At 39.1% G+C, this 128,808-nt stretch overlaps 1 protein-coding gene across 1 annotated transcript; it reads left to right on the top strand.

Annotated features, from left to right (window-relative positions):
- Nucleotides 1–54,191: 54,191 nt before the first annotated feature.
- Nucleotides 54,192–121,265, top strand: LOC106905805 (interleukin-1 receptor accessory protein-like 1). Its single transcript, XM_088008120.1, has 6 exons — nucleotides 54,192–54,228; nucleotides 55,624–55,903; nucleotides 68,598–68,784; nucleotides 71,493–71,646; nucleotides 97,568–97,642; nucleotides 121,111–121,265. The coding sequence occupies exons 1-6, from the start codon at nucleotides 54,192–54,194 to the stop codon at nucleotides 121,263–121,265; spliced, it is 888 nt and encodes a 295-aa protein (XP_087864246.1).
- Nucleotides 121,266–128,808: the final 7,543 nt, after the last annotated feature.

A 128,808-nucleotide genomic window follows, 5' to 3' on the forward strand; every position in this document is an offset into this window, starting at 1 on the left:
AAAAAAAAAGCCTTTGGGGGATGGAGAGAGGGGGTCTTCCTGAGAGTTAGACACCCTTCTTTATTTCCTTGTGTTATTGCGACACCACACAGTCAGCAGCATCTATTCTCCTTTTCTTCTTCTTCCACTTTTTCGCCATGCTTTTGCAGTGGGAAGCTTCAAGGACATCCTGACAGTCAATTAAATTTACAGTCTTCATCCCCGTTTCTCCGCCAACTCTGGGAGGATGTCAACATTAATACGTCAGCTGAAGGATAGCCCTACCCCCTCCAACTATGAACCCACCACATTAAAGAGGCCACCCACAATTTGGCCAGTAATAAGGCTGCTCCTAATTGGACAAGACAGTGACTTCTAACAGGGGACGTCAGCGCGCAGCACAAATTCAATTATAGGAAGCCACTTGACTTTATAATTGATTTTAAGGGATGCTAAAAATGGCAGGAAACTGTCAGCAACAACTGTTAGGAGCCAAAAAAACACTGCAGAGGTGACCCCGGCTACTGTATAAATTCTATTAGTTTTCAGTGTCTTTTAATTGCAGGATAATGACTTTTATTAGTGTAAGAGCTCCAGACGATCAAATATACACATCCCGACGTTGTCAGTGAGAAAGGCTTTTTGCCGTCAAGACGATTAAAGTGTAAAACTAATTTTAAAAGCCTTATTAAACCAAGTTGGGATGATTTGATGGGAGAATGAAAATCCGACTCTGAAATGAAACTCTGATTTTGTCACAGACGAGACATGTATGCATGCATGCATACCCTCAGTTCATCTCCCTTCGGTTAATACCACACACCTGTCACAGAAGCTGAATGATTGCGCCGCACGCTCACAGTTGGGGGGAGATTGATCACACACATGGTGTTAGATATGAAATGGCTTCCCGCTTGGAGTTGTTTCCCTTCTGCTGCCCATAGAGGAGAGGTCGCTCAACAAGTGCACCAGATACAGGGCTCTTGACTGCTGGGGTTACTATGGATATGTGCTGCAGGTTGGAGACACGTGTCCTAAGCCTCAGCATGAGATGGATGATGGTCAACGACCTGATTGATGTGGACAATAGAATCTCTGTTGTTTGTTTTCTGTCCTTTAATAATGTTGCAACAGCACAAATGTAGGAAAATGGCAGAAAAGGGTCTAGACTAGAGTTTGTTTGGACCACACAGTGCTTGCTAACAGCTAAAATCAAGGAAAATTATTGGCGCTCCTGGATCATTTGCTTTGCAAATGTCAGCAAATAGTGTGATAGTTAGCACTAACTACCAATTTACAGGGGTCCACTGTAATTGTTTTTGTAATTGTAATTTTTTCCATTGTAATTGTTTCCTGTTTGGCTTTCGACAATCTACATACAGACTGTTTGTCCCATCACCAGATTCTGCACCTTGAGATGGAAATTAATGTTCTGCTTGACTGGTCTTTCAGTTTAGGTGGCCAGCTAAGACACACTGAAGGTTGTGGCTGCAACGTGGCTAAATGTGAAAAAGATTTAAGGTTTATGCACACCTGTGCAGGGAGGGCATTGTTTGTTACACGGCAGTTAATTACTGTAATTAACGCATGGCTTTAGAGCTCATAAGGCGTTTGCCATGATTGAAATAAGGATTAGAGAAATCCAGATTATAGAAACTAGGTTAAAATGTGGGTGGAGCTAATTGGATGACATACCTGCCAGTCAACTAAACATACCCTGTATCCTGTTGAATGTAGGTTCCATAGTATGTGATCGAGCTTTATTGACGAGCTTTTCTGTTTACTGCCTGAGGAGTTTGAATTTAAACAATTGGAAAATAATGTCTGCAGAACTATTGAGAAATGCTTACATTTCCTCCCTGCCTTGACATGGCTGGAGGCATCCAGCATTTGATACAAGATTTCAGCTTTAATATTTCTCTGTGGAAGATAATGTGTTCATTTCAGGCAAATTATGCAGCTCAATCAGCAGGGGCGTTTGGTAGCAATTTGAAAGATTATATGTGTGGATGATAATGAGCTTTAGTCCAAAAGAGGATTTAAACATGGAGAAGGCTGGCCAGTGTCTAATTTAAGAAAATCTGCCTCTCAGGTTTGAGAAAGTAAGCTTGGGCAGAAAGAAGGGCAATAACAAAGAAGCAGAGCTAAGATTTGTTTCGTATTTTGGTCAGTTTGGACAAAAGTCAGAAGGATCTTAAAAAGCATTCAATTTCCCTTTAGCTGCTCTGGTCTAACAATGCTTCAGGGGAAAATGGAGCTTTTATTTTGTTTGTTGTTCTTTCTTTTTTTTTTCTTTTTTTAAATTACTCTGCAAAATGTCTTGGAGGCTGGGATTGGACCTTACCCAAAAATATCCCACACTTAACCAGGAGCTGCTTGGCATCTCTAATCTCCTCCCGCACACCTCTGCATTCTGCATGAGCCTGCAGTCGATGCTTCTCCTTGTAACCCCAGCACAGTTTTCCTGTTTTGATGCCGTCTCCCGTCTTCCTCACAACCGATGTGACACTTTTCTCCTTTCAGTTGCTTTCAAAATTCAGCACGGTCCTTCATCTCGGTAGTGCTGCCATCTTCTCTGATCTCCCCGCTGTTTCTTTCCATCACCTCACTTGTCTCTATGATTCACCCATCATCTCTCTTCACCCTCCTGTGAATAGAGGGGGAGGGTTATCACCTCCTTTGATTGACTTCCTCTAATCCTGTAATCATTATGAGATCTGGCTCCCACCAAAGGGATGTTTTACCAAAAGTCTGATCTGTAAGACTTCTTTTCTGCAGTAGCATCTGTGATTTTTGTCTCTCCTGTATAGATCTTGCTTTAAAACAGTGGAATTTGGATGTTAAAGCACAGAGAAAATTCCATGTTTGTTAAATTACACACCTGCAGGATCTGTTGGAGTGAGATGAGATTGGGCTGAATGATGGCTCTCCTCCCAGAATAATAGGGGACCTGTATGTGTATAGCACTCTTGCCTTGGAGACCCTAAAATCCCGAAAGATGTTTCACTTTTTATCAGCTTGACTTTTGCAGTTGAGTAACCGTTTTCCAAAGGATTAAGATTATTTATTCTGGGTTTGAATATTAATTTCACTAAGATACAATAAGATAAATGTTTATTTTTTTAACACCAAGAGTAACTTTCTGAGCCATCTGTCTATACCAGAAGTCGTTGTATATCCAAGGACTTCTCTCTTTACTCTGCGTTCATTTCTTTTGATTGATAGCTATAGAAAAAGGGCTTTTAGTTTGTTTTTTTCAGGATGTTCTCTCTTCCTCCCACTGTCTGCTCCACACAGCTACATGTTTGAAAGGTTTCTTACCCAGAGCTGGAAAGATTGTGTCAAGGTAATAAAATGGAAAAGAATACCAAATACATCCATTTGAAGATGCTTCATTCACAATTTATTTCATGATATATAAGCATTTTTACCTCACGATAACAAATTCTAGTTTATTGACGGTATTGTCATTTAAGCATAAAATCAAAATAGGGTAAACAAGACATCACGTTTACATTTACTTGGCATGGGGTATCTATGGTTCAAGAAGCTTTCCAGAAGTCGTCTGAGATGGAATAAATGTTTTTTGAAAACATGCAAATCTTTTGGTGCCTCAGAATTAAACCTTATCTGGGAGAGATTATAGATCCCGCAACTTCCCACCTAAAATATGTGAATTATTATTGAGTCTTTGAAAAGCAATGCTGTTTGGAAATGTATTTTAGCCTATATTCTATTTGGAAATACTTTTTTTGTCACCATGTTAATTTTTTTTGCCTGCTCCTGCATTGCACATTCATGGATATTTGAAATCAAAACAACAACTTGCTGGATCGACATGGGAATCACATTTGATCCCATTCAGTGAATTTCTTGTTAGCAGTGGATTGTGTAATTAAACAGTCAAAGGCTTCATGCTCTGGATGGGCAGTTTGCTGTCTGCTTGTCCTCAGTGCCACCGTTGTAGAAGAAACTTTTCCTGGATTGTGATTTTTTTTTTTTTTAATTAGACCTACCCTACACAATGAAGCTCTGCTCGCTTGAGAGGTGAAGTTTTGTGCACGCAGGAAGTCTCTCAACAGCGTCACATTTGATGAGCCTGTCAAGGTCCTTGGATGCAGCCCGGCTCTCAGCGTGTGGCTTTTTTTCAATGCGTCTTCATTGCGAAGTTTGAACACAATCTCTCTGTGTTGATTCCTTGTTCAGTCTCCCCCCACTGCCAAGTGACAGCTACGAATAAAGAAACACTACTCTCTTGTTCTCTTTGTACGTTTCCTTTAGTTTCTGTTTCCTTTTATACATCCTTTCCTTTTTTAACCGCACCAAGATAGGTCAGAGCCCAATCAACCTATTTCTGCAAGAAGCAGAAACAAACTGAATCTTTACCGCTCTCATGGGAATCCTGCCAACTTTGGAGCTTTTCTGCTCTCCCTCTTTTTCGTAGCATAGCAGAAAGGATGTATGCTAGCTCGCCAAGGAGCAATGCCTTTGTTGGTTGGAGGAGAGTGACGCACTGCAGGCGTTTTGGAAACAAACCAGCTTGACTCTATTCTTCAGGCTTTGGCTGCTTTTCTCACCACTGTTTTTTACTCCCAAGATACAAGCAGGTTCTATTCAAACCCTACCGCTTAGGATTTTGATTATAATTAGCAGGGAATTACCCGCTTTTCTTCCCACAGAAAAGTTTGTCATTACATCCAAAGCAGTGCACCTATTGTTTGTGCTACTTAAATTAAGACCCCCTGAGCTATTTCTCTTTTTAAAATCTCTACCTTTTGCTAGCTTTACAATATGGTCCCACATATTTATCTGTGATGTATTACTTGTGTTTGATGTGAAACATGCTATTAAATATATGACCTCCTGTTGATGATCCTTTAGGGCCAAAAAAATGATAAAATATTGCATTTGATTTCCCTGAGGCGCCATGATTAATAAATTTTCCACATTAATTAAATCTGTCATCTCAAAGGCCTCTCTCTGAGATGAGCCTCTCCCTCATCACTTTATTGGCCAATCACAGCTCAGCCTTGTTCTGAACGGTCTCCCCCACAGCTGCTGTGCATTTCTGACAGAAACATAAGAGGTGCTTCAGCAGGAGTGTGTGTTTTGTGCAGAGAGTATGACGGAAGGAGGAGGGGGGGGGAGCAGCGGGCATCATCATTTGTAATTTACAAGAAGGGTTTTTCCATTTATTTCTTTTTATTTGACATATAGCGGCAGCTCTGCAAATGTGAAAACTTCTCAGCTGTGGCTCAAACAACTATGAAATGCTTTTACAGCCCCAGTGGCCTTCTAAAACGATTAGATTCTATTAGCGTGTGAAGCGTAAATAAAAGAAAACATGGTAGATTTTAGTCCTTGGGAAGCAAACAATTTGTTCCTAATCCATGAACAGAAAACAGGAGTCAAAAACAGCATAGAGGTGCAGAACAAATGCTTTTGACTGTAGACGAGCCTGGCAGGCTTGGACAATACAATGACAAAACCAGCTTGTTAGAAATAACTAAACAAGATTGGATCATTGATAAGTCAAAATATTTCAGTCAAGACTCAAATAAATTGTTGACTTGGAGCAATACCAATTCGATAGCTATTGAAGGACTAGATTTAAATGTCTAATGTGTTTTCTACCAGTAACCAGAAAGCAGCTAATTTCACATTTCACATTACTAATTCCTTTCAAATCCTTCCAAAATAAAAGTAAAAATCCTCCTCTTGAAAAGATTTGTCAATTCAAGAGGTTACTTCTGTATTCAGTCTAAGATGCATGTGTTTCTTTTACATAATTTGAAATGTAAACCACAAAATAAATTCAGCATAGAAAAAGCAATGTTGAGGCAGCCAATTAAGTTGGCTTCTTGAAGTGTTGCCCTCTGAGCCTGTGTAATGAGGGCCGTAGCTTTACCCTGAAATCTGCCAGCTGCCGCTGGTGCTTTTATTCACCTAGATCCTAATGAGTGGTGGAGATGCTTCTGTCCTCCATCAAAAAATCAAAAGATGGTGTAGACACAGATCAAATATTCTAATAAATACTTAACACCCCTTCCATAAGAGGTTTTTTCTGAAAGACAGCTAACTGGAAATGACTACATGAGTATAGACTCAGTAAAAGATGATTACATGAATCCTGGTTTTCTTTGGATTAATCAAGAGGTGTACAACAGAGAGGGAAGTCCTTGACGAAGCATAACAGTTTGTGCTTTGTGAATTTCGATTTTTGACGAGTCATCTGCTCTAGTTCCATTTCTGGTACGTTTAAAATCAAACTACTCCAATCCAATTCCAACACTTTTCATTTGCTTCACATTGAAATTCAAATGTGGCCTGATAATGATGTTTAATCTGTATGCCACTCTCAGTGGCTTTAAGAGAGTGTGATATAAGAAAGAAAAGGGCCTTATTTTGCTGTTCGCAAAGCTCTCGGAGGCTTTCTGTTGCTTTTTTGTAAACCGAGTGCTTGGTCTCAAAGAAACACAAGGACAGCTCTGGATTATGGTTCTGTATGCGTCTTTCATTGCTTTTAATATGCAAATAAAAGATTAGCTTTGAAAAGAAACTATTTGGCACAGGAACCGTTTCTACCCGGAGGTAAGTCTGATCTGTTCACCTTTTTATTTATTTTTTTCTTCTTTCTCCCCCTTTCCGTCTCAAGATTAGACTTAACCACTGCACTAGGACACGCCATGCTAAAAGCTGTGAAGGACACAGGGCTACCACAGTCGCAGTACAAAGAGCCACAGCCTCTACGTGCAGGGAAAACCGAACATTTCCATGATGTGACTCGCTGTAACTTATTTCAGTCAAAGGCATGTGTCAGTATTTCATGTAAGCCACAAAATTGAAATGACGACTCCTTCTGCACGGCTCAGTTACATCTAACAAATTGAGAAAACAACATCTTTGCATTTCATATCGGAAGCAAAATGGACCTGGGTAAATGACTCTGGTATTACACTGTCACAGAACCATTGCAAATGTGCAGGGGAAGCAATTCCAGCATTTCTTTTACAATTTAGTGCATAGAGGCAGAAGGATTAGGAAATGTTTCATATTATGGAACTCTGATCCAAGCATTACAGATGTACAATGCACATGCAATCTCAACATCTATATTTGAGTGATAAATTTGTCCTGATTTTTGCGTCTGCTGGTATACATCAGAAAAGTTAACCTTTGACAAACTGATTATAAAACATCCAGCTCTTGGCCGGTTTAATTTATTCTAAGGAGAGAAATGAGAGAAAGGACTGCTGCAGTGTGTGTTTAAAAAAAACAAATAAGCAATACACATTTAATTTAACTAATACAGTGCTTTAGCATACATGTGTCTTGAACCCCATTTGCACTGGGCACATCAAACATGTGGAAGAAATTGCTTTGGGTAATTGGGACCAAAATCGAACCTTTTGGGCTGCAACCCACCGGTGAAACAGATTTGTAGCTGTGTTTGCAGCACATTTTGCTTCCACTTCACATGTCTGCACTACTATGTGTTTTTATCACATGCAATTCTGATAAAATACAGCAATATTTAGCAGATTCAACAAGATTCAAAATGAGTTCTTTAGCAAGGCACTGTAGGTGTATAAAGTATCATATTTATCTGAAGTGCAACCCGATGGATGGAAAGTTTACATTTTATGATTTTTTTTTTATTCATTGAACTGTCAAGATACTGTTAAGAAAATAAATGTAGAATATGCTAGTTTTAAAACTTAACATGTCTCGATTGAAATAGCCTAATTATAGTTTTCAGATTAATAACTTATTCTGCCCTATTGACCTTTATTTTACCTGTAGTTACAGCAGATTGTTTGCCAAGATCTTTTTGAACTGCCCTTTGTCAGTGTGGGACACAATCAGGAGACGTTCCAGTTTTCACAGTGATCTGTGAAAAGCCGTAAAACAGCAGGAGTTCAGGCCAGTAGAGGAGAAGCTCTGCTTCCACTTTGTTTAGACAAAGGGGACAAATGGCCTTTGATATTGGAAGCAAATTGCAGGGAGTTTCTAACTTTAAAGAGGGTCAGAGACAGCCCCTGGTTGATGAGCAAAGATACGCCTTATTTGAATAAATTAAAAGACAAGAATACGTCTTTACTATAAAACTTTCTACACAGGAGTAACAAATTAGATTTGCTCTTGCAATTCTCCAAAGACGTCTTTGCACATCTTTGCTTTTCTTTCTTTCTATCCTTCTTTTTTTCCATTTGTCTCAGGTAAATGAATGTATGTTTCTGTTCTTCTGCAGTTTCTGATGTAATTTCATACATTGTCTTCTATTGGATTAAACTCTGAAATTCTGTGACGTCTACTGTTATTGCTGTTTTCTATGTGGTTTCACTTCGGCCCGCCGGGAGAACCTGGGAACCGTGGGAGGAAGATAGAGCCAGAGATTTTCCAAAATTTATTATAACCTAAAATCTTCTTCAACAATTCACATCCCAATGCTGTTTGTGGTATCGGACATGGAGATTTACAGTTGTGAACTGCAGATTTGCATGCATGTGCAGAGTGTGTAGAATTGATCTGAGTACATTATTCAGGGGGTCAGCTACCCTCTGGGCATTCATGGAATCACAGGCGGGCTCATGAGGGTTAAGGATTATTGAGTGTGGGATAAGGAAAACGGAAAAATATGCAGAATGGAGGATCACCAAATAATTGGATTAAACAAATAAGAGTGCATTGAATGTATAATCAGAAAATGAGGCCTTTCTAGACTTTCTCTGCCTCGGATAAAGTAAGTGTTTTAAAGTTTTAAAGTGTTTTTCAACATGTTTATTGCTCCTAATGTTCTTATTAACTTGGTCAATACTTGTAGACTTGCCAAACAGTTTCTTATTTACACATCCACTCCTGATGGCTTAAGTTTCAAAAGGCCGCCTCGCCTTTGAGTCGCTCTCCAAACGTTTTCAGCCTCGGTGTTACCAAGCTGGGAAAATGCCTCTGTCTTATATGCTCCCTGACCTCTTTCAAGCCAACAGAATGCAGTCAGTTTGTGCCTGGGCAGCCCTAATTGGGTTGACAGCACAAAATCTAGCTCTTGCACATATGTATGACATCCAGCTCTCTGACAGAGCATCCAGGCTCGGCGGTTCTTTGGCTGTCGAAGGTAATAGCACTTGAATGAATGTTTAAACAGGTCTGCCATGGTCGTCTTGATGCCGTTGGCTTCACCAAACAGTGTTCAAGTGTTTGGATATGCATTGTGCTACAAGCCCTTACAAACACAACCCAGCAGCTAATAAGTTGTGGCTGGTGATTAATGGATTACAATGGTCAAAGTAGGAATGTGTTATGGTTTTAATGAAGCAGAATGAAGTGGGTGCTGCTGGGTTGCTGTGCAGGACCAGGCAGCTTAAACAAGGTTCTGTAGGTGGAGTGGTGGAAGGAAAGGTAAGAGAGGCAAAGTGGGAGTACGTGAGGCAGGCTTCATGAATTCATGTTTCCTTCCCCCTTGTGTCAGGGGGACCTCATCTGAACCCATTACAGTGGTAACAAGGTGACAGCAACTGGTCTTGCCTCAGGTTTCGGCCTTTGGAGCTGTCTGGCTGCCCGTCTATGTTAATTAAGGAGGCGAATGAAAGCGAGTGGGACGGACACACTGTTAGACAAAAACGTTTAACTGGAACGTCTGAATAATGACAAGAGTTCCCCAAGTTTGCTGCTGGCAGCAGGAGTTTAATAGATAATGTTTCATGCTGGGTGCCTGATTCATAAATATAAAACTTACACACAGCGCCACAGGCACACAGATCACCACGCGTTATTTGGACCTCGTTAGACTTGTTTCCTCATTGTTTGAAGTTCGAGGCTGACGACTTCTTGATTTTCAAGGCAACCTGAACTTAGCCTCTGGAGCTTCACAAGCACTTTACAGGCCGAGTGAATAAACCTTCTCCTCTGTGGCGTCCTCTTTCTGTGAGGGAAACAGTATTGGCGAAGTTCACTGGGAGAGCATTTTTAGTGCAAAGTAAGTGGGCGATCAGGAGATGTCATCAATTCCAATGCATGCCAGTTGCCACGGAAACAGAAGTAGAGAGGAGGCTTTTCTCAAGGATGCTGTTAAACATTTAGAATGTGCAGGCTCAGAAAAAAACGGAACAGCTATGAGCCTCCATATTGATTTTTTTCTTTTTTCTGTCATGTAACTATGATTTTAAAAATAAGTCCTATCTTAATTAACAATTGATGCTGGTAAAGTTTCTGAAACTGATCGATTTCCCAGCTCCCAAACCACCCACTTACCCAAAATATTCCCTTCAACTGCATAGTCAAATCTACTGACAGAGCAACTCTGTTGTCACTATCGAAACCACAAATGCTTATGTAACACACGCACATTCAGAAATGCATCACTTATGACAAACAAGGTAGGAGTCGCTGATATATTTGTGGATTAACACAAACTACAAGATGTTGCTGGATCTCATTCTTCCTCCCAACTTGGCCTTTATCTCCACAACTGTACATTTCTGTGGCGAGGCTCCGCTGAAGAGTACAACAGTTGTGTGGCACTTCTTGATTGAGGATCCCCTCTCCGAGGGGAATCTTCAGTAGACAGGCCTTAAATGGGAAAGGGCTCTCACAGTAACGAGGTGGGCTCAGCAGATAGGAACGCTATGTAATTCCTGTTAATTACTATCCTAGAGGAGATAAGGCCTGGTTGGAGGGGGTAAGAAGAGTGATAAGGAGGATCAGGGATATGCCTGAAGGATTTACTGAGCCTTTGGCAAAAACAGTTGGATTGTCAAGTAAAGGTGTCAGGTTGGAAGTTGCCTTGAGGTTTTTTGTTTTTTTTTGTCTGAGCTGATGGGCTAAGGAGTGGCTAAACTACAAGTTGAGTTTCAGCATACAGATATAAAAAAACAATCAGACTAACTTTGCTTTCATCGTGCTGTGGTTCAGGTTGAAATACGTGCAGTTATAAATAACGGATTATATCTCAGTTGATATGTTCAAACGTTCAATCAATGATTTATCCTTTTCTGCATTTCAGTGCAAAACTTGGAATTTCTCAGCTCCATCCTGGAAATCTGTTAGAATTTACAATTTCTCATATGGAAAGTGAAAATCTTGGCATAAGTAATTGTATGTTTCCTCAATAGGAGTTCTTGTTTGAACCTCGTCCTGGTTGATTGTATAAAACTTTTTACCATGCAAGGCACCTAGAACACATATTGATCTGTTTAATGCCACTTATGAAATACAGGTGCAAATCAGAATGAGCTGTTGGGGCTATTTCTTTACTGCATCTAAAAAAATTATCCACTGATGCCACAGCATTTGTTCTTGGCATGACCAGAGGGATTTTCTTTTAAGAGTAGTTCAAAGCAATTCGCCCCCCCAAAAAAAAGAAAAAAGAAAAAAAAAAAACATAAACCCTAGGAGACCCAATTCATTTCTTTGCTATATTCCAGGCCTCCATTAGCATGCACTGGGGATGGATCTTACAAGTTGTCAGTCACCTCTGCTCTACCGTGAAATCAGACCAAATCCCAGTAGCTGTTTATCTTGTTTCTATACCACAGCTGCGTCATCTTTTCAAACCTCTGACCTGATAACAAATACGGAGGTCGGGTTGTGCATGGAAAAGAACAAGTAATGGGTCACAGTGGTATTAAATAAAAAGAAAGAATACAGTGTAGTTTTTGTCAAGGACTAAACACTTCATGGTAAACGGCTGTGACTCCCCGAGGCTTCAGGAACAGAGATATACAAGCTAATATTGGACAAACAAGGCTAGTTGTCTAAATGCATTACTGTAATAAAACCTGGGAGGCGGAAGTAGTTCTGTCTATCTACGTGCTGACCTTGTTAGTATTAAATTCTTGGATTGCTCTCTAGGGGTCTGTATGCTGGCAGAGGCACCGGTGGTTCGAGCGTAAACTGCACATTTCTTACTTTTTTTTTGCTTTAATCCCCGTCTTTGGATCTAGCTTATTAACAGCTTGGGTGAGGAATTGTATCTTCTTCACTCAACGGCTCATCATTAGTAGCTGAAGCATGTTTTGCAACTTGTTACACACAGAACACAAAGATCTTAATTACCTTTCAGGCACCAGTAGGGGCTGGTTATACCCACTACATCTCATTAGGCAGTTACTACTGGAAAGAATCAGTCATTTATGAAGTGTCTGTAAAGAATATATGACACCCATTTATCAGGTTGATAAACGATGCTGCTGACTATATATGCAAGTGTGTACCAGTGAATCAGCTTATGTATATATTCTGCCTCTTGAAGATGAGTGTTTTATAATTTTAGGTTCTTATGAGAAGAAAGTTGTTATCATTGCTTGCAGTATCTGCTTTTCCTGCAAAAATATGATGCAAAATTGCTTTAGGACAGAGTATATAGTAAGGCTCTGCTAAAATACATGTTGATGTGTAATTTTCACTTTGATTGTCTGTAATGGAGTTTAATTTTATTGTATATTGAAATCAAATTAGACAAATTAGAACAATGTGCTTAATGAGCCCTCCAATGTTTAAGATATTAGAAACGTAAGATCATTTAACACTAAGTAATTGAATGATTTGTGTGATAATAACGAGCATTTGTCATTGTGTGTGTGAAGCTGAAGGACACAGATTTTGAAATTGATCAAACACAAACACATCGTAGATTCTAAAGCAACACTGTTGAGTTTTGCAATAGAGGTGCAATTCTTGAATGGAATCAGTCTGACACCTCATTCTCCCAACTTTTTGTCATGTAGGATAAACTATGGTGCATATTAAAGTATAAAAACAGTGTTTAGTTGTCTCTGGCTTAGGTTCTTCCATGGTAGCTGCAGGAGAAACATTTGATCTTATATGCAGTCAAACAAGATAAGAGAAACAAGGGTAAAACTTAGGAGCTTGTAGTAGGAGCAGAAAGAAGTGTGTTAACATGTGGATTTGAATAAGATAAGCTAATTTCATGACTCAAGAACAAATGTAACCAGTGTTCAGAAAAGCAATGAAATTGTGTGTTTTCTGCTGGAGTGTCTTGGTCTCTCACTTTCTGTTTGGGGAAATTTGGCTTATTGTTCCTTAGGACATTCTTTTGAGTTTTTCACATCAGTAGGCATTTGCTTAGTGCTTCAAATCCTAGAGGTCCCAGAAACAATATTACAATCTAGACTTTGACTGAACCATTGCAAATCATTTGAGTCTTTTGTTATGAATATGTAATTTAATCTAAAGTTATTTTTTAGACAAATAGCCAAGCATCTGTGGCTTCAAAACAAGCCCAAATCACTCACACTCCACCACTCTTCTCAATCTTTTTATCTTTTTTTTTTTTTTCAATTTCTTTTAGATATCAAATGAAAGCACCGTGGTGAACTTTTTCTTTTCCATGACTCGATTGACTGCTAGAATTGACTTAGTAAAAAAGGAAGGGCGTCATCCTGGAGAAAAAAAGCACATTGAGAGAGGACAGTTCTGGGATTAGGTTTCTGATAAAGCCATTCAGGCTCCACATGACCCAGTTTCTGCTGGACTACTGGTAAATGATCCAAACAAAAACTGACATGTAGTGTTTAAGAGTCTGAAGTGTGCAGGATAAACACTACAACACAAAAATTGAATTTTTGTGGTGTAGCATCATGCATATTTGTGCATTCATCCTTTGTGGCAGGAGCATTCATGCAAGAAACCCAACTGGGGCAACACTGAAGAAAAATATTACAGATGCTGATACTTGGCAACATCATTTTTTATCAATAATGACTAGAATATCTACCTGTATGCTGTTATGTTTTACTCTCAAGGTTGTCAAACCTCAGCTATACCACTTGAATATATGTTTTAAAGCAAATGATTTAAGAAAAAAAAGATTTAAATGTAGAACGCTGCATTTTATATGTGCACTTGTTGACACAAATTGAACATTTTCCAAATTTTATGGAGCAACTAGAATGTATATATTTGACTTTTTCCTCAGTTTCAGTGTTCATTTCCCAGTCAGTACATGTGGAATGGCGAAAAACTAGCTTCTATTGTGAGGACATTTTACAGTGCTGAGTGCTGCTGACCAATTGGGATTCAGAAGCACTGTTTGCTTGTTGCACCAGCCCAGCATAAAAATGTCTGTTGATGTGTTGGCATTTAAACAAGGGCAATGTGGCCGAGCCTCTCTGACCTATCTGAAAACATTGAGAGGTTGCAGAAGATTGGATGCAAGACTAAAATAGAGAACAGAAATGATTCGTGACAGAAACCAATGATTTAAAAGTCAAAAGTACTCCATTTTGCAGGATTTTAGTCTTTTCTGCTCTCTCAAAATATTCACACTGATTCATCTGGAGCTGAAAACATCAGCGTTTGTCTGAATTTAGCAAAGAGAATAAACCAGAGTGCGAACATGCTTTCCAGAATAGTTTCCTTTTCCTTCCTGCACTGTTCAAACTCTCTTCTAACGGGCAGCTCTGATGACCTGCACCCGGAGGTCTTTTCCTATGCAAATGAACGCATTTTGTTTGTGCTCTGCAAATACAGGGCAATAAAATAATGCAGGGAAAGACAGGAGAGAAGCAGTGTTCACTCTACGGCTCCCTTGCCCCAGAGTGCTCGGTGAATTATTTATGAAAGTGCTGACAGAAGAGGAGCAGGTTAAACAAGGCGCGTTTCTCTGGGGGGCAACACCAACCAACACTCAGGTGGAGCTTGGTTTGTCTTGCGGCCCCTGGATTTTAATGATGGTCCACCGGTCTCGTTATGCGAATATACAGTGTAGCTTTTTTCCCTGCGTCAGCTGAAAAGAGAGGTTGAGTGCAAATCTGTAAACTCTGCTGTTGTCTAATTTACAAATATTACTCCAAAATGATAGTTTCACCCTATTTTTTCCTGTGTTACATTTTGCTTTCCTCTACCTTCGATCTTATTTTCATGCACTGTTATTCAGAATGTCTACATCTCAATTGCTTTTATCCCTTCTGTGCGCCTACGCCTCACTTCTATCGTATACGTCTGTCTTTTCCCTAAGCACACTTCTAATACTTTCACAGATGACTGACAGAGCATAAAACGTAATGTAAATCATTCTTCTGAAGCAAGGTTGGCTAATTGGAAGCCTTGTTAATTCTGTTTTCATAATGAAAAAGCAGAAAAAGTCAGATGATTTTAACCTAAGTTTGCATGCAAACGAAACATCTGATAATGGATAAACTCGAGTTTCAAATAATTGCTTTTCTCCTCGTCCTCTTTTAGAAAATGATCATTTCAAGCAGTGAAACGATGTTTGTCGTTTATGCGTTTCTGTTGTACATTTAGCTGCAATTTACACAAAATGTGTGAAAAAAAGCTACATAAATTAATATATAACAAATCTATGTAATTAAGCACCTCACTCTTCATGAGATTGGCATATCATAGAAGTTTCCTGTGACAGGTTTGCAGTGGTTGGAGAGATTAGCCTGCGAACCCTGAGGAGCCACCTACAGGGTTGTATCAGCAAGTTGTGGATATGGCTGCTGCTGATAAAACATAAAACACATCAATAAAACTTTCATCCCTCTCAAATAGCTGTTTTCTCTGTTCCCAATATGAGCTGTTCACAAAAGGAGAACAGAATGAGCATCAATGTGAGATGAAGGGTAGAAATCCACTGAATTAATAATGGTTTATGTCGCAGTTTGGTGCTTTGGATGTATTTTAATACAAACAATATATGTGCATTAGTTCATATTATTGGTAAAATGATGGTTTCATCCATTTTCCTTACTTCATCCCTACCGATTATGAGATGAAGTTGATTTGATATGCAACTTTAAAAATGTAATGAAACAATGTTTTGTTTTTCATAATATATCTAATGTATTAGTTTGTTCCCTGATTGGCCTTCAGAACTCAATTCATTTTTTTCTAAGCTGTCCAGAGAAGATGTTGGAAACTCTGGTCAGATTTTTTTATTTTTTATTTTATTTTTCACAGCTCTAGCAAATTGTTATTATTTCTTTTCTTAAATTGACCTACTAGATACAATACATCAATTCTATCTCTGAGCATGTCCTGCTGCTCTCCTCTCCTGACCCCCATGATGAAATGCTCCTCGGGGCAACAGCATAATCTGGCAGCACCTTCGCTTATAGGCCTTCTCGCTGTCAGTCTCACCTCTCCGGAGGATGGGCACGTCAGGTGTTTGCAATGAAAATCTCAGCTACCTCCATCTCCCCCTGGGCTCACTTGTCAGTAGGAGCAGCACCTCCGATGTATGACCTCAAGGGAGCAGCCAAAGAAAAAAGGCAGAAGATGTGTTAGAAGCACGCAATGATGTTTTATTTGCTGCGTTATTTAATTTTTGTCAGATAAAACATTGTGACACATCCCCTATATGCGTCACAGTCGCATGCAAATGCATTGAACTATAGGAGGAGACTGATGAGTGAAACATTTGGCACCGATATCGACTATAGTAGTTATTTAGCTCATCGTGTACAGTAAGTTGGCTGGCTAATTGAGTTAGCTTGAATCTTTAGTGAGTCAGGCTAACTATCTTGGATGTTGCTTTGATCCCAAGTGTTTTATCTGCCGTTTGAAGTGTCTGCCAGCCATTGTGGCTCATGACTGTTTGAAATTAGTTAGCTTCTTATGTCTCCTTACACATGTCCCGCTGAGTTTGCATGCAGTGTGTTTTTGAGCTGCAAGTAATTCAGCTTTTCTGTCTTTGCAGATTACTTTGAAAAGTGTTTCAAAGTATAAAAGGGGGAAAAAATGCTTTTTTTTAAAAAAAATTCCTAATTACCAGCATCACAATTTGAAAGCTGATGAAAGGCAGCATAGATGGGTATATTTTGAGTGCGTTGGAATTATCGTCTTTTTTGGTTTCTGTTCTTGTTATATTTATTTCCAGAGATTTGATAAAACATTCACAGCCCTTCAATTTGATTCACATTTCTTAATGTATGAACCAACTCAAATTGAATTTTACATTTGTGCTGCTCAAGGACGTTGCAGGATCTTGGAGTAGGTCTGTTTGGCTGTTTTTGTCCATTGTTTTGTTGTGTTCTAATATTTGTGGATTGATTTTCTATTTTGTCTGTTTTTATTTTTGTTTTCTCAGCAACAAGAAATTGACATGACTCTAGGATGCTGTTGGAACCATGTAAAACTAGTTCAAAATTGCCAATACACACTTGTCATATCTTTTTGCATAAAATGTGAAAACTATGATGGATTATTTTACTTCAGAAATATGCACCACCTTCCTAAGAGGGGATGAATACAAAAAAAATAATAGTTTTATGTTTTAAAAGAAAATGATCATTTTCCCTTTACTTAATAATTGTGTGGCACTTATTGTTGTATTATTAGAAAAACAAAACAGAAAACCATTTGTGGTATGATATAATCTAAAACATTTAAGGACTACAACTACACTTGTAACTTTAAACTCAGTTTGTTTGAAAGTCAGATATACTCGGGCTCTTATATTCCACTGAATGAGCTGTTTGCACTTTATCCACAGTAAACAGATTATTAAATCCACACTGAACACACCGTGCTGCATTTTCTTATCTATCTGGTTTGGCCTGAGCACTCGTCCAGCCCAGCGTACTTGGTAACAAAGTGGTGGCCCTCACTTTCCCACTACACTCCACAGCCGGAAATTAAAGTCCCGATGTCGGTACGAACCTCTTCATTCACTATTACAGCACACATTCTGAGCTGATAAAGAATTGTTCTGCTGCATCACATTTCCAGCACTGTCGCCAAATCTCGCTCTCTGCGGTGCATTTTCACACTCTGTATCCATTATTTCTGCACTATTCCTCTGCAATCAGATATGGCACGTCCCAGCTGAAAATCCCCCCCAACTTTAACCTTGTGAAAAAGCTTCCAGATTGAACTATCTCAGCAGTTCCCAGCTCCTCTAGGCTGACAGAATGTCTTCATAGCAGTTCAGGGCTCCGTTGTGCCCATCTGTGCATCATCTGAGTTTGACAGTCAAGCACACAGGCGCCCACTCACATACACATACATGAACGCTCTCCGCTGAGAAGCAGGGGGCCAATTATGGGATACGGTGACAGGGAATGGCTGTAGGGAAGTCACAGTCCCCTCAGGCAGACCACAGTGCACACGGCACTCTTCCAGCATGTCCACCGACAGTAAAAGGAACCCTATGATACCTTGGAATGAAAAAAACAAAGGCACAATGGAAACTTTAGAGCTGCTGGAGAGGATATGTTGCTGTTGTTCCAGGAAAATCAAATATGTTGAACTGCGGCGCTCTGTGTTTACTCACCCACTCACCGACTTTATTGGGATACGAATCAGCTCAGGTTTATCATAATAAGCTCATCTCGTGGGTTAAAATCAAGGTTAATGCATACGCACTATTTGCAACTTTGGTTTCTGCCAGCAGTGGATATTTAGATCAAATCTATTTATTCACAAGCTTTCTTTTCAAAGTTAAGACAAAAATAGAAGAAAGTAAAAGCCAAAGTGACAACTTTGAAATGAAAGTTATTTCTAAGGATTCCATTAGTCGTCACATTAAAGATAAAAATATATTTTTGAATTTATGGCAACAGACCTATCCTTTCTGAGCATAATACAAACTTAATACTAATTGTCTTTATAAAAAGTGTGTTACATTCATCACGACTTGGTGTTTTGGATTTTAAAAATGTAGTTCATAAATTTCATGCTTTTCAAAACAAACCCTTGTTTTATTTATGCTTGAAATCAGAAAGACAACCTCTCAAACTTTACCACATCTTCAGACATTACACTCATAATCTTTCATCAGTTTTATTGTTTTTTTTTATATATTGATAAAATAAATCATACTTGTGAACTTCCCAGAAAATGATTTTTCCCCAAATAAAAATTTAAAAAGAAGTTCACATTTGTACACATGAATCAAAACTTCTCCAAGTATGTTGAATAAATTTTGATGGTTGCACTGGTGTTAATGTTTCCTGCTGGGTGCCAAAATGTGTTAGAAAAATAGGTTTCACTCAAATTGTAGACTGCATAAAAATGCTTAGAAATTGATAATATTGTATTATTTTAAAAATAGTAACCATTGCTCATTACTTTGCATATATTTTAATATAAATATAACCTCATGAGGAGAGAAACATAATTTCTGCGTGCCCTAAATTATGTAAGGATATCAGTGTGCATGGATGTGACTCACTGCCTGCTCCACTCAAATAATCCCTACAGAGAGAAAGATAATATTTGACATTTTTGTATAAAGGGAAGCCAGTGAATCAGGCAACAAGGAGGGTAATATTTCCTGACAAACTTGACAGCTGACAGCAAAATAAACATGAGAATCAAGAGGGAAAAAAAAATACTCCAGCTTTCCCCCAAAATCTTTAAAAGACGACTACTCTGCTCTGTCCACATTTCTTACACTGAAAACTTGGAGATGCCTCACAAAGATCTATGTATGAGGACATGGGGTGACACAGCCGTTATAAACCCTCCTGTCGTCATGGCTAATAAGATCTTAGATAGGGGATAGGGAACGAGTCTCTCACTCCCAGCCAGCCAATCATATCTTTTCTTCAGCCCTCAAATCCCATCCTATAAATCTGTCCCGGGTCTCCTGACTTGTATGTTTCCTCTCCTCAAGTTTTCCATCAACATCCTTCTTTTCTGTTTTTCCTGCAGCTTAAACATCAAAGATCACTGGAGTTATGTGTTTGCCGTCTGTCGCACACCCCGAGGAACTCTGCCTTGTGTTTGTACAGATCTGTGCTGATTTATGAAAGAGCTTTAAGTCTCCGCTACTGCTCTCTGCTGGCACTTCTTTATTGGTTCTCAAAGGCCACCATGGATTACAGATTCAAATCAATGGGAATGTGTTCTTGTTCTCTCAACTCAATTAAAAAAAAGGTTTTGGTTTTGAACCTTGTTTGTTTTGTTCTTCAAATGAACCAGTGAGAAGATATGTTTTCTTTTCAAGCAGTTATTTTATTATTCTTTAAAAGACTGACAATTGATGCAACATAAAGCACTAGAAGTTATGAGAAAGACATTATGCAAGCAATAGATGGTGAACCACAAAAACTTTAGTTTTGCTGGAATTACTTCCACCAGTTTTTCAGCTTTTGTTTCCATGAGAACATTGATAAGTTTCCATTTACCAATTTTAAGCATATGATTAAATGCAGTTATGGAATTGCTCTATATAATGTTATTGTTGAACTGAAGTAGTTTATCAGGTAATTGGTAATTTGTTACTGGGTTACAAATACTAAGTCTATGACCAAAAAAGATTGTGATGAATAGAAAAAAAAATTGTGTTCACTTTTCTTGATATTGGCATAAATACCACAAATTGTTACTGAAATGTTAAGTGAATATTGCTCATTCCTATTTGCATGTTATTTTAGAAAGAAAAAAATGGACTTCTCAGTTTTGACTAAAACACTAAAAATGCATAATCAATCAATCAATCAAATTTTATTTGTATAGCACATTTCAGCAGCAAGGCATTTCAAAGTGCTTTACATAATTTTAAACAGTGAGAAAGAAAAAGAAAGTAATAAAAAGATAAAAAGAAAAGATGAAATCACAGCCTAACAGGACAAGGCCTCCAGCCTTGCAGCACCAGGCTCCGTCCGCCTGTTTCGCGAAAATTTTGCGCTAGGACTTTCGCTGTCCTACGCGGATTTTGTGCATTAATTGGTTACCTGTTAGTCTAGAATTTACAGGGTTAAACAGTGAGAAAGAAAAAGAAAGTAATAAAAAGATAAAAAGAAAAGATAAAATCACAGCCTAACAGGACAAGGCCTCCAGCCTTGCAGCACCAGGCTCCGTCCGCCTGTTTCGCGAAAATTTTGCGCTAGGACTTTCGCTGTCCTACGCGGATTTTGTGCTTTAATTGGTTACCTGTTAGTCTAGAATTTACAGGGTTTTATATACGCGCAATGACTCCCAGTCACTCGCAAATACATAGAAGGCATCAATTGCCATAAGCAACTCTAAACAGGTGGGTTTTAAGTTGAGATTTAAAGGCACCCAGTGTTTCAGCTGTTTTACAGTTTTCTGGAAGTTTGTTCCAAATCCGTGGTGCATAGAAACTGAATGCTGCTTCTCCTCGTTTGGTTCTGGTTCTGGGGATGCAGAGCAGACCAGAACCAGAAGATCTGAGGGGTCTAGATGGTTGGTACAGCAATAACAGATCTTTAATGTATTGTGGTGCTAAACCATTCAGTGATTTATAAACTAACAACAGTATTTTAAAGTCTATTCTTTGAGCTACAGGGAGCCAGTGTAGGGACTTTAGAACTGGTGTTATGTGCTCTATCTTCCTGGTTCTAGTGAGAACGCGAGCAGCAGCGTTCTGGATCAGCTGCAGCTGTTTGATTGATTTATTAGTCAGACCTGTGAAGATGCTGTTGCAGTAATCAATACGGCTAAAGATAAACGCATGGATGAGTTTCTCTAGATCCTGCTGAGACATTAGTCCTCTAATCCTGGAGATGTTCTTCAGGTGATAGAAGGCCGACTTTGTGACTGTCTTTATGTGGCTCTGAAGGTTCAGGTCAGAGTCCATCACTACTCCCAGGTTTCGGGCCTGATCCCTGGTTTTCAGTTGTAATAACTGAAGCTGAGCATTGACTCTAGTTCGCTCTTCTTTCGGTCCAAAGATAATAAAAACATCTTTCTTATGCATGAAGTTCTATGTTATCAGCATGAATGTGTGTACAGTTATCAGTCAAAAGTTACTTAGTAAGAATTTAGATAGTTGCATCCTAGTGTTTCAAAAATAGACTTCTTAAGCCTTTAGAGTAAAAATAAATCTTTCATCAAATGTTTTCCGTGTATTTTAGTGCTTGGAAGTGTTCCATCTCTAATGCATTAACCTCGTCGGATTAAAGGGGTCAGTTGTCCATTTGTGCTCACTGCGATTGCTTCCGTGAGGCTAAATTTTCATTTCATGAACTGCTGCTTTTCTTAAAGGCCGAGTACAGCTGCAGGTGTCAGATAAAGTGAATAGATATTAGATAAGGCCAAGTGGCCACAAACGGTTTCAAATCCCACTTTAGGTGGGTTGTCTCCTCCTTTATCTAGCGCTTTTGAAAGCGTGTATTTGCAGATATTTTTAACTGTGGCTCTTTGGCTTTCTAAGCTCAAACGCCAAGAGATTAGCGTGCGCAGAAAACATTGTATAGTTTTCCTTTAAGCGGCTTTTTCATGGCTCCGCAGACATATTGTAGTGGGCGTCTGTGCAAACACCAGGACGTGGCGGGTCTCAGCTGTCCAAATGACAGTCACACATTTACTTTGCCTTGACAGTCACACACTTAACACGTTCTGAGTTTAAATGATGCATCCATGCACACATACGGTGCATGTGCAGTCACTCTGACGGGCTGATTTAACCACGTTGGACAGATAGGCTCACACAAAGCTGCTGAACTGAGGGCTCCAGAGTCCACTTCAGAGTAAACAATCTCTAAACTGCAACTATCGTTTAATGGTCTGCTGTCAAGGTTTGCATGTGGTTCTTGTAGTCCTGCCTCACAGTAAACTGCTATTTCCATTGCAGGTACATTTATTTTGTCATTGTGGATTTATATGGATGAGCCATAGTTGGATTTATCACTCTTGCTAAAATGAGTGTAATAAGGAGTGTAGTGAGTGTAAAATAATGAAAAAAAATGTAGCCCTACTTTCTGCACATAGACCAAAAAGTGAACATTCTTTTTATAAGGAGAAAAAGTATCAAAACTGTTTAGTCTATTATCTAAGCTTGTGTCCTGCTTATTTAGTTTTCACCAAAGCAGCAAAGCCAGCCTGTTAAATATTTATTTAGAACCCATCAAGTCTCACTTTTTCCTTTCAGGATTATTGTTGAAGCTCCAGTTGGCGTGAGAGCCTTAAGTAACCTTCTTTTCTTTCCCTCCTAGATGTGTGTGCAGCTAAGAAAGTGTTGCATAAAGAGTCTTTAATTTTTAAGAAGTCTGCCACATCATACACAACAAACCAGAGTTTGTGTTTTCTGGCCTAAAGTTGACATGTTTATTTAATCATACCCATACACGCCCATCTGTTGTCTTGCTCTGGAGAATTTCTGGTCTGGCTCCTTTGCTTGAATTGTTGATTGTTTTTTAAGCTTAGCTTCTCCCAAGATATCTGTTATTTATATATTTATTTTACACACTGTTTTCTCTTTGTAGTATTGTTTTCATCCCTTCCTCTGTGATCTGTTGCTAAAAGTTGTGGAGCTGAAAATCTTCCACTGTTTTAATTTCTAAGTCTTTTTTTATCCTGTGGAACGGACCAGTCACGTCTCGTCAACCATCCAATGTAACTAATGTCCAAGTTTCGATACACATGCTCTAATTCACTGACAAATTAGTATATATGCAAACTCAATACAATAGATCGCCTTCCTCAGATGATGAAAGTTTTTGCAGCTGACATTTATTAATCAGCTGAATTTGATTATACTGTTTTATAATTGTGACTAATATGGAAGGCATTTATTAAATTGGGAAGATCTGAACTGATTTAGTTTTTATATAATTTAGAAGCTTTTGTCTTACAATGAACCTTCAAATAAATTCTCTTGTGAATCAGTTCTATTTTAATAAAATAAAATGAGTCGGGATGATAACACCTAGAATTATTGATGCTGAGCCTCCCATGGAAAAACCAGGTTAAAATCGGGGTGAATCTGCCAAGGACGTGTTAAACTTAGCTGAACCCAGAGGTTTTGGCTAAAGTATGAAATGATAAACTCGACATAGTGCTGTCTCTTTAATTTGATCATGTAATATATAAGGCATTTCCCATGTTATATTAATTATACAGATATCATTTTGCGGTGGAATGATTTCAACTAGTATATGATTTATATATGCTCAGCAAATCTCCATAAATGCGCCTGTACATGCCTCATGCTCTCCGTTTTTTACAGTGGTATGCTGTTGCAGCAGCAGTGTAGGAATTAAGGCATAAATAGTGGGTTGTTGCAGTGTTTGTGAGACAGAGATAGTGTGGCTTTGGCTTTGGGGAAAACAACCTGCTGTGTAGATTGGTTCCAGTCTGCTAAAAAAGCAATCTGAACTTTTAGGACAGTTATAGCCTAATGCAAAAGGAAGTGCATTTGTGCTTAAAAGAGTGCCATTTTAAAACCCCCCCTGAGCTTTAGGCACATTCTGCATGTGAGACCTAAAAGAAACTGGGATTTTTTTTTCTTTTTTTCATTTCAGTCGATATTGATTTTGTTGAGCTGAAAATTATTCTTTTGAGTTCTGCATTAGCAGCGGCCAGTGCTGAAATGTTGTAGCGGTCTTTCCTCCTCCTGCTGAAACTCTGCCAAGCTGTCACTTTGAATGAAGGTGAGCCGTTAATCAACCTGTCGGCCTAAATAAACTTTAGATAATTACAGCCCAGAGTCCCTAATTTTCCTACCCCCTCGCACTTTATTTGCTGTTCTAATGCATTCAATGTCTTGATCTTTGCCATCTATGAAGGAAGAACAGGTGTGTTTTAAATTACATGCTGTTGGTTAATCCTGGCAGATATCTATGTGGCTTTTCGTGTCATGTTGAACAGAACAAAATGTTGGCTAAAAAGTGGTTCAATCTGATACTGCAGTCTTATTATTAAAGCTAGAAGGAAAAGTATTTAACCGCAAAACAATAAAAATGTAAGTGCCCTAATGAATTAGAAAAATATCACGACTAATTCAAACTGTTTTCTTGAAATATTCTTTTTAAAATTTATTGTAGAATCTTTAAACTTTGCACTAGGTAGTCAATTTCAACGCCGGTTTGTGTTTTTGTCCGTCTTTCTCTAACCTTTCTTTCTCTTGGCTGTTTTGTCTAAAAGTTGAGTCACCAACCAGCTCCATTAGCACCATTTAGTCAATTTGATGTTTAAAATCTATTCATAATCACCTGTGAAAGGTAGATAATGAATTAAGTCACCAGGAATGTATTTTAGAGTGGGTTTAGGCCCCTTTACATGGATCATGAAGCAGATGCTTCTGTGTATCAAACCATCTGGTGCATCTGGTTGGGAGAAGGAACCCCCTCCGATAAACCTCATCAAACATCTTGATCTTAATTAGGTGACTGTGTTCTGAAAGCAAGACGTATTAGATCAAGGTAAAGGCAGCAGAGCTTCATTCATTCAAGAATTAAAATAGGATTAACTGTGTTTTACATGAAGAAATCAGGAATGCCGTCTGGCAGCTCTGTTTTTCTATAAATTCACCCAGTTTATAAATTGCTTTCACCCAGGCTGCTGCCAGTCCAAAGCACAAAGTGAGACATATAGCCGGAGTTCCACATTAACTGTGTTTATGACACTCGGAGGGCACAAGTTGCAGAAGGTCAAGACAGTAAGTGGCCTGATGAAAGTGTCACTCTTGGGAAATTTCTTCCACGCGTTGGAGGAGGGTCAAATGTGTCGGCTGGCAAATTCGCCCTGATAGCCTTAACTTGGAGATAATGTGCAGGGAGGAAGGGGGAAGGAGAGTTGATTGCAAATGCAGCGAATCATAAATCTTTTCTTTGATCACAGATAAAGATGTGGGTGGATTTGTTGTCTTTGCCAGCTTGCCTTTGGAAGCGTGTCATGTCGTTTGCCGCACGTCTCCCTCCTCTTGACAACCGCTGCACGGGCGGTCTCATTTCTCTGCATTGTTATCTCCTCCTTTATGAATAAAATGGATAAGGCTGACTTTATAAAGAGTGATGTCACAACAGTCTTTCTTTTGATCTTCCTCTTGTAGAGCTGACCTTTTTACAAACTCTAGATCCTTTTTTTTTTGTCTAGAGTCTGGTCGCTCCTTCAGGATGCTGGGTGTGCTTGGCCTTTTTGTTCGCAGGCTTTCCAGTCTAACAAAGGTTGAAGTCAAAGGCTGCTCTTGTGATTAATTTCTCACAAGTGTGGCTGGACAGGAAGCAAGCGGTCACCAGGCCCTTAACAGATCCTGCTGTGAAAGTTTCACAGCACGACAAGCTATAATGAGTAGAGAAAGTGACTTGGTTCCTTCCCCTGCTTGAGCAATTTAAGCCATTTCTGGACCGGTTGCTTCAAAAGGTAGTGGTGCTTAAAGTAATTATTTTCCAGCTATGCTTACTTCCAAGAAAACACTTTTTTTTTTGGTATTATTGCATTGCATAAATAGGACTTCAGAGGTGAGAATGTGAAAACTTCAAGCACAGAAATGTTTTGCCCCAAAGAAAACTGATGGATAGATTCAAGACCCCAAGTGTGGCGTTGGATCTATCCAATGGAGTCTTCCTTAAAACAATGACTAAAGAATGGTATCAAGACATCATCTCTGTGTCATAATCTTTGTAAAACCAGAAAACACAATGAGCGACATGAAGCCATTTCATGTCAACATCTAATGCTTTAGGTCTATTTTTTTTTCCATCAAGAAGAAAAAGACAAGTCTTTGCTAAATGCTCACTCAAAGAGGCATGGTGAAGACAGTAACCATTCTGATCATATTAGGTTTCATTATAGTTTGTCTAATGGGGTATTGAGGGCCAGAAGCTGCAATTAAACCCTAAATAAAATATTATTTTCCAGCCTCACTGAGTGCAGTGGGAGGAATCCAAATTCTTTTAGTAATGCCTCATTTAGGACCCACGGTTTTCCCATTTTGGTACTTGGGGCCCATTTAGGACTACGACACCCATCCTGTAGCTGCTGTCTTCAGCAATAAAAGCTGCAGTGTGTCAGATTTCTGGCTGCATTTAAAAACGGACTCTGGCGTGCATGTTGTGTGTGCTTGGAGCTGCAGAGAGGCGGGGATGTCATCAGCATGCGTAGGGCTGCAGGATTATTAGGCAGAGACACCAGCTTGATTAGATGCATCCATGCAGAGGTGGTGATCAATGCTCAGTTTGATGCTACCTGACCTAAAGAGTTCATCATTCTGGCTGACCTTTTTTTTTTTTTTCCGGCTGCACCACCTTCACTTCTCCCTTGTTCGTTTTCATCAAGTTTTAATTTTGTTTCATCTGTCCGTGGTAAATGGCTCGACAGATTAGCGAGCCCAGGAGAGAACGCTGTTCAAATGATGAGCTACACAGCACTTGTCCTTGTGCCGCTTGTCAAAGAAAATTTCATTTCATCAAATGTCTCCAATGTCAACGGCTGTAATGAATCATTACAACTTTCTTTCTTTTCTCTCTTTTTTTTTTTTTTTTTTGGAAAACTGTGTTAATTTGAATATTTCTCATTAGCTTTTGGAATTTGTATCTGATATTTATCAACCACCCTCTTTCTTCTCTGATAAGCCTGACATTTTGAAGTGCTCAACTCTCCACTAATGTACTCTCTCCCATGTTGCCGTCATTAAACCTGGGCAATAACCGCAATAGAGACACACACGGATGCAAGATGGACAATCAACGCTCCGGTTGAACATTAAATGTCAAGAGCACTCCTTAAAGCTCAGCTCAGCATGTTGCATGATCAAACCTGTGCCAGTGTATTAATTTTCCATTTTCGGAGCAGCTTCTTGTTTTAATGATCATATTTCCTGTTGGGGAGGTAAAGGAGAAGAATATGTTTGGTATCTTGATGCACATTTGTTAAAATGATGTTATAAATGATACCTTTTGCGGATAATATTAAAAGTTTCCGAGTATTTAGGGATGATCCTAAAAAATAAATCAAATCAAAATTACATATATATATATATATATATATATATATATATATATATATATATATATATATATATATATATATATATATATATAATCATATATCCCGTAGAATAGTGTCAACATGTCAGAATAGCCATGTTCTGATTTGTCCTTTTCCTAGAATTTTCATTTTATTTTATTTATTTATTTTTTGAGGTGTTACTTTTTTGGTAAATTATTACCTCTGGTTGTGGTTGCTGTGTGGCTGCAGGCTTTTTTCTTACTTTTTACATTTGAACAGTTGCTATGATGCATAATCATGGCAGCAAGGTTTTACTTTTACAACCGGGAGCAGCTGATTAGCATCTGAAAAGCTCAAATAATACCTGTATTACAACCCGAAACCCCAGAGGAGATGAAAAGGGCAAAGAGAGGAAAGAAATCGAGGCGTTTCACACCGTATTTTCTATCGATCATAATGGACAAAAATCATATCACCAGTTTACCTGCTCTGTCTGTCTGCCTGGCTTTCTAAACATACGGGCAGAAATGGATTTAAAGAGGAGTGGCAAGAGCAAATTAGGTGGCTTAACAATGCTTACCAACAACTGATGGTGTCATCCAGGATGTTACTGTGGAATATTGTCTGTGCTGCCCAGATATCGAACTGTCATGACAAACTATCGTACAGCAACAGTCTTTAGCCAGAGGATTTTTCAGATGTTGTTCTTCCTTCCTATTTTGATGATGGGGGTTATTAAAACAGTGAATTTCCCTTTGGGATATGTAAACTATTTTTGAATCTAATTGAATATTCACTCAATTAGAATGTGTGTTGTCATGGAGACATGGAGGTGGCAGCATCCTGGTTTGGCATTGTTCTTTGTTAGATGGGAGTTGACATTTTGTAAAGTTACAGTTCTAAATACAAGGATCGACCCAAGACCTTCAGATATCTGCTGGAAAGCTGAAGAGGCGTCAACAAAACAATGACTTCCTTACGGAAAAATTTACATTTTCGTTTTACCTTAGTCAGACTCCAGAACTAAATCAGACAGAGAAAAGTATTTGTTTAAGGTTGTGCAACATGTTTTTGCTCATTTTTCTCTCATCTGTCACTTCTGTGCGCTTTTGTTTGTGCAAGGCTGCAAAACTGGATCATAGAGATAAAAATCATCCTCAGTGAACTGTTGCATGCTTGCCAGTCCTCAAGACCCCAACCTCTCTGGCTAAATAAGCCCACTCCCTATCACTCCACTGTAACAAGCAGCCATCTTCCCACTGTGCTGTTTGCTTCCCCTTCCAAAGCTCTGAGTGGTCCGTTATCCTGCCTTTCACCACCTTCATTCTTCTGTGTGTAGAGGAATCCCCTGCTGCCAGAAAACTGAATAAAACAATGTAGTCAGTGAAACATAGCAGAGCTAATGGATTCACCGGTACCTCTTCCCTACCTTTGCTTATCGTGCGCAAAAGTATTCATCGAGTCTTGATGGCGTCGGCCATGCATGACACTGATTCATTTAAATGGCCCAGAAAGAGAGAGGAATCTTTCACACACCTGCAGAGTTGGCAGAAAACAATTCATGAGAAATTTATTGAATCAGCATTTTCCCCCTCAGTAGTGCAAATGTTGTCTTATCTTTCCTGTCGGGGTTCAGATACTCGTTTTATTTCTCTATATTTTGATACTGAGTTTTAAATTCACTGCAGTAGCCTTCAGTTTCACACATGGATGCCTCTTTAACCTTCGAACACAGCAGGTTGCCTCCTTGGAAGGTGAATCTCTGTTCCCGGACCGAGCCGTTTTGTTCACTAAACGAAACAGAATTTTTATAGCCAAAACTAACTTTGTTCTGCAAATGTCGGGTTCTTTTTACCCAGGCAGTTGCTAAATTTTGCAAAGTTCAACCTTTGCTTAAATTATCATTAATTAACATGAGTGCTGAATTCCTACTCAAACTCCAGTGAACAGGAATACAAAAAAATAAAATAAATATAATCTGCTAGAAACATGATTAGTTATAGCAGGGTCTCAAATTGTAAACCCTAATTTCAAAACATTTCCAATGTGGAGCCAAATTTAAGAAATAACTACTAATTCTTTAATTTATCATAAAAATCTGACTGTGTCTACATTTGGAAAAATGTAAATGAATCATCCTCTATTTCAAACAATAATGGCTGCTTATAACCAAACTATAAAACTTCATTTAAAAAAAATCCATATTTTATGAAGAAATAATAATAAAAAAACATTTTAGATGACCATTTCCACAAGAGAAACAATCTGAGCTAAATGTAATCCACCCATATCTATCTTAAAAACATCCGAAGCCATTTTTTTGGTAATGTTCATCAACTTTCTGTTTGAGGTTATAATCTTGATGCTAATTCCTGTTTTGAAACCAAGATTGAGAGGTTTCTATATGTCTAAATATCCTAAATATTCTAAATATCTATTCTTGAATGTTATTAAATACCAAACTTTTAATAAATTATGTAACTAAATTTACATTATGTACAGTTCTGCGGGTTTTTGGTGCAGTATTTTAGATATTTTCTTTCCTTTAGCCTTACCATCTACTTTTGTGTTTTTCAACCAACCAATAGTTCTGGGAATTAACAAAACACTAAAACAGTGATAACTAAATTTACACCTACAATGCATGTTGATGATCATGGATGAAATAATTATTTTTATTTATTTATTTGAAATTGTATTTCATAAATAGTCACGATTTGTTAAGCTGTGGCACTTTTTGCACTTCATACAATATTTCCCATTGTGTGTAATTCCCTTTATTCATGTTGTTATTTCCTTTGCTTTTTAAAAGTAATCTTCTGTACTACTTCAGTATAAACACCTATTGTTACTCCGTCACTGCTCGGGATTAAATGTTAGACTGAATATACTGATTGCGTAACCTATAGCTAATAACCTGGGAATAATAAGAGAAGTGACAGAAGCAATATCCTGTTGAAAGTGCTGTATTAATCCTTAGGGTTTTAAATAAACATCATATTGAGTCTGTGTGAAGCTCTGTGTGTGTAACCTAACAACTTGTAGAACTTTTATTAATGATCCTACAGAATGATAATGACTTACGGATGATATAAAGAAATTAAGAAGTAACATATTAATTTCCCTGTGAGTGACGGCTTTAGTTGTGATTAAAACTAAGTTGTGCAGCTCTGGTTAGCCTGTAGGTCAAATTTGAAGTGTAATTTAAATCTGCTGACTGGGACTCAACCAAACACCGTCACTGAACATCCTCAGTTATCCAGGTCATGCCACTCATAGGATTTGGTTTCATGTTGTTTTCTGTTCTTCAAACCCATAAATTTCTAATAATCTGAGCTGAGGACACTGTACTTTCTCCCTGGGTGAGTGAGCTACATGGGTGCTTTCACTCAATCATATATAGCAGCTTCCGTTTTATTGACTTTGTTCGTCTTTTCTAATGAAGAATCAGGCGACGTTTCTAAAAGCAAAACATTTTTTTCGCGCATAAAACCATCTGCTGTATTCGGAGAGATTGGGTTGCTTCTATGCAGTGTGAATAAATTACTTTTGCCTCCCAAGAGTAAAATATAAATGGTCAAATTATTCAATTTACCTGGCTGTATTGTATTAGGAGACCCAAAATACAGTGAGAGTGCCGAGGTAATTTGATAACTTGCCACTCGTATCAAAAGCTGATATGCTGAATATTTGGTTTTGTGTAGTTAAGCAGCAAAATGTGCTTTACTGGTCTATTTTCAGCCCAGGTAGGATTGTGAGTAAATTGCTTTGATAAAGGCAGTGTGTGGGCTCTTCGGTCCCTGGCTTTGCTTTGATGACACCTAAGATTAAATGGTTGCTGAAATTCAAAGCTCTGCAGCTATATTTTCCACATGCCTGCTGTATATTATTTTGTCAAAGAGCTGTTTATTTTTATCATCTATCAAACTCCCATGATAATTTGGCAGGATCTTATTGTCAGCCTCATTGCAGTGTTAAGAGTAGAGCATTAGACCAGAGCATTTTCGCTAGTTGTAGTGCGAACAGGAAGACTGCAGATTTTCTACTTTCTGTTCTCACCTCCGTATATGTCAATGTTCATTCCCATAAAACTCCATCTATAGCATGTGATGTCGTTGCGAGGTCATATCCTGTTTTCTCACATTCCCGACAACCTATTTTTAACAACTCTTTAAATAAACTGATAGTTTGAATACTAGTTTATATGTCTACATCCTCCATGATGTGCTTAAGAAGCCAAGAGTTAGTTTGGTTTCTGATGATCGCTCCCTTGTGCAAACTCCTTGCCTCTTGGGTGCATTAAAACTCACAAGAGTGGAACAAATGGCACAGTTTTCACAATCATTTCAAATTAATGAGTCTCTCCAACAAAGAAATGCAAATTTGCAAACACCAGATTGCTTCCTAAAACAGCACCGAGGGAAGGAAAAAGAGGAGGAAGAAGAAAAAAAATCTTTCAGCCATTTTAGCAGCGGGCTTAACATTCCTTAGTCTGGTATTCCCCAGTCTCACAGAACGCTTCCTCCACATAATGAAAGCCTTATTGGCTTAGGGGGGTCAGAGCAGTAGGTTAGAATGCAGAAAATCTGCTCAGTTTGGAAGGCATGCTCTGCTGCAGTTACACAACTTCCTGTTTGTTTCGCTTTGGTATCATTGCGAAGCTATGTGGCTCATCTCTTTTCCCAAAACAGCATCCAGAAGGTCAAATGTGTCATAGACAAAAACAGCACCGCATGACGCTTTGGTATTAATGCTGTTCTAATTGCTGCTGGTAATCCAGCCAGAAGAATTAGAGCTTTGCAGCAATGCAAGACTAATGAATTGGTAGGTGGTTTTATAGGTTGTATTTGTGTTACTTTATCAAGTAATTAGAGATGTGTGCATGCCGTCCGAGAAAAATATGCATCATTCAACTGAATCACTTTTCTGCAAATATTTTAGAGTGCCTTCTTAAAGTATTTGTATCCACTTTTTTCAGAATTTGTCACATTTAAACCTCAAATTTTAGTTTTTTATCTACATTTTATATGATAGAGTGACACAAAACTGTGCATGTAAGTGACATGGGAGGAAAATGAAGCATTTACATTCAACCCATTTAAACAGTTGCGTTCAGATGTCATCTTATGAGTTGCAATTTACAAATTATTCATTACTTGGAGTTCATCTGTCACATAAAATCTAAATCAAATGGACTTAATTTGAGAAGTATAAAGTTCCCAAACATCGTAGAAATACTAGACAAGCTACTCTTCTCTTGCTTTTTGTTACTGTAAAAAAAAAATACTTCAACAGAAACTGTACGAACAAAAGACAAGCAGTGACCAAAGACACAGGTGACTTTGATGCTAAAAGTTTTTTAGAGGCCAGCCAGGTAGAGCTCTGCGCTCTCGTTTCCCATTTATTACAGGGAATACTGCTGTGTCAGTGTGCCGCAGCATCTGTGAAAGATGACTCTGTTGTGTGATTGGAGCCTGAGCTGCTGTCGACTTCATGTCGGGCGTCCAGATCTCCATGGGACTTGGCCTGTGCCCCAGAGATGCATGATGGGTGAGACAGAGATGTTGGATGTAAACTGTCACACTGCTCCGCTGGTTGTCTACCACATAATGCTCCACCAGTCAGGGAAGAGGGGGAAAAAAAAAGGCGAATTAGGCCCCCCTCCCTTACAAGGTAGGCAGCACATTTCCTCATGTACTGATTAACCTTGAGTCGCTTTGCTCACCCTTAAGTAACGATGAACCCATCTCAGAAGGAAAGCCCCCGACGTGATGCCCAGCGTGCTTTTGTGTAGTTAAAAAGCACGCTTCGGTGACATCATCAGTCTGTGCCTTTTTATTTTTTTTTAGCTTCCTGAAGCAGCCAGATAGGAGTAGCTGCAAATGATACGAGCTTTAAAACAACAGGAAATCGTGTCACTGGCATTTGTCCATTAGCCAAAGAAGCCACCGAGCACAGGATGGATCACTGATGTGGGATTTGTGGCGCCGCGTGACGCTGTGTAATCCGACGCCTGCACTGATCTCCTCACCTGTTCATTAGCAGATGATACTACATCCTCAGCTGCTTCTCTTCACGCTTACTGTTTAATTCCTGTAATGCATTATTTTACACTTCACTGACCCTGTGCAATATACTGCCTTGCTAAAGTATTCATACCCCTTGAAGGTTTTGACTAAAAAATCCGGTGCACGTTTTTGTTCACCCCTTCGAGTCGATACGTTGTAGAATCAGATTATGCTGTAACCACAGTTCCAAGAAAGTTAAACATTTGACCTTCTAGTGAATTGGCTTTTGCAGATGGACACTATGTTCCCTTTAAAATTTATATTTTAAGGTGAAAATGGTAAGTATGAGCTTCTTTTTTTTTATCAACCATGTTTTTTCCCCCCTATTTATTTAATAATAGAGTGACGTTTTACTCTAAAACAGATTTGGACACATGCACTCATTACATTTTTCTAAAAACAGCAAGATTGTTGAAGAAGGTTGTTGTTTGTTGTTGCTAGGAAGAGACTAAACATATTTTAACAACCAGCAAAATAATATTAAAACAACATTGGATTTTATTAAAAGAGCTGAGAGAAACTTCTGAATTTACAATCATTTATTTTCAACTTTGTAGAATAACCAAATGTGGAAAAAGTTTACTTTCACTGACACTTGTGCGAAGCACGACTCGTGCTCATGTCATTCCATGTGCAAATCCTCTGCAGCTATTAGATGGCAGCTAATGTGAGTGACCAGTGAGTGTTGCTGCGCATCTTAATATTTGCAGTGTTTGGCTGGTGCTGTGTTATAGCGGATTATAAGAGATTTACATGGTACTGTAATAAGCAAGTTCTTCACCTTGGGACTTATTTAAATCTTAATTAATTTCTGATGATTCCTAATTAACACCGCTCCACTGTGTTGCAAATGCAAGGGGAGGAAAAAAAGACAGACTTTAATAGACACCAAGCAACAAAATAAGTATAAAAGTACTATTGGCTAAACTCAAGGGATTTCATTTATCTGTTTCTGCTTTATTTCACTTAGTTCCACATATATTAATTTGGATAAACTGCTTTGGCAAGAGTAAACAATATTCTACATTTCTTACTTGGGCCTTCACTGCGTTTCAGATAGTTAAGTAATGACTAACGCCTCTGCATGACATTACGGAAGAGTGTTTTAAACAGCGAGAAAAGAAGAGGGAGAAGAAGATGCTCTGGTCGAATTAATAATTCATGCTCTGCAGATGATCTGTGAATAGCAGTGGTAAACAGGCTTTTATGGGTTTTAAATCAGCTGCATTATGTGCCTGCACCAGGAAAACACAAGAAAGTAAAAGAGAAAATGACCAGTGAGTTGAATGTTGGTGCAAATCCGGCCCAACTTGTGGAGAGAATAGGACGGTTTGTCTGATATTTGTTTGAAATGCCTTTCATATCTGTAGATAAGGGGGGAAAAAATTGTAAGTGGTGCATCATTAGGCAGCCGAATCCTTTCCTGCTTCCACAATAGCTCTGCTTTGATGATTGATGACGCGGAAATACAGTCATGGCATGACAGGCACCAATTTAATGCTAATTGTATTGTTTTTGTCTCATGGGGAAACTTCCATCTGAGGACTGATATGTGGAAGAAATGAGTTTGCACAGAAAAAAATGCAGTAAACTTCATGTAGATGTAACAGAAAATAAATCAGGAATCTCTGCGATCAAAATGTCCACAGAAAGCTGCTTTGTTACTTTATTATCCTAATATTTCTTTCTTCACTTAATGATGCAAGTTATTCTTAATTTGTAGTTACAGTCTCCAACAACCACATTTCTTCTTCTTCTTCTCCTCCTTTTTCTCCTTCTTCTTCTTCTTTTTCTTCTTCTTCTCCTTCTCCTCTCCATAATAAGAACATGCAAAGTGTGAATTTTTTATTATGTTACATAAGAAGCCTCGGCACCCCCAGAGACCCATGTCCTGGTTCTGGTGCGTTCAAAACAAGCACACGAGATTAGGAGGGAGGGGGAAAAAAGTTAGAGTAGATGGAGAGGACTAGAGAAGAGTAAGGATGAGCGAGGGAGAGGATTGCAAAAGGAAGAAGTCTGAGTGAGAGAAGGGAAAAGAGGAAGCGGAGAGAGGGGATTAAATGAAAGTAAGGGAAAATACATGTGGTAAAGGAGCCTGTGGGGGGAGATCTTCCCATTAACAGGCACACTGCTCAGTGCTCTGATCTTGGAGTTGTGTTGTGATGCCAGACAAGAATACTCTAGGGCGACAACCATTGCCACCAGAGAAATGGCTCCTCTGCGACTGATATGCAAATACAGTTTGCTGCTCCAGCAAGGAGATAGGGAAGGTACGCAGAGGGGAGTGAAAAGAGGAGTGGGACTGAACGAACGGGAGTGAGGTTGGGTATGACACAGGAGCGGATAAACTAGCATCCTAGAGCGCCTTTGTGTGAAAAGCTATCTGCCAGGAAGCAGACCATATTGAATGTTAAGTTCTTTGGTTGCGCAAGCAGATAAAAAAACATCTTGTTCATGTAAAATCTCTGTATTAAGTTGATTAGTTGTGGTTCTATGATTTTAGGAGTGTTCATATTAAGATTTGCATTAAAAGAAACAATAAATCAGTTACTTTTTTAGGAATTTTGTTGAACTGTTTGCTAAATATAATAACTTTTGATCAGCCATTCCTTTTTATGCTTCAATTTGATGCCAGAATAACCTCCCTCAGGGATCATCTGAGTGCATCTCATGCCCGTTCTCATGTGCTTTACAGTGAAACCACAAACACAGCATTTTACCTTGAGGTTGTCTCATACATGGTCTACAATTTCCCTCAATGCTGTTGGTGCAACACATTTCCAATGACCACATCTGTTTTAAAGTAACCAAATATATTCTAATGATGTTCCCTCTTCTTCTATGCTACTGAGGAGGTTTACGTATAAAATCATCTACTGTTACGTATAATATAGGTGTCTTTTGGTGGTGTATAATTAGTTCCCCTCATAAATTTCCATAAAGAGAGCTCTATTAATATTAATAACCTTTTGCTATGCTTGAATTAATCAGCAAATGCTTCTTGAACTTAAAGATAGCCTACATTAACATGTGATTTCCAATTACCTGTTTTTGTAAACCTCAAACTCCCAAAGTCGATTTTGACGTGGTTCCTATTTACAATTAAGTAAAAGAGAAATCTGAAGATGTGCTTATTAAAAAAGACAGATTTGGTGCACGTAACATGTTTTTATTGTAATAATGTTTTAATTTGTCATTAGTCTCCATCGTCATCAATAGTCAAAATTTGTATAACTTTTGGATTGCAGTCAAACTCTGGTTATTTGTGCTACAAATCTATCTCTGTGTACATAAATGGAAATCCATTAATCACAGTTCAAAATCGTCCATTTTGATGTAAAGAGTTAATTATGCAAATAGAACCAAACTGCAAACAGCAAATCACGACAGTCCTGCTCCAGTTCTGATCAGCATTGTTCCTCTTATATGCAGTCATGCATCATCTACTTCATTAAAGTAGAAGTCTAAACCTTAATGGGACATAATCTGTCTCATCCCTCAGACTCTACCAGTCAGTGTACATTTGGCTTTTTCAATGCATTATTTGTTCCTTAAAAGTATTTTTAAGCTAATGCTATACATGTGTCCTTCATGTGGTTCAATTGTCTCAGACCTGGAGAAAAAGCAGCTAATTATTATTAAAAGAAAGCATTTTCTTATCCGGTGAACTTCTCTCTGTGTCACACATCCTTTCAACACTTCCTCGCTTGCAAGCTCTTTATTCTTCAGAAAACAAGAGTTTTGTAGGTGTGAATTGAGGCTCTTTTGTTTCAGAGAAAAGGGGTTGTAAAATTACTCATCCACTTTAAAAACCAGATGAAAAGGTCAGTTGTGATTTGTTTCGTAGAGTAGGTATTTAGGTGTTCTGGCTTTAAAACATTTTTTGTGCCCTTTAACATTTTTGTACACCCCGGAACATAAATTGCACTGTATTAGACATTTTCTACAGTACAATCTACCTAGTGTTGGAGGGGGAAAAGCTCTGATTTACTCTTAGTTGTGTTCAATTCTTTAATCAGTTTAATCAATTAGCATGGATCTACACGCTCCTATGCAAAGCACATCAAATATTCTCACCGGTTAGCATTACAAACTGCAAATGGCAGTTTCTGTGTGTGTGTGTTTTTAAATTATTTAGATCATTTCTTTAACTGTGGGACTCGAAAAGCTGCCAACATTTTCACCTCAGCATGGTCATAACAGATAGGAATTGGAAAATTGCTGCTTTCCTATGGCCTGTTACATGCAATTTCCAATTGCATGTAACAGGCCAAACCAACTGAAAATGGGCCAACAGCAATTTATCTAACCTACCTTAAAGCATAAATCGGAAGCAATTTATTTACATTTGTTTTGCACAGTGGTGAGGAAAATAAATACAGTCTTAAAAACATAAATCAAAAGACCAGAAGGCAATCTGTAATTATGGTGAAATGCTCTGAATTGATCTTGAGGGCAACCAGGAGGTCTAAAAGTGTAATATCTTCTGGGGTGTGGAAAATAAAGAAATATTTGGTTTGTCACTGCCCATTTCGTATGCTGCTCTGCTACTGAGAGAAGAGAAGCAAAGCACAGAGGAGACACTGTCTCTCAGGAATAAAGTTGCGTTTGTGGTGGGGTGGGAGCGTGGAGGGGTGTGGAGTGAAAACCAAAGTCAAGCTATTTGGGAATGTATTGTATCAGTTTAACAGAGGAATGACATCCCTAAGGAAAAGAAGAGCATACTTACGGCAAAACATGGCACAGTTTTCATCGCACTTGAATGCATCCGTTTCTGGATGCGTACAAGAAAGTAAAGAAAACATTACATCTGACGATTTACTGAAACGGTTTACAGTATTGGTGGCCTCCAGTGTCAGAAATGGTTAGCAATAGTACAAAATTTAGGCTCAGTTGTTTAGAGTAATAATGAACAAGCTGCCATGTAAAACTGTTGAGGACCATAAGCTAAAAACATTAGTTATTAATAACAAACTGATGCTGAAACAAGTTGTAGACTCAATTCTAGGTTGGGAAAGGCACTTAACTCCAATATGATCTGTGTATCAGGGTATAAATATGAGCTATTTAAATTGTTGGTTCTGTAGTTACCATGCGCTAGTTAATGTACATTATTGGTATTCAGTTACCAAGCTAACCACTATTAGCATTCCAAGCTAATACGTGTATACTGTATCTTTGCTTTATACTTTTAAACACTGTTTCCAATTTGGTAACAATTTAAGCAGTTATACAGAGTCAATGTATGCTGACATTTTTTGTCTCTTTGTTTTAAAGATATAACATACAAATTAAGGCATAATGCCAATGTCTAAAATCTGAGTGTTTACTGTTGTATTTTCTACCATTTGCATATGCAAATATCCCCTTTTCTTTTAATGCTAAGGTCTAGATTATTTGCAGACATTAGGAAATAATGGTGCTAAAATTGTTTTATTGTGAGCCTTCTACATTCAAATGTGCAAGAAATAATGGGGAGATTTGATACATCGTTGATAGCCTGGTATTAGCGACTTGTTTACTTTATTATTTGCCAGCTAGCATTATAATGGTCATTATGTTCGTGCCGCCCGCATGATCCCTACATGATTGCCCTGTTCCAGCTAATGAAGCTTGCTCGGCTTGCCGTGATACCTGTCACCCTGCTGCAGCCCGGCCTCGACTTGATTACCTCTGGTCCAAGTAATTTATTTATTTTCATTAACCGAAACATTAGATGTCTTTTCTTACCGGATGCAGGAATTCCGTTAATGAACATGCCAGTAAAAATGAGGATGAAAGCAGTAGTTAATTATCTCCTGGAACATTCTGCGGGACAGATTAATTCTAATAAAAAAAGAGGAGTCATTACCGCAGGCTTGACTTGTCGATCTGTTGATTTGAGAAGCTGTTTACAGGGTTTATAGGATAAGAAATTAAATTGAAATGTACCCCAGGACCTCATTATATTTATCACACCCTTGTGAAAAAGTTTTTTTTGTTGTTGTTGAGAAAACTAGTACATTGGAAGTCTGAATTAAATGTCAATTTTTAGAGAAAAATAGTACATTGCAAGTTTGAACTAAGTAAAACTATCAACTTCTTTCTTTTTTATTCTTGCTCAAATAACCTGAACAGTTATTAAGGTTTTAAAGTCCTAGACATTCACTAGTAACTGCATCAGGCGTTACACCTGTGGAAAACAGGAAATGAGATGTACTGTTGTGTAAAAAACCTGAGCCAGCAGAGTTTTAGTTAACAGATCTCCTGCGATGGCGGTAGGTTTGCCATCGTTTTCTGTTGTTTTCTGCATGCTGTTAACAAGATGGATGAGCCAAAAACGGGTTTTCTGGCTCCTTTGGCTAATAGGGCCATTTATCTCAGGATCTAATATTCCTGATTGTTTGTAAAATAGTGGATCGGCGATGAAGTGGGAGGGGAGATTGCGTTTGGAAAGCCTCCTGACAGTCTCTAATCTGCATGTTTACTGCCTTCATTAGAAGATCATCAAGTGTAGCATCGATTGTGGAGCAGTCATCACGTTTGGAGTCATATATCCAGATTCAGCAGGAAACTTTGTAATCCAGAAGGAGCCATGAGTTCAAAAAGTCTGAGCAAACTTGTTTCTTTTCTTTGTGTAAATGCAAATTTTGCTCTTTTGTAACTCTTCTAGTTATGACCTTCTTGTGGAGAATCATGTTTGTAAGGTAATGGTCATTTTAAATATACTATCCATGTTTAAAATAGTATGCATCAAGAACATAAAAAGACAACATAATGACTGTTAAAATATAATATTTTGATATTGAGATTGATATTTGTTACGTGACTGGATAGTTGCAGTTTTGTGGAAGTATGCAGGGTAAAAAATGGCTACTATCTACAGATATAGGATTAATCATCTACAATATTAAATCCTACAATATTATGGTAGAATTGCCTTTGAAATTCCTACAATTTTGCTAAAAGGCTTACAAAGATACCCTTTTTCATGTTGTCAATACAATAAAGATGGAGCTATTTTACTAAGACAATGTCCAAATCTGTGACTTTGTCAAACAAATTTGCTTGACAAATTAGTTTGACAGTTTAGCAAGCAATGGCTTCTTTTGGATTCCTTTGCAAAGTGCATCATTGCACCGTCAGGCGTCTCTTTCTCCAGATGTTTTCCCTCCTTTCCCCATTTAAAAACCCATGTTGGGCTGCATCGCGTTCTCGTCTGAAGAATGAAGTATGATCTGGGTTGCTAGTCACGAAATTGAAAACTGCCTTTTTATGAGGTGAACTGATTGAGACAGTTTAATGTCTCTGGACTCCAGTCTCCAGGTCTTTAATCTCCCCAGGCACATCAATCATTTGTTCTAGATTTCTCTCAAAGGAAACTGCACCTAATTTCACTGCTTATCCCATCTCCACCTCCACATTTTCCTTCAAAGTTTTCTTCTTTGGTATAGCTTAGAGTAATTTGTTACTTCAATGTTTGAGGTCCAGAAATATGTGTAAAGGCAGCCAAGCATGAAGCTGAAAGTTGCCAAAGAGTGACGTTGTTGCATGTAAAACATCAAACTCATGAAGCAATGGCAATAAAAAAAAGAAAAAGAAAAAAGTCGCCACCTGGGGCAGAGGGTGATGGCTACATCTCCAGTTTATGCGTTTCTGTAATCTTTTGACAGTGACAAAAGATTACATGTGACTAAAGTTGCAATTTCTGCTACTGTTTTGTACTATAATATTTCTTCTAATATTCTCCATATTAGTTTATAGACCTCTCTATATGGTGAGGTCTACAAACTTATTAATGCACTCATTATTTTGAACATAGCTGTATGTGTCTCACCCTAACATGAAACACATATAGCTAGCATGCTCACAGTGAGTGCTAATTCAATGTGTTGGCCTAAAACCGTCCATTAACAACACGACACGCCTAATGGAGGTGATGAAAAGGACTTGAGGGTGGCCTTAAGCTCCTACGGTTGGTCCTGAAGTAATCCGTCGACACCCGTCCTCGCTTCTTCTCCCTCTACTTTCCTCCCCTCCTTTTTGCCATTCCCTCCCACTCTGCTGGAAGCAGAAATACAGGAGGTGAAGAGAGGTAAGAAACCCTGTCTTGTTACATCATCACAGCCTCCCATATTTTGTACGCTCCGGTGAAAAATTCATGTATTCCTCCCGCTTCCCACTTTAGCTGATCACTTAGAGGGAGGGATGTTGTTTCATTAGCGACTGAGCCTGGACTTGGATGGACTCGGGGCGGGAGAGGGGTGGTGAGGATCAAGGCCTTATAGAGCGGATGGATAGGATGATGGGGAAAGGAGAGGCGGATGCTCTCTGTAATCGTTGGCCAGTATGTTTAGTCATGGTCCTGGTAATCTCTGTTGACCTTGGCTGCTGCCTGGCTGACTGGATTTCTGCAGTGCTGCATTAATATGCGCACAGTTAAGAGATGTGCACTCAGCCTGTCTTTGAATCTGTTTGCCGTCTGTCTGTCTCCCCCCCCCCAAACCCTTCCTCCAACACGCCTAGCCCATCACACTCACACATGCCATCTCAGCCCCCTCTTTCCCCTTTTTCATACATTACTGGCAACCAGCTCCCTCTCATCCATTTAGCTTGCCTCTTCCCATACTCTCTATAAAAGAATCACAGACTTCAAAATTTATGATGGCATCTCAATTAGACTGGTGTCAGAATTTGGCAGGCTGAGGGGGCTTAGGGTTATTTTTATAGCATTCCTGCCTTATTAGATGATGTGCAGCTGAGCAAGATGGCAAAGACAAGAGAAATGGAAGGGCCGAAGCAATGACGGAAAACATGAGCTCCGCACGAACCTTGATATTTAATTTTTCTTTTCTCCTCCTAAAACAACGGCAGTATAGTCCCATAAAATATTTCAGAAAAGATTCCTCATTTTGTGTCTACCTCTGTTAAAAGATGAGTCAGAGGTTAGTGTCGGCTATTAAATTAAGCATCCACAGAGATACACGTATTATTTGGTCAGAAATTAATTTCATAAATAGATATTTAAGAAAAACAGCTGATATTGTTGCAATATTTTACTAATGACCACTTAGCAGCAGTCGTCTAAGTTTGGTTTTACTGAACTTAGTAAAACCGAACTAAGTTCAGTAAAACTGTGAGCCAGTTTTAACGTGATCAGTACATGAGCCACTGCCTTTTATCCAGTGTAGCTGCTGCACCACTGTATTTTAGTTGGAGTTGTTTTTTTCCTGACCTTGTGCCCTTTCTAATGTCATCGGTTGAGTTCAAAGGTGAAGGGTCTAATTGAACTTCTCATGCTTTTTTTCCACACCCACAAAGCTCCAAGAGTCATTGCCAAAAACGGCTTCATTTTTAACAAATTTATCATCCCATAACTGTCTATGCTCTTGCAGAACTGGCATGTTAATGGTGGTGAATAATAACTGTGGTCTGTAAATAGTTTCTGTAAAAATAAACATCTAGTAACCATTTTTTTTCTTATGTTTCTTTTGTTTTCTTAGTACTGGGCTGTTGAAGTCAAATCATTGTTTGGTTTTATGGTCACAAATTGTTCAAAAGTGGGAACAATGGTACAAAGCATCCCAAGTCAGACCTTGAAAACAATGACCTTTGTTTTCAATCAATGCTTTTCAGTGATTAACAAGAGCACTGAAAGAAAAATCAGTTTTTCTGAATAAAAAAACAAAAAACAAAAAAAAAATTAAACTTTATCAGTTAGCACTTCTAAACTATTGAGTTATACTTAATTTAATGGTCATCTTTGCTTATTTTTGGGTTTTTGGTAGTGTTTTTTTTATCTTCAAAAAACTACAGTTTGATCAGCTTTGATGATCTTGCAAACACCAGATTTTATCTCTGCAAAAAAAAAAAAAAGTCCATCACTATCCAAAAGTCTGGATGAACTGTTAGTTCTTGAAATATGGTAGTTTCATCACATTCAGATCTGATCTCTCTTGTTTTGACATTTGTTTTTGAAGCAATTTTTAAATACCAACTTTCGCACTTTTTTTTGCTTTGTGTTTTCTTAAAATGCCTCACTTACCTTGCAGCAGCTGGAATGACATCTTTGTTTTCAAATATGAGTCAGTTTAAAGAGCTGAAAGAACAATGGATTAATACAGTGTGCTCATCTACCTCTGTGGATAATTTGTTTGTATTGAATTAGCCATTGTTACCCTGACTGAACCTGCACTTCCTACCAACACAGCCACTGTTTATTTTGTTAGCTGTCTTTTGTGAATCCTTCCTTGGTTTTAGCTATTTATAAATAAAGAAAAAAAGTGAATTCTGCTAAGCCAGTTTTGGGTATATGAATCAGCGCTGATGAGTCGGCGAGTTAAATTACAGGGATTATTTCCTTCAGTAAGATAAGAATCACCCTTTTGTTTAACCTTTTTAGCACTGTTCCACCACAGCTCTCTGGCTTCTCTTCAGACGGTCATCCATCTAAAGCAGTGAACCCCGGTTTAATTAATTATGTATATGCAAATGTATGCTCCTAGCACCAGGATCTCAATTTCCATTTTCTTGGCCTTTTTCCCTTCTCTGCTTCTTCTTTCCTCTCTCTCCCCCCTCTATTCTGCAAACGCACAAGGATTTATTGTTAATTCAAGTACATAAAGTTTCTAATTTGCTGACATTGTGAATTATGTTTGTAACTGTTGCACATCGCTCAACTCAAAATGGCTAAAATACCTCATGCAATTTCACTCTTGTTTGTCTGGACTATGCATACATTTGGCAAGAGAAGAAAGAGTGGAGAGCACATTAATGGGAGTTTACTGCACAGTTTCTAATTGGAGCAGAAAAGGATGGCTTATTTTAAACCAGGAAAACAAACTGGTTGTTATTAGCTGGATGGCTAAAGGATCAGAAAATTACAGTTTGTGTATTCAGAGAACTGTTGTTGTTATGTAACAGGGAAAGTAGTTTAAAAATGGCTATATTTGCCTTGTTTGTCTCTTTTTTTCCTACTACTTTGATAGTTGAAAGTGATTCTGTGCTTAATGTAAACACTTTCTGTTTGTTTCTTGTATTTAGAGTTTGCATCATTCTCATTGTGAAAAAGCTGAATTCAAAGAATGAATCATCTAATTCAGCTGCCTGCACTAAAACCAGCTTTAAATTATTTTAAATGACTTGCATAGGTTGCCATTCAAAATCTATGTTATGAACAACACATCGAATTGAATTTGCGCAAGTCACTCACTCTTGCTTTTTACTATGTCCTACAGCAACAACATCCACACTGAAGAGTGTTGTTAGCATATATGCATAATATGTTTACTGATCCAAAATGGAGATTATTATGTTTCTGGTTGACTAATCAGGGTTGGTTAAACTTGAAACTGGTTGATTACAGTGACCAACCAATCTGTTGCATCATTAACTAGATTTTTTTTAGTAAATTTTATTCTCGGCTGTGAGTGTTGGAGTTGAGAGCCCAATGTTCTTCAGAAAGTAGTTCCTGCTCAACGCTGTGTGACCCTCACCTGCACATGCAATATTCAGTAAAGTCCCGGAAGAGAACTTTCTTATTATGCCGCATCACTTGAGAACTTTACTCAGATTTTCATTAAATAAAGGAAATAATCTCCAAGCAGTGACATTTTCCTGCTGGAAAACTGTCACTCTGATGCCTTCTTTATATATTAAAGTTTTTTAGATAGATTTATTTAACAGCGTAAGAAGCTTTGAAGCATACAGGCTTCCAGTGTTGAGAAAATGACAGATTTCACGAAACTTTGATCACAAAAGCTGGCAAACATACATTTTAAGACCCTGTTTGTTCTAATTTCCCTTTTCTTTTCTGAAAAAAAAAGTTGCTATTTTCCTCGCTGACTTATAAGAAGATACTGTCCCATTCTGAAAAATCCAATGCAGCTATTTGACTTGCAAAGAGGACAAGACCAATGCCTTGTGCAGAAAAGGGGGCTTGGGGTGGTGGTAAGAAATACATCTGCATTTTCAGGAAACATCCCCGCCAGCTGTCAGCCCTTCTTTATGTCACGGGCTTAACATTGTCACAGAGAATGAGTGCAGCGCTCCATATTATCCAGTTTGTAATTGAATTGTAGTGAGAGGTAGGTTGGTAATCAGTGTACAGCAGGTAGTTTTTGTTCCAGTGTTTGACAGTAATGTCCTCTAATGGGAAGCCCTGGCTCTACTCTGGTTCCAGGCCGCTAGGTTTCCCTGGATCCCCATCTGCTTGTTTATATATGTGTGTGTGTGTGTGTGTGTGCGTGTGTGCGTGTGTGCGTGTGTGTGTGTGTGTGTAGGTGTGTGTGTTTGTGTGTGTGTAGAAGTGATGTGCAAAGTTTAGTTAGTGTAGTTGTGCTCTGCGAATTCAGGGATGCAATCAGACTTGTAAAATTTTATTACGAATCTGCAGTGTGTTTGGGGGAAACCTTCCACAAACCTCTGAATTTCAGTCAACAATCGCTAATTTTCTTATGAAAAATTCAACCTTGATGACACATCTGCCCAGAAACTGAGTCATAATCTACAATCTACATCCAGTGAGTTAGCGCCGAAGGCCTCCAGTGATTTGCGGCACTGAGGTTTTTCCATCTGTGACTTTTAGAGATCTCTCTGTCCTTGTGAAGTCCCAATCATTTCACAATCCTGCTCCTCTCACAACCTTCCCTCATCCTCCCACTTTTGCACTAAATAAATGGAGCTAGAGTAGTGGCAAAGCAGAGGTAGAGAAGGGGAAATGGTGATGCGGTAGTTAACCATGTGAGAAAAAAATAAAAAACAAGGTCAGAGTTGACATACTAGAGTTGACACCAGCGCCCATCAGGACCATACCCTCCGCTTGCTTGGCTACATATTCTTGCCATCTTATCATTTCACAGACGGCTGACTCAGTGGCCGATGTGACAAGGCTCTCTATCCATCTGGGCACGCTCTATTTTCACCAACGCTTATTTTGCGGGGGCATCAGAGCACAACGCCCAAATGGTGTGTCGGTGTCTGTAGTGGACCGGTGTGGTCTGAGTCACCGGCTGATGCACCCACACTGCCATGATACAGCACAGAATAACAGGCTGGCAGCGCTGCCGGCGGAGGCAGTGCGACCAGTTCTCCGTGTGTATGCGTTTGTTCTCGCTCAGATTCTCGTTCCTGTGTGGGTGGGTGAGAACGTTTGTGGAGGGGGTTTGGGGGGGGGATCATCTTATGTGCGCAGTCATGTCTGCAATGCAGCACTCGTGTTTTGTTTTTTTCTCAGGAGTCGGTATTGTTTATATTGTGTGTCTCGACGCCTCCCAAGGCTGTTTGTTAGATGAGAGGATTACTGGCGCCGTGGGGAACAGAAGGATGATTTTCTGATGATATAGTGCTCTCTCCAGAGGTGAAACCCTGTTCATAATGGGCTCTTTGTTAATTCTGCTTTTTGTGTAACGTTCCCCATAAAATGGGCAAAAATTTGCAAGTAAACATGAAAATAGACCCTGGTTGTTTTTGTATATATTATTAAATTCCCATTAGAAACAATAACTATATTGAGAAGGAGGCAGATGCCGTTCTCTCAACAACTCAGACAAGGTTAGATTGCCAAATTGTGTTATACTGAAGCAATTTCAATTATTAAGCTCCCTTATTGTTGAGTAAATTAATAGAGAGCACTTGTTTGACATTTAAAAGACAATTTTATTGTCACTTTCCATTTAGATGTTTATTGCAGTTTTATTCAACATAGGTGGTAAAGCTAAGGTCCTATTCACACTAATGCAAACATTTTTCAATAGCAAAATTGTTTGGACAATTCCAAAATATTACAATAACTTTTCAAGTCAAGTTTCTGTTTTCAGTCAGTGTAAAATGTTTGCAATACTATACAACAATAATACAGTCCTGGATAAACATACCTTATTTTCACTGTCCCTGTAATTTTCTTCACTGCAAGGATCCAGACGGTGAAGTTTCGCCCTTTAACATCAACTACTTTTTGTGCTTCCTGTTTCCCTTAGTGTTTAGAGTTGAGATTACAGACAGCAGGGACCTCTCTTGAGGTCATGGCCAATCAAAGGAGCAGAATCCAATACAGGAGGGGAAAACATTGGCCACAAAGATTGTGGCCAATGTTTATGATTAGGAAAAAAAAACCTTTTTGTTTTTCTTTTTTTCAATCAGATATGAGTATTTGCATATAAATAACAGTCCAGTGACTGTCAAAAAGAGAGGGACTTGGAAAGAGAGAGGTAAACAAGAAATATATGTCATATACGGGGACAGATTGAGCTGTTTTATCTGCTGGTGAGGAACAGGAAAGCGGACTGGAGGTAAATGTCACTGTGATCATTTAATAGGCTCAGCAGCTACAATCACCAAAAAAGAATTAAATTTCTTCTTTGCTATTCATTTTAAAAACCTAATTTTTTCTTTACAAATTGGAAATCCTCCCTTTAAAATGTAATTTTATGAGAATCTGAATGTGTAGCTGCGTTTCTTTAGAAATAAGGATGTTAGCGATGACGGAGAACTAAAGGTTCCCATTCAAACCTGTCCTTGGGCTTTCATTTGATCATGAATGTCCAACGTACTGTACAACATCTCATTGACCAGACTTACTTCTGACTTTTTAGGTGATCACAGAGTGATTTCTCAAGGTTTAAATCTGGACTGAGTCATTAGCTGCTTGTTCTGTTGTTTCAATTTTAGACTTAATTATTTGAGTGTCTATTTTTCTTCACTTAGCTGTGCTTGGTTTGATATTGTCAGACTTGGTCTTCAGCTCCTTTTATACCAAAAATGAGTGATAAAACACTGGAATATTTGATAAGCCACATGTTGTGGACCAGAGAGTCTCACAAGGAGGATCTGACACTGAAAACTGACAGAGACAAATAATACATGTTACCAGTGAGGAAAGAGGCTGCCAGCTTTTCTCGGTCCTGCTGAGCGGGCCTGGCACTACGCACCAGGACCGACTCAAAAAGGCAAGCTTCCCAGGAACCGATGCCCACCAAGCCTGCAGGGCTGGTCCATCTTCTTTCTTGTTGCTGTGGTCTGCAGGGTTGTCTCCATAGCCAAGCAAACGGATGTTTGGTGTTGCTGTTTCTGGCCGTGAGAAAGACATCAGTGCCTTTATTTAAGCATGAGCATTCATACTTATTCCACTGCAAAAGTATTCATATGTGTTCAGTTTTTTCACATTTGATGTTCCAATCCATAGTTGTGGTTCGCTGTTCCAGGTTATTGTAGATTCTTTGTGTCTCCATATTGCCCATAATGGCGGCCATTTGCAGTTCCTTGTTGTGGCCGTGCCATTCCACCGGCAGCACGCAACCCTTAATTACCTGCCTGTAATTTAGGTTTTTATTCTCTTTATCCTCATTGCATTGGCTCTTATTGTTAAGGTGCCCTGCGGTGGGTGTCTAGCTGTGATTGTGCATGCATATGTGTGCAAGACGGCCTTTGCTGATTGCTGCATTGGCTGATGACTCAGTCCTTTTCTTTTTTTTTTTTTTCTTCCAACCTGCTGGATGTACTTCAAACACACTGGGTAACCTCCTGCTTTCCCCACTGGCAGCCAAGAGGTTACCGTCCCCACACATCAGAGCTATTTTCCTCTTAATTGAGACCCACTCTGCTGCGACAGCATTTTCACAAGGTGGAAAATGGCAGGTCAAGACATCAGGACATCCCTCTCCTCTAAGCCTCCGTCCCTTTGGCAAAAGTGCCTGTGATGTTGATAAGTTCCTTTGGGGATCTTGGAGCTCCTCCAGCTCAGATGCTACGCCTCTTAAGGGCATATAAAGGTTGGTGTCTCGCCACCTCATTGGTTGTATGTGCAGCAACCACTCATCTTGTGTGTTTATTCAATCAGCCTAGGTCTAAAATATGCATGTTGTTCCGATTGAATTACGCCGGAGATTTTATAGAGAAAAATAGTGGTAAACCATCTTGTCGAGTCGCTATGAGAGAGCAGAGACATTGAGGGAGTCTCTGTGGTGACCCGAGTCAATCTGCATCTGATTACCCCGCAGCAGACCTGTAACCCAATTCATGAGCTCATCGCCTCCTCTCCAGGAGCACCGGATGAATGGCTGCTTTTGCTTATATGACACTAAAACGTTGACGAAACGCAGGGACATAATATTTGTTTCACTTTATTTCATCCACCTATAAACCTGCATTTTTGTTTTTTTCAATGATAAACATCTTGGTCACATCTGTGCTGCATCTTTTTAGCAGAAACCTTGACATGAGTCTTTTTATATGGTTGCTCGAGGTTTAATGTGTGTTTTATGTCTAGGTTTAGTTACTCCAAATAGCATTGCCTTTAAAATTGGCATCCTAATTTTTAGGAAGTTTCCTTTTACATCAAGTATGCACTTGTACATACAGATGGCTACATTTAATTCAGTATTCAAAGTCCAGTAATCTGCTATAAAACGATAGTAAGTGAACACAAGGCATCTGATGGTTGCCAACTAGTGATGAAACTGTATCTTTGAAAACACTGAAAACACACTGTATCTTTGAAGAGAAGGAGACAGAAGAAGTGTTTTCTGTGAGTCTCTAACTTGAAGACTTAATAAACCGGCACCTCACCCAGGAGTTTAAAGTTGCTCAGGCTTTTCTGCCTGAATGAATTCTTGTTTTTACATAGACAAGATTTCTGCCCCAGTTCTTAAAGCCATTAGTAATTAGAATTGTGTAACAAATATTCTATCACTAGAATATATGATCAAACCGCCGAGGAGCTCTGTAAAACTATCAGTAAATGGAATCAGCTGAAAGTCTTAATTTTCCACACTACTACTGTACTACTGTAGCTGCTAAAATGGGCAACTTCTGAAATCTATACATGCATCTGCTGTTAGCTTTCTTGTATGTTATTTAGCTCTAATATTCATGGGAGAATAAGTTTGTCAAGGACAGCTTTTGATTTAATAAATAAAAAAGTAAATCCTCAGTTGTCAACAAACTTTGGTTAAACATTTTCTCTTACCTGAGGAACATATGTTGTCACCTTGGTTGGTCCGACTGCTGACTCTGCTAGACCTGCCTGTAAAACTCCTTGGAAAGACTGATTGGGATTTATTTACATTTCATATTTTACATACAATATCTAAGTTTCTGACTGTATTTTGTACAATTATATTTTGCTTAAGTTAAGTCAGACACAAGTCTAGAGTTCTTATTTAAACGTTTATTTCTATTAAATCAGCACATTTGTTCCTGTATCATTTGGCATAAGTTAATTACTTTCAGTTTCCATTTTGTTTCTAATGCTGGGACCCTGGCCGTTTCTAGAGTAATTGTTCTGTTTTTTGCGGGTCATGGGAGTTTATAGATTTGCTCAGTCCCTAACGCAGCTGATGATGGCGCGAGTTGCTGCAAAGCTGCTGGAGTTGTTATCTCTCGGCAGATTGGCGCGTTCTCTCACCAATTGCTGCGCAGTCAAATGGAAATGTGTCGAGTCGGGAAATGATAATCGAGTTCAATTAGGCTTTGTACCATGTTTGTATTCTGCCAACAGATTATCCAGAATCCCTACCCTCTCTGAGAGAAACAATAAACCTCTGTCAAAAGTCTGAAATGGGCAATTTCAGGGAAGGTGCCGATAACAAATATTGGCACTGCCAAGCTACTCGTGGCGTTATTAGAGACAAATATAGCGAAGCTTTTGAAGCAGCTTGGCTGGAGTTCACTCTTGGAAGGAAATTAATTTCCAATTTTTGTCTCCTTTTTTACTCCTGAAACCCTTCGCTGTAGTGGAATGCCTTATGCTTCCAGAATTGGATATCATAAATATTTTCAAAAATAATAACGCAATAACATTTTTCCCAATTAGCGCTGATATGTCGAAACACTAATTTTATTACAAAGGAAAAAAAAATCCAATTTCCTCTTCTTACTCTGACATGTAAGATGAAAAATGTCTGGATAAAACAGTTTCCCTCATATGAAACAGTTTGCCAGCTCTTTATGTTCTGGCTGGATCCTGCGTGTGTGACCTTTTACACCTTTTGTTTTTTCTGCTGTTTTTATTAGTGGCGAGCGTAAAACACTTCAGAGTCTCAATTAGCACTCACAATGGGAAGTGAAACCGTCTTGGCAGCGCTCGCCTTACTTTAAGCCTTCAAGTTATTATCGTCCACAAACTAATTAGCAAGTTCTTGATAAGCGAGGGGTAGGCCCTCTGTTGCCATAGCAACGGTTAATCACAATGAAAGGATTGTGCTGGTGGGCAGGTCACAGAGCACACTCTGACTTCCTCTGCATTTGTTTTATGCTTCGCTTCGTTCGCAGCTCTAAAATGCTGTGCACTCACAAGGCCGTTTTGTATTGACTTGCTTCAAAGAGATTAATTTAAAAAAAGAGAAATTCGACATGAGTTCATAGTTGAACACAAGTGTTGTGTCAGACGGTCATGCATCATTGCTGAATTGATACCTCCAATGAGGGAGCATCAGCTGATATTTTTATTGTGAAATTAACAGTCTCTAAAGTCTCCCTGTTCATCATTTATTTGTCTATTAGGAGTGTTTAAGTGACAATGTTTGTTGTTTTTAGTTTTTAAAAATTGTCTCTGTTGCTAAAAGGATTCTCTGCCATCGTTGAAGTGAGAGATGGATGATCTCAATAATTGCCTGGTGAACAGAAATCAAACAAGCAGTGCAAGCAGATGGAAGCCCCTAAAGCTGCAGATAAACTGTTGAAATGTAATGGTTGGTATTCACTTTAGTGCCAACTGTGTGCAACATGTAAAATGTTTTTCTTTCTAAAGAAGGCATTTTATAAAAGGTGGAGGCGTATGAGTCACAAATTTCAGGTATATCAGGAAAATAAATTTTAAAATTGCACCAGAAGGCGCCTGTTTCTAGGTTTTTTTCCCTTCAAGCTAAGAATCAATCTGCCAACCAGCAGCAGATATTTTTAAAAGCCTTACATTAGTAGTGGATCACATTTTGATGTTGTTAAGCTGTTTACTCTTAAACGATAGCAGATGTGTTTCTGTAACTTTCAATCTGGCAAACCAACACCACAACCTTGTTAATTGAACTTTTTAACAAACCAAACTGTACACTTTCAGTCAGTTTATATTCATTACTCATAGGGAGAAACTTTGTATCTATTTGGCATAATATTTTGAACACAACTCATTTAAACTGGTTTGGTACAAAGCCAACCTTGCGCCATAAAAAACCTGATAGGTGAAGTTCTTCACCTTTCCAGAAAGTTAACATTTTATAATATTAAAATTTTGTGTATTCTGAGAAGATGAGCAATTTTTAAGTAAAGTTCACCCAGTACATCTTGTCATGAAATATACGCACAGCACGATTCTACCGTCACACATCTCAGTTGTTGAAGCATTCTTAAGTTTGAAAGTCTATTTTTGTCACTTTCAAACATATTTAGTCACCAAACAGCTCAATGTTTGTCTCCTCTGACCATAACATTTTCTCCAGATGGCATCCGCCTTGTCCTTCTGAGCAACTGCAAGTTTCATTCAGTTTTCCTTATTGGCAAGTCTTTGTCAATGTTGATGTTAACCTCACTTCACTGAGGACAGTGAAACTAATGTTCCAGCTCATGGTTGATTTTAGCCTTTGTAGGTCCTGGGTTCTTCCATGCTAATAGGTGTGCAAAAACAAATTTGATTCTGTTTAGGGCGATAAAGCACATGTTGTGTGGTTGACACGTGGTGGGTATCAGTATGTTTGAATTTAGAGTTTTAGTGCTTTAATATTACGTAGTTTGATCTAAATACCATGTTGGTATGGCAGCTAGCAGCGCTCATGTTGATGGTCCTGAAAAGATTGTGGTCAAGATGCAATTTACTAATGAACTTCCAAGTACTGTTGGGCTGAATCTACACATTTTAGTCTAGATGTGAAAATTTGACTTTGAAATAGAAACAATTTAGAACACCAACTTTAAATTTAAAATCAATGATATTCGTTTCCATGATTAGGGTGTGTGACTTAAACTATATGAAGCTTAAAATGCTCCTTCCCTCGAACGATCTGTGTCATATTATGTTTCCTGTTTCTGTCTTTTATTTCCTTCACTTCAGCACACGCGTTGCCAACATACGTCACTCTTGCCATTCTCAACCTGACATTTAAAAACCCACACAAAACGGTGCGCCAACATGAATACGCAGTTAACCACTTCAACAGCAACACCCCTTATGACTGCAGTGTGCAATCCACCCCTCTGATTGGCAGGCAGGTTGCCTGTTTGGTGAATAAAATATTTATAGAAGCTCAATTATCCAAGCCTGTTGTGTCTGACACAGCTGTGCTTGCCAGATGTTTTTATTTAAAGGAAGAGGCATGAAGCAAGGTGAAGTAGGGGGGAAAGGGTGTTCAGAAACCCTCCCATGCTCAGCAGCTTTATTCCAGACGACATGCAACAACAATCTTGTAAACATACAAAGTATCTCAAAGTTAATTGCATTTCTTTAATAAACAATTTTAGATATGTTTGACGCTTTTGTTCGTGTTGCCTGATATTAATTAGCTGGCTTTTTAAAATTCAGTCTCACTCATCGTTTATAAAATTACAGTCATCCCAATAATGTGTTTAATTAAAAGGATGGGAAAAAAGAACCGTTTGGCTGTGAAGAGTCACTGTGAGAGCTCGTTGAGAATTAAAGCAACTGCTACCATCTTTCTGAATATGTCAAGGCTGTGAGTTTCTCAAATTAAAAATCAAAGGGACTTTGTTTTCCCCATCACAATATTTCCCTTGTGGTGAATCTAGAAGCTGAAATGTGTTTTACATTTTAGAATCAAGTATTTATTTTAAGGCCAAAGTGAGATTGTTTGTACCGGATCAAGGAGGGGACACTAAACCTCTCGTAACCTTACCTCATGCATTTTAACATGCTCTCATCTGCATTAGATTTTTGTTACTTTTGCTCTGACAACAACTCCTGTGTTATCACAGGTGTGATTCAAATTACCAGAAAAATAGTTTCTGGTTAGATCTTTAAGATTTAATTTTGTTTTTCCCTGAATTTATATTTTTTAATCAAATTTTGAGGGGACATTTGGTTAATTGTGTTGCTATAAATGTGTAGTATAATGATTTTTTTTCTTAAGTGATTTTTTAAAATGATATATAAACAGTTGCCACATAAACATAACTTGTATAAACTCTAAAACAGATTTTACACTTTTTTATTTACACTTATATCTATTTTGGAATTCGCCCAGAACATGGACTACATTTTTAATGCCCCACTCGATGTACATCTTTTGATCTGGCTCTCCAAAGTGAACCATCTCTAGGGTAGGTTGTGCATGTGTAGGTTACCATGGTGATTGCATCCCAGTTAGATGTGGGCCATTGTGTTACCAGAATCCCATGCTTGTGCCTGGGGCTATTACCTGAGGTCTTAGACTCACCATGTAATACTCAGGAAACCTTAGAGCTGCTTCTTTTTGCTCGTTTTTTTTATTCAACAGCATGAACCCTATGCCAACCATCTTGGATGCTTCACCGCCTGCAGAAATATCAATCAGTCATACAATGTCCATGTGAGTTTCCATGAGTGACTTCTGCAGAGATTAAAGGGTATATTTCTCACCTTAAGATGGATAATTATGAGAGGAGCTGAACCGTTTCCATACCTGCTCTGCATTACAAATTCAATTATGACTTTATCTTCAAAGAATTTTTACTGATACTTGTGAGCTTGTTGAGATATTCTAATAGGAGGGCACCTGTGACTTTGGACTTTGACTGGCCCTTGAAATAGTAGAAGATATGATATGATAATGCTGGATGGTCTCATAACTTTAGGATCGGAGCAAGATTGAAATGTGTCTATCAGAGGTTAATTTTAGGAACTTGTCATTGCAGAATCGATTGCAAAACATCGATGCACTACACAGCTATCACCAGGATACCTACAGTATATTAACTGCAATGCAAATCATTGTTTGCTGGATATTATTTTCACAGCCACATCCCTTCCTCTACAACTCCTGATTAAACTTCTGTTTCTCTTCTTCCTTTCCAGTGGAAGGCTGCACTGACTGGTCCGTGGACTACCAAAAGTACAAAGTCCTTGTTGGGGAGCCTGTCCGGATCAAGTGTGCTTTATTCTATGGATATATCCGGGCAAACTACAGCCATGCACAGAGCACAGGACTTAGCCTCATGTGGTACAAAAGTGCAGTGCATGGGGATTTCGAGGAACCCATCAGTTTTGACGGTGCAAGGATGAGCAAAGAAGAGGATTCTATATGGTTCCGACCAGCTGAACTGGATGATGTGGGGTATTACTCCTGTGTATTAAGGTATGTGTTTTTACTCAGAATCCCAAAGATAAACAGTTTATCTCCACCTTACAGCTCGAAATGGAGCAAGCATTTGTTGCAGAATCCTCCACCATTTTAGGGGGATTATTTTGCCAGTGGCATGTCTATAAAACGAAGTAAATAACATTGTCTTGCATCCCTGTGGGCATGAGTAAAGCCCTGTAAAAGTCTTCCCCTGTAGATGTCTAATAAAGTCAAGATGTAGCCAAAAGATAGCTGGTCGAGGTTCCACAGAGGGTTTTCTGTGCCTACGAGGCCTCGTTGCCTCGTTTTATATGTTAAATTAGTTTTTATTTCCCACTCGAGGGCAATAAGCCATACGGCGCGATTGGCAAGTCTGTAATCCTTTGGCCTTCACAAGTTCTTGTTTTCTGAAAACCTCATGGAAAGAAGTGAAATGCTTGAGAGTGCACTTCATCTTGAAACGATTGCACAGTGGGAAAAGCTGCTAAGATAAAAGAAAGGGGGAAAAAAATGGACTTGTGCTATCTTCCCTCTTAACTCACTGGATGTTGGAGGCATACAATTGTTTGATTTATGAGTTAGATTATGTGGTAAAACTTCTGGTTTCCCAGCGGCTTTCATCGACATGAAGGTGGTCTGTGACCACTCAGAGTGAAAATGTTAAGCTCCGATCTGTTTTTGTTTCACGGCAAGAGGAACTTTAAAACGCATCTTTCTGCATGATTGAAGTGCCGTCTTTTTTATTTTTTATTTGGCAACACTTATGCGCTTTAAGACCTTTTGTTAAATAGAATCGAGGGATAATGTGCACTTGAGCAGCAGCTTTCAATGCAGGTTTCTTTGTGTTTCAGAAGCTCAACTCTAAGGGAGTTTGGCTATTACTATTCCACACCATTAGCACCCTCTCCTTCGATGTGGCAGCCGCCGTGAATAGAAACATGGTGAACCAGTCCAACAATTCTCTATTCACTCGTGTTGGCAGCGGTTTCTGGAGGTAGACAATCAGCTCAGAGTTATTGTGTAATCACACCGAGTAGAGTCTTGAGATTTGATTTGGATGAGCACTGTTGCGTTTTCATTGGTCCCTGCCTTTGAGAAGCAAATTAAGGGGCAACACTTATTTGTTGTTATGGAGAGAGAGGGAAAAAGTACAGAGCTCTTTCAGTTAACAGGAGATTTCCCTTTGTGGACTTGTCTTTGAATTTTTGTTGCCTGTAATGGTTTTATAGACTTTAACTGTGTTTTCACACTTGAGGATTAGGAGTCAGCTCGCTTTTTCTCAACATTATATGCTTCCTGTCTTTCCTCGGTAAAATGGGGCACAATAACTTGGACTTTAAGTTGCATTTAACAGCTTAGCTGTACAATTATTTTTCCTGGACTGTTACAGCTGAGATCTAGATGTATGTGTTGTTATCCACATTGCAGAGCTGAGGCTGACGTTATTCTGCAACATCTTCAATTCTTTTCGCTTTAGTGTTTGAGCGCTACCGTTAGCTGGGTCCAAACAGGAAGTTACCTTTTCTCAAGCTACCCCTACCACAGCTACGGTTTCTGTCCCACTAGCGGCTATAACCGTATTTTAGAAAAATATATGACTTTATGCTTTGGAGCTGTATCATCCTTCCATCAACACATGTTAAAATAATCATCTAAGCTAGAAATTGACCTAACTTGCTGCATGTCTGCCAGCTATAATAACCGAACCGACTAAAAAGAAAAAATAACAACCAAGCGAAACACATTCATTTGTCACAGTGTGTTTACTGTCAGCTTTGCAACACTTGAGTTAAGGAAATAAAACGCAATAGTGTAGGGAGTTTCACATGCTTGATTATATAGTAATAACTTATTAACCTTGTAGGTAAAGGGCGTTTTCTCTTGACTGGCTCATTAGTCAGCTCTCTGCAGCAGCGTGCTGCAGTTCAGGAACAGGAAAGTCTGCTCAGGAAGACTTCCACAGCCTAGGTTGAATATGCCAGGTTTGTCTTGAGTGCTGATCAACATTTTAAAAGGTATTTGCGAAGACCTGAGCCTTTGTAATTACTTTGGCCTTCCGCAAGATCTGTTTGTAATTCCACAGTGTGGAATATTAAAGGGCAGCTTCAAAGTTACGGTGGAGTTTGATCACTTGATCTGTAATGCCTTCATGTTTTACCTTGTTAGAGATCAAAGAGGGACACTCTGATGCACGTCATCTGTAATACCACTCAATATAGAGCTCTTCCACTATCAGTTACGAAGATTACTATATAGCATATAATTGCACCTACTTGGACGTGTTCTCTGTTTTTGGTTGAAGGTTAAAAATGCTGTAATGGATTCACGTAGTTTTACAAACACACTGCAGCACGCTCATCTGCTCCCTCAGTATGACTCATTTAAATTCCCAGGTACCCAGGCCAAGTCGAAGGATTGCTCTTCTCCTTTGTCTCTGGAGTGTGGGCCCTATAGATGATCAGCACTTGCATATGTTAACATATTACCACCGGCTCAAGCTCTTGGCTGTGTTTTCAGCTGAGGATCCTCGCAGTTCTGAAACGTGAAGGGCCCTGGAAAATTGGAGCCCCGCGAGATGGAACAAATGAACCTCAGCACAACAATAAATGATTTCTCACTGGGTACATTTCACAGTTGAGCAGACTGCAACAGTTCAGCACCAGTTACGATGAGATCCCTTGATGTTACATTATTAGTCTGGTATAAAGAAAGGGGGAAGCTTGCCAATCACATTAGGAAATTTAACTCTGCATCTAAAAACGCCGTTTTTGTCTAACTTGCAACTTTATTCCTCTGCGATTTTAAACTTTTGGCCTTCTTAGTGCATCTCTTTCCAGCCACAGGCATCAGTGCACTCATCTTCATCACATCTTTACCTGCTCAGCTGCGCTTAAGTGTGTCAGAGGGCATATCCGTACACCGACACACCCGTGTGCATCAGCATGCACACAAACACAGAGCGTCAGGTCTACGTGCCCAAGAGACTAGCTGTCAGTGGAAGGGAACTTGGTGTACTTCCCTACCTAAAAGGTAAAGCAAACCAACACACATTCATATTCAACATTTCAAGCAGGCTGCAGTATCACGTCTACTCTCTGGGATTGCTTAGCATGGACATGCTCGTACACACGCAAGCCCTAGATGCGCAACAGGCACATGAGAGAGAACGGGAGCCGCATTCAGTAGCGAGACGGAGAGGAGCAGATGAATACCGCCATACGTCAAATTGAGGTCAACACTCAGCTGTTTCAAACGCAATACCCTGAGGAACTTTGTCGTATGAAGAGCGAAAACATCTGCAGCGGCAGTGTCACTTACAGTACAATAACAAAGCGAGGCGCATGCATGCGCACAGGCGACCTGATGCGTTTGAAGGTACCACTGACTCTCCTGCACTGTTGCAGGTCTCTGTAAAACAATATTAATAGCGTACTGTTTTTGCTGTGATTAAATTCTGCTCTTGCATCTGAGGAAATCAAGCGAGAAGGAGTCAAATTAGGCATGAGTGGGAAAATGATATTTAGAACTGTCATCTGGAAGGAAAATGTTTGACGCTGACGATTGAAATAAGGCACAGAAACAAATTTAGGAACAAATGTTGTACAATGGCTTTCAAAAATATTTATACCTCCTCACATGCGACACAAACTTCAAAGTGTTTTTTGTCACAGAGCAACACATAGTTGTACATGAAGCTGAAATTGTGTGATTTTTCACATTTACATATATACCCAAGAGAAGTGAGACATGCTTATTTTGTTCTTCCACAAGAGTGAATACAGTATAGAATCGTCTTTTGTTGTTTTCATTGATTTAAGTCTTTTCAGGTCTGCGTGTACCAGCTTTGCACATCTAGAGACTTTCTCACCATCTTCTTTGCAAAATATTTCCCCATCTCTGCTAGAAAAGATTACTGTTGTGTGCAAGTTGTAGAAACAGGAGTCGGCCTATCACCGAAACTATTCAAGCCTAAAATACCATCTCAATGCAAGCAGAGATGTCCCCAGCGCTAATGTCAGCATCCACAGTCCACATTTTGAAAGGATTTTGTCAGAGAACATCCTTGAATGATCACAGGTCCACAAAACATCTAAAATCTGAATAGGTTTAGAAGTTTTATTAAGCTCACATGTCTATTTATTCAGTAATTTAGGAGCAAAACAGTTTTTTAAATTGAAATTATATGATTTTCAACTAAAATGCAATGCATTTTGATTAACTAATTTACAGACCTTGGTATTAACTTGTTTTTCCTCCCCATCACCAGTTTAAAAAAGTAGATATAAAATTTTATGTCCAATTAATTTACTGTTTGAATTGTAAAATTTTACTTCCAAATGATATTCCATTGTGATGTTTTAGATAACAAAGTGAAGAAAAAAAAAAGATGCTCAGCCATGGAAAATTTGCTATTCGTGAACAAATGACCAAACGTGAGCAGAGCTACAGCAAATACATCACGGTGGAAGTACAGAGATTTAGCTAAAGGACAGATGTATTGCACAGGAAGAATTTTTGGCCCTTTGTAGTTAGCCAGCATCTCACCTTTGACCCCGCTCACAGGCACTGGCATGCTGCCACTGCCTCAGGCTTATTAATGGCTTTCCTGCATGCCCTGCAATACCTGGGCTGTCGGCACCAAAGGACATCGAGAGGGGAGGATTATAAAGGGGGCGGCGTGCGTGCATCTCTGTGTGTGCATCCGTTCTTTTATTTAAGCTTAAAATTCCCGGTGTGCGTGCATCTCACCTTGCGTCTCAAACACACACGGTACAAAGCACCTCCCACCTTTCCCATGCTGTGGCCATTTTGACGGTATTAGTATTCATGTGCAGGAGTGGCTGGTGATCTCTCAGGGAAGTGACAGTCAGAATGGGCTGTCTGGAACACTCTGTCATTCAGCTCCAGTCAGGGCCTGTCCAATTGATCCTGCCCAGCTGTCAAAGCCAATGAGAGACGCTAGACTAAGGAGCAGCATGGATGGTTTTTGCTGCAAGAGGTTGTGGATGATGGATAAAGAAGTATTGCAGTGTGGGCTATGAGCTACCTGGAAGGAAACAAACTGGTTGCACCTCTTTGACAATATATTCAACAATGACTGTTTCTGAATTCAGGTTATTTATTAATCTTTTCACACTAAGCATAACATTGACGAGGGTTTGATGTCACAGTGAAGAGCAAAAAGTCCTTTTTCCCACCAGTAATCGCACTGAATATTGAATATGCATCACCCCAAAAGATCATAGCTATGAAACCTTACTGATGATTAAAACAAATTTAGATCTGCTGTTTTTCACTTCCCAGCAGTTGTTACATCAGCAGCTTGTGTGTGAGCAGCTTTGCTTCGCCAACTTTCTGCACTGTTCAGCAGAAAAAGTAAGAAGTTACTGAAGCATAAAGCAGCCGAGGCCTCGGAATCTGTTGATCTTTTCTAATTAAGATTTTTCTGTTTGTCAAAGATGAAGAGGAGCCAAGTTCTCTTAATTTTGCTAATGCTTTGGTTGTTGTGAGCATGAGACAGTAAACACCAGGACTTTGTTCTCAATAAATCATCTACAAATATAGTTTTCATGGCATTTTTGCAGTGGTTTTAAACTGGTTCTTTAATATTGATGTATTAGATGCCAAATAATTGGCAAAAAATATTATTTGTGGTATCCCTTACTTTGAAGTTTTTTCTTTTAGTTGTTTACAAACAAATGATAAAGGCCACAAATGGTGATTTTTAAAGTTAATGTGTGTTAATCTAATGGCAGGTTTAATAAGTCTTGGCTCTATAGATAGACTTTAGTTCAGATTTCAGAGAAATAATCATGAATCCATTTCAAACTCAACCCAATTTAGGAGAAGTTGCTCAAATGTCAGAAAAATCTTGAAATTTGAACCTGGAAAAAGAATGAAATTTTGAGATGGGAAATTAGTGGGAACCCTGGTTGTGAAGGACTTTCAGGCTTTATAAGCAATGCCATTGTGTGTAGCAAAGGTAACAATCATTATTTCACTGGAAAAGGTGCAGTTAAAGCAGAATCTGATTGGGGAGAAAATGGCATAGAGCCAGGAGACTGTCATTAATTGTTTTCACTTCTTATATGGGGTTTGAACTGTGTAATATGGGTTTGCCAAGCAGCTTTATTTCCCAGTCAGGGTTATTGATGATACCCCTCTGTATTCAGTATTCTTTTACACCTGTATAGCAAAGAGTGCTCCGTCAACCCTGCTTGGACAGCCTGTTAGTGTGCTCTGTGTGGTTTAGTATAGACTGTTTTCCAACAGCCATTGTCTGATGATGTATGGGCTGCTGTTTGGGCTTGGGCAACCTTTCACACCACGCTTTATTCAGCTTTGTGATGTGGCTGTGTGAAGTTTGCCAGGTATTCACTGTGGATGTCTGATGTTACAATGGCACTGTCAAAAAAAAGAGAGAGGATGTGCTCTTCAAACCACTCCAGGGCAACAAAATGGATAGTAATAAACTTCTGTAAAAGACATATTTTAGAAATGCTGTCATTTTGTCTATGGCTTTTAAATCTGCTGTTTATTTCTCTCAACTGTTCGAACTCATGCGTCCTGCCAAAAATACTTAGCGTTTCCTCTGATTCACATCTGCTCAGGGTTTTCCTTATTATAGTTTTCCTTATTTTCCACAGGGTTTCTAGTCATGGCTGCATGGTAGCATTGTTGGTAGCTCCGTTAGCATACAAGTGTGGATTCTCTCTGGCTACTCCACCTTCTTCTCAGAGTCCAACATGACTGCTCCGTCCATTGGTCCCACTAAATTGTCCGTAGGTGCGAGTACAAATGTCCAAGGTGTGTCCTGCCTTTCACCCAATGACCGCTGGAGATAGACACCAGCTCCCCTGTAACCCTGCAAGGACAAGCAGGTATAGACAATGGACTGATTTATGGTTTTAGTCATCACCCATTTTCTGGTTGCATTTTCAGGTAAATTCACTGATCAGTGTTTGTTGCTCTTGCACCCACGGTTTTATTAATATCAATCAGTTGCATGCTTAAGAGTTCAGTCAGTCTAATGCCTCCCCATATGTTTAGCCTCCTTGCTCTCCTGGTCCACATTAGGCAGAGGAAGTCATCAGACAAGATGCCAAACCTATCGGTATCTGATAGCAGGGACATTGACCTTCTCCTCCTCATATCTGATGTTAGTTTTTATCTGCCAGACAAATGTCAGAAATACCATTCCCCGAGCCCAATCACTCTGGCACCACTGCCGAGGTTTCTCCCTCCCTTCCATCCCGATTGGATTGTGAACAGTAGAGCTGCAAGCGAGACATCTGCAATACCACAGCTGTCAGTCAAACTGCAGTGTAGAGGAGAACTCACACTGCTTGACTGGATCCTGAGGGTGCAAGAATGGTGGGGAAGTAGCTGGGAGCTGGGAAGGAAATTTCATTAAAATTTCATAAAACTCAAAGAGCTATTTTTAATTTAACTGTTGCTGAACATTGTGAAACTTTTGCTCATATCAGTTTGCACCAGCTTTTTAGTTTAAACTTAATTACTTTTTAAAAAGGATATGTTATAAAGAATGTACTTATATGATTAGCATTTTATGTTTGTGTTTCGTATCCTTTGAGAAATTGAATAAATGTCCAGTGCATCTCTAAAAGTGGTAAACCTGCCATTTGTTGCAAAAAAGCACCAATGAGAGAAATCTGACCTCAATATTTATATTATTCTATTTTCTTAGTTGCTGAACTTCTAAACAAAACTAGGTAACAAATCAAAATGTACAATGATATTCAACAGCTAGATGATCACTCCTACTGAAAGAGCTTTTCTCCACCAACACAACCCATTCTCAGAGTGCAAGAGCCCAGCAGTGATAATATGAAATGGTTGGTTTGTGTTTGATATGCATGGGAGTTAGACTGCTCACTCATTACAGCCAGAGGGCCTTGGGACCGATGAATAAGGTCATGACAGAGTTAGAACAGAATAACAACCGAGACAAATTGTTTATGCTTGTTATGAAATCAGGTTGTAAGCATAAAGATGAGTTGTGACTGTCAGAGAATGTGAAAATAGCTCCCTTAAGGCATCGAACAGAAAATGACTGACTAATGCATTTGCACACAAGAAGCACTTTTGTCAGTTTGAGTTGTACAACTTAAGAAAGGCTTAGAGGAGTTTGAAGACTTGCTTCTTGGAGAAAGTAGGTTTTTGGAGTGAGATGATTTCTGCAAATACTTTCAACACTGTGTATTTTTAGCAGAGAAGATCTTGATGACAATCGTGTTTGTTGTGGACTTAAAGGAACGAGGTTGTCTCAATGCTAAATACTACTTCAAACTGTATACCAGTATTAAGAAAAATAAAATTTTTGATATCACAGCCATATTTTTGCATTGTTCTGAACTTAGCAGATGGAAAGCACATCTTAATGGAGACCACAGCCTGACAGAACATCGTCACTGGGTTGTCTGAGTCCATAAAGCAAATATTTACACAGATAGCTTTAGCTTATGATATAAGGAAGGTTTACTACTTCTCTGTTGCAGATACAGGAGCTTTACTGGCTTTTTTAAGTTGCTGTTGTAGATTTGTGTTTTTCTCCTGTGTCATGACTTCTTGAGTCTCAGTCAGGCTCAAGCTCTCAGACAGCTTAACTTTGTAAAGTTGTGGTACACAGAAAGTTTGTGGTTGATAATGAATAATGACGATAATATGCCCATATCATGTTCCATCCACCAAAACTCCTGACACTTGGTATGAGGTTTTTGTGCTTATATGCTAACTTGTTTTTAGCTTTACCGTCACTGACTTGCAGCGAGTCCTACTTGCGCTTATCCTTGTCTAGCTTTATGACTCTTCCTGTTTGGCTAACATATTTAGTTATTTGTGCTACATATTGCACAATATATATACTGTTTGACTATCTTCATTCTGAGAGCTGCAGGGTAAACTAACAACACAGTCCAACCCTCCCATCGTGGTGTTCCTACAGTAAGAGCAGGCCAGCAAGGGGATTGAAACAAGGATGGAGACAAACTATTAGATGATTTGAGGACGGAGTCTGTTGTTTCAGGGTGGCAGAAAGGTACCACACTGTTACAGGGGCTAAGTAGGAGCACGTTAGCCTGCAGTCGGATTTTGGATACCAGGGTGCTTAATCATCCTGGGCTTGGTGCTAGAGCTGACAGGTGAGTTATGAGCGGGCGCCACAGGTAGGAACCCCAGTCTTCCCACTGCTCACTGTGACCTTCGCTCTGGCTATAAATAATGAAGCAGCCGTAAGATACTGATTCAGGATAACTGGGCCAAGCTCTATCTTGGTTTAGGTTATCTTGATTTTTTTGTGGGCAGGCATGGGAGGGCGAGACCTCAAGGAGCTAAAGCATTCGACAGAGTATCATGGGTGACACAGTTACCTGCACAGTGTTGTGAATACTGTAACTGAACTGTGATACAGTACTTTGTGAAATTATTCAGAGCCATAAACCTTTTCACATTTAATCAACCTGCAATTACAAATAGAAATGTACTTTATTTGTTTTTTACTTATTTTATTTTAAACAACACAGCAAATAATCACTTTTACTGGAAAATAATCATAACCAAAGTAAATCACCCCAGTCAGCATCATGCAACTTCTCCCTGGTATCTTTCATGCAAACCGATTATTAAAACCAATTTCTTTGCAAATATTTTATAAAATAGCAATGCATACTTCACAAGAACCAAGAAATTTCTTGCAGGAACACGTCGCACTTCAATATCCAGGCACTCCTCATAGGTTTTTTTCCACTACAGTGCACCCATTGTTAAAGGCTGAATTTATGGAGTGTACAACTAAATGCTCCTTTCAACAGATTCTCCCACCTGAGCTGTGGATGTTTGCAGCTCCTGTAGAGTTACCTGGAATTATTGCACCAGGCAAAAAGTACTTTCACCTGATGACTCCTGCAGCTCTTAGACACTTCTCTATGAATATTATCACTTGAAAGCCAGCTGTAATATTTAATAAGCAATTATTCCGTCATTCCATTTCTATTAGGGAGGAGTTAGTTTAATTAAGAGCTTCATTAAGTTAGTTCATTAATTTCCCCCCAGGTGCCGTGGATTCACCAGAGAATTACAAATCAATTCTGCCGCCTATTATTTAATACTAAACGAAACAGTTGGCGAATGAAAGGCCAGGTTTTCTTTGGCTTCATCTTCCAGTCGCAGGTTGTCAGTTATTTTTGAAGATGAGAAGAGGATCTAGAGCATGTTCTCCTGTAAGTTTAATTGGAACAAAATCCCACACATGTGTTACAGTAAAGTAAAGCTTTGACCAGCCTGTTTAACTCCTTCCTGGCCCTTTTCCTCATAATTTCACAGAATTTGCTGCATATTGCATCTCAAACCCTGTGCCTGCCCTCCAGCTGTATCCGGTAGCTGTCAGGCTGACACCTCTCCGAGATGATGTGTGCAGGACGCCATCTATCATTGCCGCGGCATTGCATATCTGCTTTACTTTGACACATCCGAGTGACACACTCACCCATTAATGCCATGGTGTCACCTAGCTTGTTATCACCGTAACCGCAGTACGCCGAGTTTCACAAAATGCTGACTGCACGGCGCACAATTAAGTCTCGGGAGTGTGGGATCCTCCTCCTCCTGCTTTTTTTTTTTCTTCTCGTCCTTTGAACAGATTTTCCGCTACTTAGAGAAAAGTGAAGAGATCGCCCAGCTCTTCAACCTCGAAAAGCTTCGTGATGGATGTGAAATGTTGGAAAGACACCGTAGGACAAAGTGTTGGCTCACACCATCAATCACTCATGCGGAGCAGATGACACAATTCCCCCCCCCACCCCCCACCCCTCTCTCTCTCTCTCTTTCTCTCTTTCTGTCTTTCTCATCCAGTCAACGAGTTTATCAGCGCTGCCCAGAATATTTAGCAGAGAAAAGGGCACACCCGTGGGATCTCATTTGCACAGGTGTCCATCTGGTGGAAGTTGTCTGGGATAATCTCCACATCATGTCACATTTGCATCAGGGCTTCACGAAAAAACAGCGCCCGTATTGTAAGAGACGCCAACGGCGCGGGCCGGTTCAGAGGGGCGAGGGATTTTAAAGCTGATACTGTAGCGAGGAGTCACATGTGCGATGCTAATCCACAAGGCCGTTAATACGACACAATTATGTAAGGATTTAACATGTTTGTAATTGTTTGTTGGTTCAGCTCAATTTGTGTAACCAGCTTTAGTTGGAAAATTAGCTGTGAGATTTTCGCTAAATACTGCCAATTTGTTTGGTCTTTAAACCAGCGGGGATTTGCTGCAGTCAGCCTCGAGTACTTGTCAACTGTGACAGCCTTATTAGGCTGTTTGGGCACAGAAAAGGTGCTTTCATTGAATTTATTGATCACCCACAACATTTGCTTCTGATCTCCTTCTTCAAATAGCACAACTTTTACAGTCGATCAATGTGCCGATTGATTCCTATGTTTCGTTAAGAACTGCTCAAGCGGCAGCTCCAGCCTCCAACTTTACTCTGGCCTGGAAGAGATGTGATCAGTATTATTACAAACCTCTATAATCACTCAGATTGATTTAGTGTTTTACAAGTTTTTTTCCTTATAAAATGATTACAGATGATCAAGGAAAATGAGAAATAGTTGTATCTGCGCTGATGGGGTTTCTGAAATGAACAATCGTCAACAAATGCTTTGGAAATCTAAAAGTGATTACGACACAATTTACTCAACAAAATTGAATACTCTACTGGTTCTTCAAAATAAAAGCATTCCAAACTTCATAAACGTCATAAATTGAACATTGTTTTAAGTACAAAGGCAAATCAAAGTTATTGGACCTTTGTCAACATACTGTTTGACATAAATCCAGTGGAAATAGTTGTGTTGCTAGAAAACACCTTTGTAAAAAATAATCTAGAAACACCTCTTTAAATCATCTCTGCCGAATTTGTTGCGGCACAAATGCACACACGTCATGGTGAATGGAGGAAGGTTTTTTTTTCCTCAATAACAAACATCTTACCTCACACCTTATTTGTCTGTTGTGCACAGGAACAAAACCATTACATTCCTCCAGGTCTTCTACGTATATTTGATATGAACCATCTACCTCAGCAGCAATATCAAACATTTCTTTCACTGAGGATGATTCCCAGCTATTATCTTTAGACACAGGCAAAGCTCGAAGGCTGAGGCGTTACAAGCAATCTCCCATTTTACGCTGCCTCTGCCTCGCGTTGTAAATTCTTGTCTTTATGTACATGACCTGAGCAGTTACAGTACATCAGCTGCAGAAGGTAATTTTCTGCTACTGTAGCTGGCTCTACAAAGGGCTAATGCACGAAAACAAAATGCTCTATCAGTTCTCTGGAGCTGTCACTTTGCTAAACATCCTGCTCCACACCGTTAAAACAAACAAACGTACATTATGAATAAAAAATTACAATCAAGAAACAGTGCCGTTTACAGAACTCACTAAATCATTTAATTAATCTGGAATTGCGTAGATACTAATTTGTTGTTTGAAGGAAATGTACCATCAATAAACAAGAAAAAATCTTCCTGTAGGTGTTTTTACATTTAATGACTCACTGCTCTGAACCTTGCAGCATTTCCACAGCTAACTAAATATGTAGTACTGAAAGCTTTGCTCTGCAGGCCTTTCAGGGCTTCTGTATAATCCCTTCTTCCTCCCTCTAACCGGTTTTTATCACTCTGTCATTCCAGGAACTCCACATACTGCATGAAGGTGTCCATGTCCCTCATTGTGGCACAGAATGACACAGACCTTTGCTACAACTCCAAAATGAGATTCTTTGAGAAGGCAGAACTGAGCAAATGCAAAAACATCACCTGCCCAGACATCGAGGACTTCATACAGCCGGGGGTGGAACCGAAAATAGTTTGGTACAAGGTAAGAGGCGTTTTATTTTAAAGGATTATTGGAATATTCTTTTATTCTTGATTTGAATAATTTCAAAGAAATTAGTATTTTTAACCTTCCTTTTGATCTGATTCTCTTGCACTGCCTACTATCTATCTATCTCTGCACATTCCTGGTTTTATGATTTAATAGTCTATCTTGTCTGACCAAGACAAACATACCTAAGGTTAATAAGCTCACCGTACCTTATCACATTTAGCTTCTAAAACTCAAAATAATTAATATACAGCTAAAGCATATTGATTTGCTACGTAAACACATTTATCTGGCTCTCTGGTTTTAAACCTAATCCTCCTGCTAATGAGGAGTTGTGAGCCCACCGAGTGTAACTGACCCAGCCAGAACCCCTCTGTCCGACAGGCCTCTTTGACAGAGCTGTTAGGTGCAGCTCGCAGACCAATTCATCAAACGTTACTCCACCGGATAAGATGGCCAAATCGCTTTGCTCTCCTGCAGAAATTAAATTAAAATAGCAGACAATGACTGTGGGCTCCACACCCTCCAGTTATTGGCTCTCACTTTGCTGGTGGCTGATTAAATTCTGAGAGGCGGACCCGCTGTGCCCCAGTTTTCTTTGCCTCAGGTGGCCCCAAATCTCCGAGCTCTGAGCTGATCCTGAAAGGCTGTACCTGCCTTCCTCTTGCTACCTACATGGTAGCATGAGCTGAGATGCAGAAGGAGAGTAATTAAATCATTTTTGCTCTTTCGGGCTGTTTTTCATTGTGTGCTGACCACCTGGTGAGTGTTGGTCTGAGTGCTTGTCACTCCCATCTTTCAAGGAGTTAGCTGAGGAACTAGTGTCCCTAACCACTGAATGACATAAAATATCCCTAAAATATAAAGTTGCTTTACACTTTAGGTCCATTTCACATTGGACCTAACCTGCACAGCTCTTTTCTTTCCAACCAGAGTTTATATGTCTACAAACAACCTGACTCTTTTACATCAAAATAAATTCACTGATTAAAGTTTTGTGACCAATTTGCGATCTCTTTTGTTTGTGTGCTAAGCAGACAAAATGGCATAATTTAATTTTAACTACGATTAAGTTGGCCAATATATAGTCAGTAATCAATGCAGCTTAACTCATCAAAGGTAATGCAAATCTAGCTGTGCTGCACGAACAACTCAAGGCTATTTTTTAATCCCAACTGTCTGAGAAGGAAGTTTGTACGACACTTTTATCTTGCATAGATCAGAATCACTTTCTAATATCTACAGTTGTTCTTACAAATAGCCCGTCTTTGAATTAGCTTCTTACTGCCTTGTCAATAAGCTAATGACCGAAAGGCTAATGTAAGCAAAACTTTACTACCATTAGTGCTCCATTTATCAAACCACACTGCTTCTCACATACAGGGCAAATTTCACAGATGATCTGTTTTTGAAACCAAACATACGTAAAGAAATTAAAGGATACTGGTGAGTCACATCTGATCTGAGAGATGCAGCTAGTTATCTCTGGGTTCTGTGCACAGAAACATGCTGCCCTACACACTGTTTATGACTTCATCTTTACAGAAGACACCAGGCTTCAAATTCATTTTTTGTCCTTTTTTTAATTGGAAATTGTTAGCATGACAGGTTGTTGTTGTGGAGTTTGATTTATTGATTCTGTTTTCATTATGATTCTGTGTTCCTTAGTTTTTTTTTTTTTTCTTTCACCTTAGTTCAGTTCTTCTTAGTTTATAATATTTATTTCTTGTATCTAGTTCTTCCTTATTACTCTTAGACTCATTTTCTTAGTCCCCTAAATATTGCATCCCCAAAATCTGACATTACAATCACCAATGCATAGTCTGCAAAGACCTTTAATGAATTTAAACAACTCGGGTTGGTTTTAGTTATCAGGTTAAAGTGGAAGCTCTTTAAACTGTCTGTCCCTTTTTCTCCATTGAGGATAGAAAGGCACGGACTCACTATTCTTTATAAAAACAAGTTGGCTTCATTTGTCGCTGAAGATAGCCCACAGTGTTTTTGTGTGGAGAAGGTTTTAACATTTTGTACTACCTGCTGGTTTTGTGGCATGCAGAAACACAAAAGAGCACATAGAGGAAAGTCGTATCTCTGCTGACATCCAGCAGCCAGAAAGCTGCTGGATGTCAGCTTGGATGACGAAGCAAAAATTATCCTAGCAAGTAAAAAGCATCCACTTTTTACTGCATTTAGGCTGTTACCTTCCGGGAGAAGTTTTTGCTACCCAGAACAAAAAAGTATATATATAAAAATGAGACAATGTATCTGGCCATTGTTGGGATCACTCACTCTGCAATATTTCCTAATTAGGCCACAAAAGTATAAATTTTATCTATAGTTAAAGTGAGAAGATGTTAAAAAAAAAAAAAAAAAAAATATATATATATATATATATATATATATATATATATATATATATATATATATATATATATATATATATATATATATTTATCTTTTTTGCCAATGATTAAGCAATAAACAACAAGTCATGAATGCAAAGGTATTAATTATTATTTTGGTAGATAATTTAATTGCTTTATTCTCGAATTTGTTGAAATTAAAACAATGCTCTCTTTTCCCTCTGACTGTGGTCATGATGCAAACATTTTAAAGAGTACAACTGAAATCAGCACAGTAGCTATAGACCATATTTGTCTGAAACTTTTGCTTATGTCTGTCATTTGATTTGCAAACAAAAGGATTGCAAGCCAAAGCAGTGGAGACAAACCATAGAGAGAAGGAGGGACACTCTGTTCATCAAGGAAGTGAGAGAAGATGATATTGGGAATTACACCTGTGAAATACCGTTTGGGAACTTTGTTGTTCGGAGGACTACCGAGTTATCAGTCACAGGTAAGAGAATATTCCACATTTCTCCGTCTTTTCCCCCTTGAACTATTCCTGCAGCAAACTGAGGCGTATAACAAAAACATAAGATTGTCTGAAGCCGGGACTGCACACTGGCAGCAGCAGCGAAATCCATTAATTTGTTTGCTCTGATTTGATTTAAACTGTTTTGCTCTGTAAAAAAAAAATAGTTTAGCCTCTATTCCTTTCAGTCAACATCACAGCCTCTTTTGACTTCTCAGCTTTTTTAATTGCTCAGCAGTTGAATCCACTCTGAGCCACTTCAGCACTTTTCCTGAAGGCTGTTGAAATATTTAAGCCTGAATCCGGAGCAGGTGACAGATTGCTTGTCAGGGAGTCTGTCACAACCAAGGTTGATGCAAAGCATTTTGGATGACTTCATTACATGCATCTTTTTCTACAAATGTAATGTTTTGCTTTTTACAAGTGAAGTTTGAAGTTTTTGAAAGATGTCATTTTTTTTTCATAAGTGTTTATTGTTTTCTGCTTAGCCGATTGATTTCCACGGTTTAAATATAATTATTTAAATTTCTATTCACATCTGAAAGTTTTCATGAGTGAAATGGAAATGAGCTGAGGTTAGCCAGGTGTTGCTGTAAACTCCTTCCTCATCAAAGATCCTCAGCAGAGTGCGATGCACACTACGTTTATTACAAGTGACAGGACAGCAAAATATTTTCTCTCCATTGCCAGTTTATTCAAGCACATGTTCTGAATCAGGCCTGTTTTATTGGTTACAAAACAGTCACTGTCCACCGCTCAGCCACACATATACAGCTCCCAGGTAGAAAAAAAAATTAAAGATGACACTGAAGATGTATTTTATGCTATACAAAGATGTGTCAACCAAATTACAATGATTGGTTGGAGCATATTCATGTTTTAGGTCAAGTATTGTTAGAAAATCTAAAACTCATTTAACTTAGTGTTGGCAGTGAAAATAGTCCTGTAAAAAAATGTGCTGCCGACCTAAACATCTTGCTACATTTTTTATGACAAAAACTCTTAGAGATAGCTACCAGGTATATGTATATTTTAATAAATCAACTGAAAACAATTGCAAGGTTTCCTTATGGTTATTGGCCCCTGGAGCCTGGGCACCTTACCTACGTGGTCCTTTGTCTTTCCTCACTGACAACTTTGTTGCTTTCGTCTTAAAATGCGCAAATGATGCAGCATGAATGCATTCACACTTAAATTTACAGTATCTCTTGCTGTTTCATTTAGGTTTTCAAGTGCTTTCCTGTAATTGCTGTATGATTGTACTTTTCTCGGGCCTTTAAGAGGGCCACAATGACGGCCTTGATTCATTTCTCACCGCCCTCGAAATGTCATCGTGGGAGAACAGTCTCAATCTTTCCATCTACCTTTGAGACATCCAGCATTTCAAAACAGGCGGCAAAAGATGATTAATGATAGTGCCATGGCAGTCGAAGCAGCATTTATGATTTTTAAGAAGAAATAATCCTTCAGCCGTCTGTCTCGGTGGGTTTTCTCCCACACTCTCGCCGACTGTGGAAGTAATGTTTTCTCTGTAGCTGTTTTGATAAACTGTCTAGGATGTAGAATGACTTTGCTAGAAAGATAGACTACAGCGGGCCCTAAGTAGCATAGAAAATGGATGGATAAACACTCAGTTCAGAATGCAAAGTTCTGCTACAAAGCATCAAAGGTAGTGGAGGTTCTTATTGTTCTGAGTGGATGTAAAGACGTTATTTATCAGTGGAAAGAAATGTTGGAGCATATTCTCTTTTTGACAGGTTGTTTTTTTTTTCTGCTTGGAAAAATTGCTTTGCTGAAAGTTTTAGATTTGCTTTTGATTGAGGATGTTTTCAGCTTTTCTACATTTTCTCTGTGCTAAATACTCATCAGTTTTGATCAGTCTTCTACATCTGTCTGCCGCTTCTGCCTCTTCACACTCAAGACAAATAAGGCCTTTAAAGAGCATGGTTTTGCCATCGAGGCAGACGACGTGAGACGTTTTCTGATCTCTAATCAGTCACCGCATCAGTCCGCAGGCCTTAAGACTTTCAAAAAGCCACTATAATCCAATCAATGTTACGTGTTTTGATAAATTCACTGGTTTCATTTTGAATCAATGTCGCCGACTTGTTTTATTAGTTCTTACTTCTGCAGGCAAAACACCCAAGTTTGTCTTAATTTTCTCAATTAATCATGTCAGGAGGCGTTGTAGGGTTCAGTTGTTTAGGAAATTGTCAGCCATTTATTTCTGTGATACCCTCAGATAAACAGCCAGTGGAAGTGCAAATGTTACTTCAAAGCCCCACAATAAAAGGAAAAAGAGGTTTGTAAAGCTAAATCATTCACATAGCGCTGTCAGCGCACTTTGATACCTCTGGTAATGATGTGTGGACAAAAACATATTTAATATATTAATATTTTATTGAAGTGGGGCATCTCTCTCTCTCTCTGCCTTTCATTTCTATTTTGGTTAAAAATCTGGTCTGCTCCACTTGGTCACGTCGGACTTGCCCTTAACCTGAGCCGTATGCTACTAGAGGTTTCTTCCTGTTAAAACTTAGTCTTTCCTTACTGCTGTTGCGACATGCTTCAAACCTGGACTTAGTATTGAAGAAGTTTCTCAAATGAAATACATCTGTTCATCCCCTAGCTTGATCTGTAGGATGTATTTGACTGTCCACCAACATTTGTAGGCTTCTATAATGAAAATATTTAACCATCTAAGGTTGGTCCTAAACATTTAGAGGTAATATTGAGAAATAAACATGTCAAAACCTCTACTTTTCCCTTAACTGTGAGCTTTGAAGATCTTTTTTTTTTTTTTTTTGCTATTCACCCAGTTGATCCACAACAGATACGTCTCCAAGCTTTGCAGTGGGACAAATGACCAGACTATATGTGATGCTGAAATCATAATGAGCTCCGACGCTGCAGAAAACACATTCACATTTTTCAAATTAAATTTTTGACTTTATGAGAGGTGCCCTATTTGATCTGTTAGATTAAAAACAGGTAGAGAAAGGAGTAGTGAGGGAATACATCCACCCAGCAGAAGCAACTTTAGTCTGTAGAATAGACTGTCACTGTAGCTAATGAGCTGGGACTGATGCTGTTGACCTGCTTTTCTTATTTTAAATTGCCACACGATGAAGTGTGCTTGGCTGCAAGAAAACACTGTTTTGGGTCTTTTTTTTTTTTTTTTTTTTTTTTTTTGCCGGTGTCAGTATGGAAGCAATCAATTATGCAGCAGAAAATAATAGTGGTTTACTTTGTGCTTTAGCATTGATGTCTGTGATTCTTTGGCTGTTTTTTGGCTTAAAACAATAGTTGATGCATGACTTTTGTAGTCAGCACTTTAAATTTGGATCCTAAAAGCCAGTTTCTATTGACTGAGCCACTTTTTTGCATAATATTTTCAAGTCTTTGCCCCTCTTGTGACCTGATGTCAACACCCATTCTATAGTGATTTAGTTAGAGCACGCTCATGCTCGGCCATAAAATCTAACCTGACTAACTCTTATCTGCTTTATGTGGAAATATTTCACTTATTAAAAGATTAAAGTAAATTAATTTAAATTTTGATTTGTGTGATCTGAAACATTTCAATATATCCAGTAGGAAACAGCATTAATTTGGATATATTTTGCATTGCTGTAAAACTATTAGAGATCAATTCATGTTGATTTTTAAAATGGAAAAATGTATTCTGGTCACAGATGACTTGTCAACTGAGCAATAAAGCTTAACAAGAACACATTTTCATAGCTTCCAAGCAGGTTGGCAACTGTGCTTCTCTAATTTAAATATATAAACGTTTTTTACGATGCACTGAGATGATTAGAATTTGTTGTAATTACATTTCCCTATTAGGTGGTCAGACCCAGGTCACAGATGTTAATATCAGGCATAAAAGGAGAAACTGTTCTTGTGCCAATGTATTAAAATGGCAGTGGAGCTTCTTCCCATTAACAAACAAGGAGCGTTGCTGAAAAAATGCCCATATGCTGTTCCTGGTATCATCTATTCTCTTGTTTTGGAGCATAACTTGTTTGTTTGCGTCAGAAGGTGAGGCTTGTGCCAAATGAACTTTGTCTTTTAAAATAATAACTAATGAATGAATCTAATTTTGTAGATTTTGAATGCATAATCAATGTATTTATGGCTTCTAATGTAAGGTGATAATTATTCATTGCAGTGTCAATAGGCTGTAGAACTGAGTTAAGATCTACCTGATTTGCTTCGCTAATGATTTTTGAATAAAATTCACAGTTTGTTAAAAATTTGCTTAAATTTGTTAGATTTAAACCTGTTGTATAATTTTCAATGTGAAATATTGTATTATTATAATCTCTCCAACTAAAATGTGAGTAGTTACGTTGATTTCATCTGTGGAAATCACATTTTTAGTAATATTTATGCCCAGATATTTCCATCCCCGCTCATGTTTCAACATATTCCACCATAACCACACACTCAGATCTCAGTTCAAACAAAATAGAGCTGAGATGCAGAAAATGAGGCTTTTCTCTTTTACAGCCAATATCAAAAAGCCTCGGGCTGTGCTGGGCTTTTTCATTTTTCTTCTTCTACTGATGCCCACTAAATTGTATTGTAAATCATTGGACCAAATTGAAGGCCTTCTTGTTAAAGCATGTGGGCTATGAAGTTAAATGTGTCAAAAAATCATTTATGCCATCTAAGGTTTAACTGGAGGTTTTAAAGGAATAGAAGGATTTGTGAATCTGAGATCTAGCTTTGGGAATCAAAGGAAAATGAAAACATATTTCAACTTTCTTTGGCCAACACCTGGAGAGATTACAGCAGAAAAATATAACAAATTATATTAAAACAATAACTTTAGGCATTTGCATTATCTTAATCAGTTTTTTTTTAATAGCTAAACATAGCTCAAGTATCACCTTTATTTAGTTTTTTTAACTAATTTTAGTTTCATAGCATTGCTCTTCTACACACCATACCACATATCACAATTAAATTGGTGTTTGTGAAATAATTGACTCCAATAAAGAGAAAATTAATCACTTTATTCTGTTGCGAATCATATTTTTTATTTTGTTTTTATGAGGTTGGCATATTTTTAGACTTTTTTTTATATGCAGCTTTAATTAGCAGGAAATATGTCAGCAGGAGAAATCTGAAATTTGCTTTAAGGATGATCAGTGAAATGCTCCCACTCCCTTGGAAGATCATTAACTTTCTCCCACCCCTCTCACTTTTTCACACGCGGCATTAATTTTTAAGATTCTCATATACAAGAGTGCTTATTTTCATTAGGGATTAGATATTTAGATTAGCAGAAGCCCCAGGAGATGTGCTCTTGTTTTGTCTGACAGTAGCAGAAGTGGATAAAAGTGGAGCTTATTTAGCTGTAATTGTGTCAAAAATAGTTTTATCCTGTTTGCAGTAAAGTGCAGTGAAAAAGAATTTGCCCTGATAAAGAATTCACCTTTTGTCACAATTAAATGTTTCTGATTATCAAACAAACTTGCTTTCATTTCATAAGAATAAAAGCTAGCATCACTTTTTTCACTTAGTTGTGCTACCATTGGCAACGGCAGTAAATGTTGTAAAGAGTTTTTCTATTTTATTTATATCTAGACTTTCGCTAGGCCACCTAAAAACTTTTACTTTAGTCATTTTAGGCATCTGAGGTGAACTTTTTGCTGTGCTTTGGCTGTTGGTGAAGTCAAACCACTACGCTATCACCACCATGTTTGACTGATATTACTTTTTTTAATGCTATGTTGGCTTTATGCCAGATGTAATATGACGCACACCCTCAATATATTCCACTTTTGTCCAGCTGCAAAACAATTTTCAAGTCTTGAGTTTGGTAATCAAAGACAGATGATCCAAGTGAAATTAAACACATCAAATAACTTGTTTAATTTCATTAATCATTCAAAAAACAAGGAAAATGAATAACTGAAATAATCTCTCTTAAAATTGATTTTTATATTTACTCAAGATAAAATTGGTTTAGCGATCTAAAACTTTTGCAGTAAGTGTCACAACGAATGCAAAAACAGAAGACACATGTAAGTGTTGAAATACTTTTTCAGAGCACTGCATGTTGTATAAGTACGTCTTAGACAGTAGATGGATCATCAGGTCCTACATCAATTAAATTAAGCTCATCTCTGTCTTCATTGTATCTCACAACACTTATATGGTTATTTGGTATTACCGGTGGAGATTCATGCCGTCCCTGGAACACAAGCAGCTGTTTCTTTCTCTCAGTGCTTTGACTCTCCGCTGTGTCCAGCTGTTTGATGTAACCCTCTTGTTTCACTCTCTCCCCCCCCCTGTTGTTGGTGCTCCCGCAGCATCATTTTTTTCGGGGTGGTGACTCACCTCTATGTTCGAATCAGTTCAGCAGCGGTAGCGCTGTCTGTATATTGTGCTGCACACTCAGCATCCTGGTAGGTTTCCACCTGCTTGTGCCATCAAAGGAGCAGCACAAATGAGACGTCGGCATAGCCTACAGCTGGGGAGGAAGGAGGTGAAGCAAGAGAGAAAATATCCCAGTGTGAAGCATGTGCAGAGCTCGACGTTCAAAGCCCGGAGTGGTTTCTTGGATACCGTAAATCACTGCTTCAGAGTGTAATTTTGTTGTTTCACTGCATGGCGGGCAAACATGTTTTATTATTTGTACCCAAACGGAGCTTATGCATAGCTACTTTATATTTAATTCATAAAAAAAATTATGATTTGGTATAGAGCTCCATAAGACATGACCACCTCCTTCTTTTGCTTTCTTTTCCCTTCAGCTTCCCTCCAGGTTTGCCTTGTTTGCTTTTTTTTTTTTTTTTTTCCAAGACGAAGACAGGTAACTGACATGCCGTTTGCCCAGTTTTCCCTGCAAGTGAATCCCATGGGAATTTTTGTAAAAGAGGGAATTTGTTTGTACTTGGACAGCTTCCATAAAGTCGGATGACTTTGATCAGCATCTGTGTGTCGGATGAGATTGGACTGTTTTTGTGTACGGCGCTCTCTCTTGGCACAATGCTGACAAACATTTACTAGAGGTTGCATTGAGTTTACTGTCCTGGATATATAAACTAAAAGAAAAACAAAAAACAGCATTTATGTCTCTTTTTCCTACCATTTGTATTTACATCATTTTCATCATCTGATATCTCAGGATTGCACATGGATGGTTGATAATGGATGTTATTTGTTATCATTTTATTAGTCACAGTGTTTAGCATGTAAACCTACCTTAATTGCATAAGCTGCTTGATACTAAGAGGAAAAAATGTCTATGGACAGTAAAAGCTCCAGCAACATGTGACAATAATGCAGTTTAGAGGGGACGTAAAAACAAAGCCAGCTGTATACCAGCTGGATCGTCTGCTTGTTTCCCTCTGATTATGTTGCCTCTATGAAATTAAGGCAAATTTATCTGTAAAAAAAAAAAAAAAAAAAAAAAATCTGAAGCAGCCTCTCTTTAAAACGCTGAACCTTGTTTTAAGTGGGAATTGTCTGGAAGTGTTGCCCTGGAGACAGTGCATTCAACAACCAGGTGAAACCAATTAGGAGAGATGATGATGACTGAACAGATGCTACATAAAGCATAGTTTTGTTCTGCTTCTTACTATTGAAAATAATCCTTAAAGAAAAGAAAGAGAAGCTTTACTATTGTAAAGCTTCTGTATCTTTGTCTATACATGCGAGTCAAAAGCATACTGCTTCCAATTATTATCAGTTGAAAGCTTTTTCATGGATATAGTTAATTAAATGTGCTACTCTCCCTCAGATAAAGGTGATATTTTTTCCACTGTAACTACAGATACGCTTCCAGTACAAATGTGTGTGAAGCTTTGTTGATATTCTGCTAATCTTGAGAAAACACAATTTTGCAATTTCAGTGTTTCCATTAAATAAGAAATGCAATTAAAATCACACATGAATAAGTTTAAGTCGTTAAACATGCTTCGCCATCAGACTCCTAGTACTTCCTGTCGCCGTCTTTTCCAGCAGTATAACATCCGGTTGTGCGTCACATGACATGTGTGATGCGAAAAAAGTGTTTCCATTGCAGGTTAGCAAAACACACTAATTTGGATAACCAATAAAGCATCTCATTCAAGCCCAAAATCCTAGCGATACATCCGGGGGATTTTTTGTTAGTTAAGTCAATTAGTTAACTGAGCTGACTATCAGTTCAGTTAATGGTCTGCCTTTTTCTTCTTGGCAGACCAGAAGAAATTCTCTTCAAAATCTAAGAGACCACTGTGCATGAAAACTCCACCATATCGGCATTTTTTTCAAATCTTCTAAAACCAAACACCCTGACACCTTTAAATTTACTTGAATCTGCTTTCTTGCCCTTTCTAAAGCTTACTTTGAATTTCAGCGAGTCCTCCTTACCATGTGTAGATGCCTAAATGCAACAAGTTGCTGTTGAAGTAATTCAAAAGTCTACCAGTGAGTGTATATGGCACACACTGCACCAAGTGACTTTATGGTGCAGTGTGTACCAACAAAGTAACAGTCCTCAGCAGAGCACATTCAGAAGCAAGTTTGCGATGAACAAAAATAAGAAATCTCCTTTTTAGGATAAAAAAAAAAAAAAACGAATGATGGTTAATTATGACAAAAAAATTAACACCATAGTATTGAATTTCTAAACTTGGTGCCACCTTTGCAACAATCTTCCATCACGCATTTTGTCAAATATGTATCAATTAGCTAACTGTGCTTACGAATGCTCCTCTGACACCCCTTACATCTGGGATTGCAAATTAAGATGGCATGTTAGATAATTAATGCCTTCACTTGACTAATTAGCACTTACTTAGTGGCATAGCTGTTGAGTTGTGAAACGCAGCTCTGAACTAATGTTAATGTAATCCTACACCGATGGCAAGAAACAAGAGATCAGAGTCATATGTAGGGAATAAAAAAAAATCTTTATGATGAAGATTTACAGCATTAAATGGAGATAGAAACAATCTGAAGAATCAGCCAGCATATGGACTGAAGCACAAGTGCTTACTTGATGGGGTGCGTTCATCATTCTCAGTGTCTCTTCTGTTGTTGGTGGATTTAAAGTGGTTTAAGATTAATTGCTTCCCTCTAAGCCATTAGTGTATGTATTTTACTTTGGAGAGGCTCTTCTCTGCTTGCGCATGTACTTCCATCTCAGCTAGTAGAAACGCCCCATCAAGGACACTTCAGCCACATGTCAGTCCACTGATCCCAATAGGGAGATAAGGAAGGAACAGCAGATCAGGCTCTTGCATAATTTATAGTGAGCAGAAATCAATTTTCTGGCATAAATTACTTTGATTTTAATTAGTTGCAGATTGGTCTTTTACAAAAGGTGCATTTTAAATCAGTTCAGGGAGAGTCGAGTCCAGGAAGATGAGTGCAGATTGTTTATTTGGTGATAATCACATGTGATCTTAAGATGGGAAATCAGGCTGCTGTTGTAGGATAAAGTACTGCAAAAAGTTATTCTCCATTGAAGTGTTCAGAGCAATAAATTGGTTTGACATAAGTTATAAATCGTATATATTGTGTCGAAAATTAGCCTTTTTTCCACATATTCATGTTTCAGATTATCTGTTTTTATGTGCAACATGGATTTCCCCCAAAACCTAATAACTTTTGCCATCCTTGGAAAACATTATTTGCCATCATCAAGCATTTTACATCTACTTGGATGTAAAATGCTCTCATTTTAATTCAACAAAAAAATTATTTATTAATCGCAGAGGGAGATAAAATGTTGCTTATACTCTGAGTTTTTGTAGTTGCTGATGACTGTGGATGGGACGGATCATGATCTGTATTATTACCACATTTGTCCCAGTCTTCATCAGACTGTTTAGCCTTTTTACAATGTCAGTGTCTATAGAAATGGCCTGGGAACCATTTTAAGACTAATGTCAGTAACTTTGTTTCTTACAGCTGCTGTCAAATTTTTTCATAATCGGTTCATAACATGTTGCTACTTGACATCTCGTAGTTTTCTTCTTGTTGTCAGTAATTTTACTGATTTGTTATTTTGACAGGTCAGGCAGTAGTTGGACAGACATGTAGCAGCGGATAAAGGAAAAAAGTTATTTATTCAAAATGAACTTACAATTTAATAGTGAGGGTAATCTATTTTTCCCACATGCGATTGGTCTGGATGGTCTTTTCCTTCACTTAATAAATTTCATCCTTTGAAAACTGTGTTGTTGTTTTTTTACATTTACTTCTTTGATGATCTGACGACTTTAAATGTGACACAAAAGCAAAACAGTAGGAATCTCTATGGGGGGCAAATTCTTTCCCCAGCACTTTAATCCCTATCGACGCAGAATTTAAAAGCATTATTTTTAGTTTCATTGCCTGTGCTGGTAAGACTGCACACTTGTGCAGAGAAAAGTTAAACCTCTTGCAGTTCTTGCTCATTTACAAGCCAACACACACTCCTTATACTGCTCACTCACACATAAAGATACGCCACCATCACACAAACCACCCTCGGCCAGGGAGATTGCTTACCAGCGCTTAGTTCAGTAGCAATGCCCAGTTGGGCCTTGATGTAATAGAAATTGATTGCAGTGCTCCCAGGCCACACTGTCATGACAAGTTATTTTAATGGCACTGAAGCAGGCTTATGCTGAAGTTTAAAAGAAAGAGGCTGGTCACACAATAGTGACTTGGGGCATATTTGTAGCGTTGCCAGGCTTTTACTTATCTGTGGGACAGTACAATGTTTCTCAAGGAAAAAAAACAAAAAAAACAGAAGAAGACAAGATTAAAATGAAAGAAGAAAATTATGTTAGGTGGATGGTTGATGATGGTGACAGTTCCCCAGAGCCATTTTCGGTAAACTGAAGAGCCATCACCTTGAAATTGCCCCCCAATGATGTATGTAAGCCTCAAAAGTTATAATTAGAGGATGATTTGTGCTACTCACTGTGCACTTAGATGGGAGCTCTACGACCCTACAAATATAGTCCATACAAGCCATATGTGCCACGTTCCCCATTTATCCCAGTAGTAACCTGTCAAACAGGGAGGAAGGAAATTTTCAGCCGAGATGAAATCTGTTGTTTATTGGCCTCACACAGGTAATGGCTGCAACATAAGAACAGTGGCAGAGGAGAAAGCTCTGGTTTTGCTCTGCTTCTGTGTGTCCAGGATGGTCGTTCTTTATCTTGTTGTTTTTCCTGCAAGTTAGATACGTCTGTTAATAAGCTTCAAGTCCTTCTGTGGTCTGCTTATCTGAACATTTGTATTATTTAGCCTACTAAAACAAACCTTCATTGAAATTGTTGAAACCTCTTCACTGCTTTTCGTAATAATCTGTCTGAAAGATACGAAACAGTGGGGATTTATTTCATTTCGTTGTGTATTAACAAAATAAGACAGCAGGGTAATGAGGTACAGATTTTCAAAAAAAATGCTAATTCTTACAAGTGAATCCAGATGATTCGCTGGTATTAGTCAACACTATGGCGGTGGAGAGGTTCTAGACAGATTTTCAGATGGATTCTGAGCTATTTGTGTTGGAACTAGTTCAGCCTGATTTGCTTGTGCCAGATGGAGACGACCAGGGACGGCAACACCAAGCTACTACTAATCTGTCATCCTGTTTTTGAATGTTTCCATGCATGTTTGCCACTCCCATAAATTAATAAAACCAATTTTCTGCTTTTGTCATCTTAAATAGTTACTTCGATGCCATGAGATGAGATCTTGTTTTTGGAATGATAAATACTTTATCTTGATTAGATGATTTATAGAAAAACTGCAACAACAACAAAAAAAAAAGTTGATTTGTTAATGACCAGCTCGATCTCAAGTGAGTAGTTTTTAAAACAAAAGACTTTACGCCAAAGAGTCTCAGCGTTTTTACTTCCTAATTTATTTTAAAGTTTAATGACATTTTGAGTTTGACATTTCAGCTATCTGAACCCTTGTAATAAATTCTGAGGGCTCATGCTTGAGCACTTCAACTAATGTGTTTTCCTGGTGTTTGGTCCACAGGCCAATTAAGGCTCTCGGTGTGCCACTCTGGCCAAATCAAAGGCTCAATCAAGGCTCCTGCTTTCTCTGACAGCTAAAGTAGCCAATTAAAATCCTGCACCCAGACTGAAACTGCCATTACCGCCTACCATGACTTATCATTATCACGTATGTGTGGGCCGGATGGAATCAGCAGGCTGCATATTGATGGCAGTGAAAGCCGAATTTGAGGCTGAAGAACTGAGCTTGTCATGATTAGCTTTAGCTGGGAGTTTAAAAAAAACAGAAATGCCCAGTCAGATTTGGAGCAAACTGCAAACACTCATACACACTCGAGCCTCAATGTGGTGATTGCTCCTGCCTGTGTCACTGTCCGCTGTGCACAGCAGTGAGCCTCATCACACAGGTCAGCACAGCTAAGGCCTCACTCACACACTGCTTGATCATCTGGACAAGTCTATAAATTAAGTTCACTTTGGAACATCTGTGAAGGAGTGGCTCAGAGTCGTGGGTGGGAGGAGAGTTGGTCGGTCATTCAGCTGAATCCGATGTCCACGGCGTTGTAATCAATCAGGAGACCTGAGTTAAAAAAAAAGAAAAAAAAAAGCTTTTTGTTCGTATCTGTCATGCGCAACCGTTTGTGCTGGATTTAATACATCTCAACTGTGTGTGACAGAAATGGAGCACGTCTAAATTAGAATTGTAATTTCACTGAACTATCTCTGGCATTGCCATCAGGGGCAGACTTATCATCAACGCTAAGTGCCCCCTTTGGTGGGACTTAAATGTGTGTTGATTCATCTGTCTCCTTGTGTTTGAGCTTTTATCATCTGGATGAATGATGAACTTGCTTTTGTACAAATACAGCGAGTGGCTCAAAGTGGACATAATGGCCATGAACATTATCTAATGTTCTCTTTTAAACTGAAAAACCTCTATTTCAATAGGAAAATCAACTTATTTTAGCTGTTTTTAATATCTATTGACTGAATACAGTGCAGTTTGAATAAATAATGCATCTTATAACTATTGGAACAGCTGCAAAATCAACCCACTTGTTGCTACTAATTATTGCTTAATCTTTATTTAGCTATTCAGGCTTTGAATGCAGTTATGAACAAGGCACATGAGTTTGTTTCTCTGGCCTCTCTTCAAAACAGGAAAGATAAAAGAATGTGTTACTTTTACAGGGTAGACATAATCTACAGTCATAATAGTAAAGGGGAAAAAAATAAAAATGAAACAACCAGAACTGTGACAAGCAAGACTGGATGATGACCCAGGTTTATCTTTCCACCAAGCACAGCGAGGAGGATGGTAAAGAGGCAAGCAATCTCATGAGCTCACTGTCAGAAAACTGCAGGAAAGAGTTGCATCTCCATAGCAACCATTAGACCCTTTCTACATGCCCAGCGATTGTTTGGAAAGCATGCCAGAAAAAAAATCCTTTTTCTGTCCTTTGATCACAGTTTTAAAACTGTTGCTTGCTAAACTCCGCTGAGATTTTAATTGGAGCTAAAATACATTTTCTATGTACAAAAGTAGTGTGTAAAACAAATATTAGTTTTAACTCCTGTTAGTCACACCTATTCTTCATCATGATAAGTGGCATAATGTAAGAAGGTCAAAACAATAAAGTTTAAAGTTGCCTCTGGCTGGAATGTAATCAGCGTTAGAGCCAGGAGGTTAATGTGCTTGATTCACAAGTTTAGATTTGTAGATTTGTTCAGTCTGGGTCTGACATGACGGCCCTTTTGACACGAAGCGATTTTTCATATTTATGCATTTAGATTTAATATGCTGGAGCTCTGCCAGGGGGAGCTTTTTCATGGAACACAATTTAAATCATTAAAATTACTATTTTTTTATTTTATTCGATGATTTAAAGTATAGAAAGATAAGTCCTACAGTAAGACATATTTTGAATAGTACTAGTTTTTTGTACAGTCTGAGACGACCTGGCAAGTATGCAGCAATTCGAATAATCTTTCTAAATACAACAAACACTGAATCTGTCTCAATTAGGATGTTTCAGAGCTAAAGATGCAGCCGCTGAACTAGAACACATATTTGTCATTGTAGAAAAAAACCCCACAAAGTTTGAACTAACAAGAGGACTTATACTAAAACAACAGAAATATTAACTGTTAAATATTCTTCCTTTTCTAACAAGACAGTATGACACAATAACAAGGAAGGATGTTCTCATTATGAGGAAAACACGGTTTGTTTTTTTTGTTCCTGTAAAATTTATGCTGCACTGTTCTATACTAATTGGTCTGGGAGGCTGATGCATAATTCTACTGGGTAACATGTATTCTGCAGAACGTCTTCTATGCGTTATGGGAAGGTAATCTAAAAAGACAGAAATATGGGGTGAAAAATATTTTTTCTTCAGCATTAAGTGGTTTCCTACAAATTGCATGTTATTGGTTCGGTTACTTGTTCTTTTTTCCGCTGCTGTAAAGACACAAATACTATTTTTCTGTGATAAAACTGTAACATGATTCTTGTAATGGGCATCAACTTGAATATTGAGTTTTGAATGCTGTTTTTTTTCATAAAGAAGTTTTATAAAGTATATGCTTTGGCATAAATTAATATGTAATTGCAGGAACTTAAACTAAACTGATCAATAACTTCTAATATTTTCAAGTGAGACTATTCTTCTGTGAAATATCTTTCATTTCGATTAATAACCAGGTTCAAGAAATGAAGTTTAAAAGTCATACAGCCCTTCACTGCTAAAATGTTCACTAACTTCAATTAGAAAAAATAAAATAAAAGCTCAGTACCTTTAATCCCTGCTCCTTGTTCTGCAGAGACAATGGAATCATTACAGTTTGCACAAACCAGCAATATAGGGCACAACAATGGCAGCGCTCCCCTTCGCGGCACCTGGCACCAACCACTGACCTGTTTAAACAGCTGGAACGCTTGGCACCGCCTGCCTCCGGAGGTTTGCAGGGCCACTGGCAAAAGGGTTGAGAGGAAGGAAGCAGTGGAGGGGCGGGAGGGACGACCGTCGTGGCATCGCTCAGCAATAGGGGGCCAGTGTGCACAAATGGCACCAAGCAGGAAATTAAACAGGCCAGTGGCAGCAAGCTGGGGAGGAGGTTGAAATAGAGTTAAAAACAAACAGACAGGTTTTATTAACTTCTGGCCAGTTTTAGGTGGTCCGTTCGGTTGTTGGGAGAAACAAATGGGAAGTCGGGGCATATAATTGATTGTTGACAACTTAGGAGTCTGTTTCTTTATTTTAAGAAAACGTGGACGGTGTTGGTGTTGGCTCTGTGTGGTAAGGGCGTAGGAGGTTACTGACTTACACAAAGGAGCACTTAGCAGCTTGTAGCAGGGATGGAACCGGTTGGCTGGATGTATGGAAGGACAATGTTGTAGAGTAGCATTCTTCACCAGAATCTGGAGTAATTAAAGTTTTCAAATGTTGAGATGCAGCTATTCTGCACACAGGAAACAGATATGTGCTCTGCAGGACGTATATGAAGACATTTTTTTTCTCCCTCTTGTGGTTTACCTGTTTGCTATTCAATGTCAAGTTTGGTTTCAGCTACGAGGAAAAAAACTCTCTCTCAGCTCTTTCACTTGCTGGCATTTCACTCTAGTGTTAAATAATTAATCCAGAGTCACTTTCAGATCACAGTTCCACCTTAAAAACGTAACCAGGAACCCCACTATGAGGTTTTGTCCTTTTTACATCATGGAAGATATGCCACAAGATAGCATGCTGACTTCCCGTATAAAAAATTTGTTTAAACTCAGAGCTGCCTGACAACCTCAGCTGAATCTTTCCATTTTACTCCCACCTTTGCTGACTAGTGTCCTGCAATTATCTTGTGCTAAAGTCCAGTAAACTAAATAAACACACCAAGGAGGGAGATGGGAGAATGTGATAGGTGCCAAGTGCTCGACTAACTAACACTGCATAGATTATCAGGAACCAGTCGGCCGCATTAGTCATATTTCACAAAGCTGTGAGGATATTATTTGATAAGAGCTTGGTGTGCAGCATTTAGATGCTCAAGGCAGCTGCATATTTATCAGGCTCTCTGTTAAAAACCGAATAATGAGTTGCCCTGAATCAGTCGAGGCTCAATAGGTTACACCAGGACAAGCAGGTTTTGGTTGCTTCTCTGAAAATAATGTCACGGCTCCTCTAATAAACCGGCCTCCTCTCTCTTTTATGCACCGGTGGATTCTGTTGTCGCTTTGTTCCAATCTGAGAGCTCGCATTTCATTATGTATGCAAGTTTTAAAGCACAGTGTTTTCTCTCAGGCCTGTCGTAGGCAGGTGTGATGAATCATGCACAGAAGCTATGCTACATTTAATGTTTCCAAGATTTGCTCGGGCCGGCCTGCAGATCGTTACTCTGATCTCTGCTCGGGCTATTATACCAATATCGCTCATGTACATCTCGCAACTATTGCATCACTACAGTTAAACGTGCCCTGAGGCTCGACATGAATTTTATACATTGGTCACTAACGCATAAGTGGTCGATAGATTGCTGCAATCAAAGCTTAAATGGCCCCAAGAAAAATGTTGAATGAAGGAAACACTTAAGGTTTTTCTTCCCCAATCAGCTGGATGTCGGCCTGGTGTTTTATTGCGCGCTGCCATGTATCTTCTCCAAATTAATTAGTGTTAACTTTTCCAAACTATAAATTCTTTCTTGTAAAAAGAACCTTGTAAAGATTCAGGTGGGCTCGGCAGTGGATTAAAATGAGGAATAGCACAAATTCTTCCCTGTCAAAATCTCAATTTTCTCTTCGTAAAATGTAGTCTTGCATTTGCACGGAGGAATAAATCTCTCTGGAAACTGAGTTTGTGCTTTGCAATTACAATACGTTCTGCTGGGCACAACATTACATTTGGACGCATTTTATTTGTGCTGGGAAGTTATGAGTTTAGACATAAACTTCAAGTTAGTTCTGTGAAAGAAATGAATGTGTCTTTTAGGAAATCCTGTTTTGATTCTTTGAAGTTATGTAGTATTGAGCTTCAATGCATTTGTACTGGGACTTTATACAATAGATCAAAACAATGTAGTGCATAATTACTAGAGAAAGTTATTCTAAATACGTAGCATAACAGTTCATATCAAAGCATTTTTTTATGTTGGAAAGTCCAGATCTAACTCCAATTGAGAATTTGTAGCAAAACTTGAAATGTTAGCGGTAGCTTCATCACCATGCTTGTAAACATGATCCTGAGTTAGAGAGTTATATAAATCCTCCATACATTCCCTGTTTAACATAACATCCAGCTACATAATGCATTGTAAATAAGAAAAGCCGCCCTCTCTGCAGATGAGATCTGTGAGATGAGGGATCTGCCAAGCTACACGACGATGTTTGATTTTGTCCTTGGGAGCGGGACTGCAACACTAAAAGAAACGTTTTTCGCACTGGAGGAAGTAACTTGTGAAATCTTAATTAAAAGATTGTATCAGGCAGACTTTGCTTATGGAAAATAGGGAAATAATGGACTTAAAAGACAAGTTTTTACAGACGAGGAAGAGAAATAATTTACTCTGCAAATACAGCGGGAATCAGAGAGAACTTATTTGCTGCGGGTGGAGAACGGGCGTTTTTTAATATCCACAGCAGGGAAATTTCATACAGGCACTGCTGGGGCTGCAGAGTGTCATTTTGTGCAGGATCCTTCATCTCCTACATTTTCTTTGCTCTTTGTCACATTTTTACTCCTCATCATTGGACGAACAAGACATAAGAAATCCAATCATGATTAATTGGCATACAGATTTGCAACTTTGTGTCACTTTACCAGAAAGTGACCCACAAAACATGCTGTTTTTAGGGTAAAAACAAGAAATAGAGAGGAGCCATGGAATGTAATCCAATTGTTAAAACACACTATTGTTTAAACACAGTTGTTCCTCGGTTCATTGTCATGTTTGCATGTTTATCAGAAAAACTAAATTCTTCTTTGTACTTTATAGTCGACCTTGCTCAAGATAAGTAACTCATAATTACAAAGGTATTGCTTGTCGAGTATGTAGATTTAAAGCTAAGATAAACATAAAGCAGAACTTGCTGAAAACGCTGTAAATGGGCAGAAAGTGTATGAGTCAATAGTTCATTTTCCTTGACTCTGCTGTATATAACAAAAACTGCATGTGTTAGCGGAAGAGAAATCAGTTTTATGCATTTAAAAAAAGAAAGACTTCTTGGTATTGCACTTGTTTGGCCCATTAACAGTTCATCATACTGTTTTATATATGTAAGCTTGTGTTCTTTCTATTTTCTGTTTTGATCCTAGCAGAAGCCACCTCTGTGTTTCTGAGCCTTTCTTACAAGTTTATTTTCACTTCTACGTAATCTTTTTTGTCGTCTTCGAATGGGTCAGATATTATGGGACATGGAACAAAGGAAAGTTTTGGATTTGTGGTGAATAATTTTAACATTAACATCAAAAGTTAAGACAGCTTGTTGCCAAGTTATGCCTTACTTTTCCAGCTGTGGGTGTGATTCATGAGGAAATGACTGATTCAATCGATACAGCATTAATCATCTTGATAGTCTGATAACCTCTCTGCTGCCTGTCATTCTGCGTCAAGGCCAGATGCCCTTTGTGTCCGTTTGAAGCCAGGTGTTCCCACAGTTGATGTGCGACGCTGAAGGACACTTAGCATGTTGTGTGACCATAAAACTTTGTTGACCCCATCAAAGACTAGCAAGCTTTTCTTCTTGCCAGACATCCAACAGAGTTGCAAGTAATGTAAACATGCCTAGAAGTTAATATTAAAGTTGATATAATTTTAACTGAATAGTAGAGTTTTAACAGTACAATTTCCCCCCATACTTGCGTGTTACATGTTAAAATGAGTTTGCATTTGTAGTGTTGCAGGCACTTTAAAAGCGTTTACTTGTAGTTTATACCTAAAATCCCATCTACTCTGTTTCATGCAGTGAGCCCAGCTGTGAGTCTACACTCAAACACATCCCATGATGCCTAAAAGGCATCTTTGCATCGATGGCACCCAGTAGATCTTTGTTCTCGCCTTCGAATCTGATGTTTGTGTTTTTCTCAGCTCGCATTCCTGTTCATACTATCTGTAACGTCTGGTTCGAAGGCTTCTAGGTTACTTCCCGAAGGCATATTTATTTACCTACAGTAGCATGTACAGGTTTGTTTGAAACCCTTGAAATGTCAAGATATACAGCCATAGATATTCATTTTAACATTATAGTAAAACCATTTCACATAAAAGAGGAAAGTAACTCCAGTAAAAATGTTATACCTATACTTTGCGGACTAAAATTTTTTATGGTGTTTCGTTGGCTCATTGCAATTTTCCACTGCTAGTGAATTTTAAAATGCAATTTTAATAATTTCTTAGTTGTGCTACAGTGCTAATGCTAGCTTATCAGAAAACATAACACAGGTGCCTGTTATAATTCGTCTGTGCCAAGTCGTTTTTTTTTTTTTTTTTTTTTTTTATCAGGGTGAATGTTTACTGCACCTTAACTTTTCATCTGCGTCAGTTTCAAACATATGTCTCATTATAACACACCCCAGCGTGAACCATACCCGCCATTTTTAGTAATTATGTGGAGTGTCTTTCCACTGGAGAGTGTATTCGCCCCTGCTATTCCCAACGCCTGCACTTATGTGATTTATATGATTTCCCCAGAATATACTGCCCTATCCTGTGGGCCCTCTCATATTCAATTGTTTTGATGGATCTTCTGAAACAACACCCTTTTCAATAAGAAAATATCCTCTTATTATGTTCTGCTTCTGCAGTTTCTATATTTATATTTTTTTTCAACAACTGTCCTCGGAGAGGTTCGCATTGTCATTTCTACGCGGTTCATTTTTATCCAGCGGTTCATTTTATTTTTCGGCGCCTGCGAAAATCACAATTTGAGCTTGCAGAGTCCTCTAGAGCATCTGTGTTATTTTTAACAAGCAGTATACTGTTTCAGCTGAAAGATTTATCTATTATATATTAAATATCTATCATCTGAAAGGTTGCAACTCAGCAAAACATAACAGAGGTCCACTAACATTTCAAATATGAACTGAAAAAAACAAGACAGAATTCAATAGGTACCAGATATGAGCGAAATATATCTGTAACAACAGTCCAAACATGTTTTTTGGTGATATTAATGAAAAAGTCAGATAGATACAATGAGGCATAAATCAGATCACTGGTCAGCTGGGTTTCTCTTAGTAGAATTAGGTTCAAGTGAACTTCTTCTGATCTAAAGAGTCTAAATAAAGCAGCAATTCTTTTTAAAGAAACTAAAAAGATGTTCAGGTGTGGATGCCTTTAAGGTAACTTATTTAAATCAGTCTTGCTTATAGATATCTATCAGCACACCATATATAGACTGGGAAATGTTTGCCCAAGAGTTTAGATTTTCAGTCAACTAAACATTTTAGGTCAAAGTTTAGTTCTAAAACTTTTATCTTTTTCTATTAAGAGATTCATTTTTTATTTGGATCTTTGCTCAAACTTGCACTGTTGCTGAAAAAATGTTTTCTAGCAAAAACCTGAAGGTTTGGTTTCAGAATAATCAGATTTGGCTGTTAGGACCAGGTTTTGTGTGGATTTCTGTTTCTTTGGGTCATAAAACATTTAGCTCGAAGGTTTTTTTTTTGGAGATTTTGGCAACCATAGTCCGTAGGCAAGATTTATAGAGAAAAGACTGGATTGTAATTTTTAGTATTTTGGAAACATTTTCTCCAATTAGCTGCCTTTAGTATTAATATTTTTGCAGCCTTCTCCTGAATGATACCTTTTCTTCAATTAGTTTCATGAACTATACCTACTAACTACTAAACCTACTAACCTACTAAAAAAAGCTACCGTAATATTTGGAAAATACTTTTGAATTTATTTGAGGTTCACTGGATTCGTAATATAAAACTCAATAAGACTGCAAAGTGAAATGAAAGGCACTTCAACAGTTTTATTTTGAGGATATGCATGCTCATGCAACCATGAAAACATTTCTTTTCTAGAGTGTTTTCACTTGATCTCCGCTGTACGACTTGCTGCACAGTCCATAGATTGCATAGTTCATGTTGCAACACCCCAACACTGAGCCCATCTGTGTAACTGCCTGAAAAACAGTATCCACTCCATCAGGGACTGTGTTAATTCTGACTCTGCTTCATTTCACCTGCAGCCCTCAAGCAGATGTTTCGGGGCAACAGCTGAAAGTCATTTTTACCACAACTATGAAATTCAAAACTCCCACACAGAAACATCCGCGGCAGCGACACCCTCCTCGTTCACAGGGGCGTGTTTACCAGACAAGAGGTAACTTTGTTCTGCCATCACTGCGTGTGAAGCTGCTTTTGCTGAAGGAAAAGTCTCCGGCTTCCATACGACAGTGGAAGCACTTCTGGCTTAGCTGAGGTCACATTAACTATTTATAGCTGTATTTTCCACACGGTTGACCTCTTTATTAGGCCATGAAAAAAGACAGGTGCACAATAATACTTTGCAAGTACTTTACTGCCTCTCAAAATTTTATGGACTTCCAGATGCAACACAGTAAATATAGCATGTAGTTTCCTGTGCTAAGTAGTTAACTCCAGCAGTTCACAAAGGCATTGCTCCTTGATAGCATCCATTCATCTCTTCTGTAAGGAAACTCTGTTCCTTTTCCAAAACTCTAACGTCCCCTGACAGCTGCAGGGCTGTAAAGTTCCTTTCAGCTTCAGGCCAGTCTGCAGACAATCATTCCAACTCCTCCTGTATTTCAGACTTCTAACTTTTCCCTTAAGTGGTTTATCTGCTCAAGTGTTTGGTCTTAGCCGGACTCAAAACTCGTATTTTAAAGGTAGCTCCTTTATTTACAGTAATAAGTGGGAAGTTTTGAATTGTGGTCATGCAAAACCAGAGTTTGCAACTTCTCAACTCCATGTAAAGGAAGAGCAGCGCATGATGTACATCAGTCACGTTTCTCTCTCTGGATTGACACAACCTCCCCACATTTAAATTGTGAAATTACGCCTGCGTTCAGGACGAGAACCCACAAAAGACAAAACAAGGCAAATTTCTTGCTTCAATTACATACACTGCATAAAAGCCAAAAGGAGAAAACAGTTTTGCGAAACCCTGCCTCCAGGATGTTCACTAAATCATTCTGCTCTGCAAAAATAAAATACAAAAATCTTTTCAACTGGCTTTTTCTAAAACATTTTAGAATTATGATCTACTAGTGTAGCATAATTCCATTTTCAATTTTTTTTAAGTCGATAAGCAATTAATATGAAGTATTGTTTATTTTTGTCACAAAACAAATACATTTTCCAACAAAGCATGTTTTGATTTGACATTTTCTGCTGAAAACTTTACAAAAGAATTTCCATGACGCCGTCAAGACAGCAGCTTGAAAAGTCTTGAAGGTTTTCGTTTATCTTTTGATGAACACTTGAAAGTTTCCTTGATTCGTTCCATTCTTTTGAGAAACAACTTGAGGTAAACAGAAGCATTTGCTCTGAGTGCAAAAATGTACAAGTGAAAATAAAAACGTTTGTTTTGGTTTTAGGAGCAGTAAGGTTTGAAAAGGAGAAGTGCTTTAAAAGTGTTGCAGAGCAGAATTCAGAGCTGAGAGTTTGCAGCAGTACGATTCAACCTCAATAAGTTCAGATGAGTTAAAGTATTTTTCTTAGTCTGAGTAGAATTTTTTTATGAATTTCAGAACCAGAATTTGCTTAAATTAAGGATCCAACCTCATATGTTAACACCAAAACAACCACTCAGAAACGTAATTTATGCTAGATAGAGTGATTGTGTTTAATTTACTTAATATTAATCATTTTGTAAAAAAAAAAAGCTCTCTTTTTATTTAGCGGTGCCTATATTTCATCTTAAATGGAACTATTTAATTCTGTTTAATGCGTTTTATGCACATAAACAATGTTGTTTACAGCATTAGAGCAGAAATGAGTATTTTTACGAAACAAAACAGCATATAACCCCACATGCAAGCTACTTTTGTTACTTTGACCTAGTTCATGCATGTTATAAGTATAATAGTGGAGTAAGGCGAGTAAACCCCCTCATTCAAATCGACCTTATTCATATTTTCCTCTATTTATTCATACTTCTCCAAGTAAGAAGAAGAAGATGCTTTGTGAACATCTGGAAGGCACTGATCTGTTCTGCCTTATGCCGAATCTCGATCCAGTCGGGAAGCTTTGGGACGTGTTGAAAAAGAGGTGCTGAGCGATGCTACATCGAGCAAAATCTCTGACAAACGTTTTTCTAACATCTTGTTGAGTCTACGCGAACCTGGATGATGAGCAAAAACCACGTTTAGCTACATTTTTCACACAATTCCAATTCTTCTGAGTAGGAAAAGAAAAAAAAAAGGATTTCTGATAGTCGAAGCTCCAACATGGTCGGCTTGAGGAGAAGAGAAAAGATTTTTCCTCTGCATCATCTGTGACTAACAAGGTTTGCCTCTCAAGTTGCTTGAAAACGGCTTTCATTTATTTGCTGCAGTGGAAATATGCAGTGAGTACACTGCATCGTTTCTTTAATGATCTCGAGCTCGCAGACACACACACACACACGCACACACACACATATGCTTTCCCCTCTTAATCTATGTCTGCTGAAGTGGTCTTTAATGAGGTGTGAACAGAGGACCACAACCCTCTCCCTTCCTCCCTCCCTCCTCTCCCACTATTTCATCTTCCTTCCATCTCAGCCCTGAGAGGCGACTGAACCAGACAGACAGAGCTACAAAGACGCACAGCGAGCGGCACATCGACAGGCGCGGGGAGAAAAGGTGACGGCGGAGTTAATGGGAGAGAACAAGGTCTCCCTTTTTTCTGTTGCATTACTCCATCCCTCCATCCATCATCATGTGATCACAGCCAGAGTGGATCACAGGGCCTGCGAGGGACACTTTTAAGCTGTCCTCTCAGGTAGCAACCAACTTCAGGCATTTTTTTTCCCAGTGTGTGGGATTGTGCGTGTCTGAATGCGATTTTGCTGTTTGCACGTTGGGGAGCAGGTCAGACTGGATGTGCTCTGGCCCCCCCAGCGAGAAACCTGCCCACTCCCACTCATAATAACCCCACCCACCCACAGCACTCTGGTTTTGTTGCGGAAGACCAGCCAGCTTTGCTAACACGTCTTGAATTTGTCTCTCTCGTGTGCAGATGCGAGTTTACATGCCTTCCAGCTTGGAATCCGACTGACTAACGCGTCAGCCACATGCCCTTGATTTGGATGAAGGGCAGGATTTTTATTAGAGTTAAACAGCCTTCTCCTACTTTGTTACCTTTAGTTTCCAAATGAAGCCGTGCCTGCCAAGAACCAACCCTCGGAGCTTGTTAAAAAACACGCCACAACTTTGATTACCTTCCAGGGTTGGGATTTCACCTTCAACTCATGGAGCGAACTCTGGAAATCCAATCTAGCCTCCATATTGGAATTGAAGGGAGGCTCTGCAGAGTATTTGTAATATGTCTCAGGGCATGACTGTTCTTATAAAACAACGAGAGGCCTTCCTCTGCTCAGTTTTAATCGGAATAGACAGAGCAAATGTGATGACACACTGTTTTAACTTGGATTTGGAAAATCTCTCCTGTCCAGAGACGATGAAACCCCAAAGCTGGGTTTCACCAAATGAAAAAAAAAAAGAAAATAATAAATGTTTTGGTGGATCTTAAATTGATTTCCTCTCTCAGCTAACGCTGCTTCATTCAATCCAGTCAGATATTGGCGTCTAATCGGTGCGTCACAGTTGTAGTTTAAACTGTTTCATAAAATATTTGAGTGAAAACTCAAATATTTATTTATAATTTTACTCAGAATGACATTACATTTTAATTAATTTTGCATAAAATTATTTATGTGCTTCATAAATTATTGACACTCAAATATTGAATTCATTTATTTGCCAGCCAGAGTACAATGTTGGGAATCAAACTTGAGGTTGCTCCCATTTCCTAATTTCCACTGCTGTATGAAAATAAACCTGGTTCTGGCTAAATCACTCTGCTTTCCACACTCAGATTCTACCATGTCATCATTTACTACAGAAAAATACATTTAGACCAGCAAAGTTTGTGAAAATTGTACTAGACCCTGAAACTCTGTATTTTAAAGGGATATATTTTTCACTTGCTACTGCTAATATATGTTTTGGGTTGTTTTTTTTTGTTTGTTTTTTTTTTTTTGCTTTGCTTGCAGGGGATTTAAAAGCTTTTGTCATAGGGGAACGAACCACACACAAACGCGGTAATAGGAATGCTAGATCGGCTTCAAAGATGGATTCAGAAAAATTAAAACCGTAGTTGGGTGTCCTTGCAAAATTGAAAAAAACTAAAATCTAGTGGTATTTTACTGATGCTGCAATTAAAAACTACATAGCTACCATACAGGAAACACAGTCCTAGTTAAAACAACAACATTCTCTCCACTTTTCTCAATCTAAGTGCCCGTGTAGTTTCCCAGCAGCTGTCTAATTAGCGTGTGCATTTGAAAGGGAAATGTTTTAAAGCAGCTGTGATCCACTTCTTAACTTCTCTTGAGTTTTTATTAGTTATAAAGCCACGTCTTCACCAAATGTGTTCAGTCTAACACACTGTAAATAGCCCTTCATTTGTATTGCATCCAAGTCCAGGCCATAGCATCATCACTTACACAAGGAGAGAATTGGATTAGTGCTGAGTAGTGCTGCTGCTGCTTTGGACTTTGATGTTTAACGCTTTGAATTGCTAATTCAGAATCCTTGTAATTTATCCCCTTTTGTCCTTCCACTGTTTAAATATAATATTTTATTTGTTCTCGTTTTAATGCAGGCCTTAATGTGGTCTTTAATGAATAAATCATACTCCTACAGTCCACTGGGGGAGAACGAAGAGGATTTTTTTTTTAATGTGTGCTCCATTCTGCTTGCCTTTTCACAGCTCCCGTGACAGACCAGGCGCCAAAAATCCTGTTTCCCTCAGAGAGCCAAATGAGCATCATAGAGATGGCACTAGGTAAGGAAACATGTTGCATTCCCCCACAGTGATTGCCTGCTTTTTGTTTGTCGCTGGAGCGCGCCTTGTCTGTTCATCACAAAGGAAAGTTCTTCCAAAGTAGTTTCCGTTCTACTTATTTGTGGCTTCGTTTTGAGAGATGTGCAAAGTTTGGGGGGACGACTTGCTTGTGTCAAGTTTCTGCTTAAGTGATTCCTCACATATAGTGCATTTTTGCTTTTTTGTTTCTTTGGTGTGCTTAAAATAGTAATGGGCATTTCTGTATTATGCAGTTACAGTGCTGTGCATATGTATTCATAACCCTTTTTTATTTCACATTTTGTCACATTATAAACCAAAATGTGAGCGTATTTTACTGGGATTTTCATTTGACTGACAAAAAATTCCTGTTGTGATGTTGGAAAAAAATGTTTTCTGTTTGTAAAGTATTCAACTTCATAATTATTCATTACTTTGTGTTGCTCTATCACATAAAATCTCGATCAAATACATTGAAATGTGTAATTGTAAATCCGAAAAGTTCAACTGGTGTGAATAATTTTGCGTGGCGCTGAAACTGCATCACTTCCTGCTGGTTTTTTTTACCAACCTCCTCCTTCAGCTCCTTATGTTGGACATTATTGGCTCCAACCCAGCGCAGTGGGGGCCGAAGAGGAGTGAACTTTTAATTGTTTTGAAACCAAGGCTTTCCTTGAGCTGTCACAGCTATACTTACCTCATTTTGTAATTTATGAAGCTCAGGTTTTCTTGCAGAGCTGCAAAGATTTGACTGGAAGTAACCACGCAGAGCTCGGTTGAAGGTTTTCAATTAGTGTTCTTTATTTCGTCGCTCTTTTGTGAATGGACCTTGAGTGTTCTGCAGGAGAGGTGGGAGAAGAAGCAGCATGAGTCATGTATCACATCTTATTATGAAAAGCAGTGACTCAGCGCATGTAAGAGAAATATCAATTTTTACCTCTTTCCTATGTGTTTTGGCTACTTTGTGCACAGCGCACGGGGGTTGTGTTTTTTGGACTGGAATAAGTGAATACATAGTCTCTTCATGTAAACATCAAGCTGATAATACGAGCAATATTTCAAGTGATTACCTCACGTACTTCCTTGTGCGGCTGCCTCGGTTCTCCAGCACGCGCTCGTCATTTGCCTCACCAGTTTCCATCCAGCGGCTGGCTCGTGGGGGAATCCGAGCTCTGTGCCTTATTGGACAGAAGCGCAGCTGTTGCCGGATGGGAAAATGGGTCATGATGGAGGCTTCCTTTGAAGTAAATTTGTCACGGGCTATGAACACAACGGGCTTGTGGAGGTAAAAGGTGGCAATCAGAAAATAGGCGCAAATCATTGTGGCTTTTAAGTGATGATGGATAAAAGCCTTTCTGGCTGTTTTCATCTGATTAAGTTTTCATAGAGGGATGATGGGGGGATTTTCAAACCCCATTACCTGATAGCTGTGATAACAGGCTATAATACATAAAAGACATATGTTGATGTTTTACCTCTGCCGTTTCTTGTTGTTCTTTTTGGGGGGTTTTTACCACCTCAGTCACTTAAATTTACTCATTCATTTGTATTTTTTTGTGTGTTTATGTCCAGAATTGTTGATTCTTTGTTTGTTTTGTTCCAGTCAGAAGTCTATGTTCTGGTGCTTTTTATTACACTCAACAAGAATTGAGTGAAGTTGGATTCCCTCCTGTCCAAATATGTTTATACATTATCACAAAAGTGAGTGCACCCCTCACATATTTTCATGGGAAAAAAAGAAGACAGACATGTTCATACGTTGGAAAGCAGTCCGTTTTTTTTCTTCTGTCTGTTCTTTGCCATGAGGTGCCATGTTGAACTCCCTGTGACCAGTATGAGAGCATGTGAGAGTGATAACAGCACATTTAACACACCTGCTCCCCATTCACACCTGAGACCCTGCAGCACTGAGTCATATGACACCAGGGAGGGAAAAATGACTTTTCCTGCTCAGTTCTGTTCCCAGTGGCTTACACATTAATGACTGTGTGTTGAGGTATTTTGAGGGGACAGCATATTTACACTGCTATTCATGCTGTACACTGAATATTTTACCTTGTACAGTGTTGTCACGTGAAAATACTTACAAAAATATGAGGGGTGTACTGTAAAGGTGCAAGAAAAAGAAACAAGAAACTGCTAATATTTGGAGAAATCACTTCATTGTAGAGAACATATATGCTACATGAAAAGTTTCAAGTAAACTTTAAGCACCTCTTTTATCGTTTTAGTGTTAGACATCAATGCCTGGGAACTCTGGGAAATGGAGTCTCTGAAAAGTCTTGGATGTTTTCTTGAAAATGTGCTGGAACCCGGAACCCTCCCACTGAATGCTTTCTGGTTTATTGGAGTTCTGTGCAGCACGTTAACATTCTCCCCTCTATGAAATCCAATGAAATTCAAAGGCCCAAATGTCAGCTAATTAGACGGGAGAAGAAAATAAAACGGGAGACAAGAAAGGCAAACGTTGAGAGATGTTTTGGAAGAATAGAACAGAGGAATGGATCTGCGTGTGGGCAATTAATCAGCGCACACCGTCCATTCCTGCCCTCCTTCACGTTTCCTCTCACGTCTAATTGATCAAATTTAAAACGCATGATTAAAACATGTTGTGTAAATGTTCTGCTCAGCCCTTGGTGGGTTGATCTTTCCTCTGCTTTCTCAGTGGGACCAATCAGATACAGTCGGAGTCTGTAATTCGGCCTGACACTTTGCTGCTTTCTTTCCGTCTTGTGCACATGCACAATAATCGACTGCAGACCCGCTGCAGTGCAAGTCGTCTCCCACAACACCACTAATGTGTATGATTTGTAATCTCTCAACACTCTGACAGCAGGGTGATTAATTTCTTAATGTGTGTAGGTTTGTGGTATTTTCCCCTGCTGAACGAATCCACTAGAAGACGTTTGGAACGCTGATCGTTCAGTCTATCTCGGTCGCCTTTATTACGCTGCTCTTTCTGACAAAATTGATTTGCGATCGCTGTTTTCTGTGCAGAACTAATCATCAGTCTGTCACTTTATTTATCTGAGAATGAATTCCCTTATTCGTACTGTACCTAGAAATTCCTCTGCGATTTTGATTGCGTCCTTCCCTGGGATGTAGCACTTCGTCCCCCTGATACATGACACCGCAGTAAATCTTCTGCGTTCACTCCAGAAACGAAACGAGGTGACAGGCACTTCATGTGCGAAATTCTTCCTAAATCTGTTTCTGAATTTAAGCAACACCTCCTTCGGGTATTGTTCTGCACCATCAAGCCGTGATATTCATGCGTCTCATGGGTTGTTTTGTGTCTAAGTAATTAAATAGATTTAATCTATTCACTTTCCCCCAAAACCACTTTGTCTTTTTGTACCTCGGCTGGTGATTTGCTTTGTTTCTCACAATGATTTTTTTTTTTTTTTGAAAGCCCCGGGGGAGTGGGAGTGAATTTGTAGTTTTTAGTCAACAACAGGCAGCAGCTCATCCATAAATCTTCGGGAAAAAATGGCAAGTATGAACTGAAGGTCAGGGATGCATCACTTGACATTTAAGTTTTAGGTCCTCTCATGTTTTCTCAACTTTTGAGCTTTGTTATTTGAGAGCTAATGCTGACCTCGTCCAGAATGACCCATGCTCCTGTTTATATGTAGTGAGTATTAATAGCTAATATATACAAACTTTGTCTATCCACTTGTAGGAATAGTTCAAAAGGTGCAAAACACAATTTTTGAGATAAAAATGTAAAAATCAGTTTGATTAAAAAAAAAAAAAGCACATTACAGGAAAAATAACTAAATGCAACAAGAATACTCTGAATCCAACAAAGACTGAAGGAAACGTTCTTCCAGAATAGGGCTTATATATGCAGGACAATATAAATGAAATACATCAAACAAGAGATGCAGGACTCTGTTTTCAAGCAGAACGGACAAACCAGCATTGCTTTTCTCAAATTCCTTTTTTTTTTCAACTCTCATGGTACAGAATCGGCTTCTGTGCTTGTTGTTTCACTCGGTATGTTCTCCGCACAAACGTTTTCCTGGGCTCAGCCTCAGCAACACCTTTCCCTAATATCACACACATTAACTCTCACGTACCAAACAGCCTTTACTCTAAATGTCACAGCCTCGGCAGAACGCTCCATCGATGCCAAAGGTTCAGAGGCCCCAGGATCAATATTACATCATTTCTCTCAATTAGGGCATATTTATCCCCCCCCACCTCAACCCCCAAGTTATTATACATCTGTGAGTGATCCTATCTGCATTCGTGGCAAGTTTCCAGGAGAGTGGATGCCCTGCGGGATGGGGGAAGACAGAGTGTGATAAACATGAAGGGAGAAGGGGAGGAAAGAATAAGACAGAAATGAAGGTTGGAGGAGTTTGGGCAAAGAGTCAGAAGAAAAGAGAAAAAGTGAGCAAATTCACTTAGGTTTCATAGAGGGAATGAAATATGATGGTGTCATACCTTAGGTTATTACAGATGAAAGTGGTTACAAGACAGCACACTGTCCCAAATGGTTAATATGCCCTAGAGTGTGGAGGTATAAATTGTGAATGTCATATTAGAAAGTGGTGGGCTCACAGGCAGAGAGGTGCAGGGGTTTTCCAGGCTAAACGACGCCTCCGTTAGTGTTTTACATAAGTGTGATAATGACAGGGACCGTCACGAGAGCCGATCGCCCCGTTGGACGGAGGAGGCCTAATTTCATTCAGCCGTTGAGGTAATCCGCCGGAGTGTGACTGTGTGGCTCGGACTTTTGTTCACGTTTTCAGACCGCGCCTGACCTCAAAAGTTAAGCCATCACTTTACATTCCCTGCACTCCGTTCCGCTTACTGACAGCAGCAAAACGCACGAGGAAAAATAGCTGAAGGCTTTGGCTTCCTTAGCCAAAAATAGCACAAAGAAATGGCAAAGGCAGTCGAGTTAAGATGCGCCAGCCTTTGTCCGAGCCAGCGGTGTCTTCTTCCTCTGGGTACACCTATTAATCATAAATTGAGCTGTGGCATGAAGCTTACAGAAAGTCTGGATTTTAATGGCTTAAGTGTTTTTTCATTATACCTGGAGAGGAACCCTTCTGAAGTTTTTATGCCTAAACAAATCAGTAAAAAAACAAAATGTTTTATTCAGGAAAGTAAAAGTTGATCATTTAAGTTCAACCAGAGATGACATCCTTGATAAAACAAAAGTTTGCAGACCTTCACTTATCTTTCACGCATCTATCACTTTGCTTAACTGCTGTGAAATATTTACTCTGAGAGAAGTTTTAATGTGTAAACCAAGGCCTGATCGAACTGATTGATACAATCAGCTCTTCTCTGATGTTTTCAAGGTAATTAAAAAGCCAGAAGTACAAAAGTTGCTAGATGAAAAGAAATTTTACCCTCAGGATGCACAATTAAGAACGGTCAGGGTTTTGAAGTTGTAGTCGGTGGGATTTCTGCACAGTTATCCTTTTATCAGCAGTCGGTGGTAGCTGACAGGGTCCAATTGGGTCACATCTCTCTGGGGCTCAGAACTAGCAAATATCATTTGATTGTTTTACCTTTCCATGTCTTCAATGGCTTACATTAGTGTAATAGGAATTTGCTGTTTGCGATACTTCATTAGAATAAAAACCATCCATCTGCTTGAAAACTATTTGATCCTGAACAGCAGTGAAATAATAAACGACCCATATATATATATATATATATATATATATATATATATATATATATATATATATATATATATATATATATATATATATATATATATATATATATATATATATATATAGTGTCCTGGCAGAGAACAGCCAGGGGACAATAGAGAGATGAGTGGATGTAAATGTTAAGAGATAAAAAAAACATACCTTCTCACATTATGATGCAAGCTGGTGTTTAGAAAGTTAGATTTCAGCTTACAACTTTTGCAACACCTCTGCAATTATAGTTTTTTTTTTTTTTTTCTTTCACCGAACTATATACAGCCTCAAATGTGACATCTTTGGTCTAGGTTTTCTGGTCGTCCTCGCTGCTGCAGCAGTGTGTAGGACTGTGTGTGCTTCTACAACAAACCTTTGCTCGATGGTATTTACTCTGGTGGTTTGGGACTTGTTTTAGCACAGTTTATCTTTGGAGCCACAAGTTTTCAACTTGCCAAGATTTTGTTGTGAGCTGGCCTTTCACTGAGCCCGCTGTCTCCCAAGTGCTGCTGCATCACATCTACTAACATGTTGCAGACAGTGCAGTTTCCATCCAGGTGCTGGTCTGTCAACTGTTTTCTACCTTAAATCTGAGCAAGTATTTTATTGTTGAAACTTTTTTTTTTTCTTTGCTCTTCACACTTAGTTCTTGCTGTGTTTCAGCGATCGAGCCGGTCTCACCGCAGCATCATGCAGATTGCCATCAGCGGCGAGATGGGCTGAGCATCTCATTCAACTCCACTGTGTGACAGTTTGATACCCAGGAGCCACCTGCTTGAGATTTAAGCAGACCTTTTAGTGTGGCAGTGATTTTTAGAGCTGTTAGATTGCCCCACAGTTAAACCGTAACATCACGGCGTTCTTGAGCTATTTATCGGTCTTCCTTAACCATTAGTCGTGGGAACAGACTTTCACCTTTTCTCTTCAGGGGAATTTTCTGCGCTGTTTGGAGCATTTCTTGGCGTTGCATTTTCTCATTATGTTCTTTTTTTTTCTTCCAACATTGCAGCAGCCTTTCTTTTAAATTTAGCGCCTGCTGCCAAAATTGTAAACCCTGTAAACTTTAGCAGTGCACGTGTGCGGTTGCCAGGTTGAACTAATTGCCCTCACTGTGCTTTCAGCCAAACAGGTGGCCATATTGCTTTCCTTCTGGCTGTATTGATGCGAGCGCGCCTCCAGGTTGGACAGAGATGATAGCGTCTCCTTTCCACCCAGAGCGCGACCTTGATTGGACGCTCCACGTGTACCGTTATTGGTCTCACATTGGCCTTTCGGGCCAACTTTGATTGGTTTTTGTGTTCTTGTGTGTGAGGAAGGCGAGCGTAGAGAAAAGAAAGAGAGCATCCTCTGATGTCTAGCCAGAGAGCTAGGGGGCCGGGATTACTGTCAGGAGGCGAGGGACAGTGGCTGCAAACTTTGGCAAGTGTCGCGTTACACACGAGGGCACAGATCCGGCAAATGATGGCTTGATACAGCTGCTGCTTACACAATCATGCGCGCACAGGCAGAGTCTTGCATTAAGGCGAGCAGAAGCACAAGCTAATGTTCCCCACATTCACACTCCTGCACACAAGGTCTTGCACAGCTTTCACCAGCTCACAGCATCACCTCCGGGGATTTAAATGTGCTAAAACAAGATGATGTGGTCAGATTTACCCACCCCACAGATAAACACTGTATTCATCTGCAGCATGTCAGGCTATTGTATCTACAGCTGTGGCCCTCTGTTTTGTCTGTGGGCGGGCAGCTTCTGGGAATAAGAATGTGTCAAATGAAGTGTTATGGATATTTGTCTCATAACCACGATGAGTCAAGCAACACCTTGTTTTTCAAGCTCGGGTAAAGAAGCTGTATTTTCTTCTTCGGCTGTAGGAGGGATTATGACATGGTTGAACTAATGTCCACCATGTCATAATGGCCTCTCTGCAGACCGAAATACTGAAGGATGAAATAGAGCCGAGATTTATACAACAGAGCTGTCGTTTTCCTATTCTTATCCCTGTGTTTTTTTTTTCCTTTTTCTTCTTTAACAGCATTAATACTATGCATATGGGTTTTCATTATTAGATGATATCAATACTTTATATCCAACTTTATATGGCCCAACTGCATTTTAAAGACCAGTTACATTCATTTGCGTTGCTTGGGATATTTATGGTTGCAAAAATCTGTGTTTTATCAAACAATCAGAACATTCTGCCCTTACCCCCTCTGGGTTTTAGTGTGTGTGGAAATGGTCATTGATGTTACATTTTGGTCTCAATTTTGCAATTTAGCAAACATCAAATTGCAGTCTGAAATACTATCATTATCATTATACGGAGAAATCTCTGAAACCATCCAGCAATGTGACCCTTATGGTCACTACTGCTGTTGTTGTAATTTTGTCCCAGAAACACTGAATAGGTTCCTGAATTACTGTGCAGTTTGGACAGAGCTGATGAGCAGGCAGCTCCTCCCAGAGCATCCTGGATGACGGTCTCTAGTCGCCCCTGCCAGGGTGAAATTCCAAATTGTTATTTTGCTGCTCGACACATTGCTGTTGGAAGGTACCAACATGTTTTCAACAATGAAAACAACGTGCCCAGGAATTGTGTTATTGTCACAAGATTTCATTTCTGCTCCTGTTGAGAGGAAACCACGGGCCACGTTGCCAGCTACGTTGGCAGTGCTCAGGTTTAATCTCATGCTAACTATAACGTGCTAACTTCCTCTTTCTGTAGCGAACAAACACAAGAATATTTGCTTTGTCTGCAAATTATAGACCAGAAAACCATGTTGAGTAGTTCCCTGTGCGATGCCAGAGTCTTGATATTGATGCTAGGTTTTATTTTTTTCATTTATAACGTGCATTGCTGCCTCTCTGGTCCATTAGTTGCTGAAGCAACTAATGGGTTGCAAAGGCTTAAACAATCCATTTTCTATCATTTTCTTTCTCTTGATCATTTAGTTTTTCAGTTTAATTGTCCCTAACAGGGCTGCACGATGCTTTTGTTTTTATGATCACTCTCAGACTCTTAGTGCTTTTAAATGTCTCTAACAGAAACTACTGCCACAGTTGCATGGCTTGTACACTCGGATTACCGTTTCTGTGGCTTTTCTTTCCCATTCTTCTTTAGAGCAACTCTTCCATTTATTAGCGACACCTTGAAATATTTTGAGATTTGGGTCATGGTGCATTAGCTATACCAGAAGTAGCCATCATATTCCACATATTTTTCTGAAACCAGTCAACTATGCCACCGTAAGTCACCTAAATACATTTTTGTTTCACTTTCTCACAAGCCTAGATTTTTACATGTGTCGTTTGCAGACTTGTTTCAAAAAGTAATTGAACACGTGTCCCAAATAAAGCGGCTGGTGACTGTATGACATTCAGTCTGTTTGTTGTTGGTACAGTGTGTTGGTCTTAAACTGAAAACTTTTTGGTCTTAAACTGAAAACAACATTTGCTTTGGATAAAAATCCAGTCAATACATTTGTAACCCTTGGATAAAGTTTGCTTTAGCTGTGTGTTTGCGTGTAAGATTTAGTTGCTAAGTGTGGATACTGGTGCGCCAGTGTTACAGTTAAACATTAAAACAAAAATGATAAACACAAACTCCTCTCCGCCTAAGGTCAAAGAAGAAGCAATCCAACCCAAAACGATGGCTCAATGAGCTGCCAGAGGCTTTTTTTCCCTTCCTCACCATCTCCCTCTTTCCCAGCATTCTTGGACTTTCCAGCCGTCTCATATCGCCTGCAAAATGTTTTGCTGATCAGATCTTGCAGGTTTTTCTCCACTGGAACTTGGCAGTGTCAAAGTTCGTTGCGGTTTTAAAACTATTTGAACAAGTGCTAACATTCCTCAAACCACACTTAAGTTATAGTTGGCTTGGCAAGCAAAATTTATCTCGGCGGTAATGCTTTGGTTTTGCATTTTTGAAGCCAAACAGATAATGATTTAAAACACTCTCTTAAAGCTGAGTGAGTTTACATAATCCAACATTTGACTCCTGTTAGTGTTTCCTAGAGGAGATACCCAAGGCTTTCCCAGGACAAACTTAATTAGCTTGTTTATGAAAGATGAAGGCGGCAACCTTATGTTCTGCAAACAAAATGCTTTCTTGGATGTGTAAAGGGAAAGCATCTCTAACCTATCAACACTACAGAGCTTCAGAGGCCCCCCTGGCTGTCGGCGTGGGCGACGCCTAGTTGCCCCAGTGTCTGCATGTCTTCTTTGTGTGTATGTAAGAAGCTGGATATCTGGTACACTCCCTGTAAAAAGCCACGCATGTGTGTTGAATGTGTCCCAGTTTGTAGGACCCAGAGGTATGACTCATCTGCTATTAAAGCATGATGCAAAGGGAAATGCATCCACGGTCATGTCTGAGTGAGAGAAATGCTTGACTGTTCAATGTGTGTTAGGTTTTTGCCCTTTTTTTTGTGCATTTGGTTTAGCGTGAGGGAAAAGAAGCACAGTGAGACTCACTGTGAGCCGTAGGGAGAATCGGCGAGTGCTTTCACAGCCGGACCCACTGCCCTCTTGACCATATTGTTCTGTTGTCATTTACATTACTTGATGCAGCAAATATTTTTAGCATCCATTTATCATGTCCCTAGATGTGATTGCATATTCTGTGCAATGGTGTCCTTTGTTGTCCTTGCTGTGCTGTCAGGATCACAGCCATTCCTATTTGTGCTCCTGACAAACTTGTGAGCATGCAGAGGCTGTCATTTTGAAATAAAACTATTGCTTTTTCAGCAGATTTTGTGCATTCTTTTCTGTCATACTGATGGAATGATGACTTAAGGCGATTTATGTTTTCGCATCCACCTGAATAATATGTAGTTGAGACCCTGTATTCAGTGGTTGCAGGACAGTGGTCCTCCAGGACTCGAGTTTGACACCTGTGGCTTAGATCAAGCCAATGGTCCAGCACAGTCACTCCCCCATTTTGCAGTCTACAGCCAAAAACTTAAAGAAAACGACCCCGCAGCTAAATAATGTTAACTCAAATGGCCTCCAGATTTTCCTGACAGTTTCAGTGTTCGATTAAGATAATAAATAGTCGTATATACCTGATATCCAAACAAATAAACGTACATTGAGTGAACTATGTATATGAATAGACACTCTTGTGTAAACGGAAAAATAATGCCTCCATAAAAAATAGTCAAAAACATGATCATTTTAACATAAAACTTGCCTTGTTATAATAAGCTCCAGACAAGACGCCATACTGCTGCCTCCTCTCCTCAGGCAAACATGTGATGCAGTAGCGGAACAAGACGGCGTCGGCCGGGGGGCGGGGCTAATGACCGGGCCCAAATAATAAAGCTCATGATGATTTAACCTTACAACATGGACATGCCCGGAACAGCGGAGCTAACAAGTTTCATCACCACAGAGAGCGACTAAGTCATAAATTGTTTTCCACAGGAGAGGGCTTTCCTTATACAGTTCTCATCAGATGTTATAAAGATAATTTGGATCCCTGAAGGCATGTTCTACCTCCCATGTGGGCCCACTGTAGGTCCAGGCCAGGGGCCTGCTGCAACCCCTATCCTATCTGTTGCTCCTCCCCTGATGTGACGTGACAAATACATTACAATTATAAATCAACACTAGACTGAGTGTTGAGTTAGACTGTTGGAGTTAATTTAGAAATCAACACTGGACTGGATTGCTTTTTGTTTAACTCTTTGGAACTCTTTAGTGAGTGTCAGGGAAACTAACATTCACTAACACTCATGTTGTTGAATTAACACTGTATTTTTAACATACAACACTTCCACTGGAAATCTGACACTTCCGAATTTGCTGTGTAGTTGAACTCTAGCTTGTTTGCCTAGAAAGTCGAAATTATTTGAGGAGGTTTGAATGCAAAATCAAACTTTGATGTGGACCAAAAAGCTAAACTCTGGTCTGCCTACAAAACCTAGGTCTCAGTTCAGTTGAAGTGAGCTCTGGTGTGTTTCAGATTCAACTAGATGTTCTAAAAGCAAGAAACAGACCACAGGGTCTGTTTGTGTTAGTGGGAGAAATGACTCATGGTCTTTTACCAAAGACAAAAGGAAAATTATCCATTTTTGTTTTCTTTTTGTGAAGAAGGAATTTGTGCTTATTGTCTTCTTCAGACATTGTTGTTTCATTTCCTGCAGTGGATCTTGTTACAGCGTCAAGCAAGGAGGGGGATAGATTTAGATTTGTTTGACATTGCAGAGAACCCTACCAGCTGAAAATGTAGCAAATGTTGCAGTTTTGGTCTCCCGTTAAACCGAGTCTACTGGTCAATAAGGAGTGAAACCAACCTTATTGTCAGTGAGATTTGATCTTTTGACCTTTGCGTAGATTGACTAGGGACAGAAAATAAACTCAAACCCTTTGAACTTTTACACATCTCTATCACTTCCACTGTCTTTTAGTATCTGAATATAAACAGAATAAACTTGAAGGTTCACAAGAACTATTCCAAATCATTATACACATAAAAAAATTAATATTTCATGTTAATTTCCACAAGTTTTTGTATAGAGCAAAATATTTTAGCAATTCTACAAGTTTATTTTGAACATCAACATAAGTGAAGTGTGTGACTTTTGGCGTCTCTGGGTGGAATATCAGCTTAAAAAAAAAACTTACTTACCGACCCACATTTTCTTAACTTGTGTATTTCCAGCATGCCCCTCGGGCAGCTTGACTGACAGCTGACTGAGAGAACCATGCAGAAGCAGGAGGTAACGGGTCATGTTTTTGGCTGAATTTTAGGAAAGGCTTTTGCTTCAGCTGTATTGATTTTTCCTTGTCAAACAAGACAGACGTCGAGGATTTTTGCAATCTGAACTATACTAACTAAAGATGGTGCTCATTTTCTAAGTGTTTTGTTTTTTTAGTCGTACTTGCGCAGCTCAACATTTGATTTTAAAAGCTAATGCAAATCCGCATTCACATTTTGCCCTTTGTTAAACAATCTCCCGTTGATGACTAATCAGTGAATATTTTCGTCCATTTCAAATGGGATCGCAATCAAGGTCATCTTTTGAAATTTGAAATTTTGAAGCTTTCAGTGGCATTCGGATTCAGATCATTACGCTTCCCTTGAAGACATTTTTTTTAAAGCCTCTTTTCTCAGCAGGGTGGGCTCATTGCTTTTATCCACAGAGGTAAATTCCTCATCAAGTGAATTGCTGAACCCACATGCCTCTGCATGGGGTTTGTCATTTGCGAACATACATGGTTTTGGGGATTCTGCAGTTTTATTTCCCCCCCCTATAATTGAGTCGGCCGCGTACCTCCATGTCAGCTTTGTCAGTGAGCCTATTGCGGCATATCTATGTGCTCATCCAAGTGCTGTCAGTCAGCCAGCTGCTCTGCTCTCGTCCCACGCCTGGTGGAAAGCCTGAGCATTAGCTCCTGGGATGTTTTTGTGTGTGAAAAGTGTGTGTTTTGAGAGCACGTCGGGAAAAGATGGGAAAAGTCTGCGACAACTGGTGCTGGTTTCATTTAACTTAATAATGGTATCGGTACAAACCACTTAATGAGTCACATCATTTCCTGCATGTTAATGGCCTTCTTTGTAATTTAGGATGGAATTACAGAGGACTGGTTGTTGAATTAATCATCAATTCTTATTCTATGTTCTTATTGCCTTAAGCTTGAGGGAGAAAAGAGTTTTGTCTTAAGTAGCTAAATGCATTAAAGTTCAAATTAGTGCTTTGCAGGTGTAAATGTTTTGCACTGCAGCATTTTGTTGAACTTCTGCATTGTCTCCATCGCTGTGTTGCATACAGTAAACATCAAAACCACACCTCCACATGCATATGGATGAATATCCTCCAGGAGCTTGATTTGCATCAGGAAGCCCCTGTTTATCATTGTTCAATATGCACCGATTAGCACTCAGATTTCAGGCCTTCTCTAATGGTCATCCTCAGCCAGATTGCAAAACCTAAAGAGGAAACTGTTATTCGGAGCGGGTGAGCTGAAACAGTTTTCAGTGACCATCTCGAATATCTTTGGTTTGCTCCCCTTTGGGTTATTTTCGGGTCCCTTTTTTTTTTTTTTTTTTGGAAGTTAGGTTTTGCCTGTCCTAGTTACTGTATTCCCCAAAGTGAACTCAGGGCTCTTTTTTTCTCAGTCTGATCCAGATTTTTCACCCCTTTTCTCATTCTCTCTGTCTGTTCTCTCACTCACTGTCCGACTCTTTCCTCTCCTGCCATCTGTTCCTGCTTGTGGCATCGCTCTTCCTGCCTTCCTCTTTGCCATATTTCATGCTTCTTGTTCTATTAGCCCCATCTATATTCTCTCTTCTATAGTCGCCGTTTTGTTGCCCCGCCCATGATTATATAACTATTAGATTTGGAAGTTGAGCTAAGACACTCATTGAATATGTTGTATGCAATATGTGGGAGGAAAGAAGAATTTTGAGGAATTTAACTTAAAAACTTATGATTTTTGCACGGGCAATGGTCCAGATATACATACAGTTGCAGTAGTCGAGCCTTGTGACTGGGTCTGATCTTGCTTATTTAACAGACAAAAGATTTCCTGACAATTTGGTTCTGTTTGTGTTTTCCAACACTGTGCAGAAACCTCTGGGACAGACGTCGTCATGAGGTACCTACCAGCCAATCAGAAGTAGGTTTTGGTGTATATTTTTGGTAACGGTTCTCCAGAGGGACATCCATTGAGGCAGCTGAGATAAACTGCTAAGACAAAAAATAATTGTGGTTTTTAGATAAACAAAAAAAAAAAAGTGGAACATTTTAAAGGGAAGCGTTTTTTTTGTTTTTTTTAGAGAAACCAACTTATTATGTTCAGAAAGTATTTCATTTACTCTTCATCATAAAGTCTTTGGCAATCAGTGGTCAAAATTCAAATGTTGATTCATGGGGTTAGAGTGTGTAGAGATTAAGTTTAAGTATTTAGGAATGAGAGCAACGACTTTAAAAACCAGAAACAAACCAAAAACATCCCATGAAAGACTTCTGAAACTGAGTACTTCTCTATTAGACAGATAGAAATTCTGGTTTTAAATGAAAAAAGCTAAACATCTTGGTGCATTTTGAAAAACGTGAGGAATTTAGTTTTATGTGACTCATTAGAAGCTTTTATTTGTAATTAGACTCGACTCCTTTAGGAAAGGTGTTTGGATTCAGAGGTTTTGAATGCCAGATGAGGACACATGTAGCAGCATCCATCTTGTTGGATGATGTGTTACAACCTACAAACTGCAGAAGCTGTTGCCATGGAGAGCCCCCTTTATTTCCTAGCAGTGAAATGCGGCCAATGCCTGAAGCAGCGAAACAAGTGTGTCAGCCTGCATAAAGGCAACAAACTGCACTGCATACAGCCTGAACATCTTGTCTTTGTTTAATGTACATGTATGTCTGAATGCGTGTACACTACAGTGCTATTGCTGCATTTTAACCCTGCTGTGGAAGGTTTTTTTGTTTTGTTTTGCCAAAACTGCACATTTTCTTGGCTGAAAATTAACGTGGGCTATTTCTGTTTTGACTTTTCCTGCTCAAACTCAGCAGCAGCTAAAGTCTTCGTGTAACGTTTTAGCCATCAGAGAGTCTTTTGAAGACTGTGAAATCTGCCTGTCAGACAGATGTATTTGTGTCATGAGGGATTTAGCAGAGAGTGGAGCTGTGTGATCTTGTAAAGTGTGTGTTTAATGCAGATGCGTACATGTTTGTGTGAAGTGATGCGTCTGGATGCAAGTCTTCATTTGACCTAAACTGAGGAGGTTTTATCAAAAGAGGACCAAATCAACAACACCATGACACGATGTAAACTAGGTTGTGCATATTTCAGCGACCAGCTAAACCTTGAGGGTATGAGGGAATGTAATCATAGAATTAGTTCTCAGTTACAGGATTTACTGAGGCTTACATACATGTAGCCTTTCTTTTGGCCTTTTTGCAGGCCTTTGCTTCCACGCTTTGCAACATTAAGACTTGAGCAGCAAGGGGTATCCATCAATTACACATGCAAGTTCAAAAGCAGGAACAACTTAATGTAATGCAATTCCAGTGAACTCAAGTGCATTGTTTTCTAAGACATTTTATAGTAGTTAGGGATCCATTTTGCCACACGCTGTGAGAGATCAAAGTGGGCAACGTTTGTCTGCGAGTCTTTTCTGCAATTATGACGTAAAGTTAATCAATTTCATCACACAGCAGAGGAGAACAAGCTTTTTATCCAACTGAGGTCACAAAACACTGCAGCAGAGGTATAAGTGTTGGGATAAGTTTCAAGGCTTTCAAGTATTGCTAAGGTTAAGAAAGTGAAGAGGCACATTGTTATAGTTTAGAAAAATCTAATGTTTTGTTTGGCAGAATGTATTCAGTGGGGAAAATGTTCCACTTAACTTCACCTGTTGGAGTCAAAATAGTTAATATTTTCTGCAATCTCAAATATAAATCCACTTCTTATTTTCAAATCAATTAATTTCATTTTATTTAAATAGACTGATTTCACAACACATATCCTTTTAAGACTTTTTACAAAACAAGCAAACAAAAAAAATTTCAATTCATCTAAAATTGTGTCTAATGGTTGTCATGGAAACCTGTCGACTCCACTAAACTACGCTTTGCTGCAGTTCTCCAACAGTAAACTTAAGAGACTGTTTTTATTTCTTCCCATCTTTTGGTAAGATATAGGTTACCAATCACTCTCTGCCTTGTTCTTCCGCCTTTCCCATTTTGAAAAGTGTAGAAAAACGGATGCCAAAATATCCTAGAAAATATAAAGTAATGGATTTTTAAATATAAGTTCCCAGATACTGTGGTTATCTTTTTTGATGTTTCTATGATTTTGGTACAAACAATTTATTGCCCCATTGTTTCCTGCACTGGATAAACGTGCTGTCAAAGGCTGACCTATGCTAATTCCTTCAATGTGTGATTATGCTTCTTCAGTAAAAGAGGAATCAACCGTAGCCGAATCTTTTCTTAAAAAGTGCAACATCCTTCTTTCTTCATAGGAAAAATCTCGAAAGTGAAGCACATTTTATGACCTGGCCCGTGTGCTCGGCTCAGCTTCTTGACCCTGACATGTCAGCTTCTTCGTACTGGCGGGTCTCCATCACCTTAATGGGCTTTTAAGCATCATTACAGCCTTCATGACTTTAGCTAAAACACAGCCAAGGTTGATGAGTCAAGGTGGTCAGGCAGGTGCGTGCGTCACAAGACACAATAGCAACTGATTTAGACAGTTATGGGGGAATAAATGCAGCATTAATCAAGTGGGAGTATAGAGAATGATGGTACACGCTTTAGATGAACATAGGCTCTGAATAAATGAGAGGCCCTTAAGAGGCCTCATTGGGGGTATTGATTTAGATTGATCCAGTCATCTGTGTTACTTTGTGAGTTAGCCGGATCCCTTGAGACATACTGTACATTTTGTGCGATTCACCTTGTAAGGTCAAGGTTTCAGGCTGTCAATCCTGAGTCGTTTGGGTAAATCACTCTATAGTTAGGATTTAAGAGCTTTGCATGAATTTCTATAAGAGAGAAAAGTTTCCTCGTGTCTATTTTCACACTGCTGTCCTACGGCAGGTCAAGCCTTTTCACTTTTCTTTGCTCTTTCATCCCTCTGCCTTTCAGAGTGCTTCTGCCATACATCACTATGTTAAACGGACATCATTCCAGATTTACCGCCTCGTTAAGCATACAGGTCAGCCAACACGAAGTGGCCCCTCCTCCTCGTCCCACGTATAAGAAACAGAAAACTGTTTAGTTCTCTGTTAAACCAGTCAAGGCTGCGAGTGAAAATATAAAAAACGATAAAGAAAAACGTAGTACCCCTTCATTTATACTGCAAATGTGAGTTTAAAGCTGTGTAGAATTTAGTTACATCTTGTGGCAAAGGAGTAGCTGGCATGAAAGCAAACATACAACCTTTAAACCTCTTGGGAGGAATTACAGTGGCTCTCTTTTGAGCAGACCTGGACATGCTATGATCCTCAAGCATTATCCAGGCCTTTTAGACATTCTTGTTCATCTTTTCATTGTTTCTGAATGTCTGCTACCAGCCCCAGATCTATTTCCTACGATAATCGGTCGTGGTTCTTCCAGAATACTTCGGACATGGCTAATAAAAACATTTATAGGAATTTATGTTCTTATTTAGCTTAAAGTTGGAAGTATTCAAAGAAGGAAGCAGAAAAGCCCCCTACCAGAGAAACTCTGCCCAACGACAGCAGACGAGAAGAATCTTTGATTGGCTTAATATTTTCATGACTGCGAGAGAAATCTCTTTGACAGAGTGCAATCCATTCAGTTTATTACTAGTCAGTTTAGTTATACAGCAGTAAAAGGTTTTCTGCCAAAGCAAACCTAGCCGATTGCATTAAGTCACTGAACCTGCAGCAATCACTCCTCTTGAAAGAGCCGTGACAGTACACCATTGATTGCATGGTGCCTTTAATTCTGGAGCGATCTCTCATACTGAGCATGCATGTAGTAAGAAGAAATGTTCATACAGTCTTCAAAGAAGCATTCTTTTATTTAAATTAATTTTTTAATTGACATTATTTTATTTTAACAGCGGTGTGTGGATGTACTGTATGATAACACTGAATCCTAAATGTTTAGGTTTTTGTCTCTTTCAGACCTAAGCAGAAAAATAAAGATGTCTGTTTTGTTGTGACTGGTTGTGATAACTATTTTTTAATTATCTATAGCCACAGGTAGAGACTGACAGAATCTGAAGGACTTTTGCATCGAGCTCAAAGTCAGAAATATCAGATTAACCCTGGTCATATTATTATATCCTGGGGATCAAGGTCTTTTCATGACTTGCTGCTTTAATGCAGCCCACATTTTACAGTACTATTATTGCCAAAAAGAAGTAACTCCTATGATTCATGAGGGAAGTTGGATGACTGTGTCAGGTATGTGATACTCCAGAGTATTACTTTGAAATGGAAGTACAGCACAAATCTAAAAATCTACTTTCACCTGCAATATGTTATCTCCCAGTCATACGGCACAATCCCGTAACGAGAAAACTTTCAGTTTCCATTCTGCATGATTATTACAGCATTTCCGCTGTTCCTGGTTTGATGTTTTAAAATGGCACGTGTATTACCAAGAGAAACAGCATGTCAGTTTCTGTTCAGTAGGTTTTCCTCAGTCCGGGTCGTATTTTTACATCCCCTGAATAGCAAGGCCAGGAGTGTGTCATTGATTCTTGAGGCCGACGTGTAGCTCTGTATTCAGCCTGTCCTTTCCTCAGAAACATCCTGCTTCTCATTCATTGTTGTACACCTTCACACCTGGGAACCGACTTTACAAGCCAATTCTTCTGCACTGTTTGCCAATGAAAGGCCCAACCACAGCAGTTAAGGGACTCTGGGCAATAGCTGCTGACTATATTGTAAGACTTGGTAGCACTTTCTAATGAGTCCAATAATTAAATTTGATAACAAATCATTATTTTTTGTACAATAAAGAATTGACATCTTCATTCGGTACTCTTTGAATACATTATTGAATTCCTGACTTTTGTTTGGCTCCTTTGTGGTTGAAAATAGAGACTCACCTATCAGAGTTATATGGCCTATTACCGATATACGGTTGATATTAATCTGAGCAGATTCCAATTTCTCTTTAAGTGCTATAATATAAAAGGAAACTGAGACAGAATTTTCCATCCTGGCTGCTGTGAATGTTTTTTTAATTATTCATATAAGGAGCATGCTTCATGTGGGAGAATGGCGTATTAACATTTAAACTAAGAACCCTTATGATTAGAGAGTTTAATCTGTGTCCTATATTAGCAATCAGTGTGGCTGGCAATCCCAAAATCACAGTGTAGATCTTTAGCCTAACTCACATTTTCAAATGTAATGAATTACATGGCTTAATACATTTAAGAAATGAACATTTTGACTTGTATTTTACCTGTCCCTCTGTGCACTCTGTGACTTTACTTACATTACCTGCTTAAAATGAAATCTAAACAAACTCTGTAGTCATAGAAATATATTTAACAACCTGGTCTTAGTCTACAGAGGCAAAATCACTTAGATGCCCACCAGAGCTGTTTGAGGAAACCTTGTTGTTGAGCTGTGGTCTGACTAGATTGTTAGTGCTTTAGAAGCGTTGAACTTCAAAGTGGCCTAGTTTTCAAGCAGTCCCTTTCTGAGCTTGTAATGAATGCTGCAGGAGGATAGGGAAATCTGGCCAAAGCCCTTGTTATGTAACTCAGATGCATTGATAATGAATGAATCTGCACTGCAGCTGGTTACACAGAGCTTCCTTAAAGGAAAACACAAGAGCGTTATCCTGGACTGTTTCAGTCCAGTGGTCTGATCCTCACCAGCTGTAATAATTGTCTTTAAAGATGGGAACTCAGCAGTCATTTTCAACTGAAATAATCAGTGTTTGCACATGTAAACTGTGGAAATGTATGGTCTAAAGTTTTCTATATCTCGTTTCACAAATTATAAATGACGACATTTATTAATTTGAATATCATCCACATTGCATAGACAATAGATTTTAGTATTAAAGTAACCAGACCACATTCTATAACCTTTTGTCATGTAGCATCTTTTTTTGTGGTTTCTATTGGCAATTTATGTTTCTCTATGCAGTTGCCCATTTTCATCAATTTTCACGTGGAAGTATAGAAAAAATTAATATAAGGCTACTTTGAAACTGTCTCACACCAGCTACATGTCGGATAGATGAAGACATGTTGGAAGGACCAGACTTCGGCTTCTCACTGTGAGTTAAGCTGATAAGAAATGGTCAGAAAGGGACTTTTTATTTCTTGCTTTGGTAAGTGGTGGTGGACTGCACTGTTCTGACTGTAAAAATAATGGACTCTTCGGAGCAAACTGCTGCTCCATCATTTCCTTACGTAACATCTTGTCGGTGGCTGTGTTTCAGCAGCACATAGAGCTGATCAAGGTTTCACTTAATGATGCTTCGCGGTGCCAAATATTCTCTGCGGTCTCAACAGCCGGAGTTCTTCTGTCACTTTTTTTTTTCTTTTTTTGATGTTGGCAGCCTAAGGCCACCACTGTAACAGGACTTGTTCTCTCTGTAGAAATAAGCAGAATTCAAAGAATGTTGTGTCAGCCTCAATTATACAAAACAGAAGGCGGCTTAAATGCTGTTTTAGTTTATCCGGCTCACCTTGCAGTGTCAGCTGGAAGTTTGTCATTTCAGGGGCTTTGGTATTTTATCTGACCTGCCTGTGCCTTAGCTGTCTTTATTCCTCTTTTATATGAAATTACATCAAACAATTGCCACATGGCATCACCCTGTGGGATGGTAATTGTTTTTTTTTTTCCCCTTATGCTGAATTGATTAATTCTACTTGATTGTGGAAACGGGTGGTAAGGCCAAATATAAACAAACATTAGTGATTATCTGAGGAATCCACATGAATAAAACTTGATTAAGAGGAGCGGCAAACAGCTGGAAGTGAGCTTGTGTCCTGCTTCAACTCCCAGATGAAATGACAGCTGAGGCTTTGTAGTGTAGACATAAAAAGCTCAAATAAATATGCATTTAGTAGTTTAATATTGTATTGTGGAGACAGTAATCATTCCTGGATGTGAAATTTGCAACTGAGAAATGCGTGTTTACCTGCCATAATTGCTGTGTTTTTTATACAGTTGTAAACCACACCTACATGCCAAGACGATATGAGGTTTCACAGGTTTTGGCTCAGTGTCTCTGAAGTGTGTGTGAAAAAAAAAAAAAAAGAAAGTCCCTTAACCACGTCAACTGGTTCGACTGGGTCCTTTACCCTGCTTGTCAGCTTTGTCCAGCATTCAGCCGCTTCCATCACCAAATGCTAGTCATCGCACAGACTTTGAGCTCACATTAGATAATCTCAGTAGTGGGTCACCTCTAATAGTATGTGTGACGGTTGTCTTTACAGAGGAAGTGGAGGATTGGAAACTATAGCACAGGGTGCTGTATTTAAGCTTCTTTGGACTGCGTACCCCTGCTGCTTTCTCTGCAAACCACTTGGCAACCCACCTTCACCCCCAGCTCCTCCTTTTCCAGCTTTCTGACTGAATCAATGTCACATCTGTTGTCACAGTTGCTTGCTTTGTGCTGGACCTCGGGGGGTCTTTGGTGCAGTTCTCCTTGCCTCAGGCTTCGCAGGTATGAACTGAAGGGCAGAGAGCTCCCAGAACAGAGCCATTCAACCAGAAAAAAATGGCTGAACAGAACGTAGAAAACAAATAGATTTATCAAATAAGCAGGAGAAGTAAGTTTAAAAGTATTTTCAGTGTCTTTAATATTTCTTGATTATGCAAGAAAACTTTATTTTCTGCCTGTTTATACAGTACAAGTTTTTTTCCATCCTAAAAACTGATGTATTGCACTTAATGGACATCGCAAAAGTCTGAAAACTCTTGTGTGAATTTGGATTCAAGCCTCCTAAATCAATACCATATAAAACAACCTTTTACATCTGCAAGTCTTTTGGGATATGTCGACTGGCTTTGGACACCTAGTGACTGAAGTCTTGGCCAATTCTTCACAAGGCAACCATCTATTTGGCCATTCTAATATTTGATCTAAACCACTATGGTTGTACATTTAGGGCTTTTGTCCTGCTGGATTGTGAACCTTCCCCTGGCTGGAGAACAGGTTGATTTAGCCTCCTATTAACTCTGATAAGTGCTGCTTTCCCTGCAGATGAAAAGCCTCTTCACAGCATAACACTTCCATCACCATGTTTCACTGTGGGGATGTAGTGTTCACGGTACAATTTGTATGACAAAAGTTTTTAAAAAAAAGTTCAAGGAGTATTTATACTTTTGCAAGGCACTACAAACACATCTAAGACTATGGCATGCAGTCTGTCAAGCAGTTTACTGTATTTATGCAATTTCCCACCTACAAATTGTACCCAGCTTTCCGGCTGAGGGAGGATGTGGGCCGATTCTTGACCTTTCGGTGCACATCCCTCCCACATAAAAACTCACTTTTGCACAGATATGTGTGTATGGATTTGTGTGTGAGTGCGCTGCATAAGCTGTAAGGCCCGGGGACTCTCAGAAGGCTTTAGCCCTGACTTGATGCCCCCACTTCAAAGTCAAACTCATCTGGCCCCCAGTGGTCCCAGTATGAGGAATCCTCATTTGAGCAAATGTTATCTTGTCATTCAAAGGAGGAAAAGTGCAGCGGCGGGATATGCAAACTTTGCTTTTATAATGTTCAGCATTTCCCTCCATACAGTTACTCAAATGCTTTATTCAGCAGGTCTTCAAATGGAAGATGTGCCTGGTTGGGCAGTTGAAGGAAAATAATAAAAAATATTCTGATTCTTTCATGGATACCTTGAGTGTTTAGCTTTTTAAGCTATTCACAGTAGTTCCCCCTTACAAATCATTACCTAGGTACTTTTCTAAAACTCCTCTCTTCCTGACGCTCCCTCATTAATTTGGGGCTCACCAAAGCTGAAAGCAATAATTGCTTTTTAGCATTCTTGCAGCAGCATGCTTTGGGCTTCATTTTCCATAAGCAGATAAGACTAACCACCATGATTGAATCTGCATTATTAATGTTCACGTTCGCTTGATGGCGGATTGCGTGACAGAATGCCTCAAGAATCCAGTGATTAATGTAGAAAAATAGGCGGCTCGTTGTTCAGAAACGCATGCTGTGAAGTCATGCGTGTCGCTCGTTAAAAGGTGCTTCTTTTTTTTTTTGTCTTTGGGCAGGTTTTCCTGCCCGCGCTTTCTCGTATTTGATGAATGTAAATAGCAGAGTATGTTTTTTGTCTCGGCTGCCTGTTGGCAGGTTACTCCGCTCTCATGCGGCGCGCCCGCTTCACAACAATGAGAAGTGACAGAAGAGAGAATACCTCTCTGGTTCCTGGCCAGGCTTGGCTGGCTCTGCAAGGCCAGCAGCTCCTCTGTGACAGAGTCCTTATTTCTGGGAAGATGGGTCCGTAATCGGACTCATATACTCCACACCCCCCTTCCGTGTAATTGGACTTTGGGCTAACTAGAGTTGTCAGTAAATTTATTCATCGAGGTTATGGGTGGACATTTAAAAAATAAAAAGTTCAATGTCTCTCAGTGTGGACCTGGAAGGGAAACATTAGAAAAAAAATTTGTGCCAAACAGAAATTAATGAGCATAGTGATCCGATCCTTCATGGTGTAACATAAACTTAGTAGAAAATCTGTTTTGCTGAAGATCTACAGCCTAAAGTTAAACAATCAAGATTTAGGAATAACATCAAACCTGCCTTAACATGTTCTGGTTCCATGTTAGGAAAACTAGTAGGACTGGCTTTTGAGTGTCCTAGGTGACCAAGCTCAACTACCAGTAGCAATTAAAGATGTATTTCCCTACAGGTTAGAGAAATAGAGAGATTGAAAAAAAAACATTAGAGGCCATCAGAAGTATAAACAGGCAGCTAGCTCTAACTTAGCAGCTTATCTTTTCTGAATGGAAACGGCTTCACTGAAAGTTAATCAGCCCAGTCTATACACTCTTAAGTGAAATGGATCTCCAAAGCCTTGTTGACAGATGCTCTACCCAAGTATTGCAGCGTGTTCAGTGTTCAACGGACAGGAAGAGCAATTTAAAGAGAAAAGTATCAATTAGCTTCCTTAATTGGACTAATTAAAACAAACTTTGTTAGCTCATTTACCTCTTTGTTTGATGAAATATGAGGAACCCTATTTGTGTATGCTAATTAAACTTGTATCAATGCAACACTGAGTCCTCTTGCCTGCCTGCATAAGATAAATTCCTCCCATCTTGAAGGGATTGAACCATACCTCCCATTCAGTCTGTATCTGGTTAATAGCCATAGAGAAGTGATTAGAATACTTTAATTGTTGGTTATTTTATATGTTTTGATGAAGGGTGTTTTTAGGAGCTATTTTATCACGTCTGGCAGTCGAGAATAGTTGTGCTGAAAGATAAGGATGAAAAATTATTTAACAGGACATGTTTAAAGTGGGCTCTGGGATATTTAATGGCAAAATCAAGTGCATATCTATGTGTCCATGCACGCTAACTATGCACAGTATTAATTTCTGCCGCCTTGGTTTTACATACACAGAAGGAAACAAGGCCCGCCCGGGAAAGCTGCAGCGCAGGAGCCGAGCGTAAATTATCTGCCCAGATTGCTTTTCTGGAGTTAATCATCTCCTTTTATGTTATTCATTTGTCAATGGTTATTGTTTGTCAAAGTAATGCAGTCGCCGCATGATATGAAGTGGAATGTAAATTTTGTTTGGGGAACTCATCGCTATGCACAAAAAGAGGGTGGCCACGCCGCAGGATTTACATTTACAATTACAGTCATGATACAATCATCTCTCATCATAATTCCTCTGCCCAGTATGTCAGCAGTGATAGAGAAGGCTCTACGCACTGCATACCAAGCAGCTGTTTGGCAAGCCTGGCATCATGCTTCAGTCCCAGTAATTTACACAGAACAAAGCATCTCTCTCTGTCTCTCCCTTGTTCAGCTCCCATGTACCTCTAATTCTTATTGTCTGCCTCTTTTAGTGTCTGTGCAGCTGTAACTCTTGTTGTGACTCCGCCGTTCTCTTTTGGTACACCAAGCACCCTCATTTGACCGGAGCCCGCCCTCCGCTCTCAGCTGCCTGAACTATCATTTTATGCTCTGGTGGGTCAGTAGACTGAGGCCAGCACACAGTGCAAGGTAGTCATCAAGTGTCAGGCTCCGATATGTCACTTTGTTTGAGGCTCCACTTTATTTTATTTGACATGAAATGGTAAGAATATTTATGTCAGCGGCAGCAAGATACCAGAAGCCGGCTCTGTTCAGGAAGATTTAAGAAGCCTAGAGATAGTGGGATTAGTAACATCTGTCCTCATAGAGAAATATTCTTTTTTTTATGTCTGCCTAATTTTAAATGGTAATATTTTTATTTTTGTGGAGTTGAGTTCTGGTGTTTGGGGAAGACTATTTGAGAAACTAAGTTGGCCTGCCTCCTCTAAAACCAGTTTGATGGTTTTAGACTAAACAATAAACTACTAAAGTAGTTTATTGTTTAGTCTACTGTAGTTTACTGTAGTAGTTTATTCGACGTGAAGTTGAAGATTCAACTTCACCTCAACTTATTCAGACAGAATAATTAATAGAGTGCCCAAACAATTACAGATTTAAAAATAGCAAGTATTGTTTTGGTTTTATGTGAAAATACACAGTTAATGTGTTTTTACTGTACAATGTTAACACAAGTGGTTCTAATAAGTCGGGCGGAATAATGTGGCTTTAACCAAAATTGCGCAAACCAGAGCTTACGTCATAAGTAAAAGAAAATCAGCTGTTGCATGGTTATATCCTAAGTTGGTCTGCAAGTCTCAAAACGAGACTCCTACCATCAGTGCACGGTAGCAAATGATAAATCATTGTTTCTGTATTGTTTATAGGTCTGTTTTATGTCTATAAACCATAAAAGCCTTTGAAACAGTGAATTTGTCACTCCATATCTGCTCTCCTGTCAGCTCCCAGGAGAGCATTTTCTCTCTTCTCTTCACACAAATCATGGGAAATACAACATTTTGAAGACAAGAACATCCAGTTCAGCAGAAGCCTTTCACCTGAGTTGGCAATGATTTTTTTTTCCCCTTTTTTTTTTACTGTTGCTGAAACTCAAGGGAAGTTATATATATTATTTTCTCTGGATCTCTGTTAAGCTTTTAGAGCTTCCTTGGAGAAATTGATGCAGTTCTCTAGCAGGATAAGATAAAGTTACATCTTAGCAGTTTTAGCTGTTTTAATCATTTACCAACCTGTGTGTATGTGTGAGAAACAAATAGCTGAACTGCTTTTTGTTGACTCAATTATCCTCTGCATATAAGACGTTCTGCAGACGATACTGAAGCAGAGTGGAAGATGAAGAAGATGAAGATTTCACTGGAAAATGAGGCTCCTCAAGAGCACAGAGAATAGACACATAAACCTCCATGTCTCAGATTATTTTATTCACCATCTGTTTCAGCTTTATTGGGGAGTAATTGCCTTGGTGTACTCGTTAAATCAGAAGATTTTGACAGATATCTCTCTGTTTCCTTTTCTGTATTTCCTAGTGACAGATTCAGCAAGCTTTTACTTCTGCAACACCTCAAAAAGTTGTAGGATTATGTATGTATGATTGGTAGTTCAACGTCAGCAGAGCTACATTATTGACCTTCTTCACCATCTACTGATCTAATCAACCCAGCCATTCTCATGCCAACATTCAGTCAGTGAAATTCCCCTTTGTTCACCACTCTGACATCTGGTTTGAATTTAAGCAAATGCATCGAGTTGCTGCCAGGTGGTTGGCTGATTTGACCAGAGTGTGCTTAATAAATTGGCCAGTGATTGCATGCGACACAAGTCCTCACACACTAAGAGGTGAAGTGAACCTATCCTTGGTAAACTCAATTTATGACTCATATCTGGAAAACTGTCATTTGAATGCCAAGGCTCCTGAGAAAATCAGGTCATAAATTCATGAAACAGCTACCCGTTTTATTCAGAACCTTCCTAACAGAAAATTATAGCTATTTATTCTCTGATAAAAAATATTGACAGGGACTTTAAAGCTCAAAGTTCCCTGTGTGTGGAGTGTGAGTATCAGGCGGATCTATACTGCTCCGACAATCGGTTCTTTGTCAGTATTCAAGTGTTCCCCTGCCCTGCTGATCTTATCAGGCACGCTAAAGTGCGAATCCTGCGAAAGCAGCTTTATTTTAATGTCACAGGTTTTAGATTTGCTGAGGAGCGAATATTGAAATGGTATTGAACTTGGCGCTTTTAAGGGACTTCACATCTGTTCTGCTTGTGGTGCAGATCTACGCGGGGTAATTCCACGCCGCCTCACATATACGCCAACCCCTCCCTGAGAGTCTGCGCTGGCTTTGCAGCCTTCCCTTTCACTTTTGTTCAGGGGAGGGGAGTGAAAAGCCTTCTTTTTCTTCTGTCACACTTCTGCTGAATCCTGCATGCTGTCTGACATAAATTTTATGCTAATGCAAGCAGTTTGAAAGGTGGCTGGGTGGTGACAAGGGACTTGGATCCAGCCAGCAGACGTCTTGTTCTGGTAGCATGTTAAACAGAGCTTTTTGCCTCATTTGAGGTTTGAGCCATTTCATTTCATGTCTAATACGCTTCTTTTTTAGACATAATTATACATGAGCTGTCAAATTGTAAGACAAAGTACAAAGGATTGGAGATATTTCAAGAATTGAGGTACCTTCGTTTCATTTTTTTTTTCTGTGAAATTTATGAAGATAAAGGAACAGGGATCAAACTACCCTATATGATTTAACACCATTAGTCAAATCATATAATTTAAACAGCAAAATTTAACCTTCTCTCGAAGATTTTTGACACATTATTAATTGATATTCATTCTACGGGCTTCAAATCAAATTGATACTTTAGTCAGGCTCAGTTAAATCAACTTAATGTAATGTAAAAATGCTTTGAATGGCAGGTAAGACTGGAAAAGCTCCACATAATGTTGTGAATCACCTTCGCTGATTTGTTCTGTTTAGTTTCTCAGATCATAAGCCAAGTGTTAATATCATACGAAGATGTCCCGAGGATGCAAAAACATGTTTTTTTACTGATCATTTCATTTATTAAAAGAAAGAAAATCTCCAAACCAGCCTTAAACAATAATCACTCCACTTGTTACATAATGAATTAAGTTTGATTACAAATACTTTTCTGAAAGTATTAGCCACACCCAGGTCTGATTACTACCAGATCTGCTTAAAAAAATCACTTAGGCTAAATGTCCCAAGTTGAATACATTCAAGAACAAATGAGAAACAAATCACCGACATTCAATAATTTAAACTGCACTGTAAGTTCTGTCCTTTTACCATTTATCTATAGGGAACCACTTTGCATCCCATTCAAAGTGCCCAATGTCACTACTGACCTTACTGTTAGCTGCAGCCTCTTTAGTGCTAATTACAGTTTGGCTTGTTTTCCAACTCTGCAAAGTCTCCAAACTTTTTCCAATAACGGAGGGGTCTGAGGATTTAGACATCTGCGGTGAAAATGTTCTTTCATCCTTCCCCGGTTCTATGTGCTGACACAGTTCTTGCAGTTTCTTGCAGTTTTCTCAGCCTTGTGGCTTGTTTTTCTCTTTCATGATATCGTATATAGGACAGTATGTGCTGCCTGAATTATTGCCACTGAATCATAAGCACAAGTGGGACTCCAGTCAACTGCCCATAGAGAGTCTGAAGAGTTTGCTTATTTTTGCATATGTAATATACATATTGGCTATATTTAATATAGTCCCTCATGCATGAGCTGTTTGTAAATGTATAGATTTGTCTGCAAAGAGATAACAAAAGGATTTGAAAACTTTCAGAGAAGACTGTGAAGTAGTTTTTCTGTTCTTTTTTTTTTTCCAGATCCTGCCTGACTTGCATAAGATAAGGCTAAGCATAGCAAAAGCTAAAAAGAAAATTTATAAATTTCCTGCCTTTGTTCTTGCCTAAAACCAACCCTGAAGTTTTAACATTTTCTCTGCACATTTTGAGTAAATATCAAGAGTGGTGTCATGGGAAAATGTTTTCATGTAAACAAGGCATTTTGTATCTCAGATCCTGTGAGTGATTCAGCAGACCCACTTTTTAAGCCGAATTAATCCTTTTACCTAGAGCTGCAGCTCTGGGACTGCCAGCCCTCTTCCCACACACACAACCTTTGCAATCAGGCTTTCATAAATCAAATCACTGTATGTGGGGTGGACTGCCAGAGTGCCTGCCGTCTGGGTTTGAGAGAACTTAGAGTACCACACGGTTGTGTTCATTAAACGAGAGCAGAAGTGCAAAAGCGTAAAAGTAGACCCAGCAATTTTGGAAGAAGGGAGCCATCAGATGACCCAATCTCTGCCCAGCAGCTGGCCACTGGTCCCCCGGCCAATTAGCCCCAAGAGTTGAGATGCATTACTCGCCGTGATAAGGCCAGGCCTCTTACTCTTCGGCCCCCCTTTAATAAGCCTCTTCCTGAGCATCAGCCGTCAGATTGAGCCCCTATCAGCCCTGCACAGAGGAAGGGCCTGTTCAGACAGAGCAGTTCCTCCTCTTAACAGGGGAGGCAGCGGTGTGTGAGCGAGGGAGGCATGGGTCGAGAGATAAGACACACCGAGTGTCACGGGAGAGAAGGGGCCAGAAGCGAGGACCGCAAACAATCAAGTGTGGTCAGTGAATTGTAGGGGGCGTGTTTGCTTCAATGTGTGCGCGTTGTCAATCAGCGCCTTGTTTATTCCTTGTTAATCAAAGAAATCACACGCCACATTCATTTCCTGGAAGCAGGAAATTGTATTTCCTGAGGTCTGCCGCTTTCCATCAGCGATTGCTCCGAGGTTGGGAAACGCAGCATGCGCCGAACACCTGCATCCCAAATGTTCACACTGTAAAGTTACAAAAAAGATTGAGGAAGAGAACATGTCCATAAGTACCTCGACGCTCAAAGGAGATTTGTGAAGGAACATTGCGTTTAATCCCAGCGTAGATGTTGTTGCTCTCTGAACAGTGGATATCCACGGGGATATCCATGTAATTCCTTTCCGAATGGAAGTGTATTTCCCTCGGTTCGCTTAACTCCTTTCAGCGTGCCTCTTGCTGGAGCACTTCTTGGAAAAGGAGGGGAGGTTACAGACTTGTTTCAGCTTCGACACAGTCTTGATTTACCCTCTTGTTGCAACAAACGGAGGGATTATGGTCCATTGCCTGTTGGAGGGGAAAAAAAGCCTCTCTCTGTCCCCTCTGTAACGTTCCCATCATCAAGTCATTACACCAACTTGCTGCTCACCAGCATCTGTTTCAGCAAGGCTTACCGAGCACTTAGGCCTCTGGGTAGCTTAGGACAGAGAAAAAGGCTTGTTTTATTTCTCAGCTACCTGCAGAGACTTGTGCCCTTGTGTTTCACATGATGTCTGCTGGCCTTGATCCATCAGGGCCCTTTGGTAACGTAGAACTGTAAGACACAAGGTGCCCCCTGCTGAGATGCTGACCGTATTTGAAAAAGAACAGTTAAGGCAGAGCTGTTAAACATTTGTCTTTGTTCAGGAGGAAAACTCAAAGTGGGAAGCATTTGTGGGTGAATCAAGCTGTTGGTGTTAAATTAGAGATTTGCATTTGTCCTTTTATTTCAGAGTGTATGATGAAGTAGTTTTGTGCCTTTCCCGTTCTGTGCTTCAATGTCATATTTGCATCGTGTGACCACGGAGGACTGCCTGTCCATTTTAGTGGCACTGGTTGTTTTTGTCGAGTGCAGGGAAGGTGACTTGCATATTTAGTCAATGTCCAACAAACAGGGACAGCGGCTGATTTTCAAACCTTTGCGGGGATAGAAATGTAAACGTTGGCCGATTACTGATCAACAAAACTGAAGGAAATCAGGGCAGCGTATCGATGGGTCCACATCTAATAAAGGTTAACGTTACTAAAGCAACTTGCTCTAACTCAGAGATATCAAAAATGCTACTAAGAC

This window comes from Poecilia mexicana, unplaced genomic scaffold (genome assembly GCF_051168715.1).
Source record: "Poecilia mexicana isolate PSO_F unplaced genomic scaffold, ASM5116871v1 scaffold_2, whole genome shotgun sequence".
Lineage (NCBI taxonomy): Eukaryota > Metazoa > Chordata > Actinopteri > Cyprinodontiformes > Poeciliidae > Poecilia > Poecilia mexicana.

Bases quoted from the DNA above. Each gene is read 5' to 3' on its own strand.
- LOC106905805 (XM_088008120.1), top strand. From the start codon at position 54,192: ATGGGAAAAAAGAACCGTTTGGCTGTGAAGAGTCACT. The intron at 68,785-71,492 runs GTAAGAGGCGTT...TGCAAACAAAAG, and splicing joins CGAAAATAGTTTGGTACAAG to GATTGCAAGCCAAAGCAGTG. The intron at 71,647-97,567 runs GTAAGAGAATAT...GCCTTTTCACAG, and splicing joins TACCGAGTTATCAGTCACAG to CTCCCGTGACAGACCAGGCG.